Genomic DNA, 139,218 nt, shown 5'->3' with positions numbered 1-139,218 from the left:
AGTCACTTGGCCTCCCCAAGCCACAGTTTCTTCATCTGTGTAACAAACATGGCAGCAGCGTCCACCCCAGCACGGTGTTTATGGGGCTAATGGAAGACGAAGTGCTTTAAAACCTCGGAATAGGGCGGGCATTGTGGTGCAGTGGACACCCACATCCTGTGTCTGAGTGCTGGCTTGAGTCCCGGCTGCTCTGCTTCTGATGCAGCTCCCTGCTAACGTACCCGGGAAGGCAACGGAAGGTGATCAAGTGCCCAGGTCCCTGCCACCCACGTGGCACACCTGGCTGGAGTTCTGGGCTCCTGGCTTTGGCCTGGCTCAGTCCTGGCTGTTGTGAGTGAACCAGCAGATGGAAGATATCTCTCTCTCTCTCTCTCTCTCTCTCTCTCTCACTCTTCCCCATCTTTGTGTTATTGTGCCTTTCAAGTAGATGAAAATAAATAACGATTTTTAAAAGAAAAACTTAGCATGATATTAGGGATTATAGTAAATCCTTAGTACATCCTGGCTCTTTTTTAAAAAAAAATATTTAATTTATTTGAAAGGCAGAGGCACAGGCAGAGGCAGAGAGAGACAGAGAGAGAGGTCTTCCATCCATTGGTTCATTCCCCAAATGGCTGCAGCAGCTGGAGCTGCCCTGATCCAAAGCCAGGAGCCGGGAACTTCTTCCAAGTCTCCCTTGTAGCAGGGGCCCAGGGACTTGGGCCATCTTTTTTTTTTTTTTTTTTTTTAAGATTTATTTATTTATTTGAAAGAGTTACACAGAGAGAGGAGAGGCAGAGAGAGAGAGAGAGAGAGGTCTTCCATCTGCTGGTTTACTCCCCAGATGGCTGCAACGGCTGGGGCTGCGCCTATCCAAAGGCAGGAGCCAGGAGCTTCTTCCAGGACTCCTACATGAATGCAGGAGCCCAAGCACTTGGGCCATCTTCTACTGCTTTCCCAGGCCATAGCAGAGAGCTGAATTGGAAGAGGAGCAGCTGGGACTAGAACCGGCGACCATATGGGATGTCGGCACTGCTATGCCACAGCACTGGCCCCCATCCTGGCTCTTACTATTAGCTATCATCTTGTCTTTTCATTCATTAAATATTGACTGAGCACCCTTGTACCCCAGGCACTGATCTGGGGAGGGAGACTGGAGAGGCACATATTGCTGTGTCTTATCTCCCAAGTAGCTCCTGGTCTCAGCTGAGCAGACGGGTGAAAGTCTGGTGAGATGAGGAGATGGGTGCAATGACTGTCCACAGGAAAGGGGTGCCCAGGGCTCCTGGAGGGAGTCTGAGAACACTGCTCTGGGGAGGGGAGGCTTGAAAGAGGCACTGGCCTTTTCTAGGCACATGAGATGGACAGGCCTTCCAGGCAGAGGCTGGCCCGTGCCGACGCCCAGAGGCCTGATGCGTCGTGGTGCCCTCTGAGCTATAAGTCATTCTGCTTTGCTGGGATTTAAGATGAAAGAGGCAGAGGAGTAGGGAAGAGAGCAGCAGACGAGGCCCTTCCAGAAGCCTCTATGTCACCAGGCCAAGGAGTAAGGATTTCCCTTGAGGGCATCCTCTGAGGGTTCATGAGGCAGGTGAGAGGCAGGATTGGAGCTGTGCTTCAAACGCGGGGCGTGGGGACCGGCTCCGTGGCGTAGCAGGAAAAGCCACCATCTGCGGCGCCTGCATCCCACATGGGTCCTTGCTGCTCCGCTTCCTATCCAGCTCCCTGCTAACGGCCTGGGAAATGCCGCGGGAGACAGCCCAAGTGGTTGTGCCCCTGCAGCCCACATGGGAGACCCGGAGGAAGCTCCTGGCATCTGGCTTTGGTGCTGCCCAGCCCTGGCCATAGCAGCCATCTGGGGAGTGAACCAGTAGATGGAAGATCTCTGTCTCTCTTCCTCTCTCTGTCTCTCTTTCAAATAAAAATAAATAAATTTTTTTAAAGGCAGTGCCTGGTAGCTCTTGCAAAGGCAAAATTTGTAGGAAGAGACTGGAGGGGGCGAGGGGCCACAGCAAAAACTGATAAGCTGGGTTATTCCCAAGAGCACTGCCCAGCTCAGCCCCTCCTCCCCATCGCCCCCCCCCCTCGAGCCCACTAAGTCAGAACAAACAAACAAACAAACAAAAGAAAGATGCTCCCAGAGTCTCCGCCTGGTTAGCACAGGGCTTGGGCTCCTCCAGTGCACACTGGGGTAGATTCTGGAAGAAGCACTCACTCTCCCTCCACCCCCTGGGGTGCAGCAGTGTCCTCTCTTCCCATGCCCCCCCTCTTTGTGACCACCACTCACCTCCGTGCAAACACCCTTGCTGCTCTGCGTGCCCCGCTGTGGCCTTCTTTGCCCACAATAGGACTCTGGTAGCTGTCTTGGGGTCCTCTGTCCCATGGCAGGTTCGAGCATGGTCTTAGGGACCCCATTCTCCAGGTCAGCACTGCCCCCAACATCGTCGCTCCTCCCCCGCCCCAGGTGGTGTCGCGTTCTTCCACTCACACAGCCCCTCCCTCTGTGCCTTACCCAGTCTGCCCCATCCCTGAAATCACAGCTCCTGGGACCCTCACCGTGACTTCCTGGTTCAGACGTTTGGCCTTTCGCCTGCTTGACCACGATTTCTGTGCCGACCTTGACTTGCAGCTGCCCCACAGACCTCCCACCACCTCCTGCTGAGAATCTGCGGCCACCTAGGACCCCGGCCAACCCTCAGCCAGCCTCAGCCGCAGGTGTCGAAGGCTCCCAGGCTTCCCCTCCTGCCTTCCCGAGCCACCCACTTCCAGCCATCACCATCAAGGCAGCTGAGACAGCCAAGAACGACTTTCAGCTCCTGCCCCTAAAGCAAACTCTTGGCTCCTACGCAGAAACTCTGTCCCTTGATTTTCCTCTTGTGGATCACCAGCAGGGAATCTGACGCAGCAGGAAAGCACTTGCTCACGCTTCCCCTCTCCCATCCCGCAGCCACCCCATTGGCAGAGCTACTGGGCCCTCCTAGGACCCGTCCCCAAGCCAGCTCCTCTCCCCTCACTGCTGCCACGTGCAGCCGTCCTCGCTACTTCCCAGGATGATGTCAACTTCCTAAGACAATGTCAGTGTCCCTGCCTCATCCCCAGGGTCCATTCTGTCTCTACCTACAGGCTTCACACAGTAACCAGAGTCAACTTCAACACCGTACGGCGGATCCCATCACTCACTCCCTGCTGAAACCTTCCAGGAATTTCCCATCACACTTGGAATCAGATCCAAACAGCAGCCCTCATAAGGCTACATCCCTCCAGCTTTATATACTGTTTTTCTCCCAGCTTCTGCCTTTCAGGTCTTTGATAACCCCAAACTGTTTCATGTCGCAGGGCCTTTGCACAGGTCCTCTGCTGGCTGGTCGTCCCCAGAGCTTTCCACATCAGCTGCTGCTTTTCTTCCTTCCCATCTTGGCTTAGACATCTTTTTGCTGCAAGGGCCTTTGCCGACCTCTCGAAGGAGCGCCCCCATCATTCTGTAGCAACTGTGCTCTCTGTCTTGGAATCCTTTACTTACTTGCCCCCCGCCCCCCACCGCTAGATTCCACCCCCAACACAGCCATGTGCCACACAGAGATGTTCCAGTCAATGACAGACCCCAAACATGACAGTGGGCCCCTCAGACTAAAATGGGCAGAAAAATGTGCATCACTTAGTGTTTTTTAAAGATTAATTTACTATTAATTTATTTATTTGAAAGGCAGAGATACAGAGAGAGAAGGTGAGAGTGAGAGAGGGAGAGAGAGAAATCTCCCATCCTCTGGTTCACTCCCCAAATGGTTACAATAGCCAGGGCTGGGCCAGCTGAATCCAGGAGCCAGGAGCTTCTTCCAGGTCTCCCATGTGGGTGCAGGGGTCCAAACACTTGGGCCATCCTCCACTGCCTTCCCAGGTGCATTAGCAGGGAGCAGGATTGGAAGTGGAGCAGCCGGGACTTGAAAGGGTATCCATATGGGATGCCAGCACTGCAGATAGAGGCTTAACCTTCTACCCCACAGTGCCAGCCCCATTTTTTTTTTTCTAATTTGAGAGGTAGAGAGAGAGACAGACAGAGGGAGCTCCCATTCCGTGGTTCACTCCCTAAATATCCACAGTGACCAGGGTTGGATTAGGCTGAAGCCAGGAGCCAGGAACTCAATCAGGGTCTTCCAGGTAGCTGGCAAGTTCCCATCACTGCTGCTTCCCAGGGTGCGCATGAACAGGAAGCTGGAGTTGGGAGCAGAGCCAGGACTTGAACGCAGGTTCTCCACCAAGAGACAGGGCCAGCCCGACTGGTGACCCACGCACCAGGCCAAATGGCTGTGCCATCACCTAGTATTTCTACTGTGCCTCTTCCCCATTCAGATACACAAGTAGTTACCACTGTGTTACAGTTGCTATTCATGTCAGGAAGGTGCTGTTCACAGGTTTCCTGCCTTGGAGAAACAGGCCCAGGCTCATACAACACCACCATCACCTAACCATGCGTCTCTCCCAATGTGTCCCCATTGTTGAGTGACACACGACTGTGCATCCGTGTGACAGACCTTCCTTTCCACAGTCCTCAAGATCTGTTGCTACCAGGGCTGGCGCTGTGGCACAGTGGGTTAACGCCCTGGCTTGAAGCACCGGCATCCCATATGGGCGCTGGTTCAAGACTCAGCTGCTCCACTTCTGATCCAGCTCTCTGCTGTGGCCTGGGAAAGCAGTAGAAGATGGCCCAAGTGCTTGGGCCCCTGCTCCTGCGTGGGAGACCCAGAAGAAGCTCCTGGCTCCTGGCTTCGAATCGGCGTGGTTCTGGCCGTTGCGGCCATTTGGGGAGTGAACCTGGGGATGGAAGACCTCTCTCTCTTTCTCTCTCTGCCTCTGCTTCTCTCTGTGTGTAACACTGTCTTTCAAAATAAATAAATACATCTTTTTAAAAAAAATCTGTTGCTACCGTGGCCAGCAACCTCCTGATCAGCATGCCCTGGGCTCCTTCACCTTCCTCCTCACTGTCCCTGGAGCTCGTGCCACCTCCTACTCCGCCGTGGACTGCTTCTCTCCACAGTCCTGGTACCTACTCCTCATGGTCCTGCCCAGCCCTGCTCCCAGCCCTTTACTATGGACAAAGCCAAGGTGAGTCCTGGTCCTCTGCCCCCGACTTCCTTCACAAGCTAATATAGACAAGACACACATGGCCCAGGAGTAGGAAAAGACAGAGTGGTTAGGCCACAGGACACATGTTACTCTAGATGTTTCTCTTAAAATGTTCCAGTAGAGCCAAGTAAAGCCGTCTACCTTCCGTAACACAGACGGGCCTTACTGCATCCATTGGCGGCCTTTAGAGAAAGAAGACGGCCTTGCCTTGAGCAGGAAGGAATTTGGCCGGCACACTGAGCTGTACCAGCAGTGGTTCCCTGGGTCTCCAACCTGCTGGGCTGCCTGCAGATTTTGGAATCTCCAGCCTTTACAATCATGTGAGCCAATCCCTTAGCATGTGTCTATCTGGGGGGAGGCTGTGTGTGCAAGTGGCTTCCAGAAGGTGGGAAAGATAGGGAAATAGCTCTTCCCCTGACTCCCTGGAAGACATACAGCTCCAACAGCTGGCCTCTAGCACTGTCATATAATGGATTGATGTTCTTTTAAACCACTAAGTCTGTGTGTGCATATATCTATCTATCTGATATTTTATCTGTCTCACAGATGGATAACAATAGACTTCGGAGATATGAGGGCACTTCAGAAAGTTTGTGAAAAATGGAATTAAGAGATATGTCTATTTTAGTTCAAAAACCCTTGGAAATCAGGGGCCAGTGTTTTGGCACAGCTCCCAGTGACACTGCATCCCATGCAAACGCCGGTTCCAGTCCTGGCTGCTCCACTTCCGATACAGCTCCTGCTAATGCGCCTGGGAAAGCTGAGGAAGATGGCCTGAGTGCTTGGTTCCCTGCCACTCAAGTAGGAGACCCGGATGGAGCTCCAGGTTCCTGGATTTGGCCTGGCCCAGCCCCGATGGATTGCAGCCATTTGGGGAGTGAAGCAGCAGATGGAAGACCTCTGTCTCTCTGTCTCTCTGTCTCTCTTTCTGCCTTTCAATTAAATAAATATTTTTTAATTAAAATATTTTGGAAATCCATGGTTTGTTTTTTTTCATAATACATATTTTCCTTTTAAAGAATCCTCATACACACACACACACACACACACACACACACACAGGTCCTACTGGTTCTGTCTCTCAGGAGAACTCTGATACAGGAGGGGTTGTAAGCAATTCCTTAGTGAGATTCTCACAGCCAAGCATGTTGAGCGTCGGGACAGCCAAGTCCCAGTCCCAGGTCTGTCACTTGCTGCCTGATGATCTTGTCCAACTCCTTGACGTATCTCAACCTGATTCCCTCCAAGGATTCCCCCGCTCAGTAAGCAGCTCCACCAGCCACCTAGCTGAGCAGGTGAAACCCTCAACGAATCTCCTTTGTCCCATGTTCCCTTTACTCTCCCTGTCTGAGCCGTCTGCACACCACGTCACTTCTACCTCCATGGAGGATCCCTGCCTCTGGCTCCATCTTCCTCCACCATCACCCTGGTCCCGGGGCCACCGTCTCCTGCTTGGGCAGTGCCTCCGACTGCTTGCTGGTCTCTGGCTTCCCATTTCCCCCATGCTCTACAGCATCCAGAGGGGTCTTTAGAAGTAGAAATAAGATCACAGCCCTTGTGTGTGGTTCCTACAGCTGCTGCAACAAATGCCAGCCACCTTCGTGGCCTCATCAGCACCAGGGTGGGAGTGGGGGTTGTGCCGCTTGGGACACTGCACCCCATGCTGGAGCACCAGTCCAAGTCTCCGCTACTCTGCTTCGGGTCCAGCTTGTGCTTATGCCCCTGGGAAGGCAGCGGATGACACCTCTGCCACCCATGTGGGAGACTGCGACAAAGTTCCTGGCCCCTAGCTCTGGCCTGGCCCCACCCCAGCTATTGTGTGCATTTGGGGAGTGAACTGAACATAGATCTCTCTGTCTCTCCATTTAAGAAAAATAAATGGATTTTTGAAAGATTCATTTATTTATTTAAAAGAGTATCAAAGAAAGAGAGAGATCTTCTATCCACTGGTTCACTTCCTCGATGGCCACAGTGACGAGGGCCGGGCCAGGCCAAAGCCAGGAACCAGAAACTTAATCTGGGTCTTACACATGGGTAGCAGGGGCCCTAACACTTGGAAGACTCCTGGCTCCTGGCTTCGGATTGGCACAGCTCTGGCCGTTGTGGCCATCTGGAGAGTGAACCAGTGGATGGAAGACCTCTTGCTCTGTCTCCCTCTGTCTCTGTCTGTAATTCTACCTCTCAAATAAATAAATAAAATCTTCATAAAAAAATTCTCCCACTAGTTTCCCACCACACTTAGAGTGAAGGACAAACATTTCTCCTGAGTCAAAGATCCCTCAGGCACCTGCCCCTTCTTGGCCACGGGGCAGGCACCAGCCCAGTCCCACCTGAAGCCTTCCTCTTGCCTTGCCTTTTGCCCGAGTGCTCCCATCTGCACGCGGCCTGCTCCTCCTCCTCATTCCGCTCTCAGCCCTCCCCAGAGAGCCTTCTCCCCTGCAAAGCAGCTCTAGTAGGTCATTCTCCCTGCCTCCCTGTATAGCACTTTCTCTCTGCCTGCTGTTTTACTGGTTTAGTGTTTATTTGGTTATTTCTGTCTCCCCCATAGGAACACAGGCATCACACAGGCTGGGGCTTTGTCCATTCAGTATCCCCACCACCAGGACTCACTCAGTAGCTGTTGAATGTGTCAATAAACCTGCTTCCTTATTTTTCCAGTGGGACCAATAATACTTTCTGTCTGATCAGCTTGCTATGAGGAGTCAGTGTGCTCATTTCAGTTGCTAGTAAAAGTCAAGGACTGTGCCAGGAGCTCTATACCTAAGACATGTTCATATCTTAGCTCAAGGTCATTGGCTTGCAAGGAAGAGAATCCCTCTCAAGCTGGCTTAAGGAAAAGGAGTTGGTTGTCAGGTTGTAACGGACAACCTGGTGAGCATCCGAGGGGAAAATAAAATGCAGGAGACATGGGCTGCAACCTGGGAACCCCAAAGATGCCAAGTCATCACTCCCCCCCAGGTCCCCTGATCCTCTCTGGGCCACTGTGCCTTGTCTCTGATGACGAACTTCTGCTGCTTGCACACGGCCATTCATGGCCAACATGGCCGCGACTCTCTATGACCTTGCCCTGCAGCTGCCCAGGATCTGCTGCCCATCACAGTCAGGGAGAGAGTAGCCCAGTTGTCCTGTGTTGAGCCCCTTGATGTTCCGTGGGCAAGATGACGAGGTCATGAGGCTTGTGTGGCTTCCTGGACACGGGCCCTCAGGAGGGATTGTGCACGGGGTACAGTTCCAAAGGGAGGGGCATGACTGGGCAGGTACCCCCAAAACACGTCTGCAATAATGCAAGGTCTTGGAACACTTTCTGGCACATAGTGTGTCCTCAACAAACATGAGTTCCTATTTTTTTTAAAAAAGATTTTATGTATTTATTTGAGAGGCAGAGTTACAAATAGAGAGAGGAAGAGACAGAGAAAGGTTTTCCTTCTGCTGGGTCACTCTCCAAATGGCCACAATGGCTGGAGCTGGGCTGTTCTGAAGCCAGGATCCAGGAGCTTCATCCAGGTCTCCCACATGGGTGCAGGGGCCCAAGCTGTCTCCCACTGCTTTCCCAGGCCATAAACACAGAGTTGGATCAGAAGTGGAGCAGCCAGGACTTGAACCAGCACCCATATGGGATGCCGGCACCACATGTGGAGGCTTAACCTACTATGCCATAGTGCTGACCCCATGAGTTCCTCTTTTCCAACCACCTTTCCATTCCACTGGTCAGCCCATAGCTCTCACTAAGACTGTGTATCTCCGGTTTGGATCTCTTATCTTCGTACCAGTCCCCTGTAGCATGTTTCCAACAGGTGTCCCCTGTCATCTTTTCTAATTCAACCTGGAACACCCAGAGTCTTCTCCCCAACCAAACTGACTCACCTCCCTGCTTTACCAGTCTCTGACAGAGCTTGCCTCTCCCAGGAAACCCCGCTCTGAATCCTTGGCTCTCCATCACCCACATCAGGACCTTGACCGGCCCTGTCTTCTCCACCCCCTTCTTCTCCCCACTTCCTGTAGTCACCCTGAAGAGGTCACGAGCCCTTCATCCCAGGGCGTGGCCATGACGCAGCAAGCTGGCTCAAGCCAGCACTTGAGAGTCAGGCAAACCTGAGTTCAAATCCCAGCTCTGTCTTCTAATTTAGGGACCCTGGCAAATCTCTTCAACTTGACAACACCAGGTTCCTCATGTGTTAAAGTGGTGATAATTATAGGACTGTTCTGAAAACCAGTATGATGCATGCAGGACCTGCATATATGTATTTTCTCAATGACTGATTCATTTCAACAATGTACCAGGAAAGCAAGGGAAGGTAAAATGCAAGTCCTGCTTTTAACAAACCTGAACTTGGGGCCAAGGCTGTAGCAGAGTAGGTTAAGCATCCGCCTGCAGCACCAGCATTCCACAAGGGTGCCGGTCCGAGTCTCAGCCACTCTACTTCCAATCCAGCTCCCTGCTGATGGCCTGGGAAGGCAATGGAGGATGGCCTAGTGCTTGGGCCCCTGCACCCATGTAGGAGACCTGGAGGAAGCTCCTGGATCCTGGCTTTGGATCAGTGCAGCTCTGGCCATTGTGGCCATTTGGGAAGTGAACCAGCAGATAGAAGACCTCTCTCTCTCTCTCTCTCTTTCCCCCTTCTCTGTAACTCTACCTCTGAAATAAATAAAGAAACCATGAACTTCTTTTATGGGTCTGTGTCACTCATCCTAACAGCCTTCTTACTCTCTTCCCACCGAGGCCCTTTTGGGAGTGCAGTGTTCTAATAGATGGTTAATTATGTCATGTAACGTTAATTATCTATGCCTGTGTGTTATATGTAATTATGTACAACTCATTTCCAGCTGTAAGAATGGCTTCAGATGACTTAGAAAAGACAGAGGAGGATTAAACTCACCCTTTCTGCCCTCGTTGCGGCCAAATTCCTTCCTCCCAGGTACGCTGCCTGGCGATGCTCGTAGACACATCACACGCTGTCAGTATCAAGGGTCGCTTCGAAAGCTGGTGGCTGTGGATTCGAGATCCTTTGAGGCACCATTTGGAATGGCTGCTCTAGGTGATGCAGGAAAAGGTGAAAATTGCATAAGTGTTGTGGCACGGCAGGTTAGGTGATGCCTGGGACGCCTGCCCCCCGTATCGGAGTGTTCAGGATTGAGTACTACCTCCACCTCTGCTTGCCATCCAGCTCCCTGCCAATGTGCCTGGGAAGGTAGCAGAAGATGGCCCAAGCACCTGGGTCCCTGCCACCCATGTGGGAGACCTGGATGAAGCTCCTGGCTCCTGGCTTCAGCCTGGCCCAGTCCCAGTTGTTGTGGCCATTTGAAGAGTGAAGCAATGATGGCTGGCGCCGCGGCTCAATAGGCCAATCCTCCACCTAGCGGCGCCGGCACACCGGGTTCTAGTCCCGGTCGGGGCGCCGGATTCTGTCCCGGTTGCCCCCCTTCCAGGCCAGCTCTTTGCTATGGCCCGGGAGTGCAGTGGAGGATGGCCCAAGTGCTTGGGCCCTGCACCCCATGGGAGACCAGGAGAAGTACCTGGCTCCTGCCATTGGATCAGCGTGGTGCGCCGGCTGCGGCGGCCATTGGAGGGTGAACCAACAGCAAAAGGAAGACCTTTCTCTCTGTCTCTCTCTCTCTCTCTCACTGTCCACTCTGCCTGTCAAAAATAAATAAATAAATAAATAAAAATGAAGAGTGAAGCAATAAATGCAAGATCTCTCTCTCTCTCTCTCTCTCTCTCTCTCTCTGTTACTCTGCCTTCTAAACAAATAAAAAAATGAACGAATAAACATTTTTGGAAAGTGAAAGTGGCGACATATGCTTGTCTTTATCCCATCTTCTATTGTTGGGGTGGGGTGGTTCCCCCAGTGATAAATGAAGCACAGTAAGCATTGTTATTCCATGGGCGCTACCAGACACTCCCTCCAGCCCTGGTCTTTTGCACCTGTTCACTTAGTGCCCACAAGAGTGCTGTGGGCCAGAGGTCCTGGTCCCCACGGCACAGACAGGAAGACCGTGGGCTTCACCGCTTAAGCAGCTCCCCTAACACGGCACAGCCGCTGAAGACAGGTGCCAGGTTTGCCTCCACGTCTGTGGGAACTGTTACCCAGCTCAGCCACGCCAGGTACAGCCGCAGACTCCACTGCTTGCCTTGCTGGTGCGAGGGCGTCCAGGGCTCTTCATCCCCGTGGCCAGCATGCCTGCCATCCACAGGGGCTGCCGTGTGCTCTCTGCTCAACAAACCTCAGGCTGATGAATGAGAAGTGTGTGCGCTCATCGTTTTCACTGTGACATCGCCTCCTGGCTGCTTCATCAAAGGGGAAAGCGAAACCTTGCTAAGCTGATCGACAGAAATGTTACCCGTGCTTTCGCTTGGATTTCTTTGATGATCGGTAAGATGAAATGTTTTACAAATGTCTACTGCTAAACATTTGGAGTGTCATGTCCATATCATTTGCCCCCCATTATCTCTATCATAAAGTCTCATTAATCTACTGGAATCTGTGCGGGTTTTTCCCTCCATTAGGTTGTATTAAGATTGCTAGGGGCCAGCGCTGTGGCGTAGCAGATGAAGCCGCCGCCTGCAATGCTGGCATCCCATATGGGCGCTGGTTCCTGACTCAGTTGATCCACTGCCCATCCAACTCTCTGCTAATGCTCCTGGGAAAGCAGCAGAAGATGACCCAAGTACTTGGGGCTCTGCACCCATGTGGGAGACCCTGATGAAGCCCCTGGCTCCTTGCTTCAGCTTGGCCCAGCCCTGGCTGCAGTGCCCATTGGGAAGTGAAGCCGTGGATAGCTCGATCTCTGTTTCTCTGTGACAGTGCTTTTCAAGTAAATAAACAAATCTTTTTTTTTAATTGCTGTATATACAGGGCCGACGTTGTGGTACAGCAGGTTAAGCCACTGCTTGCGACACCAACATCCTATGTCCCATACCAGAGTGCCACACCAGTGTGAGTCCTGGCTGTGCTGCTTCAGGTCCAATTTCCTGCTAATGTGCCTGGGAATGACAATGATGATGGGCCCTTGCCACCCATGTGAGAGACCCAGACGGAGTTCCTGGCTCCTGCTCTCAGCTTGGCTCAGACCTGGCCATTGTGGCCGTTTGGGGAGTGAACCAGCAGATGGAAGATCTCTGTCTCTCTCTCTCTCCCTTTCTCAAATAATTATTTTTTAAAAAAACCATGATTATCTATCATGCAGCCTTGTTTGCAGATCAGCTCTGACTATGTGGCTGTCACCGCGTGCCCTAGGTACTCTGCACAGCAGACCTTGAGTCCCCGAGGTAGGCAGCACCTGGATCTTGCCCTTCCCCTGTCTCTCTCAGATCCTTGTCGGGGAGCGCAAGGCAGGTCTCAGTAAATCCTTCTTTGTTTTTTTTCCCCCAGGCAGAGTGGACAGTGAGAGAGAGAGACAGAGAGAAAGGTCTTCCTTTGCCGTTGGTTCACCCTCCAATGGCCGCCGCGGCCGGCGCACCGCGCTGATCCAATGGCAGGAGCCAGGTACTTCTCCTGGTCTCCCATGGGGTGCAGGGCCCAAGCACTTGGGCCATCCTCCACTGCACTCCCAGGCCACAGCAGAGAGCTCGCCTGGAAGAGGGGCAACCGGGACAGAATCCGGCACCCCGACCAGGACTAGAACCTGGTGTGCCCGCGCCGCAAGGCGGAGGATTAGCCTATTGAGCCACGGCGCCGGCCCCTTCTTTGTTTTAAGGATTTATTTATTTATTCGAAAGTCAGAGACACAGCAAGAGAAGGAGAGAGAGAGAGAGAGAGAGAGAGAGAGAGAGAGAATGGAGAGAGATTTTCCTTTTGCTGGTTCACTCCCCAAATAGCCACAATGACCAGGGCTGGGCCAAGCCGAAGCCAGGGGCTAATAGCTTCGTGTGGATTTCTCACTGAGTCTCCCACAGGAGTACAAGGGCTCAAGCAGTTGGGGCATCGTCTGCTGTTTTCCCAGGCATATTAGCAGGGAGCTGGATCAGAAGTGGAGCAGCCAGGACTTGAACCAGTGCCCATACAGGATGCCAGTGCTACAGATGGTGGCTTAACCCGCTGCACCACAGTGCCAGCCCCAACCCTCCTTTCTTCAAGGCCACACACGAATGTGTGCTCTGTGGATACTCCCACTTCCTGTGAGCCAAGGCTCCCACAAGGAAGACTTCACTGTGTCCATTTTGCTGATGAAAAAAATCAAAGGCTCAGAAAGACTTGCCCTTGAGCACGTGGATGGTAAACGACCAAACCTGGATCCAAGCCCAAGTCCTCTGATTCTGTAGCTGTGCTTCCTCCATCAGGTGGAGCTGCTACAGGCAAAGCCCAGCTTGGTAGCTGGCTGCTGGACTGCTTTTTCTGGCTGGGTTGGACTCAGAGCCTTGGCTGAGCTGTTCTTTCATGTTGTGCGTGTGTGTGTGCACGTGTGTGTGAGTGCGTGAACACGTGTGTGCGTGTGTGCGCGTGTGTGTGCATGCATGTATGCGTGTGTGTGCATGCATGTATGTGTGTGTGCGTGCGTGTTGCATGGGGTGAGGGGAGCAGCTGGGACTGAGACTGTGTGGTGGAGGCCTTGATTGCGCAGAGAGCCGGATTCCATTCTGTAGAAGAGAGCGTGCCCAGATCACCACTCCCCAGAAAACAAGCCCCCTCCCCCAGCTGTGGGGTGCAGAGCTGGGACACCTGAGGGTCCGGGCTCCAGGACTGGCAGAGCTGTTGGCGCCTCTGGAGGCACCTGACCGTCAGTTCACGTCCACCTCACAGAGGAGGGAACTGGCCCGGGCAGGGGGACGACTTCCCAAGGTCACACTGCAACCCAGGGATGGGAACTTGAACATCCAACTCTCAGCTGAGACCAGCTTCTGCGCACCCAGCCTCTGAAGCATGACCCAGGTGTGCGTGAGACTGGGCCACAGCTCAGGTTCATCCCGCATATTCAGTCAACAACCACTCTGCCCTCCATACCCACAGATCCATGCGCGCTGACTCAGCTGGCTCTGCACCAAACGTGTTTGGGGGGAAATGGTGTACACATGTGCAGATTTCTTTTCCTTGTCATTATGCCCTAAGCAACCCAGCATGACAACTGTTTACCTAGCATTACATTGCACTAGCTCTCATAAGTATCTACGGTAATGTGAACTATACCAGACTGGACAAGCATTTGACCTAGTGGCTAAGAAGCCAGTTCAGAGGCCCACATTCCATATCACAGTGCCTGGGTTCAAGTCCTGACCCTGCTTCTGATTCCAGCTTCCTGCCACTGGAGACCCTGGGAGGCAGGTGATGGGTCCCTGCCATCCACATGGTAGACCCCGCCATCTGGGTTCCCAGGTCCCAGCTTCAGCCCGGCCGAACCTAAACTGTTGCCAACACTGGGGAGTGAATCGGCAGATGGGAGTGCTTCTTTTGTTCTTTCTGTCTCTCTGTGTCATTCTTCTCTCCCTGTGTCTCACATAAAATAAGCAAGTGTACAGGAGTCTGTGTGGAGGTTATATGCAAATGCTAGGCCTTTTTGTAGAAGAGATGTGAGCAAGCTCAGATCTGGGGGCCCTGAAACCGATTCCTTGAGGACGCAGAGGGGTGACTGTAGCCGAGATTCTAAACTAACGCAAAGCAAAAAGCTAGAGCTGGTGCCCAACGGGGCAGTCAGGTGGCACTTACGACTCAGACCCTCCCTCTGGGATGGACCCTGAGCGGAGTCTGCTGAGCGGTAGGTTCCTGGAGAAAGTGACTCTCAGATGGGACGAGACAGCACGAGTCCGTTAGGCCAAGAGTGGGGAAGAAGCCCTAGGGCAGGTGGGAAGTCCTGGAGGGTGAAGGCAGGAGTGCCCACTGGGAGGGGAGTAACCAGAGCCAGAGGCGTGCACAGGGGAGCAGGGCCTTGCAGGCAACAGTAAGTGGCCAGTGTTTCCTCCTGAGGGCAATTAGGAGGCGCTTACTTTGTTAAAGATTTATTTATTTATTTGAAAGACAGAATGACGGAGCAAGAGAATCTCCATCTGCTGGTTCACTCACCAAATGGCCTCAACAGCAGGGTTTGGGCTGGGCCAGAGTAAGGAGCCAGGAACTGCATCCAGTCTCCCAAGTGGGTTGCAGGGGCTTAAGTACTTGGGGCCATTTCTGCTGCTTTCCAGGCACATTTGCAGGCAGCTGGATCATGAGCAGAGCAGCAGGGACTCAACCAATACTCCGATATGGGACGCAGGTGCCCGGGAGGTGGCTTGACCCACTGCACCACGACACTAGCCCGGGGATGTTTCTTTTAGCGAGAGAGTTGCACCACCAGGGTTCTGAGGGACAGGTCGCCCAAGTGAAACGTGGGGGGCGAATGGCGTACAGGCTGAGATGTCAATGAGAGACGGGTGCCATGGGCATCTGGGAGGAAGGGCTCGGCCCTGGGTCCCCTGGAGACTGAGAGGAGAACGGGCCTGGCCTGGTGAGTCAGTTCCCTGAGCGTTCATGCCAACCCCTCCTCTGCCAGCCGGCCCCAGACTGAGTTACATGGAGCAGGCTGGACGGCTAATTAGGTTCAGGTGCTCCGGGCCCTGGACTCTGCAGGGAGGGGCAGGCAACGGAGCGCTCCACCCCCACCCAGTCCCAGAGGAAACCCCGGGCTCAGCTGGGTCAGCCCTCTGGTGCTGTTGAGCGTCCCACACGAGCTCAGGCTCAAGGAGAGGGGGCTAGTGCTGGAGGGTCAGGGTGGCTTCCGGGGCGGTGCAGGAGTCAGGCAGGGCTTCCACACTGAAGCTGAGCCTGTTCTTGGCCCTGTGTGTGTCTGTGTGCTCAGCAGTGTGTGCATGTGTGTGCACACACCAGCTGTGCCAGGAATCCGTCCACGTGGAACGAGCCCGTATCCACTGATGTCTGCGCATGCTTGTGTGTGTGAGTCGGTACGTGCACGAGTCAGTGACTGGGGTGTGTGTCTACCCAAATGTGTGCCAGAGGGGGTAGTGCTCTCACTTCGCCTCTGTTCCGACTCTCCTTTTCTGGAAAGGGGTGAGCAGGGTCGGGGTTTGCCAGCCCTCAGCCCAAACAGTACTCCCATCCCCACCTTGGTGGCACATTTCCCCCTGGCCTCACACATCAGGCTGGAGCTGCCATCTTCTAGCTTCTTCGTGCAGAGTGCCCAGGACCCTGGAGTACGGCAGGCCAGGGCCTCAGAGAAGCAGCTCAGGTTCACATGCACACACACACACACACACCCCTGACACATGCACTAACACCCTCATGTGGGCATACACGTAAACCTTGCATGAGTGCAAGTATGCATGTACGTTCATGCAGTCTTGACCCTGGCCCGCACGAGACAAAGAGCCAAGCAGGGCACAGGGTGCCCCTAGAGAGACCCAGTGCCCTGCACCCATGTCTAGTCCACGTTCAGGGGGATCCGGGTCAGTTGATGCTGGGCCTGGCACAGAGGTAGGCGTCTGCATAGAACACATCCAAGGGAGCCCTCACAGGTCCACTCAGGCACAAGGACACAGAAGAACGTCCGTGTGTGACCATGAGACGGCATGGACAACACGCCCCTTTCATACACCGGGCACATGCACACACGCAGAGTAGAGCAGCCAGTGGAGTGCAGTGGACACAGCAAGGCCATGACAACCAGACAGGTCCAGCTCAGCCTGCACTTGGCTTTGTGACCTGGAGCAAATCAGCTCAGGTCTCTGAGCCTCAGGTGAAGACCAGGTAGCATGAAGCTACTAACCGCCTCACAGCTGTGATGAGAGTAACAGGTGCACATGCAGTGACCCAGCACATGCTTACCAAGCACCTACCGTGTCCCGGGCGCCCTGTGAGGCACTGGATCCACAACGGGCTATACCACAGGGAATTCCCCGCCCTCGCCAAGCTGACAAGCGCCTTGCCATGCTGCAAGGCATGGCACACCGTAGGTGCTCAAGAAGCGTTTACTTCCTCCTGGCGCCTCCCACCTGATGGCGTTTCCTGGGTGAGAAGCTGGGCAGGAGGCCCTCTCTGTCCCGCTCCTGCAGGTCTGCTCCCCAGCCCAGCACCTTGCCGAAGCTTCTGGCTCTTCCTCCCAAGGTAGGAAGGTGCAGGGCGTGCAAGCTACAGATACTGCAGGTATGCTATAGTTCAACACAGTGCAGTAGCCCCACGTCCTGACTGCTCCCCTTGTGGTAGGGAGGACAGAGCTCCAGTGGAAAGCACTAGGCAGCTCCACGCACCACTGCCATCACCGCCTGCCACCCAGCAGCAGCCCTCACCCCCCCCCCCGTGCCGCCTCCCTCAAGGTCCCTGAGGTCCTTAGGATGCAGGGGATTTGAAAGGGAGGCAACAGCAGAACCTCCTCCCATTGAGGTAGAGGCCCGAACGGGAGGGTTTGCTGGCAGAGGGAACTCCCAAGGGGGCAACCTACCCTGCAGTGAGGAAGCTCCCCGGCCCCAGGGCTCAGCTTACACGGGAGTGCCACCAGTGCCAGGCCCTTCAGTGGCTGTTGTCTCAAGGGACCCTCACCACAAAGCCTGCAACCTGGGGCCAGCACTGTGGTATAGCAGGTAAAACCACCACCTGCAGTGCTGGCATCCCATATGGGCGCAAGTTCGAGTCCCAGCTGCTCCACTTCTGCTCCAGCTCTCTACTAATGTGCCTGAGAAAGCAGCAGAAGATGGCCCAAGTGCTTGGGCCCCTGTACCCACATGAGGGAACCAGAAAGAAGCTCCTGGCTCCTGGCTTCAGATTGGCCCAACTTGGGGAATGAACCAGAGGATGGAAGATTGATCTCTCTCTCTCTCTCTCTCTCCTTTCCCTCTCTGTCTCTGCATCTCTGTAACTCTGCCTTTCAAATAAATTAATAAATCTTTTTTTAAAGCCTAGAGCTCACTGCTTTTACAAACCAAGGCTCAGAGGATTTAAATGTTTTACCCAAATCACAGAGCAAATCAACCCAGGTCTGCTCTGACTCCAAGACTAGTGCTGACTGTAAACCAGAGGAGGCGCCCCAGTTGGCCTAAGGGCCCAAGGCACAAGCCAGGAGTTGAGGGGTGGGAACGAAGAAGGGGGCCTTGGGCAGGTTCTGCTGAACGGGTTGGCGGGGAAGCGCTGGGCTCACTGAGGGCTAAGGAAGTTCCTTCTCTCGTGGGCTTTTGGGTCTGAGCTTGGGGGGGGGGGGGAGGCAGGGACTACAACTCTCCCACTGTTGGAGGATCAGCTTGGGGGAAGCAGGAGGAGGCATGGTGGCCCCACAGGCCCCCACTCCCTGCTCTCTGGCTCTCAAAGCTGCTCAGCCCCTCAGCGGTCCACCTGGTGGAGGGGGTCAGCTGAGCCCGCCTGGAGCATCGCAGGCTGGAGATGGACTGGGCCAGTCTGAGCAAGCTCAGATGGAAGCTATCTGTGATTGGTGGAAACCGGGGGAGGTGGGAAGGCAGTAGAGGAAGGTGCTCTTGTTCCCACGATAATGACCTAGACCCAGGGGCTGGGGTTGGTGGACAGGAGGTATCTAAAGCCTATGCAGGGGTCTCATCACCTGGGCCCTTCACCCCACTGATTGCACCCCCACCCTAAAGCCTCCCCTTTCACCTGGAGCAGCATGGGGTGACCAGGGTGGGCACAGCCAGGTGTCAGGAGAGGGGTTTGTCATCCCCTCCTCCCCACCCCCATTCCCCTGAGGCAGGCGGGGCTGGTCTCCCCTGCAATACTGCACCCAACCTGCTCAGAGCTGTCAGGGACACTAGCTTCTCCCCGAGCACGTCCAGCTGGGTCCCCATGAACCCAGGCTCCCCTCTGCCCCTCCCCCCAGCCTCTTCCCTGGGCATTGCTGAGGGCTCACATGTGAGTGAGCTGAGAGGTGAGTGAGCATGTGCACGCGGTGGGATGTGCGTGTCACACATGTAGGGGTGTGTGCGAGGGTGTCTATTTTGTGTGCATGTGTGTCACGCACACATGCATGTGTATACGTGTGTTAGACCAGATCACTGAGCACGCAGGCACCGGGCTTGCCTATGCAGCTGTGCACATCTGTGTGAGTGTTTGGGGTGCAGTCAAGAATCACAGAACTCCGAGTTTCCCAGGAACCCTAGAGATTTTCCCATCTTCCCCACTGAAGCAAATATGCGCATGGCTGTGCGTCTGTACACGGAAAGGTGAGGGTGGAAATATCAACAGAAACCATTTTTACATCCCCAGAGCACGGGCTCACTGCCAGGCCAGGTGCCTAACACAGGATTTTAAGCAGGACGATAGCTCTGTGACGTAAGAGAGGTGATAACCCACTTCACTCTGTCTACGCTAGAACCCACGGCGTGAGTGATCCAAGCCACCCTGGCATGGCGACCCCCGCTGCGCAGCCCCGGAGGGGACAGGTGTAGGAGGCGAGTGTGTAGGTGGATGGGTCAGGGAGGTGAGCACGGGCAGGGAGTATGTGGAAGTGCACCAGTGGGTGTGGGTGCACGTGTGGGTAAGGACAGGGAGCATGTCGTGAGGGGTGGGGGCTGGGGGCGGCCATGGGCAGACTGGTGTGTGTCTAAGCAAGGGTGTGCGAAATGCGTGGAGTTTTTTTCCCCCCTTTTTTCTTTCTTTTCTCTGACTTCAACCAGGAACAGATGTCTGAGCAAGCTGACGAATTGAAAACATCTGAAACAACTGTCCAAGCTAAAGTATAATAAATAGACCTTTCATCGCGTTCCCGGAAGGGGGTCGTGGTGGCCAGGCTCCAGGGAGCATTTAGAGGGGTGGGGGTGCAGAGTGGCTGGAGGATGGGGGAGAGGAAGGACAGACAGACTGGCCTCACCTCTCCCGGGAAGGACAGATCTGTCCCCAGCCCCTCCTAGCCTGCCTGGGCCTCGGTTTTCCTATCTGTGCAGTGGGCTTGGTGTTCATTCTAGGGTCTGTGACCTGGTACCTTAAGGGAGTATTTTTCCCCCAGGAGACAGGCTGAAGGTTGGCCAGACCCTGGAGGCTGAGGGCCATAAGCCAGGCCCGCACCCCTGCTCCTGCCTTTTCTAGGGTCTGGCCTCCACGCTCCCCTTCAGTGTACCCACGGGGCCTCCACTGTCCCTGGAGCTTATTTGCCTTAAACTTTCCAAAGCCAGATGCGCTGTCCTCTCCTACCCAGATGTGTCAGGGCGATGGGTCTGTAAGAGCAGTGACATCCTATGGCCAGGGCTGGTGGGAGCAGGCCTGGTCACATGGTCACGGGAGAAGGGGCACGGGGCGGGAGCAGGCCAGGTAGCAGGCCCACAGCTACAGAGGCCCACTCCTGCGGGCGCCCTGGGGTGTGGAGGCCCAGAGGCCTTGTTCTCACAGGAGCCTGATGCGGCACCCAGGGACCAAGGGAGGCAGAGGTGGCGGGGGTGGGGGTGGGGGCCTGGATTGAGGCTGGCTGTGGGAGGAGGTCAGATCCCAAGACTCAGGGTGGTCAGAGGGCCTCCAGACTCTGGGGCTCGGGAATTCCTAAGGGAGAGGGCCTCGGAGGTCTGTCTCCGCTGCCGCTCTTGCTCTGCTCTGTTCAGTGGGGAAAACGTTCTCCCCTGAAACCCTGAAGCCAAGGGCCCTGACTGCCCTGCTGACCCCCAGGGATGTGACCTTGGCTACCTACGGAAACTGCTGGGCCTCAGCGTCTCCGCGCAATGGACATACGTTAGCCAAACACACACAAACACACACACCCACACACACCCCCATCTCAAGAGATTGCAACAAACATCCCAGGTAACGGAACGTGAGTGTGCCCTGCAGAAGCTGGGAAGTGGTCAACGCTCCATTCAACAAACATCAACCAAGGATCTGGTCTAGGCCGGACCCTGGGTTATACCCTGGCGTTGATGACAATGACCTCCAAGGCTTTGCATGCTACTCCGCCTGCTTGGAGCACCCTTCTCCCGCTTCCTCACCTGGCTGTCCCCCCCCCCCCCCCCCGGTCTCATCCTAACTGTCCTGCCAGGAGGCTCTTCCCCACTCCACTGCCTGGGGCGGGACTCCCCCTCCCCCACCGTGTGCTCTCCCCAAACCCGGCCTTCTCCCATTCCAACAGTCCTCACGGGTTACCGTGACCACTTGGCCAACAACGACCCCCAGGACTCGGAGCTGCTGCGGGCAGGGCGGGCACCCCGTCTGCCTTCCCCGCAGCTGTGTCCCTGGTACCTGGCAGTGTTTGGCATTTGCCTGCTAACCTTTTTAATGCTAACATTTACTTGGCCTTTAGTTAGTGCCAGGTGGCGTCTGTAAGCCTCGTGCTTAACAACTCGTTCCATCCGAACAATCCTATCGGGAAGACACCGTGATCTGTATTTTAGGAAAAATCGCAAATGACGCCCGGGTCATGCAGCTGGCAGCAAATCATCCTGTCAGTGAATGAACAGCGTAAAAGCAGCTCACCGGGTAGTGAGAGAGACAGGCGCCGCTCACAAGGCGGACGGACAAGGCGCAGCCCAGTGCCAGGCCAGCCCAGAGGAAGGCGCTGACTTGGAACGAATGAGGGAGGAAGCAAGCAGAGCGTGGGGGGACTCAGCCCCCATGGAGCCAAGTCTTGTTTTCACCTGCTCTCAAGGTGCCCACGCTGGTCCCTGCAGCCCCAAATGGGGCAGGGCCTCTCCTTCGCCATCCCCTGGCCCTGCCTTCTTCCCTCCTTCAAAGCCCAGCAACTCACCCCCACCCAGAAGCCCTCCTGCCCAGCCCAGGGGTCAGACTTCCTGACCTGTCCCTGTCTCGGTCTCCTCCCTGTCTGCTGAGGGCACCCCAGGGACAGAGCGCCTGGGCCTCTTGCTATTCCTTCCTTTGTTTCAGCAAACAAATAAACCGAATGTTCTTGGCTTGGACAGGATGAGCTGTTGCCCTAATCAAACCAACGCTTCTCTTGGTCAAGGTCCCCCCTTGGATTTTCCCACCCTCCTGTGCCTCCCCAGAGCCCCCTCCTCGGAGAGCCAGCCTTGGGCTCTAGCACCTGTCACCAAAGGGGGTTCCCAAAGGACTGAGCCCACAAGGTCCATGTGACAAAACTCAGGTGTCATGAGGACTCCCAGACCAGAGCCAGGGCCAAGGGCTTGCTCTCTCCCTGGGTGACATCAAGCAGCTGGTGTAAGGTCGGGTGGGGAGAGTCTGGGAGAGGCCTTGCCAGGCCGGGGCTGGACAAGGTTAACTTTCAAGATTGCTTCCCGGACCAGAATCCTGGGATCCCGCACACATGTGGAGGTGTGTCTGCAGTGGTTAGATGGGTGCCTGGAGGCGTAGAAGGGACTCCTAGTGCCTACAGAGGAGGGCTGTCCCTGTGTGTGCTGGCGTGTGTTAGCACACACCATTGTGTGCAAAGCATGGGTGTGTAAGTGTGAGACAGGGAGTACAGGGTCTGTTTGGAGGAGTGTATTATGTGAGTGCATGTGTGTCTATCAGTGCACATGCATGCCCATGTCAGTGACCACTTCAAGGGCCCACACAGGGGTCTGGGTGCCTGCACAGCTGTGGGCATCAAGAAGTGACAGGTGCTCCAGCAGCCTGCAAGCCACACACTGCGGGTCCCCGTTGGCCCCCCGCCTCAGTCACCGTTGGCCTGGCTCAGACTCTCGAGAGGGTGTTAGAATGCTTGGGTGAGCAGCATCCCAGCCCCTCATGGTCCCCCAGGCAGACAGACCCACTGGGTGGGGAGGAACCTGGAGTTTTCATTCTTGGTAGCTTCTCCCCTGAGCCCCTCACTGCAGGGCAGGGTTAGGCACGGTGGGTACCTCCAAGCCCAGCTCTACACCCCAGCCTCTCCTCCTCCTGGGCATGCCCAGGTCCTGGAAGACAGGTCTGAGGCCCCCAGACACTGCATGAGGGGAGGCGTGGGCCTGCCTCTGACAGCCCCATCAGAGGGGAGGTTGCTGGAGGCACCTAGAGCCGGATGGGTGGTCACCGCCAGGAAGCAGAGAATGGCAGTAAGCCCTGGTCTCAGCCCCAGCCGGTCCCCTCCGCCCAAGGACTGCAGTCAGGCCTGGCACTGGGTGGTGGCCGAGGGCACAGCTGTCTCTAGCGTGCTGGGCTCCCCTCCTCCGGAGGTGGGAGGGGCCTGGCAGATCCCCCATCACACCAGACCCTCACACTTAGAGGATGTCTGGGAGCCTGGGCAGCCTCTCAGCAGAGTGAGGAGAAGAGAGGGCAGCTCCAGCACCTGGTGGGGTAGGAGGTGGGGGTGGGGAGGAGGCCAGCCTATCCCTCTGCCCACACCCACTCTGGCCTCCTGCTCTCTTCCCTACAACAGGGTCCCCAGGCCTTTGCCTCTCCTCCTGGGGGGGGGGTCATTTGGGAGCCAGATGTGGAGCTCCAGCCTCTGGAAGGGAGGGGAGCAGGAGTGGAGGGAGAGGGAGAATGGCCTTGGAATCAAACAGATGCAGCCCTCGGAATGTGGACCCCGCCACTTGTGCGTGAACCATGTGCACTCGGACGGGGTTCTGGACCTTTCTGGGAACTCCGTGCCATCCCCATTCCCCGGGTGTTGCGCAGGATTAAAGTGTATCCTTAACACCACACCTGTGAAGCGGTGCCTGGAGCAAGGAGCCATTCCTCTCGGAGAGAGAAGACATGGAATGCCTTAGCTGATGCCGAGCGCTCGGTGCTGTGGGTGGGGCAGGAGCGGGTACTGAGAGCAGCAAGCCTGCTGGAATCTCAGCTCTCCTCCTCCATCCTGGGCAGGGCCCGCCCCATCGCTCTTTTCCCAGTCTGCAGTGGAGAACCACACTGCTCGGGGAAGCTGCAGGGCGGGACCAGTTGCCCAGGCTCAGCCCCCAGCTGAATGGAGAAGGCAACCCACGCCAGACTGGTGCCGTGAGAAGCAGGCAGCCACCAAGTGCTTCCAACTGTGTCTGGCACACAGTGAACCTGCAAAGAAACCCCTGTCTCTCCTCTCCTCCTAATCTATTTAAGACGATCTGATATGGACTGACCTCATCACTTTACATATGGGCTCTGGTTAACCCCTAAAATACTCTGTGAGCAACTGAAAGGCCCATTCCCTTTCGAGGAGTTAGCACCCGGCACCTGCCCACGCTGCGCTCCTGCTCGGCAGGAGGGGACTGCACCATGAGTCGTGCTAAGGGAGAGAAGCCAGGCAGGAAAGGCCACACGTGGCTCGATTCCACCCCTGCAGGGCTCCTCTGAAAGTTCATGCAATATGGGCGCCGGGTCACCTCCTGGTTGCTCCGCTTCCGATCCAGCTCCCTGCGAATGCACCTGGAAAAGCAGCAGAGGATGGCCCAGTGCTTGGGCCCCTGCACCCATGTGGGAGACCCAAAGGAAGCTCCTGGCTCCCAGCTTTGGCCTGGCCCAGCCCTGGCTGTTGTTGCCATTTGGGGAGTGAACCTGAGGATGGAAGACCTCTCTCTATCTCTATCTCTATCTCTATCTCTCTCTCTCTCTCTCTCTCTCTCTCTATCTCTCCCTCTCTGTAACACTGCCTGTCATATAAATAAAATAAATTATCTTAAAAATTCATGCAAAATTCATATGATGAAAAACCATTCATGGATTTCAAAGTTTCTTTTTACACCAAAACAAACATATTTGTAATTCCAATTCCATGAACTTTTTGAAACCTTACAGAGATGGAAGACAGACGCCTGGGCTCTGGGTGGGACCGGGGAGAGGCTACCCGTGGGCGCGCGGGGTGCTGGGATGTTCCAGAGGTGGCGGTCGCACCACTGTACTCTTACACTGCACCGTACGCTTCGTGAGGGTGGATCTCACAGGTGCGTCGTACACCTCTAGAAAGCTGCCTAAGTAAAAAAGAACCACAGGATCTCACATAAACACCATCAGAGCTTTTGCCCCTGGGGGCAGGTATTGTGCGGTGGATTAAGACATCCCTTTGGATATCTGCATCCTATATCCAAGTGTCTGGTTCCAGTCCTGGCTACTCTGCTTCCAATCTAGCTCCCTGCTCATGTATCCCGGGAGGCAGCAGGTGATGGCTCAAGGACTTGGGCCCCTGACACCCACATGGGAGACCCACATGGAATTCTTGGCTCCTGGCTTTGGCCTGGCGCAACACTGGCTGATACAGGCATTAGGGAAGTGAACAAGTGGTTGGAAAATGCTTCTCCTTCTCTCTCTCTCTCTCTCTCTCTCTGTCACCTACCTTTCAAATAAATCAGTGTCTTTAAAATAATTTTTTTTTTAAGAATCATAGTAGGGCTGGTGCCGCGGCTCAATAGGCTAATCCTCCACCTAGCGGCGCCGGCACACCGGGTTCTAGTCCCGGTCAGGGCACCGGATTCTGTCCCGGTTGCCCCTCTTCCAGGCCAGCTCTCTGCTGTGGCCCGGGAAGGCAGTGGAGGATGGCCCAACTGTTTGGGCCCTGCACCCCATGGGAGACCAGGAGAAGCACCTGGCTCCTGCCTTCGGATCCGCGCGGTGCGCCAGCCGCAGCGCACCAGCCGTGGAGGCCATTGGAGGATGAACCAATGGCAAAGGAAAACCTTTCTCTCTGTCTCTCTCTCTCACTGTCCACTCTGCCTGTCAAAAAAAAAAAATCATAGTAAATTTCTGGAATCCCCCGCCAGGTTTGTTGACCTCTAGATTCAAGTTCCTTCATTTGGGAGATAAGAGAAAACAGAACGTCCACCCCCAACTAAGTAGCCAAGAACAGCTCATAGAAGTGTGGGGGTGAGCAAGGAGGAAGGGTTGGATCCCAGAAGCAGCCGTTCCCCAGGGGAGGGGCCCACACTCCCCAGTCCTAGGGAGGTGGGCGCCTCACCAGGCACCACGGAGCTGTCTGCTGGCCGTCCTTGCTCTGCGTCATCTGTCTGTCTGTCTCTGCACACATACAAGACATGACGTCTACAAAGCCTCGCTTGAACACCTGCTAAGTTCCGAATTTGCACCCAGTGCTGGACAGGCACTCTGTGCTCCACAGCAATGCTGCACGGTAAGGGTCACTCTGCCCATTACGCAGGAAACTGAGGCTGAAGTCGGTGGGGCTGCCTGCCCAAGGCCACCCTGCTCCGTGCCAGGTGTGCCTTTAAACACAGCTGGAAGCCCAGAGCTGCCGCCCCAGCCGCAGTCTCCCCGTTTCTTTCAGTCTCTCCCCGTCTCCGCGTCTCCCTCCTTCCGTCTCTGTCTTGCCAGCCCCCTCTTCCATCTGTCTGTCTTTCTTTGTCTCTCTTGGCTGGCCTCTGTCTCTCAGCCTCTCTGTCTCTCTGTCTCTCTGGGTCTCTGTCTCTAGCTCATTTATTTTTTAATAACCACAATAATGAGAAAAGCTCCTTCCCGACCCTCCTGGGGAGGGAGACAAAAGGAGGGGAGCCTGGGGAAGAGGGGGAGGGATAACCTCCCCTCTTGCTCCTGAGAAATTTAATAAAGGGCCTGAGAAAGTGCTGGGCTCCAGGGCCGGCCAGGACCCTGGGAAAGGGGCGGCCCCTCCCCCAGCCCAGACACCGGCTCTGCCTGCCGGGGTCAGTGGAGGGAATGTCCCGGTGCTGGGCCCCTCCTCCAGCTCTCCCTGCTGGTGGGAGCAGCTCCCCCAGCTAATCCGCCCCTGAATATGGTCCCTAGCAGCCTCCCTCCCCCGACCCAGACCTGCCAGCTTTCCCAGGAGAGCCGCTCCCAGGGGAGAATCAATCACAGAACTGCAGCTCCGCACTCACAGGAGGTCAGCCCCTAGCCCCCACCCCAGCCAGCTCCCCCCACCCCCAGGCCATCTGCAGAGAGGGGGCTGGCCTGCCCTCCCCTATCTCAGCCAGCCAGGCACCTGATGCCAGCATGCCCAGTGGCTCCCTGGTGGAGAGAGCCCAGGATCCCATGGAGGAAGAGGCTCCCAGGCCGCCTCTGCCTCCTTGAGGCTGGCACGGGCCGCGCTGGAGCGGGTGAGAGCACCCCTCCGTGTCGCCAGCTCTGCCTCACCCTCCACGGGAGGCCCACTCAGAGAGGGGATTAGCAGGCCAGAGTACATGGATGCCCTGGTCCACCCTCCTCGCGCGACTTGTGGGATGTGCCAGGTGAGAACTGCTGACTGATAGGTGGGTTGGGGGAGCTGCCCATTGGCACGAAAGGAGGCCCAGCTGCCGCAGGGAGACGGACGCTGGCAAGAAGCAGCAGGGGGTCAGGGCTGAGGCCAACACTTGAGGCCAAGTTGGATGGTGCAGGTGGACGACGCCGGCTCCCCCCGCCCAGGAGTGTGCTCCAGGCTCCCGCCTGCCCAGGCACTATCATCCTGTGCTCCCAGGTATCTGGCCAGCCTTTCCCGTGCCCGGCAACCACACTCTGGCAGATTCTGGCGATCTCCCACGCTGGAGAGCTGGGGCCTGGGGCCGAGCACGCATCACGGGCTCTCTGCAGCTCCCCACGCTCTCCAGGCACCGTGCTGTGTGCCAGGGCTCCAGCTTGTTGTGTGGAAGGCTCATGAAGTGCCGGGTACTGCCTGGTGCGTTATCCAACCAGACCCTCTGAGCTATGTGCTGTCTGCACTTTAAACAGGAGCAAACCATGGGGCCAGTGCCGTGGGGTAGCGGGTAAAGCTGTCGTAGCGGGTAAAGCTGTCATAGCGGGTAAAGCTGTCGTAGCGGGTAAAGCTGTCGCCTGTGGTGCTGACGTCCCATGTGGGAGCTGGTTTGGGTCCCGGCTGCTCCACTTCTGATCCAGCTCCCTGCTAATGGCATGGGGAAAGCAGTGGAAGATGGCCCAAGTGCTTGGGTCCCTGCCACCCATGTGGGAGACATTGTTGAAATTCCTAGCTGGCTCTTGGCTTCAGCCTGGTTCAGCTCTGGCCATTGTGGCCATCTGGGGAGTGAACCAGCAGGTGGAAGATCTCTCTCTCTCTCTCTCTCTCTCTCTCTCTTCCTCTCTGTCTGTAACTCTGACTTATAAATAAAAAAATAAATTAAAAAGGTAAGCAAACTAGAGGAACAGAGAAGTTAGGTCACTTCTCTGAGATTGCCCAGCAAACTCATAAGAGAGCCACAGTTTGAATGGCCTTGACTGAAGCATGGCTGACTGAAAGGCCCACCCAGGGCTACCAAGACACCTTTCCCATCTCAGGAAGCTCCCAGACAGGCGAAGTGAGCAGGGCTGGAGTTCTGGTGAGGTGCAGGCACAAGAGATGGCCAGGGCTAGGACTTCACTTGACCGCACGAGAAAGGGGAACATGGCAGAGTGGTGATGCGGCCCTGTCGACAGGCCCTGGCTGCTGGCAGGCTCTGCTCAGACTGCTGGAGCTGCCCGCCTGCCGCCCAAGCCTCACGCACACCTGGGCCCCCTTTGCCTGAGGCCCTGGGCAGGAGATGGAATGGGGAGACAAACACATTTCCAGCTCCCAGCTGAATCCTGCTGTGCCAGGGCCTGCCCGGGGCACTGCGAAGGCGTCAGTTGAGGCCAGCTGGGCAGCTCCTCAACCCACCTTGAGAAGCCAAGGTTCTAGAACCTTCTCAGAGAGCTGCAGCCCCAGGCAGGGCAAATGCACCCTGCCAGCCCCAGCAAGGCCTGGCTTCCAAAGGTCTCTGAGTCTGGAGACACAGAACAATGCAGTGTGGGAAGGCTTGGCTACTTCCTTCCTACACCTGCAGAAGGGAACAGGGACAGCAAAGGCCAGGACTTCTCAGCCTCTCCGAGTGCCGCAGCCAGCACTGGTGCCTTCAGAACCCTTCCTTGTTCTCAGGTTGTTCGGGTCCTCTAATTCATCAGCAGGGACATTAAAACCTCCACCAAAAAAAGAACCTAGGGCCTAGGTGTTTGGTGCAGCATTTAACCACCACCCCTTGGGACACCTGCATCCCCTACGGGAGTGCCAGCCTGTTTATGTCCCTGCTGCTCGGCCTCCGCTCCAGCTTCTTGCTAATGCACATCACCAGGGAGGCAGTAGGGGGTGGCTATATGGGCCCTGCCACCCAAGGGGGACACCCAGGTAGGGTTCCAGACTCTTGGCTTCGGCCTGGCCTCAGCCCTGGCTGTTGCAGGCATTTGGGAAGTGAACCAGAAGATGAAAGCTCTCTCTCTCTCTCTCTGCGCCTTTAAAATAAATCCTCCCCCCCCCCCAAATAAATAAGCCACCTGAAGCCCAGACAGGTAAAGCACTCTGCCTGAAGACACACAGCCTGTATAGAGCAGCCCCCAAAAGCTGCATCTCCAGCTCCGTGCCCAGGGGCTGGAGACCCCTGGTCGATGCTGGGAGTGGGCAGAAGCTGGGAGGAGCCGAGCTGGTCCCGAACCCTTGTGTGGCCTGTGGGCAGCAGCTGCAGGTGGCCGGGCACATCTCCCACCTGGAGTCTGCCCCTCAGCCCGTGGTAGCTGGGGGCAGGGCGGCTCGCCGGAACACGTGTTTCCACTTTCACTGGAGCTGGGAACCAACAGCAGAAAAACCTGTGGAGCTGCTAATGGGATAATGGGGAAAGTATTTATTTATTTTTTGAAGGAGGCCTGCGAGGGTGTGGGGCAGGCGCAGTGCGAGGCCGCAGAGGCGGAGGTCAGGCCGAAGTTAACTGGGATTAAGGAGCCCCTGTGGAATGAGGGGCTTTCCCGAGCAGAGGCTGCAGGCAGGGCCTGCCGGTCTGGTGTCTCCTTGTCGCCGGCTCCCCCTTAGAGAGAGTAAGGCCAGGCCCAGGACTCGAGTCCCTCCCATAGGGGGCTTCAGGCCGGGGGGTCCCTCCACAGGGTTTGCTGCTGTCCCTGCCCCGGGAGTGGGGGAGGAGCTGCCACCCTTGGGGGCTGAGACAGCCCCCCAGGAAGCCAGTTCTACTTGATCAATGCCTCCTCGAGAGCAGGTGCAATGGGCCTGCCCTCTGTCCCCTCTGTGGGGCCGGTTGTCAACATCTTTCCAGACAAGAGCACCTCCTGGGGCCTCCCAGCCCTGGTGTCCTTTGGGAGCCCCCAATGAAGCTTAGGCAAGAAGTCCCTTCGAGGTCACGCAGCCCAGCCGCTTTCAGGCTGTGACCGGGAGCGGGGAGGAGCTCAGGGCACAGGGGGTGACCCCGGGCCCCACTCCTCTGGGCACAGCTCCACCCTGATTTGTGTCCTATAATGATCTTCCACTTCAACACTCTCCAAAACACTAACATGTCCGCTGCTTTAAAAATGAATCCTGGGCCGGCGCCGCGGCTCACTAGGCTAATCCTCCGCCTAGCGGCGCCGGCACACCGGGTTCTAGTCCCGGTCGGGGCGCCGGATTCTGTCCCAGTTGCCCCTCTTCCAGGCCAGCCCTCTGCTGTGGCCAGGGAGTGCAGTGGAGGATGGCCCAGGTGCTTGGGCCCTGCACCCCATGGGAGACCAGGAAAAGCACCTGGCTCCTGGCTCCTGCCATCGGATCAGCGCGGTGCACCGGCTGCAGCGCGCCGGCCGCGGCGGCCATTGGAGGGTGAACCAACGGCAAAGGAAGACCTTTCTCTCTGTCTCTCTCTCTCACTGTCCACTCTGCCTGTCAAAAAAAAAAAAAAAAAAAAAAAAAGAATCCTGCAGAGCACGTGAAACCCAGGGCTCTGTGCAGGTGAAATAGCTCAGGACTCCAGAGCAGGCACCTGCCCAGCTTACACAGCGCTGGAAGCTGGCTGTAGGTCAGCGGCCCCCTGGCCCCCGGCCCCCGGCCCCCTGGCCCCCTGGCCCGGTGGAGCTGGTCCCCGCACCCCCTGCTGCGGTAACCCCCGTGACTCCAGGAAAACCGGATGGAGCAGAAGCATGGCTGTAGGGGAGGCGGGAAGAGACAGGTTTGGCCCGGCGGTCCTCTCTCTGAGCCTGCAGGGAAGGGCAGCACCGCACACTGCACATCTGCAGGCCGCGGGGCCCTGCCTGTGGGCTGACAGTGCTAGAAGCACCTCCTTCCTGCAGGGCGGCCCCGCCTGCCTCCCAGTGCAAGTAGTCCTGGCCCAGGTTCCCAGCTTGTCTGTCTGTCTGTCTGTCCAGGCCAGCTGGAATGTGTCTTCTCAACCCAGGCCCAGCCCACAAGGCGGAGGGTCTGGGGACTCCTGCCTTGCCTTGGCTTCTTCCACCTCCTCTGGTGGGTGCCCAGGAGTCTTCACGCCCCACACCTGCCCCAGGCCAGTGGGGGCCGCACTCAGGCGAGGCCTGGCTGCCCGTGGCTTGAGAGCTCGCCCACCCTTCATGGTTGTCAAGGCCTTTGCCCCAGGAACCCTCCTAAGATCAGGTTCAGACATAAGCACGCTCCACCGTGCCCTGTTCAACACAGCTGCACTCTCCTTGCTCAGGGACGCTTGCTTGGCCTTCGTCGTCCCGTTCCCAGCCCGCCTCTTGTCCCCACTTGCTCTCTTGTCCTGGCCCTTCGGGGGGGACACCTTCCACCTCCACCTCCACGCTGCCTGCTGCCGGGACAGCAGTCACTCCTGGATACTCAGGCAGACACAGGGGAGAATTGCCTGAGCCACCGGGGCTTGAACCCTCGAACAGAGGCTGGAGGGGGCCACAGGGGAAGCCAGAGGGGCTGTCCAAGGGGCAGAAGGGTCACCTCTTGGGGGCTCCAGGTGCCATCCTGGCCACAGCCCCGAAGCCCATGCTTCACCCCTTTGTCAGCAAACACTTGTGGAGCGTCTGCGCTGTGCCAGGCAGCCTCTGGGTTCCGGAGATGAGCAGGGGTCAGGAGACGCAGTGCCTGCCATCCGCGTGACCAGGCCAAGAGGGCATGGGAAGGGATATCTCTGCGGAGACCGGAGAGAGCGCAGAGACAGCTGGACCCTAAGAGCCCTTGTCCTGTTGAGCTGCAGCCAGAGGCTCAGCCAGGGTGCTGCTCACGAGCCCCTTTTCCATCACAGTGACATTCAAAATGGGGGAGGGCCGGGGAAGAGAAAACCCAGTCGGCAGGTCCCAGGCATGGCCAGTGGGGCCTACGGGACAGACAGCCCTCCCAGCTCGACCCCTTTAGCTGGCTGCCTGCGCATAGTAGGCCCTCAATAAGTACTTGCTAGGTGAACAAGATCCTTGCTCAGTCTGGACCTCAGCCCTCCCACTGGCCTTCTTCCTCCACCAAACCTACAACCTGTCTCAGCCCAGAACCCTCCCTGGGGAGCACCAAGCACAAAGCCACCGGGGCCTTTCTGCCGGCGCTGTGTCCTGGAAAGGAGAAAAACGCAGCTGGTGAGCCCGGCCCGAGCGCTTGGTGCGTGTGCCAGGCACCGTGGTCATCCCTTCACACGTGTCACTCCAGCTCATCCTCACTACCGTGGTCTCACTCGACAGAGGAAGGCACGGACGCACAGAGAAGTTCTGCACTTCAGCCGAGGTCACACAGCACATTCTTACTCCCTGGTGGGTGGCAGGCACAGCGGACGTCTCTTGTCCTTAGGATCAATGAGAGTAGTGGGCGTCCAGCATTCCCCTCTCACAGCTGGGATCAACCAAAGCACAGAACTGAGTGAGTGGCCCAGACTGCAAGTGGCTCCTCTGGAATCTGGCTCCCAACACAGTGCTCTAGTTCCCCTGCACCCCTGCGTGCCCCAGGACCTTTGCTGCAGCCCAGCGAGCTGTTGAGGAGGAAGCAGCTGCGGGAGGGGGGCTGGCCGGACACTCGCCAGCAGGATTTCTGTCCTGTCCAGCGTGGACTGCTTGACTGCTGTATAAAAGGCTGACCAGAAGGCAAAGATGGAACTTATTTCCAGTAAACGATTGCAAATGTCAGGCAGCACGGCCTGGGAGCTCCTCGCACACGCACCCGGGCGGCTGGAGGCCAGGCCGCCCAGAACGAGCATGCCCGCTGACCTCATGGTCATTCCTAATGCAATTAGAGCACCCCAGGAGACAGAAGGTTCCGACGCGGAGCCTGAGCAACGTGCTCTCCAGGGGACAGCGCAGCCCCTCCCGCCCGGGAGGTGGCACGGGGACAGAGGGTGTTGTTCTGATGAATTGAACGAGATCCATCCCAGTGCACATGGACGAAGAAATTACCTGCAGATGTGACCGTCCCGGCTGTCACGCAGGCCCCGGGGAGCCAGGGCCTCTCGGAGCAGAGTTCGTCCCACACAGCCCCCTGCCTCTGGCCAGGATGGACGTCGTGCCAGCTTGGGCTGGTGACTGAAGCATCAAGGTTTGCCCAGAGACCCAGCTGCAGAGTGGGACTCCCCAGGGGTCCTGCCAGATGGCCTCACGGAGGGAAAGATGGGCCGCCCACCCCCACGTGCAGTGCTAAGCCCCTTCCTTGGGTCTTTGCATCGCTGGGCATTTTTGAACGGCATCTACTGGGATAACATCCCTTCAAGCTTCCTCAGCTCTGGTCCCTCTGAACAGCCAACCTTGTCTCCTAGCTGTCCTCCCTGTGACCCTCCCACCACTCAAACTCACTGTCACGGAGTTGGTCCTTCCCTTCCCTGGTCCTGAGCCCGCCTCTTTGTGCCATCAGCCATCCCTTCTTCCCGCATCCGCACCTGCTGCTCCCCAGCCCGCAGGACAGGCTCCTGGCTCCTCCCTCATGAAACTTGCTCCCACACCCTGCCTCAGCCACTGCCGCCTTTTTTTTTTTTTTTTTCAAAGCTTTATTTATTGATTTGAAAGGTGGAGTTATAGAGAGAGCAGGGGAGAGAAAGAGACAGATCTTGTATCTGCTGGTTCACTCCCCAAATGGCTGTAACAGCCAGGCTGGGCCAGGCTGAAGCCAGGAGCTTCATCTGGGACTCCTACATGGGTACAGCACTCCAAGGACTTGGGTTATCTTCTGCTGCTTTCTCGGGCACATTAGCAGGGAGCTGGATGGGAAGTGGAGCAGCTGGGACTTGAACCAGCGCCCATATGGGATGTCACTGTTGCAGGGCAGTGGCTTTACCCGCTACGCCGCAACTCCAGTTCCATCACTGCCTTCTGCATTTCTTCCTAAGGCCTCCCCACGCGCACAGCTTCCACATCTTCCTCTTCATGCAAACCAGCTGCTGCCCCCCGCGCCCAGAAGCTCTCTGAGGCCCTGGCCTCTAGGTCCTGCTCTCACCCCAAGGAACCCTTCCCTCCTTCTTGAAACTGGCTCCTTCCCTGGCTCCTGGCCCCCTCTCACCCCCGGGCCATGGCGGACAGGCTGGGACAGCCCAGCAAGGCTCCCAGGTCCCTTTTTTCCTCTTTGCACACATCCTGCCCAGGTCTGATTCCCGCTCCAGCTCTGACCTCTCTGGTGACCTCCAGACCCATCCACTTAGGAGCCAGCTGGTGGCCCTGACTCCCACATGGCTCATTCTGTCCCCTCCCTCCCACCCACCTAAAACTCACGCAGCCTTTGGGTCCCCCACCAGCAACCTGGAGCTGCCCTCTTTCTCCCTCCCTACATCCAGTTTGCTGCTAGGTCCTGTTGCCTCTACCTTCCAGATGTGTCTGGAGTCCACGTCCCGCCTTCTCCACGGCCATCGCCCTGGCTCCACCTCTTAGCTCCCACTCCTGGTCTGCCCCTGCCTGAGCCCCACCCTGCCAGGCTCTGCCCTCATCAGCCCCCAGCCCCTTTCTCTCTTTGCTCTGGTCCTTCCCCCCTTACTGCTCTTTCCCGAGCGTGCCGGGCTGGTCCCCACCCCAGGACCCCCAGGAAGGCTCCTCTGTCGGGTGAGCAGTGCTCCCGGCACGAACACACCTCTAGAAACTCAGGATTCCAAAGGCTGTGTGTGCTCCCGTGTGTTATGTCCATCACTGCGGACCAAACTTCCCAGAACATGAGGATACATAGCACAGGGCCCCGTGCTGTGGCCCAGCAGGACCAGCTGCTCCTGACGATGCCAGCTGCTCCCCTATCAGAGCACCGGTTCAGTGCTGGCTGCTCCACTTCCAATCCAGCTCCCTGTCAATGCACCTGGAAAGGCTGTGGAAGATGGCCCAAGTCCTCGGGTCCCTGCTCCCCATGTAGGAACCTGGATGGAGTTCCTGGCCCTTGGGTTTTGCGGCCATTTGGGGCGTGAACCAGCAGATGAGAGATCTTTCTCTCTTGCTCTGTCTTTCAAATACAAATAAATCTTCGGAAAGCACACACACACACACACACACAGCACATACCCCAGCAGCTGTTGGAATGGTGACGTCATCCAGCTCCCAGGGCACTGGAACACTTCTTTGTGCACCTGTGAGACAATGAGAGGAAGGGCGAGGCCCCTCTCAGGATCACAAACGGTCTTCCCTGTCCGATCCCGCGATGGAGGATGGGATGCCACAGAGCACCTGGACGCCTGCCAGCCCTGCTGGTCACACACCCCATTGGGCCGCTTCGTTTATGGCTCAGCGCAAACGCCCCCTCCTCAGAGAGCCTCCTCTGTGCCTCTGACCCCTCCCCAATCCCTTCTCCTCCATTAGCCATCTCCATCTGAAATGACCTCTTCTTGCTTGTTTATGCTTTCCCCACTAGAAGGCAAACTCCATGAGAGCAAGAACCCAGACTCCTCACAGCGTCTGACACACAGTACACACTCAAACATTTTTCTTTTAATTTTTAAATTTATTTTCATGTATCTGAAATGCAGAGAAACACAGAGAGATCTCCCATCACTGTTTCACTTTCCAAATGCCTACAACAGTCAGGGCTGGGCCAGGCCAAAGCCAGGAACTCCATTTGGATGTCCCACGTAGGTGGCAGGGGCCCAAGCCCTTGAGCCATCACCTGCTGCCTCCCAGGGTGTGCATTAGCAGGAAACTGGATCCGAAGCTCAGAGTAACTGGGACTCAAACCAGGCATCCCAGATGGCCACTTAATTTCTACCCCAAACGCCTGCCCCATGCCCCAGATTGTTCTTATTGGCTCCCGAATCATCATCATCATTCTCCACTGCCGCCTCCTCCTCCTTTTACTAAAGATTGATTGATTGATTTGAAACCCAGAGTTACAGAGAGAGAGAGAGAGAGAGAGAGAGAGTCTTCCATCTGCTCGTTCATGGCAATGGCCATCACTGGGCCATTCCAAAGCCAGGAGCCAGGAGATTCATCCGGGTCTCTCACACAGGGGGCAGGGTCCCATGGACTCGGGCCATCTTCCACAGCTTTTTCCCAGGCCATTAGCAGGGAGCTGGATTGGAAGTGGAGCAGCTGGGACATGAATCGGCGCCCAGATGGGATGCAGGTGTCCCAGATGGTGGCTTTTTATCCGCTATGCCCCAACGCTGGCCCCCCAAATCCTTCTTATTTCCGTTACATGCCGCTGCTTCTCAGAGGAAAATCACTTACATTTGTGTGTGATTTGAAGTTTCTGGACATGTCATGTTAGCCAAGTGCCTCTTCCCAGCAGCCCTGGAGGCTGGCGCTCTTGTCCACCAGGCTCCCTTTTTGGTTTTCATTGCCGTTGCTGCTGTTTTTTTCTGATGAAGCCCCTGGGTTCCAGAGAAGTCAGATCACACACCCACGGGGCTGAGTGGCACAGCTGGCTCAGGGACCCGGATGTCCCGACTCTCCGCTCGGAATGTTCTCCTCCATAAAGCAACAGCCACACAGGGCTGTCGCTTTCCCTGGCTTCCGGGGGAGACTGGGCTCTCAGGGAAGGAAGAGGCGGGAAGCCCGACGTGGGAGAGATGCTCAGAGCAGGGTGGGGCTGCACCCTTGATGTGGTGGCTGGACCCAGTCAGGGCTCTTGCCACAGTCCCAGGGCTTGGCTGGGATGGCAGCCACCATTTCCGCCAGTGTGGCAATACCGGGTGGATCCGGGTCTGCCAGCTGTGCCAGGGAACCCAAGCCAGGCCTCAGCTCCGAGCCTCCCTCCAGGGAGAGGCTAAGGCTCACAATTAATTAAGAGCCTAGCGGGTGCTAGGCCTTAGCCTCTGTGCTTTGCATGAATTCCCATCTTGTTTCCGTAATAACCCGGTGGATCAGGTGTTATCCTCATTTTACAGGTTAGAGAGGGGCGGGCCCAGGCTTAGGTCTTAGATGGCAGAGTCAGGGTTGTGCCAACGCTCAGGAAGACTCCAGGACACTGGCTCCGGCAGAGGCTACAGCCACCAGCCAGCTGGCTCAGCCCAAGACCAGCGCCCCAGTGCCCCTCGGCCCCAGGCAGAGCAAGGGGAACCTTCTCCACACCAGGCCGGGGCAAAGGCCTCTGCATCTTTTCTTTTCTTTTCTTTATTTATTTTTTTTAAGATTTCTTTCTTTATTTGAAAGTCAGAATTACACAGGGAGAAAGAGAGATGGAGAGAGAGAGAAATCTTCCATCCACTGGTTCACTTTCCAAATGGCCACAACGACTGGAGCTGGGCCAGGCCGAGGTCAGGAGCCAGGAGCTTCTTCCAGATCTCCCACATGGGTGCAGGGGCCCAAGTACCTGGGCCGTCTTCTGCTGCTTTCCCAGGTGCATTAGCAGGGAGCTGGATGGGAAGTGGAGCAGCCGGGACTCAAACTGGAAACCATAGGGGATGCTGGCACTGCAGGCGGTGGCTTAACCCGCCACGCCACAGCGCTAGTCCTTCTGCACCTTTTCTACTTGGTTCAATTCCCACAGGGTCTGAGCTGGTAGGGCTACAGGGATGGGCTAAATTAAACATAAAGTGATAAAGAGAAATAAAAGGAATGTACTGGCTGGCGCCGCAGCTCACTAGGCTAATCCTCCGCCTTACGGCGCCGGCACACGGGGTTCTAGTTCCGGTCGGGGCACCGGATTCTGTCCCAGTTGCCCCTCTTCCAGGCCAGCCCTCTGCCGTGACCAGGGAGTGCAGTGGAGGATGGCCCAGGTGCTTGGGCCCTGCACCCCATGGGAGACCAGGATAAGTACCTGGCTCCTGCCATCGGATCAGCGCAGTGCGCCGGCCACAGTACACTGGCTGCGGCGGCCATTGGAGGGTGAACCAACAGCAAAGGAAGACCTTTCTCTCTGTCTCTCTCTCTCATTGTCCTGTCCACTCTGCCTGTCAAAAAAAAAAAAAAAAAAAAAAAAGGAACGTGCTGCGAAAGGAGTTGTTTATGCTTTTCTCCTTTTAGGTCCCCCCGGGAGATTTTCCTTTTCTTTTTTTTTCCTGTTGTTTTATTTTTATTTATTTGAAAGGCGGGGGGGGGGGGATCTTCCATTCACTGGTTCCCTCCTCAAATGTCTGCAACAGCCAGGACTAGGTCATGCCGAAGTCAGGAGCCTGGAATATCATCTGGATGTGGCATGGAGGTGCCACAGAGTCCCAAGTACTTGAGCCATCATCTGCTGCCTTCCCGGATGCACATTAGCAAGAAGTTGGATCAGAAGTGGAGGTGAGGGTAAAGCCACCACTGGCAGTGCTGGCATCTCATATGGGTGCCGGTTCGAGCCCTGGCTCCTCCACTTCCAATCCAGCTCTCTGCTATGGCCTGGGAAAGCAGTAAAAGATGACCCAAGTCCTTGGGTTCTTGCACCCATGTGGGAGACCTGGAAGAAGCTCCTGGCTCCTGGCTTCAGGTAGGTGCAGCTCTGGCCATTGCAGCCAGTTGGGGAGTGAACCAGCTGATGAAAGACCTCTCTCTCTCTCTCTCTCTCTCCCTCTCCCTCTCCCTCTCCCTCTCCTTCACTCTCTGTGTAACTCTGACTTCCATATAAATAAATCTTAAAAAAAAAAAAAAAAAAGTGGAGGTGAGCCTCGACCAGGCACTCTGGTGTGGGATCTAAGTGCCCCTAGTGGTGGCTTCACCCCCTGCACCCTGACGCCCACCCTCCTGGAAGGGTTATTTTGAGCAGGGCGATAACAAAGAACAGTAAACACAGCAGGGGGTCTCCTCTGCTCTGCAGGGAACTGTCCTTTGTCCTCTGTGGTAGGGGTTGGTAGGGGTGGGGGATTAAAGACGCTTTACTTCTGCAGAGACCCAGCCTCCCCTGGGAGCAGGCAGACTAGAAAGCTTTCCAGAATGGTGACAAGGAGGGGCCAGGAGCAGCTGACAATGGCGTAATGACCTGAGACTGGCAGGCATCTCCCAGGGATTGGCTGTGACCAGAAGATTGGGTAACAGGGAACCCTTGGAAGTGGGGCAAGGCCAGATTCCTCACTGACAGGTAAGTGACCTGTTCTGCAAGACCTCGGACTTGGACTTGAAAGAGAGAGGGTCTGACCACAGCCCTGGGGCAGCTACGTGTGAGCAGGGCAGGACTGGCAACCTCACTTGTAGGGCCCAGTGCAAAATGAAAGTTTGACCTCCCAAAAAACTCAGTGTCCGGGGCAACAGTGGAGCAGACATCAAGCTCAGGGACCCTTGTGTTTTTTTTTTTAAGATTTATTTACTTCATTTGATAGAGTTACAGAGAGAGGGAGAGAGAGAGAGAATCTTCCATCCACTGGTTCACTCTCCAAATGGCCATAAAAACCAGGAGCCAGGAGCTAGGAACCAGGAACCAAGAGCTTCATCTGGGTCTCCCACATGGGTGCAGAGGCCCAGGGACTTGGGCCATCTTTGACTGTTCTCCCAGGCACATTAGCAGGGAGCTGGATTGGAAGTGGAGCAGCCGGGACTTGAACAGGCACCCAAATAGGATGCCAGCATCACAGGCGGTGGGGTTACCCACAATGCCACAGTGCCAGCCCTGTGTAGGGACCCTTGCAAGCACAGCTCACACCCCTAAGAAGCCTGCCCCAGAGAGCAAACTTGGGAAGCAAACAAGGAGTGAGGGCCACGCGGAGGGCAGCCAGGGAGCCACAGGACCCTTAATCTGGCCCAATAGTCCCCCAGCCGAGACTAAGAGAACCCATGAACACGTCAGCGAATAATCCAGAGGCTCTGCCCGGGGCCACCCTCCCCTTGTCTTACACTGATGGGATGGTCCATGGCGAGGTTGGGGTGGGGGCATCTGTAGCTTTCCCAGGCCCCCATCCCCCTAAGCTCCCCAGCACCCCAAGTCCCCAGGGCTGGCCCGAATCAGAGCAGGTGGGACATATTTGTGTTCCATCTCTCCATGCTGGGAGATGTCATGCTTGGAGACCATCTGGGGAAGAGTCTTCTGGAACTGCTCCTTTAATTTATAGAACTGATGACCAAGGGTAGGGGCCTTGGGCAAGTACAAAGGGTGATGGCCCAGAAGAGGATCAAAGTCATTCTAAGGGGTGGCTGCCACTGTCCTCCGGTCCCCTGCCCTGAGGCTCGTGGGACTGGGAGGACTGAGGTCTCTCTCTCAGCAGCGGATCAAAAACAGCTCTCCGCGCAACTTAAGCCAAGGGTAATTTTTAGCACAGACGTAACTTTCTAGTTCCTTGTTCCTACCCCTCATTTTTCAGTTGCCTTTAAAGAGGCCACAGAGAGATGCAGAACAAACCCGAGTTGAAAGAGACAAGTGCAAAATTGCAAACTGGGCAAGGGGACAGAGCCGCCAGCTGGACAAAATGTGCCTGGAAAACAGCATCCTCTGGCCGGCAGGTGCCAGGGATTTACGGCCGAGTTGTGCAGACGATTCATTACGCTACGAGCCAGCGCAGGAGACCCTCATAAAACTCTGCTTATATGAAAGAGCAAACTAGCTGATAAAAGTCAGCTGCTGCTTATAAACGCGCTGTGGGGACCACAATTGAGCAGTGGATTTATTGGTCTGGGCGCTCCGTACAAATGAAGAAGTAAGCTCCATGTCTGAATCCGGGAGAGAGGGGCCGGAGCGTGGCGGGTGTCCCCTGCTCAGACAATGGCAAATGGACCCCACTGGACTCTTCTCCTGGCTTGCTGTGCTAGCCGCCAGCGGGAAGGCCCTGGCTGAGCAGCTCAGCTATCGGGAGCTATGCCGACATTCCCTTGGAAACCTGCAAGCAACAATCAGTCCCTCGCGGCACCCTCGGAGGTCCCTGCACATCCTTGCTGACAGCACTTCTCACCGTGCGCTGCGCATCGGCCCGGCCTGCCTCTGTCCGTGCAGTGGTTAGCTCTGCGCTGGCCACACAGGGACGCCTCTCGTGGCATTCTATGAGGCCCCGTTTATCTAAGGTATGAGTGCCCCACTGGCACCAGCACGGAGGCCACGGGGGTGGGGTTGGGGGGGGCGATCCTGTTGGAACTGAGGATGAGGACGGGCTAGGTGCCGGGGAGCTGCAATGAGGAGGAGCAGGCGCAGTGAGGAAGTGACGGAGGCCGGATTCCTCCCCAGAGAAGAGCAGTCTTTGTGGCCACTCCACTCCACCATCCCACCCTGTGCTGGCTGCTGCTGCTGCTTCTCAGCATTAAGGCTTACCGAATGACGCTGGGACAGAACCAGGGCGATTGTTAAGAATGCAAATTCCTGGGAGCCTGCGCTGTGGCACAGTGGGCTAAGCCCCCACCTGCGGCACCGGCATCCCATTTGGGTGCTGGTTCTAGTCCCAGCTGCTCCACTTCCGATCCAGCTCTCTGCTATGGCCTGGGAAAGCAGTAGATGGCCCAAGTACTGGGGCCCCTGCACTTGCATGGGAGACCTGGAAGAAGTTCCTGGCTCCTGGCTTCGGATCAGACCAGCCCTGGCCATTCTGTCCATTTGGGGAGTGAACAAGCAGATGGAAGACCTTTCTCTTTGATTCTCCCTCTTTATCTATAACTCTGCCTCTAAAATAAATAAATAATTTTTTTTAAATGTGAATTCCTGGGGCCAGCATTGTGTCCTAGCAGGTTAAGCCTCTGCCCACCTCCTATACGGGCATGGGTTCATGTCTTGCTGCTCCACTTCCAATCCAGCTCCCTGCTATAGCACCTGGGAAAGCAGAGGAGGACGGCACAAGTGCTTGGGCCCCTGCACCCATGGGGGAGACAGGGGAGACTGGAAGAACCTTCTGGCTTTGGACTGGTCCAGCTCCGGCTGTTGCGGTGATTTGGGAAGTGAACCAGCAGATGGAAGATGTCTCTCTCTCTCTCTCTTCCCGCCTCTCCCCATCACTCCTTCTCATCTCTGTAAATTATGCTTTTCAAATAAATCTTTAAAAAATGCAGATTCCTAGCCCCTCCCTCCACATGCTGGATCTGCATCTCCAGGGCTGGGAACCTACAACGCGCTACCAGGTGTCAGTCTCAGATTTCCTTTCCAGGAACGCCGCGGGCGGGGAGAGAGCCTGGAAGGGTGGCCCTGATGTTCCTTAAGGACCGGCTTTCTCCTCCCAGGCCTGGCATGAAGGGCGGAAGTGTAAGACCCTGGCAGGCTGCCCAGGCTTCTCTCCAACCCTCTTGGCTGGGGGACCAGAAGGGAGGGTGACTGGCAAGGTTGCAGCTGCCCTGGAAGAGGCTTGGAGACTCCGTGAACCACTGCCAAGGCGAAGGGGGTGGCTCGGCCCTGGAGGAGCCCTGCCCCGCGTGGGGCTGGGTGTTCCAACAGCCTGGCTCCTGCGCAAGCTGTGGCAGTGTCAGGTGTGCCCTTGCCTACCATGGGGCTGGGGGTGAAAGACCCTTTTACCAGCACTAACAAGGCTCCGGTGCAAATCCCGGCCACGCCACTGAGAAGCCGTGGGCACTCAGAAAAGTCGCTGTGTCTTGGTTTCCTTGCATCACGGAGGTAACTCCACAATGTTGTCTCAACACTTCGGGGTTAATAAAAAAAATTTTTTTTTGAGGCCGGCGCCATGGCCTAGCAGATTAAGCTACTGCCTGCAACACCAGCATCCCATATGGACAGCGGTTTGAGACCTGCCTACTTCACTTCCAATCCAGCTCCCTGCTAATGCACCTGGGAAAGCAGTGGAAAATGGTTCAAGTGTGTGGGCCCCTGAACCCATGTGGGAGACCCAGAAGAAGCTCCTGGCTCCTGGCTCCTGGCTCTGGCTTCTGGCTTTGGTCTGGCCCAGCCCTGACCATTGCAGCCATCTGGGGAGTGAACCAGCAGATGGAAGATCTCTCTCTCCTTCTCTCTCTGTAACTGTGTCTTTCAAATAAAATACATAAATTTCAAAAAGATATTTAAAAAATTCTAAACACATCAAAAAGTAAACAATCAAAAAAGATTTAAGAGCATGGCACATCTATGTATTTTGCAGCTGACTAACAAATCTTAAGTGGATTTCCATTCCCTAAATGTTTACAAATTCACCAGAAGCCCTCCTCCATCTCTCCTCACACCCCCGTACAACCCTGAGACGTAAGGGGGCGATTGTTGACCCAAGACCCCCTGGCTGACTAGAGCTGGACTGGGGCTGCCCCGGGTCTAGGGGGACCCGCAGTTCAGCCAGCTTTCCCCTGAGGGGGTGACCAGCCCACTCTCCCTCCCCTGCAAACGTGCATGCTCCTGGGGAGGAGGAATTATAAATAGGCTCCAGGAGGCTGGGAGGGTACCTGGCTTCTTTCAACCCGATCAAGGTCGGCACAACCCGGCTGCCCAAAGCCTGGCCTCTCCCGGGGCAGCCAGGGGCCCTTGAGAGCCCAGGCATCCCACAAGCTTGGGACAACCCCTCCTCTGCTAAGTTCTGCTGTGGACGGGGTAGGGGCAAGGCAACAGGGGCACCGTCCATTTCCTCCCGACAGCATGGGTCTCTCACACGGACAAGGGGCAGGGCTTTGATCCAGCTGAGAAAAGCAGAGGAAAGAGCTCTCGGCCACCAGCTAGGGGCAGACTGTAGTGGGGGGACGCCAGGAAGGGTCCCACCATGGCGACAAATGTAACATGATTCCAACAGAGACAGCAACACGGTTCTTTGTTGTTACTGTCGGGAGGGGTAGGATGAGCTAGATGGAAAATTGGGGAGCTGGGGCGGTTGGAGGGGAGCATCGTGTATGGAAGTGAGACCAGGGGAGAGCTGCTGGGACCTGTCAGACCTGGGGGCTTTGGAAAGACCCTGATCTCCCCCAGGAAGGAGCTGGTTAATTAAATTTTTCTCTGGGGCTGTGGCGTAGCCGGTAAAGCCGCCGCAGGTTTGTGTCCCCGCTGCTTCACTTCCGATCTAGCTCCCTGCTAATGCGTCTGGGAAAGCAGTAGCAGGTGGCCAAGTACTTGGGCCCCTGCACCCACATGGGAGGCCCGGATGAAACTCCTGGCTCCTACATCGGCCTAGCCCAGCCCTGGTTGTTGTAGACATTTGGGGAGTGAACCAATTGTTGGAAGACCTCTCTCTCTCTGCCTCTCCCTCTCTGTGGCCCTGACCTTCAAATAATAAATAAATCTTTAAAAAGAGAAAAAGAAATTGTTCTCCCTGCCCCCAAACAGAAAGCTATGTAACTGTCTCTTCTAAGGAAGCTCTGAGTGTTCCCAGTGGGCAAACTGCAAGATAAGGGGACAAAACAAGGTTCAAAACGTGGTGTGTGGCGTGTCCCTCTCTGCATAAAAATGAGAGAACAGAAGAACGAGTCTTGCTGGCGCCGCAGCTCACTAGGCTAATCCTCCGCCTTGCGGCGCCAGGACACCGGGTTCTAGTCCCATCGGGGTGCCGGATTCTGTCCTGGTTGCTCCTCTTCCAGGCCAGCTCTCTGCTGTGGCCCGGGAGTGCAGTGGAGGATGGCCCAAGTCCTTGGGCCCTGCACCCCATGGGAGACCAGGAGAAGCACCTGGCTCCTGCCTTCGGATCAGCGCGGTGCACCTGCCGCAGTGCGCCGGCCGCGGCGGCCATTGGAGGGTGAACCAACAGCAAAGGAAGACCTTTCTCTCTGTCTCTCTCTCTCACTATCCACTCTGCCTGTCAAAAAAAAAAAAAAAAAAAAAAAAAGAGCAAGTCTCTGTTGTGTGTTATCGGCTGCCGTGGAACAAACTGCCTCCAAACTCAGCGACTTAACATTTATCACCTCGGTTACCCAGGTCAGGACTCAGACCCTCATGCTGGGGGCTGGGGCTGCGGGCCCATCTGTAGGCTCACCGGCGGGTGGCAGCACTGAGGGGGAGTTGTTGGCACGCCTGGGCCCCTCCTGGAGGCTGACTGCCCCCCAGTGGGTGACCGCAGAGTGCAAGACAGCACCCACGATGCAGTCTCTGCCCGTTTTCTGTAACGCGCTCTCGGAAGCAGCACGCCACCATTTTTGCAGTATTTCATTTCCTTATCAATGGGTAGGTCCAGCCCACGCGGAACGGGAGGAGAGTAAGCAGGGCATCCATGCTACGGGGAGGGGTCCCCGGGGCTACCTGGGAGGGTGCCTGCCACCACTGGCCTTGCAGAACAGGCGGCTGGAGGGTGTACCACAAACACCTCACCCCGGCTGCCTCAGGAGAGGGAACTGTGTAACTGGGGAGATCTGCCACTGAATATGCTTTTGTACCCTTTAAATTTCACACAATATGGATGTATTACTATTCAAGAAATAAATCTCAGTGACTTAAATTTCATACAATATGGATGTATCACTATTCAAGAAATTAATTTGTTTTCAATTTAAAAAGAACAATTAAAAAGATTTTTTTAAAGGGCATTTAAAAAAATTTAATTGAAAGGCAGAATTAGAGAGAGAGAGAGAGGGAGAGGCAGAGAGAGAGAGATCTTCTATCCGCTGGTTCACTCCCCAAATGGCCACAACAGCTAGAGCTGGGCCGATCTAAAGCCAGGAGCAAGGAGCTTCCCCCCGCCCCGCCCCGGTCTCCCACACAGGTGCAGGGGCCCAAGCACTTGGGCCCAGGCCACAGCAGAGAGCTGGATCGAAAGAGGAGCAGTGGGCACACAAACTGGCGCCCATATGGGATGCTGACGCTGTAGGTGGAGGCCTAGCCTGCTATGCCACAGCACCGGCTCCAGAATGGCATTTGAATAGCAGAAAAAGCCCAGAGGGAACAAAGTGATGATTATTCTTAAGTAATGCATAGCTATTACTCTGCAAACCTGGCTGTTTCTGGTGAGTCTTTATTGTTCCAGCAGGGGGAGTTCAGAAATCTCTTTACTACACACGAGCAAGCAACGCTCATTTGCAGAATGACATAGAAACCTTTGGGCCAGGACCCAGGGCTGTTCAGTGTCAGCTTCCACTTGTCCTCTAGGTGTTGCCTTCGCGTGGCCTGTCCCCTGTGCACGGAATGTCCTACTCTAAGTCCCCCTCCCAGTAAAAATCCCCTTGCAACCAACGCAGATGTCGCTGTCACCGTAAAGCAGCCCACAGCAATGAGTCATTGCTTCTGCCTCAGCATGGCCTGGTCTCGATCCTAACACACTTAGGTCTCTGCACACAAGGGTCTGGTCCCGTGAGGTCAGCACCAGCCTCACCTGGGACCCTTGGAAGCACAGAGCTCAGGCCCCGCTCGGACCCCATCTGGACCAACAGCGCGAGCATCCAGACTTCACCGAGGCGGCGGCGGCGACTCAGACGCTAAAGCTCGAGAGACGCCGGTTTCAGCCTTTGCCTCATGGCCCCGTGAGCTTCTCGACGGTTTTCTTTTATCTCTTCTCATCTGAGTCCCTCATAAGACTCTGCACCCAACAGTAATGATTATGTACCGCATACAATTGTATACCTTCCTGGAAGGCTAGACGCTACATAACTAATAATAGCTATCTGGCAGGTCAACAATGGCACATTTCTATGTAATATTTCAGTTTTTTATTATCAGAATATTCACCTTTGGAGATAGAAAAATGGAAAAATACATGCAAAATCTAAGATCTAGTATATACCCGTTTCCTACAATTTTTTAGAAAGCGTATACCACTTCTGTAATAAGTATACCACTTCTGAACAAAAACCATTTCATCCTGAAATAAAAGTCTTCATGTTTATTAAGCCCTATTACATCCAATGATCAAGATTTCTACACCCCCCGGGGAAGTGAACGTTCTAGAAGTATCATGACCACGGCAGAGGAAGGCATGGGCCTCAACAGTGCCCCCAGGACCGCTTGACACCGGGCTTCTGTCTTCCTGCGGGTGAAGCTCCCAGGACACTGGCAATCAGTCAGCTCTCAGACCCTACAGCAACAGAGCCACTCTCCCAGGACAAGGCATCCGGAGCCACTCATGCAGCACCACCGCCCCCTGGTGGCAGGCTCTGGAAATGGAAAGGGGCTCAAGAATCAGGAGCTAGGAAACGGGTCAAAGACCAATTTTTAAACGTTTTCCATCAATAGCACCTTTATTTCTTTAAGTCATCACCACCACCCTCCTTGTGCCCGGGAGTCAGTTACTGGCACAATCACGTGGGCCCAGGGCCTGCCGTCCACCAGACTCGGTGCTTCGGATGCTGCCCAGGTACCCAGTCCTCTCCCTCCCTGCCGCTCTGCGCCTTAGGAAGGAGACAACCACGCCGTGTTCTTGTGCTCTGCCTTTCCCGCTCACTCTCGACCTCTGTCCACTTCCCTGAGCCTCAGGAGACGGCAAGCGTGGCCCAGAGTCAGCTGTGTGCCGCGCGGAGAAGCCCCAGTGCTCCGCAAACCCAGACCTCGGCTCCAGGCCTTGGCCCTGCAGCTAGGTGCGGCCGCATTGCTGGCATTTCCCAAGAAGCCGCAGGGCGGAGCAGTGTCAGTCTGAGACCTTGGTGCCTCGCCTCCACCCCTTTCTCCAGCGAAACACACAGCTTCCTTACTCTTCCAGGAAGAACGAAACATTCAACAGCGTATCTGGAGTAGGAGAGAGAAAAACTGTGGCCGATCACCACTGCTGCAAACACGAACGTACGACACAGGCAGCGGGGGGGAGGTGAGCACAGAGAAAGGGGAGGAGTGGGAGGTGAGCGCGGGAAAGAAGGGAGGAGTGGGAGAGGTGAGCATGGGAAAGAAGGGAGGAGGGGGAGAGGTGAGCGCGGGAAAGAAGGGAGGAGGGGGAGGTGAGCGCGGGAAAGAAGGGAGGAGTGGGAGAGGTGAGCACGGGAAAGAAGGGAGGAGTGGGAGGTGAGCGCTGGAAAGAAGGGAGGAGTGGGAGAGGTGAGCACGGGAAAGAAGGGAGGAGTGGGAGGTGAGCGCGGGAAAGAAGGGAGGAGGGGGAGGTGAGCGCGGGAAAGAAGGGAGGAGTGGGAGAGGTGAGCACGGGAAAGAAGGGAGGAGTGGGAGGTGAGCGCTGGAAAGAAGGGAGGAGTGGGAGAGGTGAGCACGGGAAAGAAGGGAGGAGTGGGAGGTGAGCGCGGGAAAGAAGGGAGGAGGGGGAGGTGAGCGCGGGAAAGAAGGGAGGAGTGGGAGAGGTGAGCACGGGAAAGAAGGGAGGATGGGGAGGTGAGTGCGGGGGAAAAAAGGGAGGAGTGGGAGAGGTGAGCGTGGGGAAAGAGGAGTGGGAGAGGTGAGCATGGGAAAGAAGGGAGGAGCGGGAGGTGAGCATGGGGAAAGAAGGGAGGAGTGGGAGGTGAGCGCGGGAAAGAAGGGAGGAGGGGGAGGTGAGCGCGGGAAAGAAGGGAGGATGGGGAGAGGTGAGCGTGGGAAAGAAGGAAGGCGTGGGAGGTGAGCACGGGGAAAGAAGGGAGGAGCGGATGCAGGAAGGGATAGACAAAGCCAGCACCTTGCACGAACTCTTGGTGTTCCGCTTCTGGAATTCGGTCCCAGGCCTGGGGCAAAGCTTGGATGCTGGCCAAGTCTCCCCACTGGATGGAGGAGAGGAGGTCCTTTCTCTTCAGGTACCTTCCGGAAGCTAAGGACTACTCAAAAAGAAAATGGAAGTGGGGGCCGGTGCTGTAGTGTACTGGCTGAGCTTCCACCTGCAGCACTGGCATCCCATATGGGCGCCGGTTCAAGTCCCGGCTGCTCCACTTCCGCCCAGCTCCCCGCTGATGGCCTGGGAAAGCAGTAGAGGATGGCCCAGATCCTTGGGCTCCTGCACCCGTGTGAGACGCAGAAGAAGCTCCTGGCTTTGGATTGGTCCAGCTCTGATTGTTGCGGCCATTTAGGGAGTGAACCAGTGGATGGAAGATCTTTCTCTTTCTCTCCCTCTCTGTCTGCAACTCCACCTCTCAAATAAATAAATTCTTTAAAACAAAACAAAACAAAGCAAACAGGGATGCAGCCAGCCGAGGGGACGGAGGCAAGGAAAGGATAGGCAGCACCAGGGGAATGGGGACGGAGGGCTCGACGAGCGCCGGTGTAAGCACTGTGAGCGCACAGTGAGCGCGCGGTCAGGGCGGCTGCCGCTGCTGGTGCGAGGACCCTGTTACAATTAAGGCACACAGGGAGGGAGAGGAGAGAGAAGGCCCTTACGCTCCCAGACTGGGTCATCAGACAGGGCTGATGCTACAGCTAAGGAAGAGGGGTGCAGCGTGCGGCTCAGACCGAGAAGCTCAGCGTTAACCCCGAGCTTGCAGTTCTATGAGCCACCTAGTTGCAGGCATCTGCAGGGACTCAAACGCCCCAAATACCAGAGGCGACACAGAGGCTGGGGTTTGTGAGGCATCCACATGGAGCCGGACGCTCCATGGGAGCACTGGGCAAGACTCTAGAGAGGGGCTGTAGCGCAGCGGGTTAATGCCCTGGCCTGACGTGCTGGCACCCCATATGGGCCCAGTTCTAGTTCCGGCTGCTCCACTTCCGATCCAGCTCTCTGCTATGGCCTGGGAAAGCAGTAGAAGATGGTCCAAGTCCTTGGGCCCCTGCACCCACGTGGGAGACCCGGAAGAAGCTCCTGGCTCCTGATCAGCACAGCTCCGGCCATTGTGGCCATTTGGGGAGTGAACCAGCGGATGGAAGATCTCTCTGTCTTCTTGCCTCTCCCTCTCTCTGTGTAACTCTGACTTTCAAATAAATAAATAAATAAATCTTTAAAAAAAAAAAAGACTCAAGAGAAAAAGGCCCCAACCTTAACTAACTGGGCTTCCTGCTTCCACCCTTGTCCCCCAAGCCCTTCCCCAGAACACAGCCGGCCCGATACCATGGAAAACACTGATCTCATCATGTCACTCCTCCACTTGAAAACCCCAGTCCCCGTTCTGCCAGACTCCAGCTTACTGCTAATGCACACTCCCGGAGGCTGCAGGATGTGGGTCTCCGCCATCCACGTGGGACACCTGGATTGTTCTGGCTTGTGGCCTGGCTGGATCGGGCTGTTGTGGGCATTTCGCGAGTGAACCAGTAGATGGAAGATCTCTCTGTGTCCCTTAATAAACAAAAAAATCATAAAAAGGAATCCTTCCAAAGACCTCAGGGCTCTGCAACATCTGGCGCCATCTCAGCAGCTTCACGGCCTGCGAGACTCCCCCCAGGACTCTGCTCTGGCCACGGGGGCGCCCTTGCTGTCTGCTGAGTCTGCCAAGCATGCTCTCCGCTCAGAGCCTTCAGACGGGATGCTCCCTCGGGCTGCAACATGCCAAGTATTCACACGGCCCTCTCCATTACCCACCACAGACCTTGCTCATGAGGCCGCCCTGCCCGCCTTATTTAAAGTCACAGGCCCCTCCATGGTGCTTACCACCACCTGACCTTCTGTATTTTTAATGCCTGTCTCAAGCACCTAGCAAGTACCCGGGAGGTGGTGGCTGCTCGATACAATTCTTGGGGACTCCTTGTACTAAGGGACTCAGGAGGAATCCAAGCTCAAGAACCAGAGAGGACTGACCCAAAGGATACAGCTGTCTAATAAAACAAACAGCTGTGGACACAATGTGTGCAAAGGATACGAGTTTCGGTAATGTCTGTCCATGTCTTGCAACCATTCTAACATGTCGGCCACAGAGGGGCTCGCCGCCGAGGGCTGCAGGACGGCGTCCAGGCCAAGCGTGTCCGCGTGCTGCTCATACACCTGGAACACTCGCTCCACCTGGCTGCTGACCGTGTCGCGCACCTTGAGGAGGGTGGCTCTGGGGGAAGAGAATGACATCAGGTGACACCACGAAAAAGGAACCCGGCAAGGAAGGTTCTAGGCCTGGATCAGACGGCTTTTGGCTGTGGAAGCTGGCCTGCGTGCTGCAGGCTGGTCAGCAGCGTGCCTGACCTCGGCCCCCTCCGTGGCAGCCACTGTGCTGCCATCCTCCCCAAGTTGCCACAACCAGGAACATCTCCAGATAGCACCAGATGCCCCCTGCCGGAAAACTACTCCGGAGACCACTGCTCTCAGCAGATTAGTGACAGCAGAGGTGAACCAGAATCAAGAACAGGGGCCGGAGTCGTGGCTTAGAGGGTTAAGCCACCACCTGTGGCGCTGGCATCCCATATGGGGTCCGGTTTGAGTCCCGGCTGTTCCACATCTGATCCAGCTCACTGCTAACGCACCTGGCAGAGTTAGCAGAAGATGGCCCAAGTTCTTGGGCCCCTGCACCCATGAGGGAGACCCAGAAAAAGGTGCTGGCTCCAAGCCTCAGCCTGGCCCGGCCCAGCCCAGCCCGGCCCCAGTGGCTGTAACCATCTGGGAGCGAGCCAGCAGATGGAAGATCCCTCTACCCCTGTAACTCTTTCAAATATGAATAGGTTTTTTTTTTTTTTTTAAAGAATCAAGACCTGATAACTTATTTATTTGAAAGGCAGAGTCACAGAAAGAGAACAAGATCTATCCACTTGTTCACTTCCCAAATGGCTGCCAACAGCTGGAGCTGGGCCCATTTGAGGCCAGGAGCCAGGAATTTCTCCTAGATCTCCCAAGTACTTGGGCCATCTTCCGCTGTCTTCCCAGGCCATCAGCAAGGAGCTGGGTTGGAAATGGAGCACATGGGATGTCGGTCCTGCAGGTGGCAGCTTTACTCCGTAGGCCATTGCAATGGTCCTAGGTACATTGTTCTTAAAGTTGAACAGGAAGCCCTGTTGCCAGAGAAAAGTGAAGACCAAAAAGTCTTCTGGGGATGCCATAAAACTGCCTAAGGAGAGCAGATGCTCATTGTCCCAAGGCACGTAAACAAAGGGGAACAAGCAGAGGACACTGGAGCAACCAGCCATTTCTAGCCACACGCTCCTTAGCCCCAGCCTAGGGAATTCTAGAATGCCAGTGTCTGCCTCTGCAGGACCCAGGAAAGCTACTCTTCCTCACGTGTAAGCCATCGGCTTGGGGGCCAGCATCGTGGTGCAGCTGTTTGAGCCTCCGCTTGTGATGCCGGCATCCCATTTTGAAATCCGGTTTGTCATGGCTGCTCCACTTCCAATCCAGCTCCCTGCTAATGTGGCTGGGGAAGGCAGTGGATGATGGTCCAAGTGCATGGGTCCCTGCCACTCGTGGGAGACCAGATGGAGTTTCTGGCTCCTGGCTTTGACCTGGCCCAGCCCTGGCTGTTGCAACCACTGGGGAGTAAAACAACGGGTGCAAGATCTCTCTCCCTTTGCTTCTCAAATAATTTTTTTTGAAGATTTATTCATTTATTTGAAAGGCGGAGTTACAGAGAGGCAGAGGCAAAAAGAGAGAAAAGTCATCCGCTGGTTCACTCCCCAAATGGCCACAATGGCCAAAGCTGGGCTGGTCTGAAGCCAGGAGCCAAGAGCGTCTTCTGGTCTTCCACATAGGCACAGGGGCCCAGGAACTTAGGCCACCTTCTACTGCTTTCCCAGGCCATAGCAGAGAGCTGGATCAGAAAAGGAGCAGCCAAGACTCGAACCAGCACCCACATGGGATGCTGGCATTGCAGGCGGCGGTAGCTTTACCCGCTACATCACAGCGCCGGCCCCTCACTGTAACTTGTATACATTTAAAGACTGAGTTTTATCGTTTGTGAGTTATATTTCAGAAAAAAAGGGAACACCTTGTGGAAGACTACTCTGTATGTGACACTGGTGTACGCTATCCCCATGTCTGTCCTGACCCACAGGAAGCGGATGCTGATGCGAAGGATGGACTTGCAGGGATAAAGGTCAGTGTCACGTCAGCAACGGTCACAATGCCTCACTGTGCTGCGCCATGTAGCCAGTGGGGAGGTGAGCCTGTGTGGGGACAGGGGACACAGAGCATTCTCTATTCCTTCCACTCAGTATTGCTGGGAAACCAAAACTGCTCTAAAAATAAGCTTATTTTTTAAAATAAGTACAAAATTGAGTGGGCTTTCTCATATTCACAAAATCAAGCATCACCATCCAGTCCCACAACGCCTCCGTCTTCCTGAAATGAAACCTTCATCCAGTACTCACTCCCCCAGGCGCCCCTCCATCCCGGCCCTGCGGCCGCCATCTCCTTCCTCTCCCATGCACCCACTGTTGGAGACATTACAGATGGAATCACACACCATGTGGCTTTTTACTGTCTGGCTCCTCTGCTGTAGCATGCTGTCTGTAAAGCTCTCCCATGTGTGCCAGGCTCTCCTCTTTAGGGCTCAATATCCCACGCTGCCTTTATTCTGCTGACGCACATCTGGACTAAGCCTACTGTTTCACCAGAATAAACAATGTTGATTCCCACAGAGCTTTTTTTTTTTTTAAAAGATTTATTTATTTATTTGAAAGAGTTCCACAGCGAGGAGAAGCTGAGACAGAGAGAAAGAGAGGTCTTCCATCCGCTGGTTCACTCCCCAGTTGGCCACAACAGCTGGAGCTGAGCCGATCCGAAGCCAGAAGCCGGGAGCTCTTCCAGGTCTCCCACGTCCCACAGAGCTTCTCAACAGCTCCTAAGGAGCTATATTGAAACTGTCTACGCAGGAGGCTCTTGGCAACTTCTGCCCTCACCCCTCACCAAACTCCCCTCGCTCTGGAAGCCAGAGACGGATACGCCAGTCACGTGCACCTCACAAACTGGCTCCCCTCTTTCACTCCCACCTCCACTCCCGCCACCCGTTCCCTAGGCAGCACCACTCATTTCCACATCTGCGCATCCGTCGGGCTTTCCACGTCCCTTCCCCAACAGGCTGTGACTACCATCTCAGAACACCCCAGAACCTGGCGGGCTGTCCATCTCTTCCACGTGACTATCATCAGAACACTGGTTCATTGATGTATTCTTAGCACCTTGTATTTGGCATCCCATTGGTATCTAATAAATGCATTCTGGAGACCAGCGCTGTGGCGCAGCGGGTAAAGCCGCCAACACCTGCATTGCTGGCACGAGTCCCGGCTGCTCCTCTTCTGATCCAGCTCTCTGCTATGGCCAGGGAAAGCAGTAGAAGATGGCCCAAGTCCTGGGGGCCCTGCACCTGCATAGGAGACCGGAAGAAGCTCCTGGCTCCTGACCGGTGAAGCTCCAGCCGTTGCAGCCAATTGGGAAGTGAACCAGTGGGTGGAAGACCTTTCTCTCTCTGCCTCTCCTTCTCTGTGTAATTCTGCCTTCCAAAAAAAAAAAAAAAAAACAAAAAACCTTTAAAATAAATAAATGCATTTGTATAAATGAATGGAAGGGGGCAGTGGGTTAAAGCCCTGGCCTGCAGTGCCAGCATCCTATATGGTCGCCAGTTCTAGTCCCAGCTGCTCCACTTCTGATCCAGCTCTCTGCTATGGCCTGGGAAAGCAGAAGATGGCCCAAGTACTAGGGCCCCTGCACCCACGTGGGAGACCTGGAAGAAGCTCCTGGCTTCGAATTGGCGCAGTTCCAGCCATTACGGCCATCTGGGGAGTGAACCAGCGGATGGAAGACCTCTCTGTCTCTACCTCTCTCTCTAACACTGTCTTTCAAATAAATAAAATAAATCGTTTTTAAAAAATGAATGAAAGGAAGGTCCTCATCTTTGACAGTTTCCTGTGTTAGTCTGTGGCACAGACACTATACTGGAACTGTCTTTTGTTCTGGGTCAAGGAACAGGTGCTCTGTCCATCGTGAATAATCTATGCATATTTCAAAAAGTCCATGGAAAATGAAATTAAATAAGTTTATTATGGCACAAAAAATTTTTTTGAAACCCATGCATATGAGAGGACCTCAAAAAGTTCATGGGAAACTGTGAATTATGAAAAGGCTACACCTGGATTCCAAAAAAATGCTTCCCACCGAAATAAATTTCTTTTCATTCCAGTTCTCCACAAGCCTTTTAAGCATCCTCCTAAGGTGAGGCGGAGGGTCCAGCCACACGCGGAAATCTGAGCTGGGAGGCCCGTCACGGGCACAGAACAAAGTGGGGGTGAGGGCTGGGCTCTGACCAGGCCCAACTCCCCGGGCCGGCCGACATAAAACCCTTGGCTCTGGCACCTGCCGAGTCTACACCACAGCCCTCACGGCCTCTTACCAGTGAGAACTACAGAGGCAGACTAACACGCGGGCTCCATTCCTTCTCCCTTCTGCTCGCCCACCACTGCCCTTCCGGGTCTCTGACAAGGCAAATGCCAGAAAAGGGCCCTCGCACAGCCGGCCCGGGGCAACCGACAGCCAGGCCGGGCCGCCCCCACTCCGCCCCCCAGGGCCAGAAGCGCCCGCTTTGCCCCTCTGGAGCCCCTTACAGCCTCTCCCCGAGCTTGTCCAGGACGGCGTCTCCCGCCTCCAGCTGCTTGCGCCTCAGCCGCTCCTGCAAGTCGGGGAAGGCCCGGAGCGCCGGCACGTCCTCGAAGCGCACGCTCTGCGAGGCCTGCATCTGCTCGGCCAGATTGCTGAGCGCGGCCACGAGGGGCTGGCAGTCCCGCAGGGCGCCCTGCCACAGCCCCTGCTGCTCCTCCACGGCGGGGAAGCAGCGCCTGAGCGCCTCCCGCACGGCCAGCAACGGCCGGTCCGCAGTCATCTCCGCAGGAGAACGGCAAAGGCTGGGGACGGAATGGCCGGAGGGGGCCAAGCCGGCGGGAGTTTATTCCGACTTCGGGCTCTGGCCTCCACGTCCCTCCGGACGCGAGGCGCTGAAGGGGTGAGGACCCTTGCTCTTCACTTCGCGGCGCGCCGGCTGCTCTCCAAGAGCCGGGCAGGGCGGTCTCCGGCGTCAGACCGCGGACTCCAGGGCCCGAGTCCCCTCTCCCCTCAGATCCGCGCTTCCGGGGCCGAAATCCTGTCTCTTGCTTGAGGCTACCGGTTGCGTTTCCAGAGTCAGCGGCAAAACGTACAGCCAAGAAAGTCAAAGCGCGAAATACAACCACATCCTCCAATACGCGCCAGCGTCCGCGTCTACTCCCGGCACACGCTCAGGACGACCGCCACTAACAAACAGCCTCGCGCCGACGCAGTCGCCGAGGCACGGAAATAAGGCGTCACGCCGCAATGACTTCTGGGCGATGTAGTCCTACGTGTGATTGGCTGCTTGATTGTGGAGCTTCCTGGTGATTGGACGTTACGGCGCCGTCCTAAGTCGGCGACTTCTCATTCGCCAGCCGGTGGCAGTTGAGTTTGAATTGATGGCGGTTAGCTACAGAGCCACTCCTCCCCTGCCGGAGCGGCGCAGCTTTTCTTAGTCCTTGTTTCGCGACCCTCAGGTATTGGTCTCGCGTCTTTTTTAGGCCCAGACCCCCTAGGAGGGGACCCCTTTCTCCCTTCTCCGCCCCCTACACCTCTTCCGCTGCTCCCTGTGGCTCGGCGCCCCCGCGCCCTGCGGCCTCCGCCGAAGCGCCATGGCTCCTAGGAAGGGCAGCAGTCGGGTGGCCAAGACCAACTCGCTGCGGAGCCGGAAGCTCGCCTCCTTTCTGAAGGACTTCGACCGCGAGGGTAAGGGGCAGAGCCCGGGCGGTCGCGGGATGCTGGCGCTGGCGGGGCGCGGGCAGCGGGGACCCGGCACTGTGGGTGACCCGCGTCCCGCCCGTCTGTGCCCCGTCGCAGTGCAAGTGCGGATGAAGCAGATCGAGTCCGACAGGCAGAACCTCCTCAAGGAGGTGGACAACCTGTACAACATCGAGGTGCTCCGGCTCCCCAAGGCGCTGCGCGAGATGAACTGGCTCGACTACTTCGGTAAGAGCCGCCCCGCTCTGCCCAGGCCCCGGCCTGCACCCCGGCCGTGGGGGCGGCGAGGCCCTCGGAAGGCACCTGTCGGAACGCTGGCCACTCGGGGAGAGCCGCGGGCCCACTGCGGCCTCCCACTCCCGATGTCCTCTCCCTGGCCGGGGCACTTCCCCGGTCGTCTCGGCCCCCGGGGTACACGGACTGTAGGCAGGCCCTTCTGCTGGGTTGCCTGATTCTCTCTGCTTTCCTTCATCTTAATGAGCACGGTGGCTGGCCTCCTTCCTGGGTGCAAATGCACGTTCTGCTCGCATAACAGACATTGAGCTTCCCCCTTTATCAAGCCGTGGGTTTGCTCATTGCTCAAACGCGGAGCTTACTCAGTCATAAGGCTAGATGCTGAAGACATTGGCCTTGGGAGCTGGCAGGCTGATGGAGAGTTAAAATCACAGGTACTGCAAAAGAGAGAACAGAGTGGCAGCCAATAAGCCTATTTATATTGTGCTGTCTGGGTCAGACGGGCTTTGTGCCAAGTGTTTTATGTGATATTAACTAACTTTATCCTCATCACAAGGTAATTATCCACGTCCCTATTTTAGAAATGACAAGATCAAGGCACACAGAGATTGGCTACCTGGCTCAAAGCCTCATAACCTGGTTGCTGGCCGAGTCTGAACGCAGGCATTGTGGTTCCAAAGCCAGCGAGCTTAACTGTCAGACGGCCTGCTGTGGAAGGCGTAGCAGGAGGAGCTAACCTAACTTTTTATTCTACGTCTAAATCTCTTGACTCTTTCCATTCAACGCACATTTCCTTCAGTTCTACTGGATACCAGCTTTTTGCCAGCGCCTGTGAGTATTTTCTCTGGAATTCACCGCAAAGCAGGGTAGGAAGAGGCTGAGCACCAAAGCCCTGTCTGGCAACCTGCTATGGCAGAAAAACCAGCAGAGTTTTAGTCATGTTCGCGCTGTCTTGAAGGATGAATTAGAAGGTGCAGAGGAGAATTTCAGGCAGAGGAAATCCCAAGTATCGGGCCACCAAGCCATGTGACAGCGGCGCCTTTGGAAAGTAAGAATGGACCACGAGAGAGGGGACTGAAGCTTAGAGAGAGATTAGACTGGAAGTTGACGTTATGAACGCTGGGCCAAGGGCTCGACCTGGTCCCGTTTCAGAAAGATAATGCTAGTATGAGGGAAGATCACTTATCATTAAAGTCTGATAGTAACCAAATAAAATGTTCTTTTTAAAGCCCTCGGAGGAAACAGACAGGCCCTGGAAGAGGCAGCGACAGTAAGTGACCTGTCTTATTTTTCTTTTTTAAAGATTTATGGCCGGCGCCGTGGCTCACTAGGCTAATCCTCTGCCTTGCGGCGCCGGCACACCAGGTTCTAGTCCCGGTTGGGGCGCCGGATTCTGTCCCAGTTGCCCCTCTTCCAGGCCAGCTCTCTGCTGTGGCCAGGGAGTGCAGTGGAGGATGGCCCAAGTGCTTGGGCCCTGCACCCCATGGGAGACCAGGAGAAGCACCTGGCTCCTGCCATCGTATCAGTGCGGTGCACCAGCTGCAGCGCGCCAGCCGCGGCAGCCATTGGAGGGTGAACCAACGGCAAAGGAAGACCTTTCTCTCTGTCTCTCTCTCTCACTGTCCACTCTGCCTGTCAAAAAAAAAATAAATAAATAAATAAAAAGATTTATTTATTTATTTGAAAGTCAGTTACACAGAGAGAGGAGAGGCAGAGAGAGAGAAAAGTCTTCCATCCGATGGTTCACTCCCCAGGTGGCCGCAACAGCTGGAGCTGCGCTGATCCAAAGGCAGGAACTTCTTCCAGGTCTCCCACGTGGGTGTAGGGGCCTAAGGACTTGGGCCATCTTCTACTGCTTTCCCAGGTCATAGCAGAGAGCTGGATCGGAAGAGGAGCAGCCAGGACTAGAACCGGTGCCCGTATGGGATGCTGGCACTGCAGGCCAGGGCGTTAACCCACTGCGGCACAGCACCGGCCCCGACCTGTCTTATTTTTGAGCTGTTTGTTGTTCCTAACTAATCCAATCTTGGAAACTCCAAATGCTGGGTGCCCTCCGTGGGAGAGCTTCTGTAAAGGGTGCTGTCTGGTCATGTCAGCTGAAAAGTGATAGTTAGGCAGAGGAGAGGAGGGGAAGCTCGAATAGCTCTGAGCCCTGAAAAGGACGCAGGTCTGCTTTGGGCAGGTTTCTTGCAGCCCTGAGTCCTGTCGAGCTCCCGTGCTACTCAGCTGTGAGCGGGTCTGCTGATGACGGGGCGGCTTCCTCATGTCAGAGCAGCAGTGCTCATGCCCGAGACTCCTGGGTATTCCCCAGCTGCCCCAGCATCTCCCAGGGCGGAAAGCCGTAGGTGGAGAAGCAAAGTCAAGTCTGGATCTGAAGTCTCTACGGTAGTAGCCATCAGGCCCAAGTAGCTATTAAAATTAACAAAATTAAGAATTCATTTTTGGTATGGGCATTGTATACAGCAGGTTAAGCCAGCACTCAGGACACGAGCATACCATATCTCAGTGCCAGTTCAAATCTTGGCTTCTCTGCTTCCAGTCCAGCTTCCTGCTAATACCCCTGGGAAGACAGCAAATGATTGCCCAAATGCATGATAGACCTGGATGGAGTTCTGGGATTCTGGCTTCAGCGTGGCCCAGCCCCAGCTTTTGTAGGCATTTGAGGAGTGAACCAGTGGATGGAAGATCTCTCTTTGTCTCTGCCTCTCTCTTTGCACTCTGCCTTTCAAATAAGTCCTTAACAACAACAACAAAAGATAATTAAAAAAAATTTATTGCCTCAGATACACTAGCCACACTGTTCGATAGCTTCCCATGTTAGTGGCTGCCATCATGTTGGACAGCACAGAAGAAAAGCATTTCTCCCCTTGCAGAAAATTGTATCAGACAAAGTTAGGCGCTAGTCCATAAGTAGACTTCACCGGGTCCCTGGCCACACAGAAATCATGTGCACAGTTTGTGTGCATGCACACATCTGTGCATCTCCCCGGGGAGGAGGTTTGTTGTAGCCTTCATCAGCTTCACAAAATGAACCCACAAGATCTGCGTTTGTTGGTAAGTTGATGAGGATCACTTGGAATCCGAGGGTTGGAAAAATCTGACTAGAGAAGGATCCACAGTAGCTCGGACTAGCAGCTCTCTCCACCAGCTCTAGGATTAAAGACATTAAGAGTCAGTGGTAAGGCCGGCGCCGGGGCTCACTAGGCTAATCCTCCACCTTGTGGCGCCGGCACACCGGGTTCTAGTCCTGGTCGGGGCGCCGGATTCTGTCCTGGCTGCCCCTCTTCCAGGCCAGCTCTCTGCTGTGGCCAGGGAGTGCAGTGGAGGATGGCCCAAGTGCTTGGGCCCTGCACCCCATGGGAGACCAGGAGAAGCACCTGGCTCCTGCCTTCGAACCAGCGCGGTGCGCCAGCCACGGCGCGCTGGCCACGGCGGCCATTGGAGGGTGAACCAACGGCAAAGGAAGACCTTTCTCTCTGTCTCTCTCTCTCTCACTGTCCACTCTGCCTGTCAAAAAAAAAAGAGTCAGTGGTGGAAGTAGGGAAAAAGTTGCTAGGTTTGGGGTATGAATATTTTAGGAGAGGGGTGGGGATAACTAAAATATAAAATCAAGAACTAGTAAAGCATTCTAAGTGCTTGCTTCCGCTGTCTTTGTGATGTGTCCCCATGACCCACTTGACTCAACCCCCATGCACCTTCAGATCTAATGTTTCAAAGAATCATATCTGAGACGAGTTGTGCTCATTAGATAATGCGTCTCCCTCTGTTTTAATCAGACAGTAGAGAACTGAAAGAACTTCTGATGTTAATGTGAGATGTCAAGTGTTGTCGGGCCAAGTCGAGAGGATTCTATTCTTCGTGAATGGGATTTAAAACCCGAGAAAGGAGTGTGCAGTGGCAAGTTGGCACTCTGGACATCTGCATCCTGTCCCAGAGTGCCCAATTCAGGTTCAGGCTTCTCTGCTTCCCATCCAGCTTCCAACTAGTGTGCACCCTCAGAGGCAGCAGGGGATGGATCAAGTAGACACATGTGGGGGACCCAAACTGGACTCCAGGGCCCTGGCGTCAGTCTGGCCCAGCCCTGGTTGTTGTGGGCATTTGGGGAGTGAACCAGCAGATGGAAGATCGATCTCTCTCTCTCTGCCGTTCAAATAAAATGGGGATGAAAAAGCACAAATGCTCCAATTGGAAAGTGTACCAGAGGCTTTATTTGGAGGTCTCATAGGCTCAGCATATAATCACACTTACAGTTAGGGGTTATTAAGTGAAAACATGCAGAGCAGAATCTGCAAAGGGAAAAAACCCACTGGGCAAAGTCCAGAGGGAATCGGGTGCAAGTTTCCAGAAGTCCATGCCTAGCGGAATCACAAGGAAATGCTCAGTTTAACACGTGTGAAGTGTGAAGTGTTGTCTAACAGAAGATTTCATTAGAAACCCAGTGCCTGGAGTTGTTACCGGGGGCTGGACAGGTAGGCGTGCTCTACTGAGCACATAACAAAATTCCAGACTTCCAGAAGGAAAGCAGGTGCTCAGCATAAGCCTTTTTTTTTTTTTTTTTTTTTTAAGATTTATTTATTTATTTGAGAGGCAGAGTGAGTTAGAGACAGAGAGAGGGGGAGACAGAGAGGTCTTCCATCTGCTGGTTCACTCCCCAAATGGCCACAACAGCCAGAGCTGGGACGATCCAAAGCCAGTAGGCAGGAGCTTCTTCTGGGTCTCCCATGTGGGTGCAGGGGCCCAAGCACTTTGGACATCTGCTGCCTTCCCAGGCACATTAGCAGGGAGCTGGATCAGAAGAGGAGCAGCCAGGACACAAACTGGTGCCCATATGGGATGCTGATGCCATAAGCAGAAGCTTATCCTACCACACCACAGCACTAGCCCCCAGCATAAACCAGATTATTGGCAGAAATTTTAGGAACAGTGAAGCATTTTTAATTAAGGAATGGTGGGAAACCTCTCAAAATCCATGTTGCCAGATGCCAGTGTTGCCATAGGCCTTTTTACGTATGTCAGCTTGGGCCTGCTGTGTTAACACACTGCACAGGAGGTGATCCATAGCTTGCCATCAGTGATTGCAAGTTTCTAGAGTTGGCAGAAAGTGGATAGGGATGTCACCACTTTCCGTTTCAGCAACCATTGCAGATATCACTAATCTACTCAGCTTTGTTTACTTGCTAAGCCCAGACAGCCTCCAAATCCTTCTCTGAGCAACCCATATGTTATAGGTAGTCACGACCTAGAAGAGTGGCTGGAACCGCCCACCTTTTTTAATTTATTTGAAAGGCAGAGAATTGGCCTCCCAGCCACTGGTTCACTCCCCAAATGGCTCAATGGCAGGGCCTGGGCTAGCCCAGGGCCAGGAGCCTGGAACTCCATCTGGGTGGCAGGGACCCAAGCAGTTGGACCATCTTCCGCTGCTTTCCCAGGTGCATTAGCAGGGAGCTGGATCAGAAGCAGAGCAGCCAGGATTTGAACCAGCACTCTGATATGGGATGCTAGTGTTGCACACGGTAGCTTGCACTGCTCCACAATGCCAGTCCTTTTTGAAGGATCTAGGAGCATCAGAAAACCTTATTGAGGGGCTGGCACTGTGGTATAGCAGGTAAAGCCACTGCCTGCAGTGCCGGCATCCCACATGGGCACCAGTTCGTGTTCTGGCTGCTTCACTTCCAATCCAGCTCTCTGCTATGGCCTGGGAATGCAGAAGAAGATGGCCCAAGTCCTTGGGTCCCTGCACCCACACAGGAGACCTGGGGGAAGCTCCTGGCTCCTGCCTTTGGATCGGCTCAGCTCCAGCCTTGCAGCCATCTAGGGAGTGAACCAGCGGATGGAAGACCTCCCTGTCTGTCTCTCTGCATCTGCCTCTCTGTTAACTCTGCCTTTCAAATCAATCAATGTGGGGAGCAACTCGGACTAGACTAAGTTACTGGAATTAAGACTTATTCTATGCATCTGCTCTCCCACAATATGGTGCTGGGAGAGGAGAAAACAGCTTCTACACAGCTGCCTCCAGTTCAACCAATAAACAGCAGGACCTGCTCCTGATTGGAGGAGAGCAACGTACTCGGCGTGTGGGTAGCAGAGTTGGGATTGGTGGAAGAGGACTATAAAGGAGGAGAGAGACAACATGCACCAGGAACATCTAAGGGGAACATCTGAGGGAACACCTGTGCAGCCCCCGAGAGAGCCGGCCGGCAGTGTGCCGCTCCCCTGCGGAAGTGGGGAAAGTGGCTAGGGGGAACCGCCCTTCCACGGAGGTGGAAGGGACGGTAGCCAACCCGGGAAGAACCAGCAGCAAACCCGGGGAGGGCCGAGCAGACAAAAGAACAGCGCAGGGTCCTGTGTCGTTCCTCCACGAAGAGGGGGAGCGACAAATCAATACAATTTTTTAAAAAGATTTATTTATTTGAAAGACAGTTACAGAGAGAGGTAGAGCCAGAGAAAGAGGTCTTCCATCCACTGGTTCACTCCCCAGATGGCCGCAATGACCAGAGCTGAGCCGATCCAAAGTCAGGAGCCAGGAGCGTCTCCCAGGTCTCCCACAAGTAGGTGCAAGAACCAAGGACTTGGGCCATCCTCTACTGCTTTCCCAGGCCATAGCAGAGAGCTGGATGGGAAGTGGAGCAGCTGGGACTTGAACCGGTGCCCATATGGGATGCCAGCACTGCAGGCGGCAGCTTTACCTGCTACACCACAGCGCTGATCCCTCACCTAGTATGTTTTGAAACTGTTTTTCATCTTTAAATATTGTTCCTCATATTTGATGGAATAAGTTTGGTGCTTTCTGACTGTGTTTGTCACAGGCTGATGTGGATATCACGGAAATAAACAAACTAACAGCAGAAGCTATTCAGACTCCCCTGAAATCTGCCAGATGTGAGTACTTGTCAGAACCCCTGCTGAATGGAGAGGGCCGTGCTCTGGGGGGCTTGCTGGGCTGCTCAGGCTGGGCTCCATTGGTGGGGCTCTTCTCTGATGTCTGGTTCTGAATCTTATCAATCCAAAAACTTTCTACTTTGGCCCCCGTATTCCATTTGTTCGTTGTGTGCAAGATAGATACTAACCAAACTCATAAGACCACTGTGGAGCTAAAGGGAAAATTAAAGGGAAGTAAAAGCCATGCTGGAAATCAAACATTGATACCTGCTTGCTTTTCTGTGGTTAAACTAAAGTTGAGAGATAGTCTAAGTGGGGCAGTACCAGCTAAGACACCCCCTGATCTGATCAGCAGGGGTGAGGGAATGAGGAGTTTCCTATGGGTGTAATTCCACGTTACAGTTCAGTGAAATGGCCTCAGATACATCACGCACTCAGCAACGCTGACTTACAGGACAAGGCACACGGGAAGCCTGTTTGTTACCAGTGGACGTGGAGCTGGGTCGGGAGGAACTGTAACATGGACTCAGTACTGCTATCATCAGGTTTGATGGCTCCACGGATCCAGCTTTTGTGAGGCCAGACCTGATCTGTGGGGGCTGCCCCCCAGGGCACCTCCTCCACAGGGCAGGGCCAGAGACCCTGTCCACTTCCTGTTCAACTGCCCTTCATCAGGATGCCTTGTAGAGTGCAGAAATCATGATGCAGGTTTCACTCTGCTAGGGTCGTGTTCCAGGCCTGCCTCCCCGAGGTTATGACCGAATTAGGTGTAAACGTTCTAGAGTTCTCTGTCACATATTTACAATCTGTTAGGTCACTTTGGGTCATCACTACATTTAAGTAATATCAGTTTCTCCTCCGATTTCACTCTGTGGAATGGAACACACCAGGACCAAGCCAACAGTTAGTTAGATTGGACTTTGACTACTTGATAGGCTATTAAAAAATAGAGGGAGGTATGTTGGGGCACGGTGGGTTAAGACACCTGAATCCTGTATCAGAGTGCCAGTTTGAGTCCCTGCTACTCCACTGCTGATCCAGCATTCCTGCTGGTGCTCCAGGTGGAAGATGGTTCAAGTACTTTGGTTCCTGCCACCCATTTGGCAGGACACACAGATGGAGTTCTGGGCTCCTGGCTTTAGCCTGGCCCATTTCTAGTTGTTAGGGGCATTTGAGGGGTGAATCAGCAGATGAAAGATCTCTTTCTCTGTCTCTCCCTCCCTCCCTCTGTCACTCTGCCTTTTAAATAAATAAATAAATCTTTGGGGGGAAAAACAGACTTAGATTCTAATTTGGTATGTCAGAACTGCAGCTGACAAAGGAAACTCATAGTCATTTAGTCCAACCTTCCTACCGATGACTGACGTATGAATTTTTTCTGTGGAGTCCCTGTTCAGGAGGGTCTGGCTCTGTGCCTTCCATGTCCAGCAGCTGTGGTGACTGGGAAGCACCTCCGAAATTTGAACCAAGGTTTCCTCATGCCATCCACACCTTGGTGCTGGCTCTGCTCTCTCAGATCCTCCTGAACTGCCTTCCACGTGACAGACCTTTAAATATTAAAAATTGGTACTGTTGCCTCTAGAATCTTCCATCTTGAGCATGCCTTGTACTCCTTTTCCTCCTAAGATGAGAACTGTAACAATAACTTTATAACTAACTGTATGTAAAATAAATCATGCTTATTATAATCTATGTCTGTTGCTGTCCAAAGGGCTTTACATTCATTCATCCCACAAATACTTAATAAATACTTCATGGAACAATTCTGGGACTACAGTAGCAGGAATAAAAATAAAAGAAACACTCCGTTCTTGTGGAGCACACGTTCCAGCCCTCATACTATCCCTGTAAGTGACTGCTCCCTGTCATAGATGCGGAAACTGAGGCAGCCTGGTTAGGGCCAGGCTTCAAGCTCAAGTTTGTCTCAATCAGAATGCTGGGCTGTCCCTCCACAGTGTCATGTGGGGTTTCTTACCCCTCTGATTGGTTTCCTTTGTTTTTCACACTTGCTGTTTTTGAAAGCAGTGGGCCTCTTTCTGTTGAGTCTATTTCTTGACTGCAGTCTAAGATCATGTAAGTTTTACTCCTTCTAAGAAATATGAATGCATGAGAGTCTATTCCCATCAGAAATTTCACTGTTACAACTTCCTTTATAGCACGAAAGGCAATACAGATGGAAGAAATGATAGTGGAAGAAGAGGGAGAAGAAGAAAGTAAACATAAGGACCCTCAAACCGCAAGAGTAAGTAGGCATCCGGGCTGAGGGCTGGGGGCTGGGAGCTGGCAGGAGACAGGCGAACACGAAAACACAGGGAATACGGTGTCTCTCCCAGAGCTCACAGTTTACAAAAGAAGATTCTGCTTTAAATGGCCAAGTGATCATTGGCATGTGTGCAAAGCATGTAAAACAGAGGAGGAAGCTGGCACGGGTTCCCTACCCCTTTGGGACACAGCCAGGCCTTCTGAGCTGAGTGAGATTCCGCTAACTGGAGAAGAAAGGGGAGAGGATTCCAGGAGGAGCAAAGCAAGTGTCCTCTGATGAAGGGCAGTTGGATGTGGCTGGGGTGTAAGCCTGAGGGTAACACGGACGGAGCAGGGGCCAGGTGGGGAACGGCTGTGTGGACCTCGTCCTGACGGGCGGGTCCCGGAAGTGCCATCAGATCAGTGTTTCAGAACAGCACTCAGGACAAATGGGAAGGGGGAGAACAGGACAAGGGAATCTGTCTGGAGGCTGCTCCTTCTTGAACTGAGGCACGGACACTACAGAGAGAAGGGGCGGTTCCATACAGAAGGGGTGTGATTGGCAGAGCAAAGGAGGAGCCAAGACGACAAGACAGTTCTAGCCCAGGAGACTGCTGACTTGTGCAGCTGGGGCCCTGGAGGCAGAGTGTGCTGGCAGCAGGCGTCAGGCGTTTGACATGCTGGATGTTGGGTACTTTCCCAGGAATTTCAGGGAGAAGCAGGAGATTGAGAGACACACCCCAGATCTGCAGGCGCTCGTCCCAGGATGGGAGTGGGAAAGGTTCTACAGCAGGCAGGGAGGGAGGGAGGCAGCAGGTGGACAGTAGGGGAAGGAGACTGCTGAGGACTAGCTGGAGAGACAGGAGGAAGGAGGGGTCTTAGAAGACCAGGGCAGCCGCGTCAGGTGCCTCCCAGCTCTCAGGAAGGTTCCGTGCATTGAGCACCTGGGACGCCCTGGGCGGCCTTCACGGCAGTACTGCATGCAAGGCAGGGGGTCGTCTGGCTGCAGTGCAGTCCGTTCAGAAGAGATTTACCTTCAGTGCTGGCCAAGATTCCCTGCTCTGGAGGCCCAGACAGCTTAGGCCCTTACTTGATCATGATGTTCTGAATGTGTTAAGCCACTGATTTCTATGAGATGGACCTTCCTTAAGTCAGTATTAATTACTTTTTCTAGCTCTGGTCCTCCCCCCACCCCTTTTTTTTAAACCCTCCTTAGTGTCCCTTTTCTGGATTTTCTGTACACTTAGTTTCGTTTGGTTGTAACTACAGGTCAAAAGGTGTCCTCCCTCCAAGAAGAGAACCCAATCCATACAAGGAAAAGGCAAAAGCAAAAGGTAAGGGGTTTCCAAGTTGAGGTGTGTGGTTTGGGTTTCACTGGAGAGCCGTGTTCATCATGACAGAAATGGAGGCGGGAAGGTGGTAGCAACCATTGAAGGTCCGGAGCTCAAACATGGAATCCTGAAGGTCCCAGCTGGGGGCCTCTGGAAGTGGTCTAACCCAGTGCTGTCTCCAGTTCTAACAGACAGGGAGAGCGTGCTGAAGAGTGTGGCAAGAACTGCCCACTCACTGTGCTTCGTTGCCTGGGAGTCAGTGTCTGTGCAGAGCTATGCCCCAGCCAGTCACAAAGTGGCTGTCACCTGCCAGTTCATTTCTTGAATGTTCTTGCTGTGTGAAGAATCCCCATGGACTTGAGTTGATTGTGGTGTGGTGTACTGGGAGCCATTTGAAGCAGAGGGAAAAGAGCTTAGGAAAGTAGACATTGGGATGGTATGTCTGTGTGGGAGTAAATACCTCATTTCTCCCTCAGCAGAGGTAGCAGGACATTAACCAGCACCTTGTAAGAGGACAAGAATTCCAACAGGAGGAGCCTTCATTTGTGTGTGTGTGTGTGTATGTGTGTGTAAAGATTTATTTATTTGAAAGAGTGACAGAGAAAGAGATCTTCATCTATTGGTTCACTCCCCAAATGGCTACAACAGCCATGGCTGAGCCAGGCCAAAGCCAGGAGCCCAGAACTTCATCTGGATTTCCCACATGGGTGGCAAGGACCCAAACACTTGTGCCATCATCTACTGCCTCCCAGGTCTATTAACAGGAAACTGAATCTGTAGCAGAGGCGGGACGCAGTTCCAGGAACTCTGATACGGGCTGCAGGCATCCCAAGTCTTACCTGTCCACAGCACAGTGCCTGCCCTGAACCTTTGTATTGTTATGAGATGTCTCCTTTCTTGCAGTTGGTTAGCTTAATTGAGAAGTCAGATTCTGGAGGCAGACTGTTCCGGTGCAGTCCTGGGTCCACTCAAACTGTAAACTCCATATGCCTGAGTTTCTGTATCTGTAAAGGGAGATAACAGTGCTTCCCCTCTCAGGTAGTTAGAAGGCTCACGTGAGTTGATGCAGTGTCTAACAGTCAGTACTTGCCACATGTGACATGCTGCTGCTGTCCTGAGACCTGAGGGTTGGACAATACCTAACAGCTGTTTCTTACCTGTAGGTCAAGCCATAGTCATATTGTGACCCCAGCTATGAGCCGATTGGAGTTGTCCATGGTCAAACCAACTCCAGGCCTGACACCCAGGTTTGACTCAAGGTGAGTGTCAAGAACAGAGCTTGGGTTCTGGTGAGAGCACAGCAGTGAACAGTATTCAGAGGGAAGGAGCGTTTTAGAAGATATGCCTGGTCCTGCCTGGGAAGCCTTCTAGCCTTCTCAGAGGACAGGAGCCATCTGGGCTTCCTGGTGTTTGCCTCTCTCCTGAATCACCTGTTTTCAGCAAAAAAATTATTCTTTGTCCAGTGAGAGGGAGGAGAACTAAGGGAAAACTTCCCTCCTACCTTTCAGAGGCCAAATTAAAAAGGTTTTTACAGCCTTGTTTATGCCTTCCACAGGGGCTAGTGTTTTGTTTTCATTGTTTAAGATGGATTGATCTGAAAGGCAGAGCATGAGAGAAAGATGTCTTCCATCTTCTGGTTACTCTCTAAATGGCTGCAACAACCAGGACTGCACCAGCCCAAAGCCAGGAGCCAGGAACTCTATCTAGATCTCCCACATGGGCGCAGGGGCCCAAGCCCTCAGGCCATCCTCCACTGCCTTCCCAGGTGCATTTGCAGGGAGCTGGATCAGAAGCAGAACAGCCTGGATTCAAACTTGCACTTGGATGTGGGAAGCCAGTGTCACAAGTGGAAGCTTAACAGGCTGCACCACAGCACAGGCCCTCCCCAGGGGCTAGCTGACTAAATAGGAACTGCCGATTAGCCCATCAAAGCGGCTGGATGTGTGTGTGCTGGTACTGAAAGAGTTGACGGCTCAGAGCATCCCCAGGCAGCTTGCTGAACGGTGGGTCCTGTGTGAGCCCACTGGCTTTATGTACACGGGAAGTTCTGGAGGATAGATAGGGAGCTAGGAGTGGTTGCCTCTGGGGAGTGGAGCAAGAATGGGTTCTCTCTTGGTAGGGAGAGTGAGGAAGAGTCCCTTTGTACTATAAAATTCCCATTTTACTATCTTTTTCACATGGACATGTAGCAAAAGACATTTTGGTGAAAACAGGCTGCAGCGTTTGAACTGTCTGGAGAAAGCTGGCGTGCGGATTAGTATAATGTAATCCCTCAGTCTTCCCGAGACCCTCGGAAGCTCCCTGTGATGGAGGTGCTCAGCCACCGTGGGAAGCACATTATCCAGTTTATTTCTGGCTCTGTGGATGGATGGATGACTGGCAGCCCATGTGGAGCTGCGGGCCTAAAATTTACACAGAGAAGAGTTGACTTTTGTTAGATGTATGTTTGGTAATTACACCCTCCTTTCTCCAGCTGTGTTTAGTCATTACTGCTTTAAAAAAAAATGTTTTCCCTAAATTTAGAACTCGCCTTCTTAGAAACATGTGATTTTGAAAACTTCAGCTTGAGACCAGATGGGGGTTGGAAGGGCTCCCTGTGCCTGGTGTCATTCAATCTGCCAGGCTGACTTCACAGACTTTCCCACTCTGCAGAGTCTTCAAGACCCCAGGCCTGCGCACTCCAGCAGCCAGAGAGCAGATCTACAACATCTCTGTGAATGGCAGCCCCCTGGCCGACAGCAAAGAGATCTCCCTCACTGTGCCCGTGGGCGGCGGCGCGGTACAGTATTTCTTGGGAAGCCAGGCCGCGGTGTGCTGCTTCGTGGAGCGCCTGCCTTCCCTGGGCCCTCACTCACTTCTCTCATCAGGGGTCTGCTAGTTATGTGGGTCCTGAGCTCCACACTCCTGCAGGACTCAGAACCTGGTTTTCTTTCCCAAGTCAGGGGCCCAGGCTGGGAGGATCCCTGACCATCGCTGGCTTCTGTTTGCCCACCTGACTGTAGCAAGCCTGAGGGCCATGGCTCTTGTCATTGCAAAGCAGTTCAGGAGTCAGATGGGTTGGCAAGCATAGTATCTGTAGTAGCTGCACTAACGGGGATTTGTTTTTGTTTTTAAGACTCATTTATTTGATGGGCAGAGTGACAGAGAGAGACAGAGATAGATCTTTCATGCGTTGGTTCACTCCTCAAATGACTGCAATAGCCATTCTGGGCAAGGCTAAAGGCAGGAGTCTTGAACTCCAGCTGGGTCTCTCACGTGGGTGGTAGGGGTCCAAGCACTTGGGCCATCTTCGCTGCTTTCCCAGGTGCATTAGCAGGGAGCTGGATCAGAAGCAGAGCAGCCAGGACTTGAAGTGGCGCTCCAGTGTGGGGTGTCAGTGCCGCAGGCAGCAGCTTAACCCACTGTGCCACAGCGCCAGCCCCAGCTCACGGGGCTGCTGAAGCTCAAGGCCACTGCTGAGGAGTGCACTTCGTCTAGAAAGGCCACTGCTCCATCTCAGCCACTCCCTGCCAGCAAGTGCAGGATGTCACAGAGACGCCGGGGCACACCACGGGGATGCTGGGTGAGGTCCCTGCCCTGAGGGACCTGCCAGTGTAACCCATTCTCCTCCCTTACAGAGCGTGCGGTTATTGGCCAGTGACTTGCAGAGGGTCGACATTGCACAGCTGGACCCAGAGGCCTTGGGAAACATTAAGAAGCTCTCTGTAAGTCTCAAGTTCATCTCCACACGTAGTATGTCTCCAGTAGCTTTCTAGGGGCAGCTCTCCCTGGGGTCGGGGCTAATACTTAGAATCCTGCTGCCTTCTTTGCCTCAAGGGGTTTTTCAACTGTGACCCTGCTGACACTGCAGCAGTTCTGTCCAGGTGAGGCTGAGTTTGGTGCCTGCCCTTGGCATTTCTCCAGCACACCTTTGCCGCCTCTGTGCGTGTGACTTTTTCCGCAGGGAACTTGGTTCTACTCCCTCAACAGTGATTTGCACCTGGCTTTGGGGAACCACACCTCCAGCTCTAACTCTGTCACTCTTTGGAGAACCACACCTCCAGCTCTAACTCTATCACTCCAGTGTCCAGCACTGTTTGGCTTGCTGTCTGGACATAAGTTCTCAAGAGAGGATTGAATTGACTCAGCTTGACTCAGATAAACATCCCAGGTCCAGTCAGCTATGGTCTTGGGAGGCAAATGGGAGTGCTTAGAACATGCATGACTGCCACAGGCCCACCCTTCTGTGGGGTCTGCGAGGGGTACGTCCACGGAGGGGGACAAGGGCAGAGCTGGCTTCCCAAACCCCAGCCCGGTGCCAAGGTCCCACGCATACCCAGCTGCCCAGCTCTTGCAGCAGTCATCCTGTAGCCGGGCCCAGGGCATCGCTGTTCCCAGGTGTGCCTTCCTGATCTCATCTGAGCTGTTGCTCTCCTCCTTTGTGCAGGCGAGAAGCTGAGTTGCAGAAAGGCCCATTCATGTGTGGCACAAACAGAGAAGAGGGGCTGAGACTCACTCAGACCGAGTGGCTTTTAGCCCGAGTGCCAAGTGCTTGTGTTTGAAGTGACCCATCTGCTTTGCTTTTAGAGCCGTCTCGCCCAAATCTGCAGCAGCATCCGGACCCACAAATGAGAAGGCGGCAGAGCCGGACCGGGCGTAGCGCGACCACTGCGGCAGGACTCGGAGGTCTCCCCTCTTCCTCCCCCTCCCGTGGGGGCACTGCGTGGGCCCGCAGCACCTCTCACGTCCTGTGCCCAGTCGTTCTTTTCAGGATGACTTGTGGAACAGTTTTTGTGTTTATCCTGTTTATCGAAGACCAAAAATTGGCTTGGAGGCAGCTTCCATGTCTTGCACGTCTACCTCTCCAGTTAGTTGGAACGTGGACAAAGGGACTGTAGACTTAGCATCTAGGCTAAATCTACATGTGTGACTGGCCGCAGAGTAACTGTCCCTAAGCTCTCTGAGGCCCAGTGGTCGCTGCAGGGTGGATGGACTCTGCAGAAAGCACTTCTCTCGTAGGGGGCTCCTGGGGGTGGGGGGCACGTGTGACTTGTGTGGTGGCCTTGTTCCGCATGTTTAGTCTGTGCCCTGGACACAGGTGAATTCTGCCCCAAACTGTCCTGGGCTGGGTTCCCAGGATTTGGGAGCCAGGGTTCTCCCACAGGCTTGGAAGCACAGTTTCCCCTGGGAATGGTTTCTGTTATTTTAGGACATGATCAATCTAGTGATGCAGCCCTGTGCAAGTCGAATCGTTTTTAAGTTGCTTGTTCTCCTTTTCCTGAGACTTCTGTACACACTGTTTTCCTGAGTGATGGTATCTTGATGGTTTTAATCAGAGCTTCTGAAAGGTACCTGCTTTCAATAAATTCTGGTTTGGTTTTTTTAATCACTCATCAGCCTGCCTGCCATCTTGCAGCTGTGCTACCTGGACTGGAGTGAGAGTCTGGGGACAGCTGCTGTCCTCAGGAGCTGAGGCAGCATCTCTTATATCTGAACGGGGACTCACGCCAAGTTCCAGTAACCTCAGCCCCTAAGCCGGTCTCCCAGCACCTCCATCCTGGGGGCTAGAAATGTACACACAGGACAGAAACCAGGACACCACAGTTAACCTGTACAGCGAGGTCTCGGCGGCCAGGAACAAAGCAGGGGCAGGCGTCAGCGATCCTGCTTCTCACTTCCCAGAGTCCCAGGGGCCCTGGCAGAAACTACCTATGTTGAGAACACTCAGCACGGACCTCAAGTGGCAGAGGGCTCTGCCTGAAAGACATCCTGGAGCTGGGACTCAGCCAGGTTGCTGAATACAGTTTGGAGCCCTTCTGGTCAGCCAGCATTTGGAGGAAAGGTTACTGCCTGCAAAGCAGCAGTCCCGCCTACAAGTCCCCACACCTGAGGCTTCTACCTGTCCCTCCATTCTTAAGGGGCAGCTTTAAGAAGAGCCTGACATTGAGGAAACACTTAGAACCCAACCAGCTGCGCCCAGATCCAGGTTCACCCTGGCTCACTCAACTCACAGCTCTGCCCAAGTCAAGCCAGCTCGAGGAAGTGTGTGGTATGCAGCAGGCGCCTACCAGACACTCCTGGGACTGAGACCAGGCACTTCATTCCACAGGAGGGGCTGATCTGGAAGGTAAAGTTTCCATTCCAGGATTTTTAGAAATGGGCTGAATGCTGTCAGGGCTGGAATGTCACAAAGGAAACTCCAGTCTTACTGTCAGCCCACAGATTTAGTCTCCCCCTCACTGTTTAGGTTGGGTTCGGATTTTTTTGGTGGTGGTGATTTTTACTTTCAGATTTACTAACAATGTCAAAACTGGGAGACTGCACAAACCCTGACTGCTAAAAATGAGATTGGCAGCTCAGGCCCCGGTCAGCTGGGGCTGAGTAGCAGCTTTTGTTGGCTTCAGAGTCCTCTTCCGGTTCAAAGCAGTCGCTGTGAGATCTCTTCTCTTCTTGATGTTACCTGGCTCACCCCTGTGGGCCATTCAGTCTGTGCCGTCCACTGCGGGCGTGAAGTAAATCAAAGCAGTGGGAGGGAGGATGGGAGTCGAGTCCTCTGTCCCCAGGGCCCCTGAGAGTTTCAAGGAACCCCACATCTCACATTCAGAGGAACATGGTAAGCACCCTTCTCAGCTAGAGTTCTGATCCCATTTGGCCCAGTGAGTTAGTGCTCAGGTGGTTCCAAGCAGAGGGAAAGAAAGCCATGCTATTGATTGCCACACCTCCTTCCAATCCTCTGCGCCGACTTCCCATGGCCTGAACCATGCGGCCTGTGAATGGGGCAGCCCAGGCCTGGGAGAGAAGCACTAGTACTAGCCAGCAACCAAGAAAGGCAGGGCTCCAGCAGAGAGAGAGAGAGAGAGAGTGTGTGTGTGTGTGTGTACATCTGCTGCAGCCACAGGCACTCCTCAGCTCAGCCCTCTGCCCTGGTCGTCATCTTAGCCCACTCTTTCTCCAGCATTCCCCATGATTCCCAACTCCAACCCCAAACCTCCCATCTGGCTTTGCTCCCCCCGCAATTACGGTCATTGTTATGGATTGAACTTCATATGTGGGAATTCTAAGCCCCTGTAAATCAGAATGTGACTGTGTTTGGAGAGCTGATTAAGCTTAAATGAGCTTGTTAGGGTGGGCCAGCCGGAGACCATCCGATGTGACTGCTGGACCTAATGAAAGGGGAGATGCAGACAGACTCAGGGAAGAGGACGTGAAGACATTGAGAGAAGACAGCACCTGCAAGCCACGCCTGGGGAGGCCCTTCCCTCCCAGCCCTGGGAAGCAGCCAGGCCTGCCAACACCCTGATCCTGGACTATGAGATGGTTCCTGCTTGTTACACCGACCCTAGCAGACTAACACTGTCATGGACAGCGTCCACCTGCTCTGCTCCATCCTCTAACCACCTGGTTCGTCAGAACTGAACATCAAAGCAAGCTCCTGTTGGGGCTGTGACGCCTGACTCCTTTCTGGCTTCTCCCACAGCTGCTCTCCTTTAGCCAGGTGCCTTCGGACGTAGTGCTGGAGTGTCTCCAGGGCTCCCTCTCGCCCTCGAGCTGCCGGGGTGACCTGCTTCCCACCGGTGTGCCCAGGGCTCCAGGTTCCATACCCAGCTGTCTCTACCTCCACTGTGGGGAGCAACTCGGACTAGACTAAGTTACTGGAATTAAGACTTATTCTATGCATCTGCTCTCCCACAATATGGCGCTGGGAGAGAAGAAAACAGCTTCTACACAGCTGCCTCCAGTTCAGCCAATAAACTGTAGGACTTGCTCCTGATTGGAGAGCAGCGTACTCGGCGTGTGGGCAGCCGAGTTGGGATTGGTGGAGGAGGACTATAAAGGAGGAGAGAGACGGCATGCACCAGGAACATCTAAGAGGAATATCTAAGGGGAACACCTAAGGGGAACACCTGTGCAGCCCCCGAGAGAGCCGGCCGGTGGTGTGCCGCTCCCCTGCGGAAGTGGGGAATGTGGCAGGGGGAACCGCCCTTCCACGGAGGTGGAAGGGACAGTAGCCAACCCGGGAAGAACCAGCAGCAAACCTGGGGAGGGCCGAGCAGACCAAAGAACAGCGCAGGGTCCTGTGTCGTTCCTCCACGAAGAGGGGGAGCGACATAATGGTGCCGTGACTCGGATATGAAGCCTAGGCAGGGTTTTGTGTCGTTCCTCCACGAAGACAGGGAGCGACACTCCACATCCCACAGCGTCTCAAATGTGTGTCCCAACCCCAGCCTGTAGCTTCCTGCGCCCGCCCCTGTGTATTGTCGGCTCTGGATGAGAGGGTGCCTACATCCTCCCACACAAGTCACTCGAGAATAAAGCAGCTGTCACCCCAGAGGCAGCACGTCACAGACAAGTTTTTATTACTTTGTCCTGGACATAGAACCCAAGAAATATAAAAACATCTCTAGGATTAGTCCAAGGAACCATCCCCCCACCAGTGGTCCCCTCCCTCACTGGGTGGACTCAGATGGGGGTGGTGGGGTGGGGGGTGCAGGCCACCTCCCTCTGTCCAGTGAACAAGTTCCATATAAAAATAGATCTATAGAGGGCTCGCCGAGAGCCATCACCCTGCATCTCGCCAGCGCCTGTGCGGGCTGAGGCCTGGGGCCCTTCAGGATGCTGGGACCTCGCTCCTCGGTGGAGGGGAGATCTACCCTGGACGCCGAAGTCCTGCCTACACAGCCAGGGCCCCTCCATGCGACAGCTGGAGGCCTTTGACCCTAAGAGAACGACTGACATTGCCGGAGATGGGAGGGAGGCTCTGTCCACCCAAGACAGGACACAGGCCCCTCTGTCCCCCTGGATGCTGGACCAGGCTCCCAGGAGTGGGTGGGCAAGGCAGGGCCTGCAGGACACCTGGCAGGAGCCCCCCCGCACCCCCCCCCAATCCTGTCAAAGGTGAATCAATAGCTTGGTCTGTCCTGGTACCCTCAAAGTCACTGAGCTGGGGGCAGGGGAGGGGTGGCAAAGGCACTGCTGAGTCACCGGCCCCTCCCCAGGGATGCGCTGCCCCTTCCAGCCCCTGGCACGGCATCTGCTGAAAACTCCACCACCCAGGGAGAGAACCTACTCACCTCCCACCTCAGCTAAGCCTGTCTGTTCACCCCTCCCCCAACACGCAACTGACTAGAGGGCGCCCCGTGTTACCCCCTGGTCCTGAGCTCATCTCCCCGCCTAGTCTGGGCCTCCCAGGGCACGCCCTCTGCCTCCCACACCTCCTTCCTCCACCCTTCAACTCCTCCCCAGCCCACCCCACACCACTGCCCGCACAGCCAGACTGCAGCAGGTATCTGTCAGAGTGAGCCAGGCCCTGTCCAGACCCAGCAGCCTTCCTACGACCCCCCCACAGCCCTGGTCTCATGGTCACCACTGCTGCCAGGGGCCGCCTGGATAAAGAGCTCTGGAGTCGGCCACAGAAGCCAGAGGGAGGAGGTGCCCTGTGGGAGGATAGCCGTGCCCAGGTGTGGAGCTGGTCACCTCCAAGGTGATCCCTGGACTGCCTCTGGGAAGACCGTTGGTGCCACTGGGCAAGACTGGGACTCTGCCCAGAGCCAGCCTTGTCCCCGGATTGGGTTCTGCCTCCAGCTCTGGCCAGCTCTGGGCCTCAGTTTCCCCATCTGTACAGTGGGGGTTAGTTCATCCTATTAGAGACGGAAGACCCATCTCTGAGAAACCTCTCTCCATCCCCAGGCTGGACAGCAGAGCTCTTGGGTCCTCAGGAAGAAGCTATGTCCCTTTACACTCTTCCCCCACATCTGGGCCACTGAGTTCATAAAATGAATGCAAATGGGGGGCCCTCATGGGGCCCCAGGGGAGCACCAGGACCTTGCACGGCCCAGACAGGCCCCTGGCCCTTACTCTGAACTGTCAGCCCAAGGGAAGGGAAGCAGTCAGCTCCTGAGTCTCAGGCCCTTGGGGTCCAGCCCCGGAGCTCAGTGCCACCTTTGCCCTCCTGGGCCTTGGGCCAGTGTCCAGACAGGCCCCAGCCAAGGCACAGGGAGCTAAAGACGCTGCCCCTGTGGCCCAGCCTCCCTCGCCTGGGATGCTAGGCAGCTGTGGTCGCTGCCAGGTCAGATGAAAGCCCCTTGGTGGCCCATGCTGTTGGACTGGCCAGTGTGTCTAGAAAAGGGGCAGGTCCCAGACCCCAGCAGGTGGGAAAGACAGAGGGCACAGGGCAGGGGGCAGCTTAACCTCGGCCACCTTCCCTCCATCCCTGCCCCTGGATTGCCTCTGCTGTCAGCTCCCAAGTCCTCCCCAGGGTCCTGAACCTCTTTGCCAGGGGCACCAAGTCAGCCAAGATGTCCAGAGTGGAAATGAAAGGAGCAGCCAGTGAAATGCGGGGATGCCGTGGCTCCAAATCAGCTCTGGGCCCAAGAGGAGGGGGAGCGCTCACTCCCACCCAGGCAGAGTGCAGCGCCAGGTCCCTGGGGCAGGGCTGGGGGTCTGCACTCCCACAGGGGCCCGCTCACACCTGCACCCCCTGGCCCTGCAGCTGCAGGACTCGGGCCCGCAGGGCGCTGATCCCGCTGAGGAGGGCCTCTCGATGTTCTGCCGAAGAGATGCCCAGGCTCGTCAGGTCCCTGGAACGAGGGCTGCTCAGGCCCAGCCGGCTCGCCCCAGCCCCTGCTCCTCCCGCACGGCCCTCTGCTCTCCCTCCCCTTCTCTGGACCCAGACCCAGGCCAGGCAGCAGAGGCAGAGCCCCTGGACTCCCCAAGCCCTGGCCTTGACCCTGGTTCCTTAGACTCACTGGGCAGTCATCTCGGCCACGGCCTCCAGGCTCCCGTAGCCAGCGGCAGTGAAGCTGTCCTTGTAACGGCACAGGTCCAGGGCCTCCAGCCACGCACCCACGGAGCCGAAGGAGGGGAAGGTGGAGAAGGCACGGTCGGCCAAGGGGGTGGGAGGCCTGGAGGTGGGAGGAGCTGTGGTCAGTCCATGGCTAGGGTCTGGTGTCCATACCTTGCTGCTCCCTAGAGGGGAGGCCAGCCCAGAAAGGGCAGGGAAGCAAATGGAGCAAGGATTGATTGGGCTCCTGTGGGGGCCATGCATTCCCGGGAAGGGTGAGGCCGCAGGGTAACCGGGTGGTTGGGAAGCTGAGCCAGTGGAAGGCACAGGGGTACCGGGAATAGTCGGAGGGTGGAAAAACCAGGGACAGGCTGCAGGGTGACCCAGAGTTGCAGCAAAGAATACTCATGTCGCCTCTTTTCTTTATGGGAACTAAAGTTCCAACCAAGTGTTAGGGCCAAAGTGTTAGGAACTGAAGTGTTAGGACCCCTGCCACACGTGTTCACCCAGGCAGCATTCACGATGCTGGGAACAGGGGCAGGGTCCAGGACCAGAAGTGACTGCGGCACGTGGGGGGGGGGGGGGTGAGCTGAGGCAGGGGCACCTGGGTGGCTGAGGGGGGCCAGTGGGGCAGCTGTACCTGGGACACAATCTAGCCCACCGGGCTGGGGAGAGAAGGGAAGGTACCTGGCACAGGGGGCCGCAGCACCCTTTGGGGGTTCAGGGTCCTGCCCCATTCTGCTCAGGAGGCTATGGATCTGGGAGAACCTGGGCCGCTCCCCGGGGTCCTTCTGCCAGCAGTCAAGCATGAGTCGGTGCAGTGCAGAGGGGCAGTTCCTGGGGGGTGGCAGCCGGAAGCCATCCTCCACAGCCTTGATCACCTGGGCCGAGGGCAGGGAGCAGACCGGAAGCTTCAGTCTCCCCAACACACGCACACAGACACACACACACACACACACACACACACACTATGGTGGAGAGGATACTGGGTGTGGCCAGGGAGGACCAGAAATAAAGAGAAGAGGAGGTCAAGGGTCCATAGGCAGAGGGCAGTGAGCTGGGGCCCAAGGTCGGAGGGTAAGGGGACCAGAAGGCAAGGACAGGAGCCATAGGGCACTCACGTCTTGGCCAGACATGTCCCAGTAGGGTCGCTCCCCAAAGGCCATCACCTCCCACATGACGACACCGAAGCTCCACACGTCACTGGCAGAGCTGAAGTGGCCGAACTGGAGCGTCTCGGGGGCGGCCCACAGCGCCGGGCTCCGGCCACTCTGCGCAGGGCAGGAGAGCAGGGCAGAGAGGAAGTGAGGCACCCCCATCCTCCCGGCACCCTGACTCCCAGCTTCACCCCGGGAGGGCACACGGCCGACCTCTGGGCGGTGTCCACTCTGACAAGGATTGGGGACCAGCTGTGTGGGGTTGGGGGGCAACCCTGACAGCAGGGAAGGGTAGGGGGAGGTGGGGACTCCAGGGAGCTTCGTGGGGACAGCTGGACTTGGCAGGGAGGGCGCCCTCACCATGGTGGTGTACACAGCCTCCGCTCGGTCCCGGGGACCCCGCCCGAAGCCGGAGATCTTACACAGGAGGCCGGGGCTGACCAGCACGCGGCGGGCCGCCAGGCCCCGGTGAACGTAGCCCATCTCCGACAGATACTTCATGGCTGACGCCAGGCCTGGCAGCAACCCCATCAGCTGCCCTGCCACCAGCTGCCCCTCGTGCTGCTGCAGAGAGGGGAGACCGAGGCCCGGGCTGTGTCTGTGGGGCTGTGACCCCAGGGAAGCCACTCTGGACTTCAGTTGGCTCTGTGCCGACCAGGCCAGGCTGGCAGTGTGCATGACACCAATTGCAAGCCCCTCCTAAGAGACATGCTGGGGACAAGAAAAAGGCGGCCAACAGGACCCCCAGGTCCCAGGCCACTCACCCTGAGGAAGTCATCCAGGGCCCCGTGGCTCATGTACTCGGTGACAATCATCAAGGGACTTCCTGTGCGTGGGGATGGGGACACACACATGCTAAGTCGCCCACCCTACCCTGAGGCACACACATTCCCCCCTACAGGGGCCCCCAACTCGGCCAAGAGAGCCAGAACCAAAGCCATGCTCCCTAACCTTGCCACCCTCCTGCCCACCCAGTGGCCTCCCTGGGCCACAGCCCAGAACCAGAGGCCTCCGTAGGGGATAAAGGCAAAGAGCAGGAGCTACACCCAAGGTCAAAGTGGTTGACCCAAGGTCAAAGTGTCACTACACGTCAGAAGGGTCACTCGGGGTCACAGTGGTCGTTTCAGAGAGGGAGCTGCCCTGAGCTACCGAGAGCAAGCTCAGTCCTGGCGAGGCCCCGACCCACGGCACCCCACCTCCCACCCCCCCGGGGCTGTGCCTACCCCGCGTGACAACGCCCTCCAGCCGCACGATGTGGCTGTGGTCGAACTGGCCCAGTGTGAGGGCCTCTGCCAGGAAGCTGAGCCGCTGCGAGTCTGAGCTGCCTTCCCTCAGCGTGTGCACGGCCACAGGCAGCGCCTGGCGGCCCGGCAGCTGCAGGCAGCCACAGCACAGCTCCCCAAACCGCCCTGTGGGGAGACAACACCTCAGAGCCCCGCTGGAGGCCACCACCCAATGGACGGGCTGAGCCCAGGGAAAGGCACTCGGTGGGTCATGGCCGCTTCTGGCCTGGACTGAGTTCCTGAGTTCGAATCCCGGTAGAGCGAGGCCCAGCAGCGTGGCCTCAGGCTCCCTATCGGGCCCATTCTCTCTCTCTTCTGAAAAGTGAGGATTCTTCTCCGTCTGCCTCTCCAAGGGTTTCCAAGCCTCTACGTGAGGACGTCGTGTGTGCCAGCACATCAAAGGCCATTGGCCCCCGGGGGAGTGACCACGACTCCCATCCTGCCCAGCATCCGTCCAGTGAGTCTGGGGACGTCTGCTGAGGGCTTGTGCCCAGGGAGAAAGAGGAGCAGAGGCTGTCCTAGGAGCCAGGCCCACGCTGAGGCTGGGAGCCGCCTCCCCCCACCTCCCACATCGGCCCATCTGAGACAGAGTCAAGCCCCTGTTACAGACAAGAAACAGGCTGGCACAAGAGCGGCACAGCCCTGGTCACGCGCCAGGATGAGACCCCAGCTTGCAAAGGCCCCTCCCCACTGCTCCAGGGCCGTCTGGGACCAAGCTTCCGGAGGCCGGCCCTGAAAGGGTCTTGGGGGGAGAGAGGTGTCAGAGCCACCTTGGGGACCAGGAGAGGGGCGCAAGACAAAACCACAGCCCCCTCTGACACCCCCTTCCCTAACATCTGGGGGCGGTAAGGGGGTTCCAGTGGTAGGGTAGGGACGTGGGTGGAGGCAGGCGCGGCCAGGGAGTGGACGCCAAGTTTTGAGAGCAGGCGGGGCTTTTCAGAGGGGGCGGGGCCTCCGAGGGGGCGGGGCCGGGACCCACTTCCCGGCTGTGCAGCTTGCCTGCTCCGAGGCTCCGCTCCAGCGTGACGCTGTTCGCATCCAGCTCCTTGGCGAACAGATGCACCGCCTGCAGCGGGTCCCCGCAGCTCTGGGGATCCAGGAACGTGCGACGTGTCGGGACTTTGACTGGGAGCGCAAGGAGAGAGATGGGCCTGAGGAAAGGGACCTTTGGCCCGCTGGGGTGGGCAAAGGCGAGACCAGGGGCCCGGCGCCCACAACTCACAGTGGAAGTACAGCTCCTCCTCATCGTGGGCGTCGGCGCCGCCTTTGCCGGAGCTGCAGGGCCTGCGGGGAACAGGGCCGGAGGCACTTTCAGAGCTGCCCCTCCCCCACTCTCCCGGTTCACCAGCTCGTCAGAAAAAGAGCCTTTCCTCCCAGGGAGGGGTCTTCTGGTCCTGCAACTTGGCAACCTCCTCGCCAGGGCCGGGTGCGACCCCGCGTCCCAGATCCCACACACCAAACAGTCCCCCTCCCCACATTCCTCCTGGTCATGCTTGCAAACACGCTGACAAAGCTCCAGGGTCCACACCCCTGACTTGGAGTGCCAAGCTGCCCCCCACCAGCCTGCAGTAGGTGGCAGGGCATGAAGAGAGGCTCAATGCGAGCCCCCTGGGTCCGAGCAGGGGGGAGGAGCCCTGGCTCCTGGACACTTAACTGACCGCGCCGGCCATCAAGGGCAGATTCCCGACACAGAGGCCGCCGTGGGCAACAGAGACACAGGCTGGCCTTTGGGGCCCCTTTGGTTTCTATTCTGGAAGCAGAGGAGGGCGAGGCCCCCGTGGCTGTGAGAGACAGGGCCCCACCGCGCTTGGAGACTGCTGGAGAACTCTGTCCGGCAGAGTTCATGGGTGTCAGGGAGACAAGTTCATGGTCAGACTGTGAGGAAGAGTCGATGAGCAGGGAGTTGGATGGTATGGACTGTGCGTGTTTGGGAGTGTGTCTGGGGTACAGGTGTGGGTGTGGCTGTGTGGTGTGTGCATGGGGGATGTGTGTGTGGTGTGGATGTGGGGGGTGTAGGTGTGCAGGGGGATGTGTCTGTGCTGTGGGTGTGCATGGGGGATGTGGCTGGATGCAGGGTGTGTATGTGTGCGGGGGAATATGTGGATATGCATGGGGGTATGGCTGTGTGGGGAGTGTGTGTGGTGTGGGTGTGCATGGGTGTGTACATAGGGAGTGTGGGGGGATGTGTGCATGTGCATGGAAATATGGCTGTGTATGGGGTATGCATGTGGGTGTGGCTGTGTAGTATGGGTGTCACTGTATGTGGTGTGGGGGAATGTGTGGGTGTGCATGGGTGTGTGGGTGTGCATGGGGAGTGTGTGTGGTGTGGGTGTGCATCAGGGGTGTGGCTGTATGTGGTGTGGGGGGATGTGTGGGTGTGCATGGGGAGTGTGTGTGGTGTGGGTGTGCATGGGGGCGTGGCTGTGTGGTGTGGGTATGCATGGGGATGTGGGTGTATCTGGAGCCTGGAAGAGAGGACTGCTCTGAGGACAGAGCATGGCCCAGGGGGAGGAGGTGGGGAAGAGGCACTGGGAAGACGACTCCACCTTGAGAAGTTGGGTGGAAGACAAGGCGGCCATGGGGGAGAGACCAAGCAGAAAGGGAACCGAGGCTATGCCATGTCCCCGGGACAGGGAGGAGAAAGTAGAGAGGAGAGGGCTGGTGGTGCAGGGGCAGTTTGCAAACACAGAGACACACTCCCATCTAGACAGCGGTGGGAAGGGCAGAGAGCCGCTGTGTCCTGCCGCAGTTTCCTGCAGCACCTTGCGTCCGAGACCCTCCACTCAATAGCAGTGGGACTTGGCGGCTCAGCTTTCTCTTTAATAAAATCGGGATAAAGACGGCCTGCGGGACAGCACCATTGCAGCAAAGAGCTTCCTGTGAGCGATCCTGTGCCAGAGAAGGCGACCTTGTGAGTAGTAATGGGTTCCTAAGGCAGCAAGAAGGGGTGGGGCTCAGTCCTAGGTAAAGGGACTGTCCCGGCTAGGGGAGGGCACCCCCTCTGAGACAAGGAGGAAGATGGGTGCAAGGCGGGCAGGTTTGCTTGTGGACTGCATGGTGAGAAGTTGAGGTGCAAAAGCTGTTCCTGCCAGAGGACAGTGAGCACAGCTGGGTGACAGTTGTGGGGGTGGGGCAGCCCAGAAGGATGGCCAGGAAGGGAGGCGGGACAGGAGAGAAGTCCTTGCAAATACGGGAGTCAGAGAACCAAGAGGCAAGGGCTGGGACCGGCTGTCCAGTGGCCACTGAAATTGCCCAGGAGGTGTCAGGACTTCTGTGGGTGAGGGGGAGCCTCCCGGAGAGACGGGTGCAGATGAAGGGGTAAGGCTGAGTGGATGGAGGAGCGACAGAAGGTGCGTGGTTAAAAGAGAGTCAGGGCCGGGCATCGTGGCACGGGGCACTAAGCCACTGCTTGTAACACCGCCATCCCTTAACAGAGTGCTGGTTTGCGTCCTAGGTGCTCCACTTCCTGTCCCACTCCCTGCTAATGCACCTGGAAAGGCAGCAGATAGGGGCCTAAGTACTTAGGTCTTTGCTACCCATATGTGAGACCCGGATGGAGTTCCTGGCTGCTGGCTTTAGCCTGGCCCAGCCCCAGCTGCTGTGAGTATTTAGGGAGTGAACATGTGGATGGAAGGTGTCTGTCATTCTCTCGCTCTTTTCTGTTTTCAAATAAGTAAATAAAATCATTTTTAAAGAGAGAGAGAGAGAGGGCTGGCGCCACGGCTCACTAGGCTAATCCTCTACCTTGCAGCGCCGGCACACCAGGTTCTAGTCCCGGTCGGGGTGCCGGATTCTGTCCCGGTTGCCCCTCTTCCAGGCCAGCTCTCTGCTGTGGCCAGGGAGTGCAGTGGAGGATGGCCCAAGTGCTTGGGCCCTGCACCCCATGGGAGACCAGGATAAGTACCTGGTTCCTGCCATTGGATCAGCACGGTGCGCCGGCCGCAGTGCGCCGGCCATGGCAGCCATTGGAGGGTGAACCAACGGCAAAAGGAAGACCTTTCTCTGTCTCTCTCTCTCACTGTCCACTCTGCCTGTAAAAAAAAAAAAAAAAAAAAAAAAGAGAGAGAGAGAGAGAGAGAGAAGCAGATGCTTCCATGGGACCATGGGACCTAGTGAGCAGCAAGCGCACAGGACAGACGGGGGAGTGGGATGCGAGGGAACCATGGCCCAGCGTGAATGGTGCAGATACATGGAGCGGGGATAGGGGGCAGCTCAGCAGTGAGCAAGTCGGAACCCAGCGCCAGCTCACTCTGCCTGCTCCCGTGCCCTGTCCTGCAGAGCCTCTGCCCCGAGGAAGTGCTCCCTGCTCGCTTCTCCTCCTTTCCTCCTCTGCCTCCCACAGCCCCTTGCTCAAAGCCAAGACTAGACACGGCAGCTTCCGGCCATCCCCTTTTCCTCTCCCTCCCCCGGTCCCGCCATCCTGACTCCCCTGGTCCAGGCAGAGCCGGCTCCCAGACTGGCGGGACCGTGTCCTCTCCTCCTTGGTCACTTTCAAAGCCCCGGTGGGGGCCCAGCAACAAGCCAAGGCCAGACCCAAGCTCGTGCTGCCTCCAGCCCACAGTCGGCCGTGCTGGGCTGCGGGTCCCCACCCAGCCATTTCTCCCCTCCGCTTCCCTGCTCCAGCCCAGCTCAGGCAGCCTTCCGCCCTCCCCAGTCTGCTGAGCTCAGCCCCGGCCTGCTGCCCCTGGCTGCCTCTGCACGGGAGGAGAGAGAGATGCCACGGGGCCTCTGCTGCGTGTGAAAGAACTGGAACCTTCTCTCGCCCATATTCGCCCCGACACAAGCACCACGCGACAGCTCCTCTCTGCCTTTTCTCCTACAAGCTGCCTTCTGCTGGGGTGGGGGTAGGGGTGAGGGTGGGGGTTCTGGTTTATGAATCTCCCTCCCTGCCCAACACACACACATGCACACTCACACAACCTGCCTTTCTTCCCTTTGCCCGTGTTTAAGGGCCTCAAGATCCCCTGAGGGCAGGGGCTGGGGGGCCTCCGTGCTCGGGAGAATCCTAATCGCACCAGAGCAGCCGGAGCTCGATCCCACCCCCAGTGATGCCTTCTGACATTTAATGAGTTAAGGAGCTAAATCCCTTTTATCCCAGAGTGGCTGAGCCAGCTGCAGGGCTGGCTGCTGCAGGAGCAGAGGGGGAGGGGCCGGGACCCTCTGTGCCCAGATCCATGGAGCAGTGTGCTGTGTGTGCAGAGCAGGTGCAGACACAGGTGCCTGGGAGCACGTTAATGTGCACAGGAGTAGGACTCCCCCCACCCCAGTCCCCAAACCCAGGCTGGGACCAGCCACCTACCTCCTCCAAACGGCCAGCACGCTCATCACGGAGCCCAGGACAAGGAGGGCTGAGATGGTCACCACGGTGACAACAACTGCTGGGCTCTGGTCCCTGGGCCCTGAGGCAACTGGGGGTGGGGGGAGAAACCATGAGGCTGAGGAAGGCAGAGGACCAGGCTCGTGGGCAAGCCCCACAACAGACCCCTATCCTCACCCCGTGGCAGGATTCCCTCGGCTTCTCTGCACCCATTGCTGCCCCCAGCAGCAGCAGCCCCACTGACCAAAGTGGCACTGGGAGTCCAAGCGCTTCCTCTGCTCCCAGGACAGGGCACTTTCCGGGCACCCCAGTTCCGAGGGAGCAGAGGGGTACAGGCAGGCAGGGGCGGGCCTCCCTACTGCCTTTCCAACGGGTAAGCGGAGATTGACAGGGGCTCGGGGTTGGGGGGGTGGTGGTCTGCAGTAAGAGGAGCTACCATTACATGCACATTTAATCCACTCAAGACACCGTGCTGCGTGCTTCATCATCAAGACAGTCCAGTAGGATGTGGCTTGTGGCTGTCTCCATTTTCAGGCAGAGACTGGAAAGAGTTATATGATCTGCCCAAGGTCACATAGCTAATAAGTGGTGAGCCCCTAAGACTGGAATCTGACTCCAAACGCCTCTCCCGGACTCCCAAGTCTCCGCTCTGAACCATTTCCCCAAGAGAGGGCCCCAGAGCCCACTCCCTCAGCCCATCCTTTGGTCCATCCATCCCTGGGAACACCGTGTGAATGGACGGGAGTCCCTGTCCTGAAGGAGTGCAAAGAGCAGGAAGCTGGGGAAGAAAAACAAAAAATCCAGGCTATAGAACAACAACAACAAAGAAGCCGAGGCTGGGCCGAAGCACGGTAATTGCTTCCCAAAACCAGCGAGAAGGCTTCCTGGAAGCCGTGTCATCCACACTGCGCCTGCAGGTTGAAAAGGCTTCCGAGGCGGCTCAGATGCACCTGCTGGGAAGGAAAATGGCAGGTCAGCCCATGTGGCTGCAGAACAGACTGCATGCGGGCAGAGTGGCGCGGGGTGAAGCTGGAGGGCGGGAGGATGCCAGGAACTGGGAGTGCCAGACTCAGGATGAACCTCATCCTGAGGGTTCCAGGGAGCCAGCGGCTGCAGACAGAGCTCCTGCAAGAGGAGAAAAGGAATGAAGGCGTGTGCTGAGCTGGGAGTGCGGGCGGGGCGAGGTGCCTGAGACAGGTGAAGCTTTGGACGGGGACGAACCAGAGCCGTCTTGAGACTGAACTGAGATGGGAAAATTGCACCTGTGCAGGCAGTCTCAGCACGTGTGGGACAGGAGGGCGACGGCCCCAGCAGGGGACCAGCAGGGCCGGTGCAGGGCATGAGGGTAGCAGAGCTGGGAGCTTTCCCGGCGGAATAACCTGTGGCTGGGTAGAGATGATGTGGGGCCAAGCAGCCCAAGAATCGGAGAGGGACGAAGCAGAGCCAGTGACAGAGACGGAAGAAGAAGGAGGAGTTAAAGGTCAACAAAGCTAGGGCCCAAGAGGGGGCTTCAGAGCCCAGGGTTGCAGGGATGAACAAGGCCCAGGGTCTGGCCAGGGGCAGAAGGGGAGCGGAGCTGTCAGCACTATTGGAAATGGGGCTTCTGTGTAGATGGAGATAGAGAAAGAGACAAAGACGCCTGGGCCCCCCACTCCCTGCTACTCATTCCCTAGCCACACGGGCTGGATCTGGTGGGTTCACTCACTTTTCACAATTCAAATATGGCAAAAGTGACGGGATGTCATTTCCAAGATCAGGTTACAGGACAGTGTGGCTTCTGCCACGGGTGCCCTCTGGCTCTCTCACTAGCTCCCAGTCTGCAAGAATCCAGCTGCTGTGTGGAGCAGGCCCACGGGGCAAGGAACAGCAGGGCGCCTGCAGCAGCCAGCCAGAGCCTGGGTAGGGAGGAGGGAAGGTTCTCTCCCAGTCAAGCCCTGAGCTGCCTCCGGCCCCCTCAACTGCAGCCTGGGAAGAGACCAGGAGCCAACGCACCCAGCACATGGGGCCCACATTCCTGACCCACAGAAACCATGAGATAATGCACACTGGTTGTTTTCACTGCTAAGTGTTGGGCTAGTTTGTTGCACGGCGAGAGATGATGAACACAGTGGTAGAGCACGCTTTCCGATGTGAGTGGGGGAGGCGGGCATTCCGCACATGCGTAAGGTCCTGCTTGGGATGCCTGCATCTCATACTGAGTGCCAGGGTGAGCCTCCTCTCTGCTTCTGATCCCAGCTCTCTGTTAATACCACCCTGGAGGGCAGCAGGGCACGGCTCACTCAGCTTCCTGCCACCCACGTGGGAGACATGGATTGAGTTCTCAGCTCCTGGTTTTGGCCTAGTCCAGCCCTTGCTGTTGTGGGCATTTGGGGAGTAAACCAGCAGATGGAAGGTATCTCTCTCTCTCTCTGCTTTTCCAAGAAAATGAAAATAAATACATACATAGATAAAATTATTTTAAAAGACAGTGTGGCATCCCATATCAGAGTGCCAGTTCACGTCCCAGGTACCCTGCTTCCAATCCAGCTTCTTGCTAATGTGCCTGAGAATCGCCCAAGTGCTTAGGTACTGTTACCCATGTAGGAGGCCAAGGTAGAGTTCCTGTCTTCTGGTGTTGGCCTGGCCCAGCCCTAAGTGTTGCAGGCATTTGAGAAGTGAAACAGCAGATGGAAGATCGCTCGATCTCTCTCTCTCTCTCTCTCTCTCTTTCTCCCCCTCATTGTCGCTCTGCCTTTCATGTAAATAAATTAACAAATCTTTCTTAAAAATTCTGATTTGGGGGTCACAATTCACTGAAAAAAGTGTCCTTCAGGTTAGGTGAACCATTACCCACCCCACAGCCAGGGCCACGCCCCAGTGGGAGGCCGAGGACAGAGCAGTCCCTGACAGAGAGGGACCGAGTTAACAAGAACCCTCTCAGCCCAGCTCAGCTCACAGCCCCAGGTCCTGCGCCCGCCACACCCACCCTGCCAACCCCATGAGCCTTTGTGCAGCCGGCTTCCTCCACCCCAAGTGCCTTCCCTGCCCACCTCCACTTGTTCACAATTTCCCCGGCCTTTGAGACAGAGCTCTAATCTCCTCTCCCCAGCACCTGGCCCAGGTCGGCACAGACAGGCATTGGAGCAAGAAGTGCCGTCTTCCTTCCCAGAACTCAAACTCCCTCAACATTTTATCTCGACCTCCCCTTGGGCTCAGAACTCTTCCTATCTTGGATTAGAGTCGTGTAGCAGGTTGGGAAGAAGTATTATCTTGACAGCTGGTGCCAGAATGCCTCTTAGGGGGGAGCTGCCTTTGTTGGGGAAAACACTTTCATGAGCTGCTCCGGGTAGATAGAGGTGAGATCCTGAGGGCTGGGTCAGCAGCAGGCGGAGCAGCAAAGGAGAGAGCTCTGCAGGCGTCCAAGGGGGGGCGGGCAGGGGAGGGAGGGGAGGGTGGGGGGAGCCACACGGAGCCCTGAAGAGGCTGGAGATGTTTTAGGACCCAGATCGCTTATGCTCAACTTGTGCTTTGTTTTGTTTTTATGGCAGCTTTACGGAGACACAATCCCCGCACCCTACAATGCACCCATCCAAAGCCGCAGGATCTTGTGTTGCTCCAAACCCTGAGGCCTGGTGGGGGAAGGCACCCTGTCCCAGTTTGAGCCTCTCCCACAGCAGAGGGAGAAGCAGAATGGGAGGGAGGAGGAGAATGGGAGGTCACCGCAAGAGGGGACCGCGACGTCCTCCCGACAAAGTGGCAGAGGTTCCGGGGACGGGCCCCGGGGGGAGGCCGACTTTGGCTGAGATGGGGGTTACAGCTGACCCTGAGCCTGCACCTGCCAGCTCCTGCAGCACAGGGATCTGGGGTAATTCCTGTGAGTGAGCGAGCAAGGGCTGGGGGATTCCACACGCGCTCATGTGCTGCAGGTGTGCTGCAGGCTCCCCTCATTGCACACGTAATTCTCCCCCTCTACTCATCCCACGCCCAGTCCCCTGGCCCTTTGCACACGCCACTCACCTTCCCCAGGGGTCTGCACTTCAATGCTGGGGTTGAAGCTCTGGGCCTCCCAGGAGGGCCCCGGGGAAGCCGCCCGGATCTGAAAAACGTAGCGGGTAGCCGGCTTCAGGTTGGTGACGGTGACCGCGGGCGCCCCTGTCTTCACCGTGGAGTAAGTCTGCTCATTCTGACCCTGGAGAGGGAAGAGAAGTGCGATCCCGGCCAGGGCCAGACCCAACCCCAGGAGGACGGTGGGAGAGAAGGAGCAGGCAGGCAGCAGAAATACCCTTAGCTGGGCATGGGCTTGGGTGGGGGCCCTGACCCCAATCATCCTGGGGCAACCCCCAGATTTCTCCCACAGGACCCTTGTCTCTCTCCCCACCACAGGGTCCCACCTCTCGTTGCGTGTGGAGGACAGCCCACCTCTGTGTAGCATGGAGCAGATGCTAGAAAATGGGCCTTGCCCTTGAGGGCTCACTAGGGTTTTCCTTTCCCTTGAGACACAACTGCTTGTTTTGCTTTGTTTCACTGATACAAAAACCGCCCCTGGATAAGCAGCTACGCGCTGGGTCTTGGGTGGAGTCAGCATTTATCTCTCCTTTTTCATAGGTGAGGCCAAGAAAGGGTCAAGGTGACACCTGAAGCCTTTCAGGTCCTGCTTGGTGATCCTGGTCAAGCTGCCCCAACTTGGCCCCAGCACCTCTGCACCGGAGATACTCCTCCCACGATTTCATCTCTGCCCCGCCCCCTGACCTTATCAGAGCCCCTGCCACGCGCCCAGTCCCCAGAAGGGCACCCCTCCCCCTACTTCAGGCATCCTATGGCCAAAGCCGTATAGATGCGGAATTCAGAAATCGGGGCTGGGTGGGTCAGACTGTCCCTTCCATGCATGTCAGTATTGAAACAAGAAAAGCACTGGCCACAGGACCTGTGAGAGGGGGTAGGTTGGGGTGGGGAGGAGGAAGGAGCAAGGCTGCCAGCCTCAGCAGCTAAGTGCTTTGGGCAAGCCGCTCTGCAGAGTGGCCCCGGCTGGTGTGCAGAGGGAAGTTGAGATGAGAAGCATTGTGTGACATCTGTCCAGGCCTAGTGACCAGTCATACTTCCACTTGGTGGGCTCCATGGGAGTTCCAGAAGCCCCTCAAATATAGCTCCTGTTGCATTATCCTCTTTAAAAAAATGTTTTCCCCTTGGGACCGGCATTGTGTGCAGAGCGTTAAGTCACTGTTTAGAACACTGTAATCCCACATCGAAGTGCCACTTGAGTCCCGGATGCCCCGCTTCCAGTTCAGCTTCCTACTAATGCATCTGGGAAGGCAGCAGATGGTGGCCCGAATACTTGGGTCCCTGCCACCCATGTGGGAGATCAGGAGGGAGCTCCTGGCTCCTGGCCTTGCCCTGGCCCAGCGTTGCTGGCTGCAGCCATGCTGGGGAGTGAACCAGAGGAGGAAGATCTTTTTCTGTGTCTCCCTTTCACTCTGTCACTCTACCTTTCAACTAAATAAATAAAGCTTTTAAAATTCTTTTTATTTATTTGAGAGGTAGATAGACAGCAAGAGAGAGAGAGAGAGAGAGAGAGAGAGAGAGAGAGAGAGACTCTTCTTTGCTGAATCATACCCCCAAATACCTGCAACTGGCTGAGGCTGAAGCTGGGAGGTGGGAACTCAGTACAGGTCTCCCTGTGGGTGGCAGGAGCCCAGTGATTAAGCTGGGGGTGGGGAGCAGTTTTTCTGCCAAGGGCCATTTGGATATTTATAACATCATTCGCAAGCCATACAAAATTATCAACTTAAAAATTAGCCTGCTAATCCCATAAGGGCAATGGTCCAAGTCCCAGCTGCTCCCCTTCCAATCCAGCTCCCTGCTAACAGCCTGGGAAAAGCAGAGGAAGATGGCTCAAGTGCTTGGGCCCCTGCTACCCACCTAGGAGACCTGGAAGAAGCTCTTGGCTTCAGCCTGCCACAGTCCCAGCTGTTGAAGCCATCTGGGGAATGAACCAGCAGATGGAAGATATCTCTCTCTATTTCTCTCTCTCTCTCCCCCTGTCTCTCTGTAACTCTACCTTTCAGATAAAAAACAAATTAGCCTGCTACAGACTTACTGAATTTAGAGTCCCTCCCGTGGTTGCCTAGGCAGGTGGGCCTCCTGCGTGGACGCTCCGCACACCTGTGTGGTGATGAGAGCATCGCTGCTGCCTTCTGGGATTTGCATTTGCAGGAAGCTGCAGTAAGGAGCAGAGCCAGGTATTGAACCCAGGCACCGAATACAGGGCCCGGGCATCTTAACCAATAGGCCGAACGCCCAGTAGACACACACTCCCGAAGGGGCTGGGGCCACCCAGCCGGCTCAGTCTTGTACTCTTGGCCTTGCTCTCATCCCGACGTCAGTCAGAGAGTCCTTTCTAAGCCTCTGCTGCATGCCTAGCTCTTTCCCAGTGTCCCTTTTTCGCTGTTGCCTAAACAAGAGGGTCCCCCAGGGCCCCATCCTGGCTACTCTTCCCCTGCATCCTGCTTCATGTCCACCCTCAAAGCCCTCAGCTCTTTCCCTCTGCAGCCCAGGCCTCTCCCTGGCTTCAGACCATCTTCCACCAGGGTGTCATGAGTCCCGTGAATGCTGCATGGGCAAAAAACCAGGCCCACCCCCTCACCCCACGCTGCTCTTCGTAGTCAGTGGTTCTCCATCTCAGCCAGTGGCACCCCCAGCCCGCATCCTCTGGGCACCCAAGTGACCCACCCCACAGGGACTGCTGACTCCCTCCTTCTCCCTGTAACCCCTCCTAACAATCACAGCCCTAAACAGACTTCCGGGAGTTAGAAAGTTAGCCGGAACTCTGAACAGAGATTTCACTTTAGACAATTAAAATAACTGTGTTCAACTGCTTGGGGAAAAAAGTTACCTAATGCAGCAAAGCAGTCCTCCCTGTCACTGGGGGCTGCCTGTATTTGTGACACAGAGAGGGTTGACACTGAAAGAGGAGCCACTTACGTGAATGTCACTTGCATCAGGGTGACAAGCAGCTCTACAGGAGGCTATGTATCACATTTAGAGGAGAAGAGCATCATGGGTTCATTTGTCAAACCATGGCTTAGCTGCAACCATAGGTTGACAATGACTTCAAGGGGTTAGCAAAAACCAGGGTAAGTATTCTGTGGGAATCAATCAGCCACCTGCAGTTCACAGTTGAAAGTACTGCAGTTACTTAATGCATGCCAGGGCACACCCTTTGCATCCGTAGGACTAATAATAACTTGAACACTTGCCGTTGGGAGAACTGGGTGTTAACACTTGCCAGCACCCCACACCACCTAGCAATAGGCCCCACACTTTGGTAAAATGGGAAGCAGTGTGGTGTTTCTGTGTTCTGGTTCCTGAGAAGGGCTGTGCAAAGGGCAGGGGGAAGGTTCAGACGCGGGATCTGACCCAGCACCCACAAGACAGGTCTTGGTCAACTGTAAGCCGGGGTGGGGGTGGAGATGCAGATGTGGGGGGAGAGACTGGAGTGCACCTGTGGGAGGAGGACTGGTGGGCACGCCTGGGAAGCAGGAAGAAGGGCATCTGCTGGCAGGAGGGCTTGGGGAAGGGACGGCTCCTGGTGGCCCCACACTCCACTGACCTTCTCGTAGTAGCGGATCTCGTACTCCGTGCCGTTGGCCCCTGGGGCTCCCGCGGGGATGGGCTCCCGCCACGACAGGGACACGCTCTGGGGCTCCACTCGCTCCCTACGGATCTCATCTTCTTCCCAGGGTGCTGAAAGTAGAGAATGTGGGGTTCTTCACCGGGACAGACTGCGGGGGGGCTGGGGAGGGAGAACAGCCGGGAGCTGGACGCGCAGGGCGGGGGGGTGGGGGTGGGCAGGGTTAGGGCCAAGTGGGCGGGGCTGTGGGCACCAGAGTGTGGCCTGGGGCGGGGTCAGTAAGAGCCTCCTCTGCCCACGGCTTGCACCCCAGCCGCCCTCACAGTGGCTGGTTCTTGTTCCCCAGGCTGTGTCTACGTTTTCTATGATTTGGGGACGGGAGGCCAGTGACTTAACTCTCCTCACGGTCTGGTCAATGTGGAAATATGCTCAACAAACTGGAAGTAGAAGGAATTTATCCTCAAAGTAATACAGGCCATACATGAACAGCCCGCAGTGGATGTCACAGTCCGCGGCAAAAGGCTGGCAGCTTGTCCTCCAAGATTGGGACACAGGCAGGGATGCCCACTCTCGCCACTTCTACTGCTAGTACAAGCAGGTCCAGCCAGCGCAGTGAGAGCAGAAAAAGACATGAAAGGAGGCAGCGAATTCAACTCTGCTCACAGATGATGGGATCTTATCTGTAGATAAGTCCCATAAAAAAACTTTGGAACTAATAAACACAGTAAAGTTGCAGGATACAAAACCAATGCACAGAAATCAGTTGTGAGTCTGTACAATGCCAATGAACAATTCAAAAAGGAAATTAAGAAAACGGTCCCATTTACAATAGCATCGAAAAGAACAAAATACTTAGAAATAAACTTAACCAAAGAGGCAAAAGGCTTGTATTCTGAAACTAGAAAATACTGCTGAAAGAAATTACAGAAAATACAAATAAATTGAAGGACATGCTGTGTTTCTGGCGTAGGATGCCTCATATTGTTAAATAACCACGTTATCAAAAGCACTCTGTAAATTCAGAGCAGTGTCTATCACAATCCCAATGGCATTCTGTGCAGAAAGTAGAAAAAAAAAATCCTACAGTTCATATGGAATCTCAAAGCACCATGACTGGTGAGCACAACCGGAAAGCTACAGTAACCAAAGCTCTAGACCAAGGGCACGGGACAGCCAAGTCAGAAGTCCTCACGAGTGGGACCCATGAACTTCCGCCAGGGTCCCACAGCTATGCGACGCGGGGAACAACAGCCTCTTCGCCAAGCGGCCCTGGGAGAGCTGCATCACCATGTGCAAAAGAATGAACCTGGACCCTCCCTTTATGCTGCACACAAAAATCAAACCCAAAATGCATTAAAGACCTAGACAACAGACCTGGAATTGCAAAATTCCTAGAAGAAAACAGAGGGAATGATTCGTGCCACTGGATTTGGCGATGGTTTCTTGAATGTGCCACCCAAAGCACAGGCAACAAAACCAAAAATAGACAAATGGGACTCCATCAAACTTAACAACTTCAGCACAGCAAAGGAAACAATAAACATAGTGAAAAGGCAAGGTACAGGATAGGAAAAAAAAATTACCCCCCATATATTTAAGGAGTTAATATCTGGAGTATATAAAGAACTCCTACAACTCAATAACAAAAAACCCAAGTAGCCGGCGCCGCGGCTCACTAGGCTAATCCTCCGCCTAGCGGCGCCGGCACACCGGGTTCTAGTCCCGGTCGGGGCGCCGGATTCTGTCCCGGTTGCCCCTCTTCCAGGCCAGCCCTCTGCTGTGGCCAGGGAGTGCAGTGGAGGATGGCCCAGGTGCTTGGGCCCTGCACCCCATGGGAGACCAGGAAAAGCACCTGGCTCCTGGCTCCTGCCATCGGATCAGCGCGGTGCGCCGGCTGCAGCGCACCGGCCGCGGCGGCCATTGGAGGGTGAACCAACGGCAAAGGAAGACCTTTCTCTCTGTCTCTCTCTCTCACTGTCCACTCTGCCGGTCAAAAAAAATAAAAAATAAAAAAAAACCCAAGTAACTCAAATGAAAATGGGCAGGCATTTGGTCTTGCCATTAAGACACCCACATCTTACACTGGAACACCTGGATTCCGTCCCTGGCTTTGGCTTCTGACTCCAGCTTCCTGTTAACACAGACCCCGGGAGGTGGCAGGTGATGGCTCAAGTGATAGGGTTCCTGCCACCCAAGGCGACCCACCAGAGTTCCTGGCTCCTGGCTCCTGGTTTCAGCCTGGCCCAGCCCAGCTTCTGAGAGCATATGGGGAGTGATCCAGCAGATGGGAGAGTTCTCTCTCACTCTCAAACAGATCAAATAAATGTTTTTAAAAGATTTATTTATGTATTTATTTGAAAGGCAAAATTGCAGGGAGAGAAAGGAGAGACAAAGAGAGAGGTCTTCCATCCACTGGTTCACTCCCCAAATAGCTGCAGTCGCAGAACTGGGCCAGTCCAAAGCCAGAAGTCAGGAGCTTCTTCTGGGTCTCCCACGTGGGTACAGGGGCCCAAGGACTTGGGCCATCTTCTACTGCTTTCCCAGGCACATTAGCAGGGAGCTGGACAGGAAGTGGAGCAGTAGCTCTCAAACTGGCACCCAGCTGGCAGCTTTACTCATTTTGCTACAGCACTGGCCCCCAAATAAATAATTTTTAAAGTTTTAAATGGACAAAGGAGACAAATAGACATTTCTCAAAAAGAGGATACACAATTAGCCAACAAGCACATGAAAAGATACTTAACATCACTAATCATCAGGAAAACACAACTCGAAGCCACGATGAGCTCATACCCTTTAGGATAATCACTGTATAAAAAAAATAAACAGGGGTCTGGTGTGGTGGCGTTAACAGGTTAAGCTGCTGTCTGTGACACCATCATCCTATATGAGTTCCGGTTCAAGTCCCAGCTGCTCCACTTCCAATCCAGTTCCCTGCTAATGCGCCTGGGAAAGCAGTGGAAGATGACCCCAGTGCTTGGGCCCCTGCACCCATGTGAGGGACCTGGATGGAGTTCCAGGCTCCTGACTTGGGCCAGGACTAGCCCCAGCCTTTGTGGTCATTTGGGGGAGTGAACCAGCTGATGGAAGATCTCTTCCTGTCTCTCCTTCTGTTACTCTCCCTTTCAAATAAATACATAATAAATAAATCTTTAAAAAAGATAAAATAAGTGTTTGCAAGTGTTGGCAAAGAGGACAGGACATTGGAGACATTGTGCACTGTCGGTAGGAATATAAAGTAGTGCAGTCACTATGAAAAACAGTATGAAACTCCCTTCAAAAAAAAAAAAAAACTGGTAATAGAGGCGGGCATTGGATGTAGTACTTGGGATGCCACGTGGGACATCCGCATGTCACAGTGGAGTGCCTGGGTTTGAGTCCTGACTCCAACCCCAGCTCAGCTTCCTCCAGTGCATACGTGGGAGCCGGTGGGGGGTGGTCCCAGGAGTCGGGGCGCTGCCACCCAGCGGGAGTCCACACTGAATGCTCAGGTCCTAGCTTCCAGCTGGCTCAGTGCTGGTGGCTGTTGCAGGCATTTTGGGAGTGAACCAATGAATAGGAGATTTGTATTCTCTCTCTCTCTCTCTCTCCCTCCCTCCCTCCCCCCTCCTTTCAAATAAAAAAAAAATCAGTTTTTCTGACATCAAACATACAATGACCACACAATCCAACACTGCCACTTGTAAAAGAACTGGAAACAGGTCCTGGAGAGGCAGTGCAGGCCCTATCCATTACAGTGACCAAGAGGCGGAAGCAGCCCAGTGCCCGCGAGGCGGCGAATGGATCCACAAGAAGTCAGACACGCGTGGCACATTACTCGGTCCCACAGGAAGCTGGAGGACAATATGCTGAGTGCAATAAGCCAGTCACAGACACAAACACCGCACGGTCCCACTTCCATGCAGACTCCACAGGCGCCCAGCTCACGGAGCCAGCAGCCCATGACCGCCGCGCAGCAGCAGGGGGGAAGGGAAAGCGAAGGGAAGCTGCCTGCACGGTGAGCTTCCCTGGGGCAGGAGGGGGCAGCTCTGATGGGTGTCAGCGTCCTCGTGCACGCTCATTGCCACCCCGCACCCCTCACGTCTACCGCACCCCGCCCCAGCAGCCCGGAGCAGTTCCGTGATCCCTGTGGCGGGTGGGGCAGTCAAGTCAGAGAATGTCGGAGCAGGGCAGCGCCCTCACACACTCACACACGAAGACACACATCCTCACACTCACCCAGCGTCCACATTCACCCATACTCGCACTCACACAGACGCACTTGCTTGCAACTCTCACATTCACACCCTCACATGCTCACACTCACACACACACACAAACACACACTCATAGTCACAACTCTCAATCAATCACACATTCATATACACTCACACACGTCACTCACTCAAACCTCAATCACATACTCACAAATACTCACATATCCATAAACACACTCACAACACACACTCATATACACACACAACACTCACACTCATGCACATACTTATATATTCACATACACTCACATCATACACTCACACACTCACAAACCTCAATCACACTCACATACACTCACACACCCATAAACATGCACTTACAACACTCACACACACTTGTATACACACACTCACACTCTCATGCACATACATTTATATATACTCACATATACCCACACAATCACACACTAACCTCACACACCCACATATACTCACACACCCATAAACATGCACTCACAACACTCACACACACCCGTATACACACACTCACACTCATGCACATACACTTACATACACTCACACACACATACATCACACACTCACATGCACACACACACTCATACACTCACATACATATGCACACCCCCACACACATATATACTCACACACACTCATGCACACACACCCACGTACTCACAGGTGAGGATGCGCGGGGTTACTGAGAGAAAGGTCACGACCGCACCCAGGTGCATTGAGCCTGGGGTTCCCACGAGCGGATGTCAGAAAGGCAGCTCCACAGCTCAGACACGCGTTGGGGCGCGAGTGGAGACCCAGAGCCCGGGCAAACACGCAGAGAGGAGAGCAGCTTGCAGAAAATGAGCTTGCAGCTCTGCCAAGAGCGGTGCAGGAGAGGAAGCACGGGGAGACAGAGAGGGAGAAGGAACCTGGGCAAGGAGGGCCGGGGCACCTGGAGGCAGGCCCCTCCCTGCCCTCTGGAAAGGAGCCCCACGCATGTCCTGACAGCAGCCAGTGGTCGCCAGGGAACCAAACTGAGAAGACCGGGGTAGGATGATGGGAAACACCTGCCGGCCCCAACAACGGGGAGCTGTGCCGTGGCTTCAGGCAGGTGGGGACAAAGGACACGTGACCTCCTCTTTGGAATGGGTGTGAAGGTGGCTGCAGTTCTAAGCGGCATCTGTCTGGCAGCCCCACCTCAACACGCTCTGAAATTCCCGTTAAAACCTAAAGCTCCAGAAAGCGTTGAAAGCCCCTGACAGCCCCATCAACTCCTCCCAGCAGCCGCTTGCCTGATTGAGGCTGGGCAGTGAGGGGCTGCTTTTAGCGATGCTGCAGCCAGTGGGGCTGGATCGAAAACCGTGATTGTAGTGAAGCCCAGGCTAGGCTACCCACAGCGCGGCATGCCTCCCAGCCTAAAAATAACTTGAAAAATCCTTTCTCCTTTCCTCCCAGTGTCTGACTCTTAAAAAAAAAAAAAAAAAGAAAGAAAGAAAGACAACAACCCAGTCTTTGCCAATGGGACCCTGGCAGCCATCACTCTTCTCTCCAGCCGCTCTGGAAGAAAAATGCTCCCCTCTCGCCCCCAGGAGAGCTTCGCAGCCTAAATCCAGGCAAGACCTGGTGGTGCTGCTGAAGAGTCTCCCTGAGCAGTGGCATGGTCCCTTGTAGATGCGGATCGGGGCAGAGATGGGTAGAGGCTCCGAATGCCATTTTTTGAAACACATTTGTGGAAAAGCATCAGATGGCCAGGACATAGAGGGGAGATAGTTCCATCTGAGCCCCACAGAGACACAGAGATGAAAGTCTGATAAAATCTGGGAATGAAACTAAAAACTGAGCCCTACCACCTGCTCCCCGGCTGCGGAATGTGTGATGAAATTCAGCCAGCGCTCAAATAGAGCCAAGAGTGTCACAGACAGTAAGGGAAGCCTGGTCAACAGCCATGCCTCTCTCCCCTGCCGGCAGAGTCTAGCTTTTTATTCAGGGTCGGCTGTTACCCAGACATGACTCCAGTAAATTCTGGGTTTTTTTTTTTTTTTGAAACATTTATTTATTTGAAAGGCAGAGTTAGAGAGAGAGAGAGAGAGAGAATCTTCCATCCTCAGGTTCACTCCCCAGATGGCCAAATGACCATGGCTGGGCCAGGCTGAAGCCAGGAGCTTCCTCCAGGTCTCCCACGTGAGTGGCAGAAACCCAAGCACTTGGGCCATCCTTTGCTGCCCTCCCAAGTGCATTAGCAGGGACCTGGATTGGAAGTGGAGCAGTTGGGACTCGAACCAGTGCCCATATGGGATGCCGGTGCTGTGGCTGTGTATTAACCTGCTGTGCCACAGAGCCAGCCCCTAAATTCTGGTTCTTTTGAGACATTTCTGGGCTCTCCTTCCCTTTGCCAATAATTGGTTTAAGGTTGGGTTTATAAGCTTGTTTTGCTCAATAAAAGAAGTTAGCTGGAGCCAATGTTGTGGCATAGCTGGTAAAACCACCACCTGTGAGGCCAACATCCCAAATGGGCACCAGTCGAGACCCGGCTGCTCCATTTCCGATTCATCCTTCTGCTAATGCACCAGGGAAAGCAGTAGAAGATGACCCAAGGGCTTGGGCTCCTGCATCCACGTGGGAGACCCAGAAGAAGCTCCTGGCTCCTGGCTTCGGATCGGTGCAGCTCCGGCCGTTGCAGCCATCTGGGGAGTGAACCAGAGGATGGAAGACCTCTTCTCTCTCTGTCTTTGCCTCTCCCTGTAACTCTGTCTTTCAAATAAATAAAATAAATCTTAAAAAAAAAAAGAAAGAAAAAGAAAAACAACCTACAAGGAAGCAGTAGCTCTTTTCTTTGCCTAGGGATGGTAAGGGTGTGAATCTAGAGCTGCTGCAGCCAACTTGCCACCGCGAGGCAGCAGCCTCTGTGATGTGAATGGCAGAAGAGCAAAGGCAGAAAGAACCTGGATCTCTGGATCTCTGAGGGCCTCTTGAGCACTGGACGACCGGCGGTCACTGTAGTCTTCATATGTGAGCTCAGAAATCATTGCCGTGAAAGTCAGATGCACTGAGATTTATGTCAACCTGCACCTAAAAGCCTCACAACCGATGCAAAGGGCAACTCACACATCTTGGTTTTGGGCAAACACTGGCTATCTCATTGTTCAAGTGTAAATATAGAGAAAATATCAAGAAATCGGGCAAATGAAAGAACATTTCAGAACATTATTCTGAAACCTCAGGAGGAGCGTACCTTGAAAAGTAATTGAGCAAGACTGCCAGGGGGACCTGTAAGATGTCTATTTGGAGCCTTCCAGGAGAAGAAAGAAAACATGAGGGCCAGCGCTGTGGCATAGCGGGTAAATGGCATTCCCATATGGGCACCAGTTCAAGTCCCAGCTGCTCCACTTCCCAACCAGCTCTCTGCTATGGCCTGGGAAAGCATCAGAAGATGGCCCAAGTCCTTGGGCCCCTGCATCCATGTTGGGGACCTGAAAGAGGCTCCTGGCTCCTGGCTTCAGATTGGCACAGCTCCAGCTGTTGTGGCCAATTGGGGAGTGAACCAGGAGATGGAAGACCTCTCTCTCTCTCTCTCTCTCTCTCCCTCTCTCTCTCCCTCTCCCTCTCCTTCACTCTCTCTGGGTAACTCTGACTTTTAAATAAATAAAAACATCTTGAAAGAAAGGAAGGAGGGAAGTAAGAAAGAAAACATGGCCTCTACCCAATAGGTGCAGAAAGCTGCACAAGGACGGCAGGAGGAGAACAAACAGGAGCCAGAGGAGGCGAGGTAAGAAGGCAGCAGGTGGGCCAGCACGGCCTGGAGGCTAAGATCCACCTCAAAGGACCTGAGCTCAGTTCGACTCCAGCTTCCTGCTCTTGTAGCCCCGGGAGGCAGCAGTGATGGCTCCCGTCACGTGTGGGAGACCTGGATTCGGCTCCCAACTCCAGCTCTGTCGCCCTCTCCCACTGCTGGCTTTGGCATTTGTGGCCTAAACCAGCAGATAGAAGCTGTGTCTCTCTGTCTCTCTCTCCCTCTCTAGCTCTGGCTCTCAAATAATTTGTTTTTAATTTTTAAAGGAGAAGGTGAGAAACTAAAAGTGTATCAGCAAAATTGAAGTATCTAAAAGAAAATTCATGGCAAATACAAGGAGTTTTAACAAAATCACAAGAGAATGGGAACTGTAAGCCTCGCTGTCTTTGGACCATCAAGTAGGAACTACAGAAATAGAATTGAATATCATAGTTAATTGTGTGCATGTGTAGCGAGAAAGAACCACAAATAAAGCACATTGTTCTAAAGAAGCTGTGCAATAGTTGAAATGCTTACTATGTCTTATACCACAAAGAAAGCCTCAATAGTTACCAAGAAAAGAGTGAAAGTTATACAAATGCCTTTCTTTAACCGTGAAGCAGTAAAATCAGAACCATAAACAAATAAAAGCTCTTCATCTGGAAATGAAAACACAGCTTTGAAAATAATGAGAGTCGAAAGTACAAAGCTGGAAGAAAACATAAGTCTAAATCTTCGCGACCTTGGGTTAGGCGATGGTTCCTTAGATTGCACAAGCAATCAAGGAAAAAAAAATAGATGTTAGGACCTCATCAGAATCAAAAGCTTACGTGATTCAATGACACTCTCAAGAAATTGAAAGACAACCCACAGAGTGCGAGAAAATATTTGAAACCCAGGTAAGGCTTACATGGGTTTGAATTGCATCCTTTAAAAAGCTGTGTTGTCCGGAGCCCTGGTAGACCAGAAGGCAACCTCATTTGGAAACAGGAACTTGAGGTCATTCAGGTGGGTCCTAACCCCGGTGTTCTTATGAACAGGGAACATGTGGACACAGAGACAGGCACACAGAGGGAAGACAGTCACACAGGGGAGAAGATGGCCATGTGGTGTACCCACAAGCCAAGGAATACCAGGGATTACTGGGGTTAGGGTTTGGGTGATAGCTTGGCTCTTCCCCCTCCCCTCTCTTCTTGACCCCCACCAAGGCCCACATGTTTAGGGCTTGATTCCCAGAGTCTTGATAATAGATTAAGGATGGGACTTACTCCAATTATGATGTCTAAAGGTGGGGCACTGGGAAGTGATTTGCATGGATTTACATGAATTAGGCTGTTAGGGGAGAGCACCCTGGCCTCCTAAAAAAAGCATAAGCATGCTCCTTGTCTCTCTCTGCTGCCTTCCCATCTCCACCATCTGAGGCCCTCATCAGACCCTCGCTGTCTGGATCTTGGACTGTGAACCTCCAAAACTGTGAGCCAAAACGAACCCCCTGCTTCCCATGTAACCCTTCCCAGGTGTTTGCAACAGCGATACAGCTGGCAAACACCACAGACTGGAAGAACAAGGAAGGAGTACCCCCTAGGACGACCAGAGAGAACACAGCCCTGCCAATACCTCACTCTTGCACTCCCAGCTCCCAGGGCTGTGGAAACACCGCATTTATTCCAGGAGACCCGCTTTCTCAGCAGACCTATACAGGTGTCTAGAACAAATACAGGTGTCTAGAACCCAGAATATATCCACGTCTGTGTTCATATAGCTTAGTGACCCAAAGAAAAGCCGGCACAGGAAAAGACGTCAACGTCATCAGTCAGCAGGCAAAGGCAGATCCATACCACAAGGAACCACCACTTCACATCCACCATGGAAGGCCATGGTCAGAAAGAAACAACACCGGGTGTTGGTGAGAGACGGGGAAAACAGGAATGCAAAACGGTGCAGCTGCTGTGGAGGACAACGTGGCAATCCCCACGAAGGAACGTGGTCCCTCCAGAAACCTCATCACCTGGGAGTGGGCATCTGGGGCAGCGATTGAGATGCCACTCAGGACACTGGCGTCCCGCATCAGAGTGCCCGGCTCTGCTCCCAATCCCGAATTCCTGCTAATGCACACCCCAGAACACAAGTGATGTCCTGGGGTGATGTCTCAGGTGATTGAGTTGCTGCCACCCAAGTGGGAAACCTGGATAGAATTCTTGGTCCCTTCCTTTTCTTATAAGGACACCAGTCCCATTGGATTAAAGCCCACCTGTATAATCTTATTTCACCTTAAAGGCATTATCTCCAAACACCTTCATATTCTGCTATAGGAGGTCAACAAATGAATTTTGGAAGGATGTGATTTGGTCCATAATACCACATGACTTAGCAATTCCACTTCCAGGCCTATACCTGAGAGAACTGAAAACACATGTTCACACAAAAAGTTAGACATCGATGTTCCTAGTAGCACTTCTCACTACTAACCAACATGCAGAAACAGCCCAATGTGCACCAACGGAAGAATGGATAAATAAAATCGTAGTAGGTCCATACAGTGGATTATTATTCAGCCCTAAAGTGGAATGATGTCCTCATGCATACTACAACATGGGGGAACCTTGAAAACACTAGACTAAGTGAAAACGCAGGATACGAGAATTTCACAAGTTGCATAATTCCAACTATTGAAATGCCCAGAATTGGCAAATTCACAGAAACACAGAATAGCTTTGTGTTACTGGGACTGCAGCAGGTAGAGGGAATGGGAGGGACCATTTAATGGGTTTCTTTCTGGGGTGATGAAAATATTATAGAATTAGATAGTGCTGATTGCAAACCATGTAAATGCACTCACAAAAAACTGCTCACAAGCAGTTTTCACAACTACAAGCAAAATGTATGCTCTAAAGGGGTGAATATTACAGTATGCAAAACCTACAATACCAACAATGCACTATCAGTAAAGGGCCGGCACTGTGACATAAGGGGTTAAGCATCTACCTGCAGCACCGGCACCCATATGGGCACAGGTTCAAGTCCTGGATGCTCCTCTTCTGATCCAGCTCCCTGCCAATGGCCTGGGAAGGCAGTAGAAGATGGTCCAAGTGCTTGGGCCCTTGTACCTGCTTGGGAGACCTAGAAGAAGCTCCTGGCTCCTGGCTTCAGATCAGCCCAACTTTAGCTGTTGCAGCCATTTGGGGAGTGAATCAGTGGATGGAAGATCTCTCTCTCTCTCTCTCTCTCTGTGTCTCTGTCTGCAACTCTGCCTCTCAAGTAAATACATAAATTTTTAAAAAAGTATTGGATGTGACCAAAGCTATACTCAGAAGAAAATACATTTTTTTTTTTTACAGGCAGAGTGGACAGTGAGAGAGAGAGAGAAAGACAGAGAGAAAGGTCTTCCTTTGCCGTTGGTTCACCCTCAATGGCCGCCACGGGCGGCGCGCTGCAGCCGGCGCACTGCGCTGATCCGATGGCAGGAGCCAGGTGCTTCTCCTGGTCTCCCATGGGGTGCAGGGCCCTAGCACTTGGGCCATCCTCCACTGCACTCCCGGGCCACAGCAGAGAGCTGGCCTGGAAGAGGAGCAACCGGGACAGAATCCGGCGCCCCGACCGGGACTAGAACCCGGTATGCCGGCGCCGCTAGGTGGAGGATTAGCCTATTGAGCCGCGGCGCTGGCACATTTTTTTTTTTTAAGAAATTATAGGAAGCTGGGGCAGGTGTGTGGTTCAGTGATTGGCTCAGGGATTAAGATGTCACTTGGGACACTCACATCCCATCCTGCAGAGCCTGGGTTCAAGTCCCAGTTCTGCTCCGGATCCCATATTCCTGCTATTGCACACCCTGGGAGGCAACAAGTGATGGTCCAAGTACTTGAGTCACAGCCAGGTAGGAGATCTAGATTCAGTCTGGCCCAGCCCTGGCTGTTGCAGGCATTGGAGGAGTTCAGCCTACAGATGAAAAGAACTGCGTGCACGCGCGCGCGCATGTGTGGTGTGTGTCTGCCTTTCAAATAAAAATTAATTATTAAAAAATTTAAATTATGTGAAACTCGTTTACTAGGCTCCAATAGATCAGATTAAAAATAAAAATGGAGTCACCCATGTGATAAATTGAAACAAAGCTCTCATTTGCCCTTCCCAGGAATCAGGAGAGAAGGAGACAAGGCCAGTGTTCTTGGCCTTGACGATGACGCTCCCCTGCTTTGGTCCTTTTATTCCCTAATCTTTTTTTTTTTTTTTTTTTTTTTTTGACAGGCAGAGTGGACAGTGAGAGAGAACAGAGAGAAAGGTCTTCCTTTGCCGTTGGTTCACCCTCCAATGGCCGCCGCGGCCGGCGCACTGCAGCCGGCGCACCGTGCTGATCCGATGGCAGGAGCCAGGTGCTTCTCCTGGTCTCCCATGGGGTGCAGGGCTCAAGTACTTGGGCCATCCTCCACTGCACTGCACTCCCGGGCCACAGCAGAGAGCTGGCCTGGAAGAGGGGCAACAGGGACAGAATCCGGCGCCCCGACCGGGACTAGAACCCGGTGTGCCAGCGCCGCAAGGTGGAGGATTAGCCTAGTGAGCCGCGGCGCCGGCTTATTCCCTAATCTTTACAAAAAGGGAGCTCCAAGTAGCCTGACGTCAGCCAATCAGTTACTCTCCTACTGTTCTGCCTCCCAGGCCTTGCCTGACAAGGAAAGACTGAAATAACCAATCCGATTTCTGGTTTTTGTTTTCTGCTTTTCCCAGCCCTTCCCTGTCCATAAAAACAGCCCCTCTGTCCTGCCCATCTTATTCTATTCCATGGAATTCCATGTTGCTCGGTTCTAGGATAGAAAAAGATTAAAACAGAAATAAATAAGCACTGAACCCAACTACAGAAAGACTTCAGAAAAGCAGGGAGGTGGCATTAACACAGATAAAATCACAAAAGAAGTGAGGAAGTAAAGAGTCATGGAACCGACAGGTTCGAGAGCTGATTCTTTACCATAAGCAAGAAAAGGTGACTAAGGAAGAAGAGACAGCCCATGAGCGATGACTTGAAGACAGATGCCGCAGCAACTCCGGGGGCTGGGGAGGGTTTTAAAGCACAGATTTCTAACACTGAAGTAGAAAAAGATAATCAAAGGTTTTTCTGGAAAGCACAAATTTATCAAAATTGATGCAAGAAGAAATAAAGGAAAAGACTGAGAATATCACCAAAGAAAACACAGGGTCCAGGAAGTTTCCCGGGCAGCTTTTCATGCCTCCATGGAATGGACACAAGGTTACCTTACAACCTTAGTGGAGGGGCCAGCGTTGTGGTGCTGTGGGTTAAGCCATCCCATGGGACGCCCTCAGCTCATCTCAGGGCGCCAGCTGGAGTCCCTCCTACGCTGCTTCAGACCCAGCTCCCTCTGACTGTGTCTGGGAAGCAGCAGATGATGGCTCAAGTACTCGAGTCCCTGCCACCCACCTGGGAGACCTGGCTTCACCCTGGCCCAGCCCTGGCTATTGCTGCCATTTGGGGAATGAACCAGTGGATGGAAGATTATTCTTTCTCTCTCTCTCTCTCTCTTCCTCTTTTTCTCTCTCTCCCTCTCCCTTTCAAATCAACCTAAAACTTAAAAATATGAAAAAAAAAATTAAAATTCATTGGAAAGTAGAATTAGAAGATAAATTTATTTTGGTGCAAAAAAACCTGAAATTCATGTACATCAGGGTATTCAAAAAGTTTATGGAGGGGCTGGTGTTGTGGTATAGCAGTATAAGCCTCCACCTGCGATGCTACATCCCATATGGGCACTTGTTCGTGTCCCAGCTGCTCCACTAGCAATCTAGCTCCCTACTAATGGGCTTGGGAAAGCAGCAGAAGATGGCCCAAGTGCTTGAGCCCCTGCACCCATGTGGGAGGCCCGGATGAAGCTCCTGGCTCCTGGTTTTGGCTTGGTCCAGCCCTGGTCATTGCAGCCATTTGGGGAATGAACCAGCAGATGGAAAATCAATCTCTCATCTCTCTCTCTCTCTCTCTCTCTCTCTCTCTTTCTCTCTCCCTCTCTGTAACTCTGCCTTTCAAATAAATAAATCTTTTAAAATGAAAATTTTAAAAGTTCATAGAAAATGCATATTTTAACTATGCAGGGATTTCACCTTTTGGGGGTACCAAAATAAAATTACGTTCTAATTCCATTTTTCCACTAGTGGTCCCTCACAGAGAATTGTGCAGGTATATATAACCGGTCCAGAGGCCGGCGCCACGGCTCAATAGGCTAATCCTCCACCTAGCGGCGCCGGCACACCGGGTTCTAGTCCCAGTCGGGGCGCTGGGTTCTGTCCCAGTTGCCCCTCTTCCAGGCCAGCTCTCTGCTGTGGCCAGGGAGTGCAGTGGAGGATGGCCCAGGTGCTTGGGCCCTGCACCCCGTGGGAGACCAGGAGAAGCACCTGGCTCATGCCATCGGATCAGCGCGGTGTGCCAGCCGCAGCGCGCCAGCCGTGACGGCCATTGGAGGGTGAACCAACGGCAAAAAGGAAGACCTTTCTCTCTGTCTCTCTCTCTCACTATCCACTCTGCCTGTCAAATAAATAAAAAAATAAATAAATAAAATAACTGGTCCAGAGCAGAGAAAGAAGTGCCTCCCTAATGCCTTTTCCAAAGCCAGCATTACCCCAGTGCCAAACTCTGACAAGGAACACAAAACACACTCGACTAATCTCTCTTATAAATGCAGATGGAACAATCTTCTAATATAAGCAAATGAATTCAGCAAACTATTATAGGAATAATATGCATTTACTCATAGCCAGTGGGGCAGAGTCCAGGAATGCAACAAGTTCACTTTGAACAATCCATTAATAGAATCCATCATACTGACAGGTCAAAGGAAAAAAAAACATGTAATCATCTTGAAAAATGTCTAAGCAGCATTTTACAAAATTAAGATCTATTCCTGATTTAAATTAAAAAAAAATTCAGCCAAAAGCAGAAGCAAGTAATGGTCTACGGCAGGCTACAGCACAAATCTTTGGGGGCAGACAGACTGCGATCAAAGACAAGCAGCCCTAGGCCTCTCCAAACTCAGTGTCATCATCTGGGGGATGAACACTGTTCCATCTCAATAAATTAATGCAGGAAATCATATCGCACAGTGCCAAGCTCAGAGCAGCACTCATGGAAGCTCAGTATTTTTATTAATAAAATGGATAGAGAAGAAGTCTCCGTTGATGCCAAAACAGCAGTTAGGATTGCTGGAATGACATGCCAGATGAAAGCTGGGATGGGCACGGACAGGAGAAAAAGCCTGAAGGTGTAGACCCCAAGATATTAATCGCTGTTTACGTCTGTGTAATGGGACTGCTGTCTTTCTCTTTTTCTATATGGGTCTTAAAAATGTAAATGCAGAGGCAGGTGCTGTGTGCACCAGGCTAAGCCACCACTTGCTGTGCTGGCATGCCGTGGCAGAGCACCAGGTCCAGTCCTGGCCATTCTGCTTCCGACCCAGCTCCCCGCTAGTGTGTCGAGGAAGGCAGTGGAAGATGGCCCAAGTGCTCGGGCTCCTGTCACTCATGCGGGAGACCCATGTGGAGTTCCTGGCTTCCTGGTTTTTGTTTGGCCTAGAACTGACTGTTGCTGCTATTTGGGGGTGAATGCATGAAAAGATGAGCTCTCTTTCTCTTTCACTCTGCCTTTCAAATAAATCATTCCTTTTTAAAAATGTAAATGCAATAATAGCTCATGTTGTATTGCAATAGAGAGTGAACAACAGAAGTGTTGCTTCAGAAGAGCAGGCAAATTGGGTGGCAGAGAAAAAAATGGATTAAAAACTAAAAATGGTGAAAAAGGAAGTGGGAAGATTTGAGGAGCAGAAAATGGGTATGCCACCTAAGGCTTGGAGGTGTTCTCAAGAGGTACACTCAGAGGCGGGAGTGGGGGGGGGGGGCTGGCGCTGTGGCATGGTGGTAGGTAAAGGCGCCGCCTGCAGTGCTGGAATTCCATATAGGCACCGGTTCAAGTCCCAGCCGCTCCACTTCCGATCCAGCTCTCTGCTATGGCCTGGGAAAGCAGTAGAAGATGGCCTGAGTCCTAGGGCTTCTGCACCCGCATGGAAAACCCAGAAGAAGCTCTTGGCTCCTGGCTTTGGATCGGTGCAGCTCTGGCCATTGAGGCAATTTGGGAGTGAACCATTGGATGGAAGACCTTTCTCTCTCTCTGCCTCTCCTCTATGTAACTCTCACTTTCAAATAAATAAATAATTTTTTTTTAATAAAGAGAAAGAAAGTGTACCCCAGCCAAGAGCAAGGAAAATCTAGTATAGCAGAAAAGGTTGCAGGTCTCACTGGTGCATCTCAGTCCCAGACTCGGCAAACCACGGAGCCTACTGCGTCCCCGCCCCTCTCCGGGGCCAGGAAAGAGGGTGGCCCTGGAGGGCGCTGAGGGATGGAGGCAGGGGACACGCGGTGGGGCCCCGCTTTCTGAGCCAGAAACAGGGGCAGCGATTCGGCCTCCTGCGGACATTTCTGAAGACCGAGGGCAAAAGCTTAAGGGACCCTGGGCCTTGTTTTCTCTGGGAAATCAGAGGCGAGGCCGTCTGTGGGGTTGCCTGGGGACGAAGGACGCTTTCTGTGAGGTGGTCAGGAGGAAAGGGCGCAGCGAGAGTTGCCCGCGCGCTGGGCAGGACGCTGGGCCTCGGCCGGCGTCCCCAGGGTCACCTGCGGTCAGTGAGGGTGGCTGTGCGGTGGCTGCGGTGGGGTGGGCGGGGCTGGCCTGGTTGGTGGGGAGTGCGCGCCACAGCAGGGGCCAGTGCCGCTCGGCCTTGGTGCGCAGGGCAGCCTTACCCCCGGGCCCGGTGGAGACGGTGACCTGCGCGTAGGTGGCTCCCGCGGCGGCCGCTGGGCCCGAGACGCCGTTGAGCGCGGCCACGCGCACGGTGTAGCGCGCGCCGGGCCGCAGGTGCAGCAGCGTGGCCGCGCGCTCGCGCAGTCCGGCCTGGCGCGGCACGAAGGCCACGCGCGGCCCGCACGGCTCGCACGCGCCCCCCGGGCCGTCGCGGCCGCAGCGCAGGCACAGCAGCGAGTACGTGACGTCCGAGCGGCCGCCGGAGTCGGCCGGCGGCAGCCAGCGCAGCCGCAGCGCCAGCGGCGAGCGGCTCAGGCTGTACTGCAGGTCCCTCGGCGCCGACGGCGGCCCTGCGGCGACATAGAGCGGGCGCGGTCGGGGTTGGGGGGTGGTTGGAGCGGCGTGGACGGGCGGAGGGCGGGGCGTGGCGGCCGGCGGGGGGCGGGGTGGGAGAGTGGGGGGTGTCCGGGTGGAGGTCAGCGAGGGGGCGGGGATAGGCCGCAGGGGCCAAGCACGGAGGGTGACAGTGGGCTGCGGTGAGGGCGTACACTGGCCCGAGAATCCCAGCCTTATCCCTCTGGACGCTCTCGTCCTGGTTCTCCCAAACCCAGCCCCGGTCCCCTTCGCCCACCCCGGGGTCCCCTCCCTAACCCAGCCTTCAGGGTCGCGGGCCCCTTGTCCACCCTCAGGCCCTGCAGTGCAGGGCCCCTGCCCTCCTGGCGCCTTTCCCGACGGCCCCCCACCGTGCACCATGCAGCCAGGAGGGCACTCACGGGTGCAGGAGGCCGAGGGCGGGTCGGTGGGCGAGCGCGCATAGCTGTCCTGGCACACGCAGAAGGTGGAGGCGTTCTCCAGGGCCCGGCTGTGCTCGGGGCAGGGTGAGCAGAGCGGCCGCCGCGGGGACACCTTGTAAAACCCTGGGGGACAGGCTGCCGGGAGGAACGGGTAAGGAGTGGGCTCCTCCACATCTTCCCCCCGCCCTTTCCTGCCTGCCCCCACTCGGGTGATGGCAGAGTCAGGGGCTCCGTTCCTCCCGCGGGACCCCTGGCCGGCATCCCCGGGCCCCTGGTCAGTGCCCAGGGCCCATGTCTTACTTCCCCCAGCTCATTTAATCCTCACAGCCACCTGTGAGGTCTGCGCTTTATCCCCATTTGTAAGATGAGTAAATGAAGGCCCAGAGAGGTTAAGTGAGCTGCTCAGTGTCCCACAGCTAAGATTCCAGCCTGAGTCCCAGCCCTTCCGCGCTAATGAAAATGAGCCCAGCCTGCAAGGGCTTGTGCCAGTGTGACCCAGGGACTGACACAGGCACACACATCCCACCCCAACCCCCACCCCCCCACACACATACTCATTGCTGTCAAAGCCAATCCTCCCAACACCCTGTCACTCAGGGTTATAGCATCGTAGGTCCCCAACCCACAGCCCCAGTTCCAGTCTGAAAGTGGAGCCAGCCAGGTGTGGAGACGGGTGGAGGGAGAAGAGGCGACAGCTCTCTGGACTGTGAGTCACGGCGGTTCTAGTCTGGACACCTACTCACTCAGGTCGCTTCTCTCACCTTCCCCGTCCCACCCAGGAAACAGGTTATTAACAGTGCTTACGTCTCAACCTGGGTTGCACCACGGCTTTGCTGTGTGGCCTTGGACGAATGGGTTGACCTTTCTGAGCCGTATGCAAAATACCCACCTCAAAACGGTTGCTGAAGGATTCACAGAGAGAAAACCTGTAAACCGCTTAGCCCAGCAACCAACTACATTTACACAAGAACTGCAAGAATTACTGTTCCTCCCCCACAGACCTGCAGGGAAAACAGTTCAACACCCTCTTGCAAAAAATCTCTGACTTCAGCAACCTTCCCGGGGAGGCAGGCGGCTGCTGAGGGCTTCCAGAGCCCGGAAGGCTCATCTTGAGACGGGCCGCTGGGCTGGGGTGCCGGTGAGAGGGTCTCAGCAGCCCAGGAGCCTGGGAAAGTCTCTTGCCTTCTGCACAAAGCCTGGTGCCAGACCGAGGCTGGGGCTCGGGAGGCCTGGGGCTGGGTGTGGACGAGGCCCCTCCTTGCCTCTCTGGCCTCAGGAATCCTCAGAGGAATGGGAATAACCCTGCCTGAACTCAGAGGGGGCGAGGGCGCAGAGAGGTGACCTGGCCGCAGGGTCTCCCAGCAGTGGGGAAGGAGTGCTGGCAGCTCCCCGGAACACGTGCACCGGGGACCACAGCCGTGGCCATGGGAGGTCCATCAGAGGCACCCTCTGCTTGGAGAGGCTCTGTTTAGAAGAGGCTTGTGTTGAAGAGCAGCCTCAGAAGGGGATTTCCGACTGCCAGCCCCTCCCTCCCTTCCTCAGGGTCAAGGTCAGAATTTCAGAGGTCCTCATGTTCACTGCCCACCCGCAAGTCCGTCCCCAGCAGCTGCCCGAGCCGGGGCCACAGTCTTTGCTCACATGCTTCCTAACGAAGACTGCTGCCTTTGTGAACGGCGCGGTCCAGGAAAACGCCTCACTCGCTGCCCACAGCAGCCCCCCGTCTGCAGTGCCCCTCGTGCCGCCCTGCACAGGGTCTCCATGGCCAGCTCAGAGAACATCTCTGCTTGGCTCCAGGGCAGTCCCAAAGAGAGGTGAAGGTGCAAGTTTGGTGCCTGGAGTCCTCCCCCAGGGGAAACCTCACTTCCTTCCCAAATCCCCCTAGGGGCTAGGAACTGGGGGGCAAGTTTCAGAGGGAAAAACAGGGAGAACTTCCCTTCCTAAACCCCCAACAGCTCCCCACTGCCAGGACCCCTACCCAGGCCTCTGTTGCCTCCGGGTCTTCCCCTGCCCCCTTTTCTCCTGGCTGCTTCCATTCTTCTCCAAACTCTACAGCAAAAATCACCTCCCTCATGAAGCTTTCCCTGATAGCCTCCCCAGTTCCCTACTCCGCAAGCCAGAGCAATGTGGCAACACCTGGTGACAGTCTACTCTAAGCCCAAGGGGAGGGGAGGAGCTGGGCTCTACTGAGAAGTGGAGTTGGGTTCCCGAGTGTGTGTGTGTGTGTGTGAGAGAGAGAGAGAGAGAGAGAGAGAGTTTGCTCTGTCTTCCCATAGTGGGGACCCAAGCCTCTTCCTGCAGCCCCTGTCCAGCTGTTCAGCGAGCATCCTTTATCACCCACCATGAGCCGGGTGCTGTACTAGGAGCTAAATACGCAGCAGCGAACAAATAACCCAAGCATCTTCCCTGTGCACTGTACAGATGGACATCCCCCCCACACACAGGGAGAAGAGAGGCCATCAGTTGGTGAGTCCCTCCACATCTGGCCATCATATCAACAAACACCTCCATCTGTACCCATCCCCCTCCTCCCTCCCTGCAGTCCCACAGGAGGGCAGGAGCCAGCTCCAGGTAGGGGCAGCACCCGCATCTCCACTCGGGGTCCCCACCCCTGCCCTCCTCAAGACCACACTGTCTCAGTCATCCAGTCATCTCTCCTGCTGGTTCCCAGGGCTGCTCCGCCTCGGCTGGCTCTTTCTGGCGCCTCTTCAGGGGGCGGAGCTATAAAAGCGGCCTATTTCAGGCACAGCTGATAAGGCACTGACGGTAGATTATTTTTAAAAATAATAAAAGCGAAAAAATAATAAAAGTGACTAAAAGTTGGCCTGCTTTTTATTAGCAACATGCGTCAGCAATTCCAACCCATAATGAAATAGTTCTTCCCCCCACCCCGGGGCAGACCACGCCCCCCTCAACCTGGTAGCCCATGGCTCCTTCCCTAGGGCATACAAACGGGCCTTGGCCTCCTGCAGGAGAATCTTCTCTCAGCCTCCTGTGCTCTCCTCCTCCTCACACCTGTCCTCTGGATTGCCTGACTCCAGCTCTCCACCTCCTCGCTCCCTCCACCCTCGGCACCTGCTCTTTCCATCACTCACCAGGGCCACCACCTGCCGGCCTGCTCGCCCGCGCTGTGAGCTGTTCTCTCCTGGGTGTCTCTGTCTCCCTTGCTGTCATGATGTTCCGCCTTCCTAGCTCTCCTCTAACCCCTCACCACGCCCTCTGCTCTGTTTTCTCTGCTGCTGTTCTGTGAGTCTTCATTGTTGGTCCCCTGGCTTCCGGCCCCATTCATTCCCACTGGTCTCTCCCAGCCGCACCCACAGCTTCAAGCAGCTTCTCTGTGTTCCTAGGCTCCAGAACCACTTTCTCTCCACCTCCACAGGGTTCATGGTGACACCGCACCCTGAGTTCTGTGCCCCAGTGAACGCTCTCTCTGCCCATTCAGCCCAGCCAAAGGAGCCTCCTTTCTCCTGGCCCCTGCCCTCAGGGGTCGTGCTGCGTCATGGCCGCACGCCCAGTGGTTCCTGCCACTGCCTTAGTTCACACCTTGCTCTCTTCCTCCTGGGCCGTTGCACCTTCTTCCTTTCTCGTCTTCTGGCCTCTAATCCTTCCCTCTCCGATCCTGCCTTTGCAACTGCAGCTCAAGGAGTCTTTTGAAAATACAAATCTGAACATGTCAGATCCCTGCTTCAAATCCTCCCCAAAGGCCTCAAGCATGGAGCCTAAGCTCTTTATCCCTATGTTCAAGGCCCTGTGTGATGTGTCCCTGCTCCTCTCCAGCCCTTCACTCCTCACATCCCCGCGCCACACCCCTGACTTCCTGTGCCCCAACCAGGCTGAGTCCTCCCTGCCACAGTGCGTCTGCACACAGGGTCTAGGCTCAGAGCACTCTCGGCTGCCTGGCGGAAAAGGCCTTCTCATCTTCTCGGGGAGGCCCTCTTCCTCCTCAGCATTGGGTTATTCCTTCTCCACGCTTCCTTAGCTCTCTGTCGATGCACAGCACACCCTACAGCAACCACTCGTTCCCTCCTACATGTGCACTGAGCACCTACCGTCTACCATTGCTATTACGGACACTGGGGCCACTGAGACTATAAGACCCAGTGCCTTAGCTCCAGAAGCTCCAAGGGAGAGCTGGAGACACAGACGGAGACCCCTGCATGCCACGGGGTCAGCACAGGGGCTGCAGCTAGAGCGTGGAGATGGAGCCCAGCCATATCTGGAGGGTTTGGGAGGGCTCGTGCTTCTCCGGCCCTTATTGAACAACAGTTTCCCCAGGAAGAGATGGGGCATGCATGGACACATGTGATAAGCCCCCAGTGAGAATGCAGCTGGCTTGCTCTCAGTTTCTATTGATGACTGAACAAAGGAAGAGAGAGTCCCTTCCTCATCACTTCTTTGGGTCTCCCTCAGTTATGACACATCTCACTCGCCTGTGATTTGTAGATGTTCTGTGTCTAGACTGAGCTTCCCAAGAGTGAGGGCCAAGTCTGATTCATTTCTGTCACCCTGGTACCCAGAAAAGACCGGCATTGGAAAATGTGTCACTTGATCTCTCTACATGAAGTATACACATCCATAGCCACATGTTTCCTCTGAGTCTCCAAAGCCACAGACAAGGAGGGAGGAAAGATCTGTTCCCACGCCCCCGCAGACCAGAGAACCCAGCCAAACCCTCAACACCAAGGCTCCTTCCAGTGGCTCCAGTTCAAGTGTCCTGTGAGATCTTAGTAACCGTCCAGTGCACCTGCCAATCTCAAACTCAAGAATCAAGTCCCTTCCTATCCCCTGCCAGCCTCTGACTTGCATATCATCAGCGACCAGGAGTTCACTTCCTAGAATTCAACAAGTCCCACTGGCCCGAAGCTCAGGCTGCAGTAGAGTTCCTTACACATAGGCGAGGCAGCATGGAACCCTGAGAAGACCTTGCGAGCTGGGCAAACCTGGCTTCACATCCTGGCTCCCCATTTGCTCACTCAGGTGTCAATCTGCCTCCTGAGGTTGTGTTTCCTCATCTGTGTAATAGGAATAGTGCTGTGAGCAAGCAGGTCTGTGCGAGGTGCCCACCACAGTGTCTGAAATACAGGTCCCCAGGGCCCCCTAATCTGTTACTCATCCCTCTCCATGAAACCCACTGGAAACCACAAATGGTCAGGACCCCCGCCCCCAGAGCCAGGAGCTTGCACTCCCTCTCCCGTCTCTTCCATCCAGGGCACTCTCTCCTCACTGCCACCTGCGCGTTAGACTCCCACCCCGCACCCCCAGAGGGCTGGATACCTTCACAGATGTCGCCTCGCTCCTGGAATCCGGCACTGCAGCTGCAGCGGCCCACAGGCACCAGCCACTCGCCATCGGCGCCGCAGTGCATGCGTGGGGGGCTGCCGGGCTCCCCTTCCGAGTGTGCCACGCACGTCCCGGTCACTTCCACCAGCGTGGAGAAGGCGCTCTCGGCCGCGGTGGCCGGGAACGCCGCCAGGCCCCGCACGGTGGCGCGGCACTGCTTGTAGTAGACGCGCACCGAGACCAGTGCCACGCATGCGCCCACGTCCTGGAAGGCCAGGTGGAAACCCCGCCCGTTGAGCGGGCCGATCTCGCGCACCTCTGTGTTCAGCTTCATCTTGCGCTCTCCCAGGTCGCCCTGCGTGAAGCTCTCGTCCGCCGCGATCGTGTCGATCTTGTGGGGCCGGCTGCCGCCGAGGCGGGGACGCCCTCGGCCCGCGTCGGCCTCGCTCTCCAGATAGTAGACGTTGAAGGTCTCCTTGCAGGTGCCCGCGGCGCCGGGGATGCTGCTGCAGTCTCGCAGCGTGAACTGTAGCTCCACGAAGATGCGCTGCCCGCGGCCGCGGCCGATCCAGCCAGTCTGCAGCCAGTTGTCCTGGTTGGGCTCCAGCACGTTGCACACTTGGTACGTGCGGATGGGACGGTCGTGTTCGTCCACGCCGCTTATCTCCTCCCACTGGGACAGAGTAAAGCGGAGGACAGCTGAGAGCCAAGGGGCCCGCAGGAGGTCCTGCACTGGCCGTGGCTCGGGTGGACACCACCTTCTCCCTCCTGTTGCCCTCTCCCACACCCCCTCCTACTTGACCATGCACACTCCTGAAATTATAAAATGCAGAGCTGAGAGAGACTTTGGAAATAAGTGAGTCCAATCCTTTTTAGAGGGGAAAGTCAGGCCCCAGAGGCAGGGCGACTTGGCTGGATACTGCCTCAACTTGGTGGCAGGGCCTGGATGGCGCCTAGAGTTTCCTAACGCTGCACCCAGTGCCCTCTCTGCTACAGCAACTTGCTGTCACACCCAACTCACCCCACACCCACCCAAACTCCTAAACTTCTTTCAGGACTCCAAGTGTGGTTTGCTCTACCAATCAACCATCAACTCTGCCTGGAGGATCTGCTGGCTGCCAGAGACTGCCCATCAGTAGCTCCATACAGATGCCATATTTCTGTTTTTAAAATAATTAATTGAAGATACTTGAAATTTGAGAGGGGGGGGACAGATCAAGGTCTCCCATCTGCTGGTTCACTCCCACAAATGCTTGAAATGGCAGAGTCCGGGTCAGGCTGAAGCCGAGAGCCGAGAACTCAATCCAAGTCTCCCTGGATGGCATTGACCAAGTACTGGCACCACCACCTGCTGCTTCCCAGGGTGCACATTAGCAGGAAACTGGAACTGGGAGCAGAGCTGATATGGGATGTGGATATCCCAGGTGGTCTCTTAACCATTCGGCCAAACACCCACTCCCAGAGGTCCCACTTTTGCTCCTAGATTTGGCCAGTTTTCTCTCCACTTTTTCTTTTTAACTGTCTGTTTGAATGAAGGCTCAGTTTTCTAATAGGCCCCTCTGGTGTGATGCCAGGGCTACTGCTGACCACACACTTTGAGGCAATCCGATGTGGCCCTGGGAGCTACAGGGACTGAGCCCTGGATACCCGGAGGGTCCTGGGGACAAGGACATGGTTTCACACTTACCCCGTTACTTGGCAGTGCGGTCCAGCCCAGCTCAGCTTGAGAGGCTTTGGAATCGAGCAGGACAACTAAGGAGAGGCAGAAGAGAGAAGTCAGGAAGCCAGAGGGCCCTAGGAGCAGCAGGGTGGGCTCCTTAATGGAATTCACTCGAAATGTGTGATCTGAGAGGATGGAGAAGGTGGTAGAAGATGCAGACAGGGTTTTCCCAGTCTACAAATCCCCAGTCTACAAACAGATCCAGAGCTGGAACCACAAGAAGCCTGTGTTGTCTGTAATGAGTTCCCACACACCTAGTCCCTTAACACAGAACTCTTCTCCCTTGCAGATCTAGAGTTCCCAAATCAGTTTCAGTTGTCTAAAGTCAGGTGTCGGCAGGACTGGTTCCTTCTACAGGCTCTGAAGGCAGAACCTATTTCCTCACCTTCACCCTCCAGAGACTGCTTAGGTTCCTCGGCTTGAAGGCCCCCTCCCCCAGTCTTCCAAGAACAATACTTCCTTTTCCTCTGGCTCCTCCCACCCCCACCCCCATAAGAACCATGTTGTTACGCTGGGTCCACCCAAACAATCTGAGATAATCTCTTCTTAGCCATGCCTGCAAAGTGTCTTTTGTTGCTTAAGGTCGCATTCACAGGGCTGGCACTGTGGCATAGTGGGTTAAGCTGCCACCTGCAATGTGGGCATCCCATATGAGCACTAGTTCAAGTCCTGGTTATTCTGCTTCCAATCTAGCTCCCTATTAATGTGCCTGGGAAAACAGCAGAAAGTGACCCAAGTACTTGGGTCCCTGACATCCATGTGGGATACCTGGATGGAGTTCCTGGCTTTGGCCTAGCTCAGCCCAGACCATTGAACCAGAGGATGGAAGGTATCTCTCTCTGTTTCTCCCTTTCTCTCTCTAACTCTGCCTTTCAAATAAATAAATTTTTTAAGGTCACAATTGCGGGTTCTGGGGATTAGGACACAGATTTATGGAGGGCGGGGAGTGTAATTGTTCAGTCTTTCACAAAGTTCACAACAAGCAGACTAAGCCTGGCTCTCAGTTGTGAATCCACTCAGACTCAGGGGCTCTTATGAAATCTGGGGTCCTCAGGCTTGAGTCTTTGCAGTCAAAATCCCCTGGATTCTGGGTAAAATGAAGGGTCTAACAGCAGGAGAAATAAACATCTCGCATCTCCACAGCCAGTTCCTTTCCCAGGAGCTACCACCCCCTCTGCCTTTGCAAGAACGTCAGGGGTGCTTTCACGTATGATCCACGACCCCTCCAACACCGGGGGAGCTGGGAGTCATTTTACTCCCCGGGAGCTTTGGGTTCAGCAGCTTGCATTCTGGCGGCGTTGGCCCCAGAGAAGCACCCGTGTGGACAGACCGCAAGGACGCAGCCCACACAGGAGGCCAGGCAGTGGCAGATTACTCATGTGGGGCTCAAGCCAGGCGGTGGGCCGCCGAGGTGAGGGCCTCCACCGAGGGGCCGACTCCAGTGGCGTCAGCCGCAGCCGGCAGCACCGGCGGCAACGTACGCGTGTTCACACAACCGACAGGGCTTCGGCATCGCTCGGAGGGAGGCGACCGCGATCCAGCGCCGGACGCACCCCGCAGGCAGCGTCTCAGATTCCGGCTCCTTGGGAGTCTGCACCTAGGTATTACGCCCCTGGATTCAGCTGAGCGCACAGCTCCTCTGGATGCAGAATCGGAGGCTAGACGTACGCTCTGCTGTCGCCGTCCGTCCCCAGCCCCGCCGCGCGGACCGCGCCAGGTAGAACGCTCTCCGAATTCAGCACTGCGGACAGTTCCGCGGCCGGCGCTTCGCCCCCTCTTCTCCGATCGGAGCTGCATCCCACACTCCAGCATCACCTCCGCATCTCCCGGTCTGCTCTGCTCGCATCGCTCCCCGCCCCCACACCTCCCACCTCCAATCATTCAGCCTGTCCGTCTCACCGGCCCTGAACCTCCGCCTCTGGCTTCTGAGGCTCTGGGTCTTTCTTCCCAGCCCCTCAGGTCTCCAGCCTCTGAGCTGCTCAACGCCCCTCTCTTCCCATTTGGGTAGCCACCTTCCTCTGTCTGTCCAGACTGCCCGCTTGCTTCGAACCCTAAGACAGACGCCAGTCTCTCCAAAGACTCCTTCCCTGCAGCGCCTCAGACCCCAGCCTCCTATTTTTGGGGTCTCCAGGTTCGGAGACCAGCCACTAGTCTCCTCACCTTCCTCGGCGGTCCCAGGCCGCCCAGGTCCCAAAAGCAGCGCGAGACAGAGCGGCATCAGACAGACGAGCAGGCGCAGCGGGTGTGGAGCGGCACCGGTCTCCATGGTCCGCAGACGGAGCTGTCAGTGCGGCCGCGGCTCGAGCCGCGCCAGCCCAGCGCCGCGGAGCTGCGCCCCCAGACCCCAGCCCCGACTGGGGGCGGGGTCTCGCCGGTCACCATCATCCATGGGGACCAATCGCTAGGCACCGCCGCGGGAGGCCCACCAATCCCAGCTAACAGAGCTTGGGGAGGTGGAGTTTCATAGGCCAGGGGCGGAACACCCAACTGGAGAGGGAAAGGAAGGGGTCCCGCAGATCTTCGAGCCGTGGGGGTGGGGTAGCGCTGAGCGCCGGCGGGGCTGCGGCCCAGGGGACCGGCTGGCTCCGGCGTTCCAGGGCACTACCCCTCCGCCTCTGGCTCCTGAGAAGTAGGCGACGTGGGCGTGGCTTGCGGAGGGGCGACCCTCCAGGCAGCAGCGACACTCACAGCCTCGGAGATAGCCTGGAAGCTCCCTCAACCCCAGGACTTGCATCTGAACCCGATGTCGCGACCCCCAAGCTTTGGGGAGAGCTCCTCCGCCTCCCAGCCCCTGGCCTCCTCCTGCGTCTCTGGCTCCTGATGTCTCGCGGCTCGATCCTCCCCTTTCTCTGCCCGCCCTCAACAGACACACACACACACACGCGTGCACACTCACAGACACACACAGCGGCTGGAGGGAGGGGCCGGCCTGGCGCGGGAGCTGCTCGAGAACCGGGAGCAAAGTGGGAGACGGGGTCCCACCCCACCAGCCGCGCTCGCGAGGCTGGGAAAGCAGGAGGACGCCGGGCCGCGGGCGCCGATAGATTTTCCTGAACGAAGGCTCCTCCGGTCTTTGCTCCTGCTGCCAAGACAGGAGCTGCACACCCCACAGCCAGCTCCATCCTCCGTCTGCTCGTCTGGGGTTCCCCTTCGATCACCCCACTCTGCCCAGCCCCAGAGACCGGCTAGGAGCGCAGCGGCTGGGAATCCGAGGCTTCTGCGAGAGAGGCGGAGTTCACCCGCACGAAAACGTGGCGCACGACCTCCGTTTAGTGAAGGTCATTTATGTGCGAGCTGAAGGTTTAACCAGTGGTTGTGGGAAGGGCTGGGGCCCCGGGGATGAGGGAGGCAGCGGCTCTGAGCTTCACCATCTGGGCTGAACTCGAGGTGAGAAAGCTCCACCCAGCTCGTCGCTTTTCGGAGCTCTTTGGGGGACTTACCTTTGGAGGCGGTAAGGGGTAGGGGGAGGCCTAGGGAGGAGTGTGAGTCCTGCATCTCCTCTGTGGTTTGAGTGTCGGCGCATTTTGCCCCTCCATCCAGCACTTCTTGGGTGCCCTGCTCTGAGCTGAGGATACCAAGGGGCGAAGCATCCCACCTATGCCACAGCACGGGTCTCTGAGGACCAAGTGTAAGATAGAAACCTGGCCATTTGTAAGCCGCTTTCTCTGGGCGTGTATGCACGGGGTATTTGTGCATCCACACTTGTTCACTCACTCACACACACACACTTGCTGGATAGTAGCAATAAAAAGTAGGTGTCAGGAATTGGTCTTTGCTGCAGGGAGAAAGGTCGCCAGGTGGGGCTGGGGCTCAGCACCGGCAGCCCGAAGCCCGCCGAGGAAGCAGAAGGGGGTGTGGCCTCTGTCCATCCTGGGATGCCCCTGGGGCCCCTGAAATCTGATCTACCTGCAGCAGGGTTCTTACAGCCCCACCTCCTTCCCATCTTCATTCTCCTCACGCCTGGCTTTCCCCTCCCCCTCCCCCAGCGCTGGGAAATGGTATTTTTAGAAGCTGCTTAGAGACCCAGGACTCCTTTCATTTCGAAATGAGTCCTCACTCCACCACCCCTCACCCTTCTCTGGAAAACCCGACCCGGCCCCGCCTTCTTAGCAGTCTCTGAGGCGCCAGTCATGGGCTCCTTAGCAGAGCTCCGGGGACTTCAGCCCAGAGATCCTGACCCTGGGTGCTGAAACTAAATGCAGACTCCCTTGGAGCTGCGCAAGGATCTCTCAAACGCCAAACAGATGGGGGCAGATTGTCTGGGGAAAGCCACACAGGGTGGCCCTACAAATCCTGGCTCTGGGGAGTCTGGCTTACTCCCTCTTCTGCCATATACACCTGCAGGCAGCTGTTGGGGGGGGGTTGCCAAAATGAAACCCTAGGAATGGGGAAGAGAAGAGAAAGAAAGGGAGTGAATTAGCACTTCTCTTCCTTCCTCCGAACAATTCATTTATAATAAAACCCGAATGGAGAAGCCCTAGTGTATGCAGATATATGCAAATCAGCCAGATCTTAATGAGTTGCTCCAAGGCGGACTCTACCAGAAGGCTGCAGAATAGACTGCTCAGCGGAGAAATTCTGGATGCCTTAGAAGGAAACCACGGCAACATTCATCACAGCCTTCAAGGGCCGGGGTGGGGGCAGTCAAAGGCCAGGAGGTTCCTCTCTGAATAGCCACAGGGACCAGGCGCCAGTGGGGGTGCAGGTACAGGTGGGGCATCTGGCCGAGGTGCTGAAAGCTCAGCCCTTACTCCAGCTTTAGAATTTCTGTTCGTGGTGCTGAAGCCACCACAATCTGAACCTTCCACCTTTGCTAGATCTGGGATCACTCTGCTCCTGTTCTCCAATCCTCCACCCAAGGCTCACTGCCTGCCTCTCCATCTATAGCCAAGATCCTTTGATTTGAGTCTCCAGGAACCAAGCAACTTCCACTAGCTGCAGTAAGAGAGGAGGGGCTTGGAATACACCGGACAACTCCTGTTTTCTCTTCTGCTCCTCCCAGACTCCTACTGAAGATCTACGTCTACGTTCTATCTTCCAGGGTCATGGTAGGGAGGCACACCTGTTGGTGAGAAGTGGTCTTTTAGGGAGAAAATTCCACTTTACCATAACTTTCACCTCTAAATTACTGAAAATTACAAATCTAGGTACTGTAAATGTGACCCCTTCCCTTTCCATTGGTGCAGAAACTAAATTCAGAATGGCTGGATCCTCACTGGAGGAGACAAAAACTGCACCAGAGAAGTCAGGGCCACGTCCTGCTCTCAGCAGAGGAAGCAAGAGACAAAGCAATGGAGAGCTTTGTTACCCAAAGAAGCATCTTCAACTTGTCTCTTTCCTCCTCTGTGACATCTTCCCTTCTCCAGACCAAAGAAGGAATAAACATGCTTGAAGCAGATTCTTTTTTTTAAAAAAAAAAGTTTATTTATTTATTTGAAAGGCAGAGTTACAGAGAGGCAGAGGGAGAGAGAGGTCTTCCATCCACTGGTTCACTCCCCAGATGACCACAATGGCCAGAGCTGGGCCGATCCGAAGCCAGGAACCAGGGGCTTCTTCCAGGTCTCCCACACGGGTGCAGGGGCCCAAGGACTTGGGCAGTCTTCTACTGCTTTCTCAGGCTGTAGCGGAGAGCTGGATTGGAAGTGGAGCAGCCAGGACTCGAACCGGTGCCCATATGGGATGCTGGGACTACAGGCAGCAGCTTTACCCACTATGCCACAGTGCCAGCCCCAATTCTTTTTTTTTTTTTTAAGATTGGTTTGTTTATTTGAGAAGCAGAGTTACAGAGAGAGAGGTCTTCCAACCACTAGTTCACAATGGCTAGAGCTGGACCAATATGAAGCAAGGAGCCAGGAGCACAAAGACTTGGGCCATCTTCTACTGCTTTCCCAGGCCATAGCAGAGAGCTGGATCAGAAGTGGAGCAGCCAGGACTTGAACCAATGCATATATGGGATGCTGGCACTGGAGGCGGTGGTTTTACCTGCTATGCCACAGTGCCAGCTCCCAAACAAACTTTTAAACTGAAATTTTCTAAGACAAAGGAAATGTGAAACATTTAACTTTCCAACTTCTAAAATTAAGCAGAGAAAATCTTTACAATTATGAAATACAACTGCTATCCTTCTGTGAAGCAGACACAAGAACACTCCTCAGAGTTGCTATGACATCAGAATATAATCTTTACAAATGGCCTCACACGATACTTAACCTATAATTCTGTTATATATTATTATACAAGTTCATGGTTAATTAGGATGAAAATGGAAGAAGAAAAAGGAAGGAAGGAATAAAGGAAGGTTAAGTGGTGCAGGAGGAAGAGAGAGAATTAGAAAGAGAATCACACGGAAAAAAGGATAAAGAAAGAGCAGGTTGCTGAGATGAATGCAGCGGGAGCACAGGACTCTGGGAGCCACGTGCTTGAAGAGACAGGCGTGTCATCAGGGCAGGTGTCTGGCCAGCTGCCAAGTGGCATCAGAGGTGACATTTACCTTAGTGAATTCATCATAGTCTGGCTTATAAACTTGACTTCAGCAGCGCTGAGAGAGACCTATATATTGAGGGTTGAGAAGTAAATCATAGTAACTCAGCTCCTATCCTGTTATCTGAGCCAAAGAATCAATGTATTAATTTATGATGAGAAATGGAACTGCCAAGGGGCCCAGCAGCCACACATTGCCATGTCCAGCGCGTTCACTCCCTGTAGGAAAATGTGCACAGGAAGCCAATGCATGATGTGAAGGCAGCTTTGAGAGTGCGAGCTGGGGGAGCTGGGGGGTTTAAATATTTGATGGCATCAGGCTTTGATAGCCCCATGCCTCCAAATCCCCCAAAGGGGCAAACCTGCCACTGGAACCTGAATGAGGGTCCTGGGGCCAGGGCTGGGAACGGGCTATGCCAGCACAGTCTTCTACGGTTCCATTTTTAAAATCCTAGCTCTATTTCCAGTTGCCCAGATTGAAGCAGTCCTTTTAAATGTAAGTGATCAAAGTAATATAAACTAATAAAATTTTTATAAGTAAAAATATTAATTCATTTCCCTCAGATGGTCCTATCCCAAAATTTAAATCCTGTTAACAAATTGATTTGTATCATTCCTGATATTTTCTACATGTGCACACAAACACACACACACTTCTTTACAGAGAGTGAATATATCTGTTTATAGAGTAAACATTGTTATCTACCCTGTCGCTCCCCGTCTTCGTGGAGGAACGACACAGGACCCTGCGCTGTTCTTTTGTCTGCTCGGCCCTCCCCGGGTTTGCTGCTGGTTCTTCCCGGGTTGGCTACTGTCCCTTCCACCTCCGTGGAAGGGCGGTTCCCCCTGCCACATTCCCCACTTCCGCAGGGGAGCGGCACACCGCCGGCCGGCTCTCTCGGGGGCTGCACAGGTGTTCCCCTTAGATGTTCCCCTTAGATGTTCCTGGTGCATGCCGTCTCTCTCCTCCTTTATAGTCCTCCTCCACCAATCCTAACTCGGCTGTCCACACGCCGAGTACGCTGCTCTCCAATCAGGAGCAAGTCCTACAGTTTATTGGCTGAACTGGAGGCAGCTGTGTAGAAGCTGCTTTCTCCTCTCCCAGCGCCATATTGTGGGAGAGCAGATGCATAGAATAAGTCTTAATTCCAGTAACTCAGTCCAGTCCGGGTTGCTCCCCACATACCCAATAACTCTCTTCTCTTATTTTTATATTGTTGACAGAGCCATCATTTTTATTTGGATGTTCAGCCATTATAGTCCTTTACCTGGGGAAAATAGCTTTCCCCCTAAGTTCAGGGATCAGTAAAGATTATTACTGATTAAACATTTTCAACCATTGCATGTGACGTTACAAAACCTGGCCTTTAAAAAATGTATGGGGGCCTGTGCTGCCGTGTAGTGGGTAAGGCCACTGCCTGCAGCACTGGCATTCCATGTGAGTGCCTGTTTGAGTCCTGGCTGTTCCATATTCCACTTCCGATCCAGCTCTCTGCTATGGCCTGGAAAAGCAGTAGAAGATGGCCGAAGTGCTTGGGCCCCTGCACCCGTGTGGGAGACCCAGAAGAAGCTTCTGGCTCTCTCTCTCTCTCTCTCTCCCCCTCCCTCCCTCCCCCCCCTTTGCCTCTATGTAACTCTGCCTTTCAAATAAATAAATAGATCTTTTAAAAAATGAATGTATGTATTTGTAAGGCAGAGTTACAGAGAAAGGGACACACACACACACACACACATCTCCTACATTGTGGTTCATTTCCCCAAATGCCCACAACAGCTGGGATTGGGCCAGGCTGAAGCCAGGAGCCATAAACTCCATCTGGGTCTCCCAAATGAGTTGCAGAGCTAGAGTACTTGAGCCATGATCTGCTACCTTCCTAGGTGCATCAGCAGGAAGCTGGATTAGAAGCATAGTAGCCAAATCACAAAACGGGCACTCTGATATTGGATGCAGACATCTCAAACAGTGCCTTAAGCTGCTGTACCACAATACCCATCCCAGCTCTGGTGTTCTGGACTGGGGAGTCTAGAAAAAAAAATCCCTTCCTAATAAAAAGAGATGTATAACACTCAATATCCCATCTTTCTCTGGATGCTACATCCACATTTGACACTGGGAGCTGCAACAGCCATCTTGACATCATAAAGCATGATATCTCATCATCATCATTTAAGATTTCTCAATTGTACGTAACAAGAAAACAAAATAAAGCTGACTTAAACATAAATTACATTGTATTGGTTCATATAAATGAATGGGGTGTATCTGAATAAAACAGCAAGATTTTACACCAAGATTGTGGTAGGCTGCTCTCTAGTCACCAAAGCTGGATATTCTAAAAAGTAATGCAATTGAAATCCCAAAACTAAAAATTAGAACTTATTTTAACACAATAGATGGATCTAACAGTAGACTAGGCACAGCCAATTCTAGGATGCAGAGCTGGAAGATAGTCTCCATGTAAAATATCCAGACTGAAGCATAGAGAGAGTGAAAATAATGAAACATATAGGTAAGAGAGAAACATATAGGACATGGAGAAATGGCCGACATACAGAGTTCTAGAGAGAGAAGGGAGAGAGAATGGGAAAGAAGAAAAATTTGAAAAGAGACCAATTGAAAATTTCCAAAACTGATGAAAAACATTAAGACATATCCTCAGAAAAAGCTATCAAGCAAAACAAATCCAAAGACACCCACACCTGGGGCAGGAGCTGTGGTGCAGTAGATTTAGCCGCAGTTTGGAACACCCACATTCCAAATCCCAAAGCCGGTTTGAGTCCCTGCTGCTCTGCTTCCCACCCACCTTCCTGCTAACATGCCTGGGAAGGCAGCGATGGTGGCCCAAGTGCTTGGGTCCCTGCCACTCATGGGGGAGATCCAGATGCAGTTCTGGGTTCCTGGCTTCAAACCTGGCCCAACTCTGGCTGTTGAGAGCATTTGGGTAGTGAACCATATGATAGAAGATGTATCTCTCTCTCTCTCTCTCTCTCTCCACCTTTCAAAAAAGTAAATACATCTTTTAAAAAGGAAAGGAAATAACATCTAATACTTATAAAGCATCTGAAAACCAAAGACAAAGAAAATATGCATATTTTAAAGGCAATTAGCAAAAAAAGAGGTGTGTTGCCTTCAAAGGAACAATACTGAGACTAGTAACTGACTCCTCCATACAAATGACAAAAATCCAGAAGTGATGAAGTGACATCTTGAAAATTCTAAAAGAAAATAAAATTCAACTGAAAATTCTACACCAAGTGAAAATCTCCTTCAAAAATCAACACCAAATAAATCTGCTCTCAGTTTATGAAAACCTGAGATAACCATCCTTCCATAGGCCCAAACTGAAAGCAACTTTTCTCTTTTTTTAAAGAATTTTTTAATGTAATTGAAAGGCCAAGTTACAGAGAGAGGAAGGGAGAGAAACAGAGAGGTCATCCATCCACTGGTTCACTCCCCCAAAGAGCCACAACAGCCAGGGCTGGGTCAGGCAGAAGCCAAGAGCCAGGAGCTTCATCCAAGTCTCCCAAGTGGGTGAAAGGGTCCAAGCACTTAGGCCATCTTCTGTTGTTTTCCCAGGTGCATTAGCAGGGAGCTGGCTCAGAAGCTGGGTCTCAAACCAGCACCCACAGCATAGCAGGCAGAAGCTTAACCTGCTACGCAACAGTGCCGGCCCTTAAAAGAAACTTATCAATGAAAATTAACTCAAAAGGAAGCATGAACACGCAGGGGGCGGGGCTGTGGCATAGCAGGTTGCTGTCATTTGCAGCAACGGCATCTCATATGGGCCTCTCTTCAAGTCCTGGCTGCTCCATTTCCAATTCAGCTCCCTGCTATGGCCTGGGAAAGCAGTGGAAGATGCACCAACTTGGGAGACCTGGAAGAAGCCCCTGGCTCCTGGCTGGCCCAGCCCTGGCCATTGTAGCTATTTGGGGAGCAAATCAGTGGATGGATTCTCTCTCTCTGCCTCTGTCTCTTCTTCTCTGTAACTGTCTTTCCGATAAATATTTAAGATTTTAAAAATGCAGGAAGAAATGAAGAGCAATGGGAAACATAAATATATGGTTTTAAAAAATAAGTGAACATAGCCGGCGCCGTGGCTCAATAGGCTAATCCTCCACCTTGCGGCGCCGGCACACCGGGTTCTAGTCCCGGTTGGGGCGCCGGATTCTGTCCCGGTTGCCCCTCTTCCAGGCCAGCTCTCTGCTATGGCCAGGGAGTGCAGTGGAGGATGGCCCAGGTGCTTGGGCCCTGCACCCCATGGGAGACCAGGAAAAAGCACCTGGCTCCTGGCTCCTGCCAGGATCAGCGCGGTGCGCCGGCTGCAGCGGCGGCCATTGGAGGGTGAACCAACGGCAAAGGAAGACCTTTCTCTCTCTGTCTCTCTCTCTCACTGTCCACTCTGCCTGTCAAAAAAAAAAAAAAAAAAAAAAAAATAAGTGAACAATGACTACATGGAACAAAAATGTCATGTGGAATTTGAAATACACGTAGAACTAAAACACATCACTGAAGAGCACACAGCTCCAGAGCAAGTAAATGGAGCTCAAATATTTTAAAGTCTTTGCATTGTCCATGAAGCAGTAAAAGAACTGATTTATATTAAGCCTTAAGAAGTTGAGGATGAGAGTGGGCATTGTGGTGCAGTGGATTAAGCCATTGCTTGGGACAGCTGCTTCCCATATGGGAATGCCTTTTCCAAGTTTGAGTCCTGGCTTCTCCACTTCCAGTCCAGCTCCTTGCTAATGCACCTGGCAAAGTATTGAAAGATACCTCAAGTGCTTGGGCCCCTGCACTCCCGTGGGAGACCTGGAAGAAGCTCCTGGCTCCTAGCTTCATACAGGCCCAGCTCCAGCCGTTGTGTCCATTTGGGAGTGAATCAGGGGATGGAAGATCTTGCTCTGTCTCTCCCTCTCTCTGTAAACTCTGCCTTTCAAATAATTTAATCTTTTTAAAAATAATTTAAAAATTAAGAGAAAGGGAGAGAGAATATGTGTGAAAAATACAGAACAAATACTATGATATCAAAATCTCCAGGCCGGCACTGCCGCTCAATAGGCTAATCCTCTGCCTTGTGGCGGCGGCACACCGGGTTCTAGTCCCGGTCGGGGCGCCAGATTCTTTCCCAGTTGCCCCTCTTCCAGGCCAGCTCTCTGCTGTGGCCAGGGAGTGCAGTGGAGGATGGCCCAAGTGCTTGGGCCCTGCACCCCATGGGAGACCAGGAAAAGTACCTGGCTCCTGTCTTCGGATCAGCGCAGTGCGCAGGCCACAGCGCGTCAGCCGTGGCTGCCATTGGAGGGTGAACCAACAGTAAAGGAAGACCTTTCTCTCTGTCTCTCTCTCTCTCACTATCCACTCTGCCTGTCAAAAAAAAAAAAAAAAAAAAACTCCAAAAAATACTATGATATCTTGAAAAACAAATGTGTAACTATTTTATATATAAGTTGATTAAATACTCCCATTACAAAACCAAAAATAATCAGATAGGCTTTTTAAAAACTTTATACTATTTCTATAAGAAAACAACTTTTTTAAAAAAAGATTTATCAATGGACTTATCTAGAAGGTGGAGTGACAGAGAGAGGGAGACAGGGAAAGAGCTCGAGCATCTGCTAGTTACTCCCCAGATGGTCCAGCCGGGGTTAGGCAGGCGGAGGTCAGGAGCCAGGAGCTCCAGCTGGGTCTCCCACATGAGTGACAGGGACCTGCTGCTTCCCGGGAGCATTAGGAGGGAGGTAGACTGGGAGCCGAGTAGCTGGGACTCAAACCAGCACTCCCATATGGCCTGCGGGAGTCTCAAGTGGGGGCTTAACCAGCTGCACCATGACACCTGCCCCTACAGCTATTTTAAAGTTGTAAAAAGACACACGATGCAAACAGTAACTAAAAGAAAATCAGTGTAGCTAAACTCGTACTATATAAATTCAACTTTAAGGCAAGAAGTATTACTAGAGACTGGATAACGAATAAAGTGCCAAGAAAGTAGGAGGCTGTGACAATTCTCAAATTGTGTGCACCTCATCACATAACCTCAAAGAGTATAAAAATGTACAATACAAACCATAACTAGGGGCCAGCGCATGGCATCCCAGAAAGGCGAATTCGTACAAAGGATTAACGCAGAAGGCAGAGGACATCTGTGACTATCAGTCTAGCATAAGAGTATTATTCAAGGTAATTTACCACCAGCCACAGCAACTGACAATCCCCAAATTTCCGAGGCCACTCAGCAGATGTATTTCTAATTGGTAGGGACTCTGCTTCATCCCAGTCCCTGGGGAAAGTGATAGACAGGTGTTGTCGTCTTGGACTTGCACCATCAGGAACAATGGTGGGGAAGAAGGGCTGGGCAAGATTCGTAAGCTCCTGACTCCCTCCACCCAGTAGCAACCATCACTTCTGCTCATAGCTCACTGGCTGGAGCCAGGCACACGGGCTCGTTCTAACTGCAAGGAGGGGGGTGCAGGAGAGCACACGGACTACTTGTGAGGGACCCTCTCTGTTGACGGAATTCCCCAAATCCTGGGAGAACATATGATTCCTTGTTGTAGGAGATCATTTTAAAATTGTCATTTTTTTTTTTTTTGACAGGCAGAGTGGACAGTGAGAGAGAGACAGAGAGAAAGGTCTTCCTTTTGCCGTTGGTTCACCCTCCAATGGCCGCCGAGGCCGGCGCATCGCGCTGATCTGAAGCCAGGAGCCAGGTTCTTCTCCTGGTCTCCCATGAGGTGCAGGGCCCAAGCACTTGGGCCATCCTCCACTGCACTCTCTGGCCACAGCAGAGAGCTGGCCTGGAAGAGGGGCAACCGGGACAGAATCCGGCGCCCCGACCGGGACTAGAACCCGGTGTGCCGGTGCCGCAGGCAGAGGATTAGCCTAGTGAGCCGCGGCGCCGGCCAAAATTATAATTTAAGGAATCCTGTTTTCTACCTTCTTGATGGTTTCTCAGTGGTTCTGCCTTGAAGCCTGCATCTACCTATTTCTCTCTGCTGCTGTCTCTTCCTCTGTCTCTTTGTCTCTCCGCATCTCTCTCGTCCACACCTTTCTCCTTTCTCTTCTCTGCCACCATAGCATCTTCCCTTAGTGGGCTCAGAACTCCTAGGAGAGGCCCCACGATGATCCAGGATTAAGAGAAACGTCTCCGGCCGGCGCCGCGGCTCACTAGGCTAATCCTCCACCTAGCGGCGCCGGCACACCGGGTTCTAGTCCCGGTTGGGGCGCCGGATTCTGTCCCGGTTGCCCCTCTTCCAGGCCAGCCCTCTGCTGTGGCCCGGGAGTGCAGTGGAGGATGGCCCAGGTGCTTGGGCCCTGCACCCCATGGGAGACCAGGATAAGCACCTGGCTCCTGGCTCCTGCCATCGGATCGGCGCGGTGCGCCGGCCGCAGCGCGCCGGCCGCGGCGGCCATTGGAGGGTGAACCAACGGCAAAGGAAGACCTTTCTCTCTGTCTCTCTCTCTCACTGTCCACTCTGCCTGTCAAAAAAAAAAAAAAAAAAAAAAGAGAAACGTCTCCATTCTTTCATACCTTTGAGTCAAACTGCCCCACACAGCCCCCACATCGTTCCCAGATCAAATGCGTTCCTACATGGACAAGGACAGCCAGGAGGAGACTGCGTGGCTCCACGGCAGGACTGTGGCGAGGCTGGAGACCAAGAAACGAGTTAGGAGCTCACCCCGTTGGTGGTGGGGTGTTCATTAGAACTCCCTTGGGCAGAGAGGTGGAGTCAACATCCATCTCCCTACCACAGGGTGGTGGGTTCTGGTCAGGGCCACATTCAGAATACAACTGAGAGGGACCTCGGGATGCACTCACCAACCGTCCATTGTACGGATGAGACATTGAGGCTCCGAGGGCAAGGGGACTTGGCTGAGTCACCCCCCCACCAAAAAAAAAGCCTTGCAAAGCTAGGACTGGAACCCCTGCCTCCTGACTGAGAACCCCAGGCCCGCGTCTCCTGGGGTTGCCTGTTTGAACCGTGTGTGCTGACAAATGACCACAGACTTGGGCTAAAGCAACACAACTGCACTATTTCCGTTTCCGGGCACAGTGCAGCTGGCTCACAAGGCTGCAGTCAGGAACCTCAACTGGGGAAGAATCCGCTCCCCAGCCGCTATGGGTTAGGGGCAGAGTTCTTCTTCTGGGGCTGCGGGACTTCCTGCCGGCTGCTGAGTGGAGGTCACGCTCTCACAGACTGCTCGCACTTTCTGCCTTGTGAGCTTCGACATGGCTCTTCACTCCATCTGGGGGGCGGGGGGGGGTCTCTCTTTTCACCTTTTTTCAGGGCTCTGCGTGATTAGGTCAGGATAAACTTCCCCTTGACTGACTCAGACCCAACGGATGACCCATGCAGCATCCCTCACCTCTGCCGTGTTCTGTTGGCTGGAACAAGCCACAGGTCCCGGCCACGTTGGGGAAAGGTATAGCAAGTTGTGAACGCCAGGGAACAGGGGTCGTGGGGACCACTCAAGGTCAAACCAACGGAGAGAAGGGAGACTGGAGTTATTGGGTGCATGAGGATGCTGGGAGATGGCGCTGGGTGCGGAAGCTGTCACTTATGGAGGCAGCTGCTCCCTCCTTTAAAAAAAAATCTCTGGCTTGCTCTCTTTACCTTCTTTTTCCTTTGGTCAAATGACCTCTGTTCTTTCCTTTTTTATAACAGTTGCCATGTTTCGCTCTGTGCAGCCTGCGTGTCGCAGCCTTGCTGGAGTACCTACCCGCCCTGATTCTGTTCAGCCCATGCTCTGTCTGCCCCTGCTGGTGGCCATTTTTCTGCATGACCTTTCACCTCCTCCCAGCTCCTGTTAGCAAATTCCTGGGGGAAGAATATAATTGTTTGGCTTGGGTCAGATGTCTGGCTTGAAGAGCTACAGTCAGGGGGCACAGGGTCACATGGTACCAACATGGTCAGTGAAGCAGGGTGGGGGTGGGGTTGCCCAGGTGTCTCACATCACGTTTTGTGTCCCATTCCATTCATCAGACTGGGCAGCAGCAGAGGGAGGTGGGTGTCCTTGCCAGAGAGTTCTGTCTACCCATGTAGTGGATCTGTCATTGTGGTGGTGGTGGTGGTGGTGGTGTGTGTGTGTGTGAACTCTGTAGAGGCACAAAGTGGGTTGATCTTGGTCATGTACTCTTCAGTACCTAGAACTGTGCCTGGTGCTTTGCATGCACTCAGTAAATATGTATTGAATGAATGCAGGGATAGGACCTTTAAAAAAAAGAGATTTATTTTAATTTATTTGAAAGGCAGAGTGACAAAGAAGCGGTGGGAGATGGAGAAGAGGAGAGAAGGAGACCTTCCATTCACTGGTTCACTCCCCAAATGCTTGCCACATCCAGGGCTGGGTCAGGCTGATGCCAGGATCCAGGAACGCCATTTGGGTCTCCCATGTGGGCAGCAGGAACCCAAGTAGTTGGGCCATTATTCACTGTTTTCCAAGGCACAGTAGTGGGAAGCTGGATCTGAAACAGAACAGCCAGGACTCTAACTGCACCCAACACAGGATGCAGCATCACACCCTCCCCACAATGGGACTTCAATAACGTGATTCAATACCTCTTCCAAACTCCCTTTCTTAGACTCTAACATGTCCCAGGAAAATAGGCAACTACTTCTTTTTCTGAACTGCAAAATTCTCCTAGTGACTTCCCTCCGCCCTCTTCTCAGCATTCAGGATTGGCTGAAGAGGAAGCATGTGGGAAGGCTATGTGTGAGTGTGGGGTGGGCTGGGGAGGATTCTTTAGGGGGTGAATTAAACTGAGAAAAGAATCTGGAGGGAGGGTGAGGAAAAGGAACTGAAGTGCCAGGGGGGCTGTAGCCCCTTCCATGTGGCAAGGCGGGTGTCCTAAATATTAAAGCCTCCAGCTAGTCCAAGTGAAGTAAGGTGTGTGGGTTGTGTTGATAGAACAGTAAGAAAACCTTCGGAACCCAAGGACGTCAGATGCCGGACACCTGGTGCCAGCACTGACGTCAGGCGGAATAGCGGTTGACGGCTGATTGGCTAACTGCTTCCCGCTTACTCACCATGCCCACGCTATTAACTGCTGATAACAGAATGTGGTTTTGCCTTTAAAACCCCTCCCGCTGCTGTCTCCTCTGGACCTGCTCTGTGAGAGAGGCAGTCGCCAGCTGGCCAATAAAGACTCCTGATTGGATCTCAAAGTCTCGCTGAGTTTTAATCGGTGCGCCCCACAACACCGTCTTGCTGGGGACCAGAGTGACCGCTCAGAACCACGGTGGCCTTCCAGGTCATCACTCACCCATCAGGAACCTTGATTTTATGTTCATGTTGGAGTCATTCCTGCCGCTAGCTCTATGTCAAGTATGTGCTATATGCTATTTTGGGGCTAAATCCTTACTACCAAAGATTATAAGACAATTATTTCCTTACATTTTCTTCTTCCCTCCATATTCAAGATTCTAAAAGAACCTAAAAGGTTCACTACTGAATGTTTAAAGTCACTTACTTTTCAGCAAAGTTATTGTACCTGGTATTAAAAGTCACACAATACTATGTGGCTTGGAATAAAAATATAAATAACCCCCGTCTCCTGCCCCACCGCTAAGCCTTATCTCCTAGAGCCACCCTCCTCCGACCTCTCTCAGTGGCTCTCCTGGTATCCCTTACACCAACCGGACATGGCACTGGGCCTGGCACAAAATGAGCCTGTTGTCAACAGGGTTTTCTCCGGCCCCTTCTGTTCCATAAGTCTCAGGACGTGGTCGGCTGGAGTGACAAGATCATTGACATAAACGAAAGTTCAAGAACAGCACAGCTGCATTTACGGGCCCCTGCCAGATTCAGGAGACAGAACCACACAGCCATAAAGAGCACAGGGAGATGCGGGCTGCAGGCCCGGCTCGGCCTCACCCCACCCCTCCGAGCCCAGATCCATGAGCCCAGATCACAGTGAAGACGGGGTGTGGCCACGAGCTACCCCACAATACGGCTCTGCACCACGCCGTCATGGGGAAACCGTGGTTAGGGGAGGTCTTGAGGGACGGATGAGTTTGGAGCAGGAACTGCATCACAGACTCAAAGGCAGGAAGAACATGGCACCTGGAGCAGCAGCGAAAGGAGACTGACAGTCGTGAATATCAGGTTCACTTCCAAGGGAGAAGCTCAGGCTGGATATTCACTTCCAAGGGAGAAGCTCAGGCTGGGTCGGTAGTCAACAGCTGTGAGCAGCGTGGGAGGAAGAAGCCTCCGCCAGCAGCCGGCAAAATGGACTGGATTCGGACGAGGGGCGGACTCCGGTGGGTGTCATGGAGCTTCGCCTGGACCAGGAGACACAGCTGAGCTCCCAGAGAATTTGGGCCTCAGTGGGAGGAACTTGTACTAGCTGGACTGTACGAGCCCTTACGGTCGCAGCGTTCTAGCCTTTCTATCGCTACAGGATGGCTGTGATGACAGTGGGAAGGAAGGACAAAGCTTTGCTGTGACATAAAAGATCAAGCCGCCACCTGCAGTGCCGACATCCCAAGTGGGTACCTTTCAAGTCCTGGATTCTCCTCTTCCAATCCAGCTCCCGTTAACGCACCTGGGAAAGCAATGGAAAATGGCCCAAATCCTTGGACCTCAGCATCCACGTGGGAGACCCAATGTGGGAGACCTGAAGGAAGCTCCCGGCTCCTGGCTTCCGATCAGCCCCACTCCAGCCATTGCAGCCGTTTGGGGAGTGAACCAGCAGATGGAAGATCTCTCTGTCCATCTCTCCTTCTCCCTGTCTATAACTCAAATAAATAAATAAATCTTTTAAAAAAAACAGTTACTAAAGCTTGAAGATGGGTGCCTGAAAGATTGGGGTGCGTTTGGACAGGAGGTGGGCAGTGGGAATGACAGTAAATCATGCAAGGCAAATTCTAGTAGCTTCATGACACATGCCGGCACGTTCTCATGTCCAGACATTGGACTTTCTGTTCCCTTTGCCTAAAACTGGCTTCCTCCAAGCCTGCACAGCCTGCTTCCTCTCTCCCTGCAGGTCACCGGGGTGAAGGCTTCATGCTCTGGCTCACCTCTTCCCTCCTGCCCGGCCATTCTCTGTTTACTTATTCACCAGTAGACATCCTGATACAAAGTATATAAAAATAGCATTTTAAAGTTGTGTTGGGGTGAGGTTGTAGTGCAGCAAGTCAGGCTACTGCTTGGCTCCTCTGCTTCCGGTCCAGCTCCCCGCTGAGCCATCTTGGGCAGCAACAGTGATGGCTCCAGTGCTTGGGTCCGGATGCAGCGCTGGGCTCTCAGTTTCAGCCTGGTCCAGCCCAAGTTATTGTGGGCATCTGAGGAGTGAACTAGCTGATGGAAGAGCTCTCTTTCTCTCCCTCTCTCTCTCACTCTGCTTTTCAAAAAATAAACAAATAAACAAAAACCAAAAACCCAACAGGAGCAGGTATTGTGGTGCAGAGGATTAAAAATAAAAGAATTATTTATTCATTTGAAAGTCAGAATTATATAGATAGAAGCAGAGAGACAGAGACAGAGAGAGAGAGAGAGAGAGAGAGAGAGAGAGAGAGAGAGAGAGATCTTCCATTCACTGGTTCATTCCCCAGATGACTGCAATGGCCTCTGAACTGGGACAGACCAGGAGCCAGAAGCTTCATCTGGGTCTCCCCTGTGGGTGTAGGGGCCCAAGAATTTGAGCCATCCTCTGATGCTTTCCCAGGTGCATTAGTAGGGAGCTGGATCATAAGTGGAACAGCCCAGACAGGAATCGATGCCCATGTGGGATGCCAGCATCACAGGCAACAGCTTAATCTGCTACACCACAACACAGGTCCCTAAATAAATCTAAGAAAAACCCCCACAAACTCAAAGTTCTGTCGGAAAGTTCAGGGAAAATAAGTAATGGAAATACAGAAAATAAATCAGATGAGGGGCAAAGGGAATCACTAACTCCAGGAGAAGCAAACATTGTACAAGAGGGGCCAGCACCATGCGTAGCACGTAAAGCCACAGCCTGAAGTGCCAGCATCCCTTATGGATGCTGGTTCAAGTCCTGGCTGCTCCACTTCCGATCCAGCTCTCAGCTACAGCCTGGGAAAGCAGTGGAAGATGGCCCAAGTCCTTGGGCCCCTGCACCCACATGGGAGACCTGGAAGAAGCTCCTGGCTCCTGGCTTCAGATCGTCGCAGCTCCGGCCACTACTTGGTTCAATAGTGAAAATTTTCGAATATTATGTATCAATAGTGAAAATTTTCAAATGTTATGTTTCCACTAGTGATTTAACCTAAACTAATGATACAGCTTATCGGGGCATTGAGAGAGAAGAATGGGGGAGGGAGGGGTTTACATATCATAATGTCTGTCCAGTTCATTTATTCCGGGGGACAGTCTACCTGTGTCTACTGCTGCAGGCAGAGGCTTAACCTACTACACCACAGTGCTGGCTTCTATGCATGTATCTTTTGAGAAAAGGAGAACTGGAGGCAAAAATTGAGACTGAATATCTAAAAATGTCTTTTTTTTTTTTTTTTTTTTTTTGACAGGCAGAGTGGACAGTGAGAGAGAGACAGAGAGAAAGGTCTTCCTTTGCCGTTGGTTCACTCTCCAATGGCCGCCGCTGCAGCCGGCGCACCGCGCTGATCCGATGGCAGGAGCCAGGATCCAGGTGCTTTTCCTGGTCTCCCATGGGGTGCAGGGCCCAAGCACCTGGGCCATCCTCCACTGCACTCCCTGGCCATAGCAGAGAGCTGGCCTGGAAGAGGGGCAACCGGGACAGAATCTGGTGCCCCGACCGGGACTAGAACCCGGTGTGCCGGCGCCGCAAGGTGGAGGATTAGCCTATTGAGCCACGGCGCCGGCTTTAAAAATGTCTTTATTCATGGGGCCAGCATTGTGGCCTAGCAGATTTGTGATGCCTACATTCCGTATCAGAGAGCTGGCTCTAGTCCCGGCTGCTCCACTTCTGATCCAGCTTCCTGCTGGGAAAGCAGCAGATATTTGGGCTCCTGCCATCCACATAGGAGACTCAGGTGGAGTTCCTGACTACTGGCTTTAGCCTGGCCTGGCCCTGGCCATTGCGGTCATTTGGAGGGTGAACCAGTGAATGGATGATCTCTCTGTCTCTCCCTCTCTCTGCATTTCAAATAAGCAAGCAAATACATTGTTTTAAAAGTCTTTACTCCATCTTCACACTTCAAAAAAATTTGAAGGGCCGGCGCTGTGGCACAGCAGGTTAAAGCCCTGTCCTGAAGCACTGGCATCCCATATGGGTGCCGGTTCTAGTCCCGGCTGTTCCTCTTCCGATCCAGCTCTCTGCAATGGCCTGGGATAGCAGTAGAAGATGGCCCAAGTCCTTGGGCCCCTGCGCCCATGTGGGAGACCTGAAAGAGGCTCCTGGCTCCTGGCTTCAGATCGGCGCAGCTCCGGCCGTTGCAGCCATCTGGGGAGTGAGCCAGCAGATGGGAAGACCTCTCTCTCTGTATCTAGCTCTCTCTGTAACTCTTTCAAATAAGTAAATAATAAATGAATGAATGAATGAATATAAATTTGAAAGTCAAAGTTACAGAGGGAGAGAGAGAGTTTTCCATCCACTGGTTCACTCCCATATATAGTGTCAATGAATAAGGCTGTTCGGGAAGAAACCAAGAGCCAGAGCTTCATCCAGGTCTCCCACATGGATGGCAGGGCCTTAAGCACTTGGCCATCTCCTGCTGCCTTCCCAGGTGCATTAGCAGGGAGCTGGATCAGGAACAGAGCAGCTGGGACTCAAATAGGCACCCATGTGGGATGCCAGCCTCGTAGACATGGTTTAACCTGCAATGCCACAACACTGGCCCCTCTCATTCCACGCTTGCACAGAATGAATCTAGTGTCTCCTGCCGCAGTGTGGGAGGGTGAGTCCCTCGTGCAGTGCCATCCTGTGAGGGAGGAGGGGAGACACTGTGGGCTGCTCGCTCAGTCCCCACTTGCTCCCTTCTTTCTGACTGTTCGCCATTCTTTGACTTTGCTAAGGGATTGGTTCAGGCACGAGCATAGGATACAGTTCCCACCAAGGAAGATGGGATGCTGCTTGGGTTGCCCACATCCCCCTGTAGAAAGCCTGGCTTCCAGACCCGGCTCTGCTCCTGATTCCAGCTTCCTGCTAACGTGCACCCTAGGAGGCAGCGCTGACTGCTCAAGCAGCTGAGTTCCCACCATCCATATGGGAGACCCGGGTTCAGGTCCCAATCCCAACCGTGGCTGGGCCCAGCTCTGGCTGTTGTATACATCTGGGGAGTGAACCAGTGGATCAGAGATCTCTCTCTCTCTCTCTCTGTCTCTCTCTCCTTAAGTCTCTCTGTCTTTGAA

General features: G+C 54.6%; 3 protein-coding genes across 7 annotated transcripts; 1 reads left to right on the top strand and 2 right to left on the bottom strand.

Annotated features, from left to right (window-relative positions):
- Positions 1 to 46,409: 46,409 nt before the first annotated feature.
- On the bottom strand, positions 46,410 to 55,631 carry AIRIM (AFG2 interacting ribosome maturation factor). Of its 2 annotated transcripts, XM_002720653.6 has the most exons (4): positions 54,898 to 55,621; positions 50,244 to 50,423; positions 48,140 to 48,258; positions 46,410 to 47,271 (listed from the first exon to the last, which is right to left on the bottom strand). In XM_002720653.6, the coding sequence occupies exons 1-4, from the start codon at positions 55,170 to 55,172 to the stop codon at positions 47,234 to 47,236; spliced, it is 612 nt and encodes a 203-aa protein (XP_002720699.1). In that variant the 5' UTR covers positions 55,173 to 55,621; the 3' UTR covers positions 46,410 to 47,233. The 2 variants fall into 2 exon arrangements, with proteins under 2 accessions (XP_002720699.1, XP_089155242.1); XM_089299116.1 differs by lacking the exon at positions 46,410 to 47,271 and having other exon boundaries at positions 48,241 to 48,503; positions 54,898 to 55,631.
- A 101-nt stretch (positions 55,632 to 55,732) lies between these two features.
- CDCA8 (cell division cycle associated 8) lies at positions 55,733 to 72,142 on the top strand. The gene is made up of 10 exons (XM_002720647.6): positions 55,733 to 56,080; positions 56,192 to 56,320; positions 57,556 to 57,596; positions 63,133 to 63,205; positions 65,362 to 65,447; positions 66,716 to 66,780; positions 67,941 to 68,036; positions 69,430 to 69,556; positions 70,395 to 70,481; positions 71,344 to 72,142. The coding sequence occupies exons 1-10, from the start codon at positions 55,987 to 55,989 to the stop codon at positions 71,386 to 71,388; spliced, it is 843 nt and encodes a 280-aa protein (XP_002720693.1). The 5' UTR covers positions 55,733 to 55,986; the 3' UTR covers positions 71,389 to 72,142.
- On the bottom strand, positions 71,532 to 120,397 carry EPHA10 (EPH receptor A10). 4 transcript variants are annotated; one of them, XM_051832034.3, is made up of 17 exons: positions 119,613 to 120,397; positions 117,420 to 117,484; positions 115,727 to 116,405; positions 110,435 to 110,590; positions 109,661 to 110,011; positions 92,879 to 93,012; positions 89,290 to 89,368; positions 85,276 to 85,384; positions 81,199 to 81,260; positions 80,976 to 81,101; positions 79,917 to 80,102; positions 79,458 to 79,519; positions 79,054 to 79,257; positions 78,658 to 78,807; positions 78,224 to 78,417; positions 77,502 to 77,657; positions 71,532 to 77,333 (listed from the first exon to the last, which is right to left on the bottom strand). In XM_051832034.3, exons 1-17 carry the CDS (start codon positions 119,716 to 119,718, stop codon positions 77,219 to 77,221), a joined length of 2,934 nt encoding a protein of 977 aa, XP_051687994.1. In that variant the 5' UTR covers positions 119,719 to 120,397; the 3' UTR covers positions 71,532 to 77,218. The 4 variants fall into 4 exon arrangements, with proteins under 4 accessions (XP_051687994.1, XP_089155240.1, XP_051687993.1 ...); XM_089299114.1 differs by having other exon boundaries at positions 89,290 to 89,461; positions 110,435 to 110,578; positions 119,613 to 120,338; XM_051832033.3 differs by having other exon boundaries at positions 89,290 to 89,461; positions 119,613 to 120,332.
- Positions 120,398 to 139,218: the final 18,821 nt, after the last annotated feature.

This window comes from Oryctolagus cuniculus, chromosome 7 (assembly GCF_051225735.1).
Source record: "Oryctolagus cuniculus isolate XC-2025 breed Fujian yellow rabbit chromosome 7, ASM5122573v1, whole genome shotgun sequence".
Taxonomy (NCBI): Eukaryota; Metazoa; Chordata; class Mammalia; order Lagomorpha; family Leporidae; genus Oryctolagus; species Oryctolagus cuniculus.
Note: the sequence above shows the minus strand (reverse complement) of the source record. Positions and strands in the feature narration are given on the sequence as shown.

Bases quoted from the DNA above. Each gene is read 5' to 3' on its own strand.
- AIRIM (XM_002720653.6), bottom strand. From the start codon at position 55,172: ATGACTGCGGACCGGCCGTTGCTGGCCGTGCGGGAGGCGCTCAGGCGC. The intron at 50,424-54,897 runs GTAAGGGGCTCC...CTCTTCCCCCAG, and splicing joins GACAAGCTCGGGGAGAGGCT to AGCCACCCTCCTCAAGGTGC. The intron at 47,272-48,139 runs GTGCTGGCTTTG...CTCCTACTCCAG, and splicing joins ACACCAAGAGTTCGTGCAAG to ATACGCTGTTGAATGTTTCG.
- CDCA8 (XM_002720647.6), top strand. From the start codon at position 55,987: ATGGCTCCTAGGAAGGGCAGCAGTCGGGTGGCCAAGACCAACTCGCTG. The intron at 56,081-56,191 runs GTAAGGGGCAGA...GCCCCGTCGCAG, and splicing joins GAAGGACTTCGACCGCGAGG to TGCAAGTGCGGATGAAGCAG. The intron at 69,557-70,394 runs GTACAGTATTTC...CCTCCCTTACAG, and splicing joins TGCCCGTGGGCGGCGGCGCG to AGCGTGCGGTTATTGGCCAG.
- EPHA10 (XM_051832033.3), bottom strand. From the start codon at position 119,718: ATGGAGACCGGTGCCGCTCCACACCCGCTGCGCCTGCTCGTCTGTCTG. The intron at 117,485-119,612 runs GTGAGGAGACTA...GCCTCTCCTTAG, and splicing joins GCCTGGGACCGCCGAGGAAG to TTGTCCTGCTCGATTCCAAA. The intron at 77,658-78,223 runs GTACCTTCCCTT...TCCCACCTCCAG, and splicing joins GCTGCGGCCCCCTGTGCCAG to GCCTCCCACCCCCTTGGCCG.